Below are 144,179 nucleotides of genomic sequence, written 5' to 3' on the forward strand. Positions count from 1 at the left end.
TTCATTTGTGGCTCATTTTGGTAATGTAAATAATGTTGAGAAATCTTAGAGATAAAAAGTATAATTTCACTAACTCACCAAACAACAACGAAGAGGATGCCACTAGAAAGACATGGACCTTTAAAACGTCTTTAATCATGTATTTCATCCTTCAGTGTACTAAAATTGTGACTTCCTAAACATAAACAATTTTTTCTTAGTTTGATCTCAACTCATTGAAATCAAACCTAAGACTTTTTCTGAAGTGACATGCTCTTCGACATTTTCAAGGATTACAAAAAGGTGATGACTATCAATACATGTCATTTTTCCTTAACTAATAATGACACATCATGCAAACAAACACAAAGAGTATAAAATAATAATAGAGTATATAGGTAACTTTCTTTTATCCAAGTTCACTAAATAAAATAAAAACTACATATATACTTTTATTTTATATATATTTCTTTGAATTATAAAAGAACGGTGTTTAAAATTATAGAAAATAAAATAAGAAACAAAGCAAGAAATTTAAATAATAATTAGATATGAATTAGAATATCATAAATAAATACAAATTAATAAAAATTATAAAAAAGTATCGGTGCATAACTAAAGATAAATTAAATGAAATAAATATGCAAAATTATTGAGTAACTGAAGAAGGACATAAATAATATAAATAAACAAGAATAGTGAGTAACGAGAGATAAATTAAATAAAATAAATAAACAGAATTAATGTATAACTGAAGATAAATTAAATGAAATAAATAAATAGGATCGATATATAATTAGAAATAAATTAAATAAGAGGATACATGCATAATTGAAGATAAATTAAATAATATAAATAAATGAATGTGATAACAATTGAAAATAAATTAAACAAAAAGTAAATAAAATAATATATAATTCAAAATAAGTAAAAACATATTAAAGAACACATAATTTTATTAAGATTAGCATAGGCTTAATTAGTGATTTACTTCTCTAATTTGTTACTTTGGTTCATTTTGGTCCTCTTATTATTATTTGGTTCAATTTAGTCCTCCAATTTTTTAAAATGTTCAATTTGGTCACCTAATTATTTTTTACTCAATTTAGTGTTTCTTTTTTATTGAGAGCAAAATAGTAATTAAGCTCAATTATAACTTATATATATATATATATATATATATATATATATATATATATATGTTAAAATAATTTTTTTATAATTTATACATCAGGCAACACACATGTTCATGCCACAAAAATATAAGACAGATTGGATTATCGCCTCACGAAGATGTATTTATTTGGCTCCTTACTTAGTAAGATTTTACTTTTAAGTTATGGTAATTACTAAACTAACCATTTCTCCTTCATATAGGTCTCACTCACAATTAATAGTCATGGTTCCTGAAGAGTGCGTACTTGTTTGGTTTTGTTCCATTCATAAGGAACCCAACTCTGAAATAAAGAACTTTGTACAAGGATAATCTTACAAGTTTCATAACATCCAATTAATATGTAACTGTTCCTGCAGAGGGACAAATAAGGTAAGTTAGGCACGAGCGTCACCTTACTATGTAGTCCGCTATCTCCTTAGTTGGCCTCTTCCCATTCGATACATGCCGGCTTGAACCCAGGAGGGGTTACCTGCAGAAGAATCTCCGAAGCTCAAGTAAGTCAAAGCTCTCAAGAGTCAAATCAACAATTAATGAATGTGTACCTTTAAATGATGGGGTCCACGTGTATTTATAGACATTAATGACGTTTGACCATTTCATGGGCTAGGCCTTGACTTGGGCTCTAGCTTGGGCCCCAGCTTGGGCCATGAGTGGGCCTGGTCCTAAAGCAGTTTCCAGAGGTGTATTGAAGTGGGTTAGCCTTCTAGGCAAGTAGTCGGTTTTGGCCGGCTACCTGTCTAGATGGCTAGTGCTGGTTGTGTCCGGGTGCTGGATGGTATGTGGTTTTAACGTGTGTACTTATTTACTTGATTGGGCTTGGCTAGGTACAGTACACCAGTCCCCCAGCCTTGTCCGATATGGGTTGTCGGTCAAGGATAACATGTGTTGGTGAACTAGCAAAACCGGCTAGGTGTGATACAGTAACAATTATGACTAATAGTCGTTGTTTACGGTGTACATCTATAAGCCAATAATACTTCTAGAAACTTTTCAATTTGTCTGCCTTTGACTTCTCCCAACCTTTTCTCCAATTTGTTCACGATAACCTTATTGGCAACTTCTACTTAGCCATTTGTTTGTGAATGCTCTATTGAGCTTGTAACATGACATATGTGTAATCCGATATGGAATTTGGTCACTTCTTTATCAATGAGTTGTTTACCATTGTTTTGTGAAAATTGAATGTGGAATATCATACATACACACTATACATTTCCATACAAACTTTTGTACTTGTTGAGTTGTGATGATGGTGACAAGCTCAATCCATTTTGTGAAAAAGTTTATTGCTACCAATAAAAAACAATTTTGTCCCTTTCCTGGACTAAAAGTGCTAAGTATATCAATTCTCCACATGGTGAAGGGCCATGGTGACGTGATATAATTAATTATTACGACCTCACATGCATCAAATTAGCATGTCGTTGGCACTTAACACGCTATTTGACATATTTGTCACAATATTCTGTCATTACTGCATGCATGCAGGTGAAGTTAGCTTATTGATAAAATTGGCAAGGCACTACTCTTTAATAGGCCCTCTAACTTTGCACTGAATATGGAACTTGGATAATTCTACTAACCATCCTACCATTCGCCCTACTAAATTCAGTTTCCCCAAAAATCTTATAGATAACATAATTTGACCTAACAATGATCTCATGGCTCTGAAAATAAGGTTGAAGTCTTTGAGTTGTTGTTACTAAGGCGAAAACCATCTTTTCCACCATTTGGTACCTCACTTTCGCATCTTGAAGTGTCTGACTGATAGAATACATAGGTTGTTGTTGACTGGCATGATCATGCATTATAGATGAACTAATGGCATCATCTTAAATTTCTAAATCAACAAGTTGAGGTTGATTTTTGAGTGGTTTATGCAAAACTAAGGGAGAACAAAGGAAGTGCTTCAACTCTATAAAAGATTTCTCACACATGTCATTCCAAGAGAAATAGTTTGTCCTTTTCATTAATCAGATAATAGGTCTCAGTTTTTAAGCTAACTTTGGCATGAACCTGGATAGCAAACCCACTAGTCTATGGACCTTTTTGACATTCGTAAGACTTCTCATTTTCAACAATGTTCGACATTTGTTAGGATTTGCTTCAATGTCGCGATGTGTGAGCATGAACCATAAAAACTTTCCACCCTATCAAATGATGGAAGACTTTGTCTATCAACATTTAAAACGTGACTCCTACATTCTGAAGCCTAAATTACATAACTTCATAATATAATTTGTTATAACTTATTGTGGTGATACATAGAAATTTGATTGCACCCAGAATAAGTGTTTAAAAAGCTTAGAACAACATGGTCAGTTGCACTATTCATTAACTTGTCAATGCTTAGTAATGAATATGTGCCCTTCAGGCACACTTTATTAAGGTCAGTATAATTTGTGCACATCCTCTAGTTACCATTGAATTTTTTGACAAGTACTATATTGGTTAACCATGTTGTGTAGGTTGTCTTCTTGAAAAATCCTGCTTTCAACAACTTTTCCACTTCTGCCTTGGTCGCTTCCATTTTTTCACCCTCAACATTATTCTCTTTTTTGCAACAGGTCTAGCTTCTTTGCAAATGAATAATTTGTGGTTGACCACGTTGGGGCCAATGCCTTGTATGACAGTTGCATTACAAGTAAACAAGCTTGTGTGACGTTGATATACTTCCTCCAAGATATTCGTATCTGTTAGAGATTTCCCCATGTACATATGTAAGACCCGAGGAATTTAAATAATTAAATAAATAATTATTTAATAAATGCGGGTAATGGGAAATTTTATGACATTTAATGCTGGCTATTTTGATGTGGAAGAGTATTAGCTCATATGGAGAGGACTTGGGTTCAAGTCATATGTACGTCAATTGTGTGTTATTTTAATTATTTATTATTTTTAATGATATGATTGATCATGATGAGTGGTTATAAATTCCGATATGTAAAGGACTTATCATGAAACCTGAATTGGTTGGTTGGTGGTGCATTAACTTGGTAATTGAGTGGTTGTGTGTTCGAAACTTGGCTTATGCTAAATATGGTTCCTTTTTGTTAAATTATTTTTGGCATGGATGAGAAGGGTCAGAAAAACCCTAGCCTCAACAGAGAGAAATTGGAAGGGCTGATTAAGTCTATTAATGGCAATTGGTGGCCATTAATGTATCTTTAATATCATTTTCGTTTTTATGAGTAATTAAGCTTAATTAAGCGAGTTTAAGGTGGAAAAAGGAGAGGACGTGAGAGAGTAAGGGAGGGACTGATTTTGGCAGTGAGGAGAGTGTGTTCTTGACTTATTAGAGAGGTTAGCAAGCATAGAGAGCAAATTTTGAAAGGAGACAAGGGCTAGAACTATTATGGTGCACAAAGACTTGAGAAATTTCAAGACTTAAGCAAGGAATCCAGGTTATGGGAGCTGCTCATAGCTTTTTGAGTTTAATTACTTGATTGTGAATTGTATGAGAGGTATGTTTTCATGTTGTGCTTATTTTATCTGGACTATGGTAAGTTTCTGGAAATTTTCCAAAACGCCCTAGCGGGCCTTCAAAGCCGTTAGGCGACTCGTGCTATTTTTTGCATAATTGTGGGTTCTTGATAGGAACTGCATGGCGGCATGATCTAGCCACCAGGGGATGCCACCTTTCCTTCCCAAAGTTTTGGGTTTTGTATGAATCGCCTGGCGGCGATGAACATACGTTAGGCGACACGAGCAACATTGGCTCAATTTTTGGCGTTTTGGGGTTCTGGGTTGATTCTGATCAGGGAAAAAGGGAGCTTTATCTGTTGGTTGATTATTGGATGCCAGATATTGTTGAATTACGTTGTGATTGAAAGTTAATTAGAGGAAATCGTATGAACACTGGTTGTAAGGTTTGGGAAATAGGGGTTATTGATGTTATGGGATTAATGGGTGTTTGAATTGCAGTGGATTTGTTTTATGTTGAGAAATTGTATAATTGTAAGTGGGATTCATTGCGGTTTTGAGGAAATAGGCAAAGAAATGTATTGGGATTTTTTGGGGGTCTTCGCATGTGCAGATCTGGTTTTTACCCAGAAATGTATGCACTGCCTTATGGCATGGGTCCTACCGCCAATCGCCAGCGTAGTACAGATTGGTACTATGTGGTTGTAAGGTACAATGTGGGTTTAGGGTTCTGTCGTGATATTTTACTAAGCAGGGGATGGAGGTGTGGACAATGGTTGATATCAGGTGCATGATACAAGACTATATATGAACTGTAGAATGGAAATTATAGTGTTGATGTTCTTTGTAAAGTGCTCAAGTGAAATTAGGGTTCAATCATTTCATTAAGGGTTGGTGATTGATGTGTGAATTGTAGAAGAGTAGTTGGCAAGACTGATACTAGAAAATTAATGATTTAGGACTGAAATTCAGAATGAACTAGGGATTTTTGGTGGATGGAATTAGAGCCATGATAAGCTAACTTGAGATTGGGTTTCAAGGTGAATAGTTTCTATATAGGAGGGGTAATAGTGCCTTCTTACTATGTAGGACTGGGAACAAATTGAGCTAAATAAAGTATAGAAGTGATCTATTTGGTGATTCAAGGGAGCCTCCTAGAATTATAGAGAGGGAGACTTGGTTTTGCAAATGTGAAAAACTAGAAAAACGTGTTTACTGGTGTGGCGCCTAGCGGTGGGACTGGACCGCCAGGCAATAGCTCCAAATCCAGGGAGTTATTGTACACCTAGCGCCTATGGTGAGGTTTATCCCGCTAGGCAATACTTGTAGGGGCAAAGGCTTCAAGGGGTGTGTGGCGCGTGGCGGCATGATGCTTCCACCAGGTGGTCTGTAGCAGGTTTTCATTTAGCAACGCTTAGACAATATCAGGCGATAATGCAGAGGCAATATGTTTGTATGTGTTGGATGTGCGTGGTCTACAAGGCTTTGGGTGATACCTTAAATATGGACTAGCTAGGCATTCCTTGAATTGTGCCTCGAAATTATATCCCTTTATTTGTGGCTCGAGATAGAGGGTAAGCATGTGGCATTCCTTGAGTTGTGGCTCAGAATGACATCTCTTGAGTTGTGCCTCAGAATGACATTTCTTGAGTTGAGGCTCAGGATGGCGGATGAACACGAGCATTCCTTGTGTTGTGGCTCAAATTGGTGAGTGTTACTGGTGTGAGTGTGCAAGTTGTGGCTCATATGGACGGTCTCCATTCGATTGAGCAAGGGTTGTGGCCAATGATGTGCTAATCTGTTGTTGAGAGTACGAACTCTGGTTCGTATTGGGAACTCCACTTGGCGTTACGGAGTTTGGTCCATAGCATGTCTTCTTGCACATATTCTACAAGTTGTGGCTTGTAGGTGGAGGCAGCAAAGGGTATCTTGAGGTTATCATCCAAAGATGTAGAACGTGGGTAACATGGTGATGGTCATATGGTATGGAATCAGAGGACAACGTTCCTTTGATGAGTTTGTGCATATTTTTCAATTATATATATATATATATATATATATATATATATATATATATATATATATATATATATCCTATCTGCTTGTGTTTGGCGATGATCATGTAATTCATTACACGGGAGCAGATGATGTTACAGATGATTCTGATGAAGCATAGAGCCGGAGAGGGGCTAGCTCGGGAAAAGCTTTTACATAGTTTTTATGGTTTTATGGATTTTGGACAATTTTGTAAAATTTAGTTTTATCAGACTATGAGTTGTAATAATTAGTTATAAATTGTGATTTTTAAACTATGACATAAGGGTTTCAATTTTCCCGCGTTTTTGGTAAATACAGTAATAATAAATGCAACTTTGGTTTTTCTTTTACTTTATATTATTTAAAATTATTAATATCCGATCGGGATGTTACAACATACATTTGTCATCATGGCCCAAAAAACATTTTCTAGTATCTTCGATAGGCTACACTCAAACTTCACCATTCATTCTAGGGTCCAAATCAACCATATCTTCCACCTCTATCTTTTCCATGTTGTGCATCATCCTAGGAGAAGGTGATCTCAACTTTATTCTCAAAATACTACTGTAGCATTCTGTAGTTGTAGGTTGTTCTACATGGATTGTGATGATATCACCCGAAGTTGATGGAAACTTCATTGTCGAATGATATGTTGACACCACAACCCCCAAGGTGTTCAAGGACGGTCTTCCTAGTAAAATGTTGTATGACATGTGAGCATCTACTATGAGATATCAAATTTGCATTGTCCTAATCATCTTCCCTTCACCGAATGTAGTATAAAGGTCAATGTAACCCTTATAGTGTACCCTTTCTCTTGAGAACCCCACAATTGGTTAGAGTATGGTTGTATCTCTATTGTGATGGCCATGAGATCATTATGATGTTATGATATTGACAAGTGTACGAAATCGTACAAGTAATAAAATGGACAAGTCTAGATATTGTTTTTCCAAGAGACGCTTGTGTTCAGAGAAACTATGATTGTTTACAAATTAAGGCTAAGAACTTTTAAATAATGAAAAACAATGATTTTTATGAAATAATTATAAATTCTAGAAAGCAATTAAATTTAGGAAATTAACTATATGGTACAAACTTAATCGAGTTTAGATTTCATATATCAATTCAATGTTAAAACACTAAACAATATACCTTTAATTTTTACTATAGCATTTACCCCACAAGCTAACAAGCCATAATTCCTTAGAGGCAAGTCTAAACCTTAATAGTAAAAACCTTAACCTCTTACACACTTTTACCAAAAGTTCACGTTAAATTGAGATATTTAGATGTTTATAATGACTAATTGATTACACTTTATGTCTAAAGGCAAACTAACAACTTGTTCTACCCGAATTAATGTTATAAATTATTTCCCAATAATAAAAAACCAATTATAAGCAATTAATTATCATGCAATTAAGAACAAAAATATAACACAAGAGTAGTGGAAAAGAAGTATATTGAATAGTAGAAATCACAAAGAGTGAAGATATAGTATGTCCAACCCCAATGAATAAGGGAGTTAGTTACTCCTAGACATTTTGAGTACTAGAAAAGGGATATATGATAAAAATAATGGTGATGATGCATGTCTCCAGCCTCCAGAATGTGTCTTTGTCGTCTCTCCTTTAGGGTTAGTTCCCTATTCCTTAGAAGATTATTTTCTAATTATGTGACGCCTTCTATTTAAAGATTTTCGTAACATTGGGCGAATGGACCGAACTGGACTGGCTTGGAATTTGTAGTTGAATGAATTTTACTTGAATATCATAGATATATGTATATCTTTTACTCTTATAAGATTCCATATCTTTGATATTGTATAGGGGGTCGGTATATACACGGCCTAAAGGGAAGCCAATATATACCCGACCTAGTGTGCATGCGTGGGCGTCCAAGGAAGCAAAGGTTGAGGGATGACGTAGGGGTTCGGGATTATGTCGTCTAGGGAGGACGAGTATATCATCACAATCCATGTAGGGGCAGGCCAGGTCTTGGTCATGTGCAAGGGAATCTCAGTAGGGATGTGAATGTATAATGGTGCAATCATGTTTCAAACAGTTACAATGGGACATTCATGAGAGGATATTCGTTGTTTATTATTATTTATGAGAGAATAAAAATGTTCATGAGAGCAATGAAGTCAGGGTTGAAACCAGGTAATATAAAGTAAGGTCTAATATTCGAAGGTAAGCATGACTAACTCAACTGAGTTTCAACATACACACTCTATTGAAGCATTACTGACTTGAGCGTCGGAGTGTCCGCAGGTACCCGACCCCCGGAGTGCGGCCCAGGAGTTATCCAGAGGCGAATTCCAGAAGAGAGAGGCGAAGGGAAGAAGACTCTTGAAACAACTTGGTTGCGATCAAGAATAGATATATTTTTCAATCTTATGAGATTTCCACTTATCTACAAAATATTTCACAAATAAAATCCAAATACTTATCTTTTCAAATATTATCTAATAAAATCTTAAGTATCTAGTAAAAAATAAAATAGTTATCTTTTTTAAAAAATTATCTAATAAATCTTAATTATCTAATAACAGATAAAATACTTATTTTTTCTAACATTATTGAATAAACCCTTAATTATTTAAAAAGATAATAATAAAAATACCAATAAAAGATAAAAATAAACATCATAAACAACATGATAATACTAATATCACATGTAGAGGATCAATCTCGTCGTCTCTAAAAATGATGGGAGGATTGTCCTCCTTGGGAGCGTAGAAACAACATTAGCACCTTGTATTGCCCTAAGATATCTTTTGCAAGTTGACATTGTAGCTCCTTCTCTTGCAAAACCTCTCATGATGGTGTTGATGATACCCCTAAGAGATGTTTCATAAGGTTCTTGATCTTCAATTTTATCATAAACTCTTCTTCTCAAATTTTCTTCTCCAGTTGTCCTGATGTTCTATTATATTTTTCATCATCTTGGCTTCCTTTCTCACCTTTTCTAGGATATCCCTTATCTTCCTCTTGTATATAACTCTTCTATCTTATCTTTCATAACATAACAATCTTCAGTGGTATGTCCATAATTGTAGTAATATCTACGATGCTTTGTAGTATTTGCATTGTGCAAAGTTGATTGTTTTTTCGGAATTGAGATAATGTCAACACTCAAAACTTCTTCCAAAATTTGAGTCGTACTATAATTTAATGAGTGTAATGTTGGAAGCGAGAATGCTTTGGCTCCTTGATCCTAAAATTTGGCTAAGATATGAGTAACTTGATTGAAAAATTCTAAATTTACCTTAAGTTCAAAACTTAACTAATCCTAAATTTCTTTTTTAATTTATGTTAAATATCATGTATATTTATAATTTGTATTAATGAGTAATAAGAAAAGTATTTTTAAAATCATTAATAATTATAAAGATTAATGTTGTGCGTTTATAATATTTAAAAAAGTTAACTAAATTATTTATATTGAAAACGTGTTGTATTAAAGACGAGGACGGATATTATTTTGTTTCATAAACAAACAAAAATGATTAATGTTTGAAGTCTTTTTAGTTGCAGAAGCCCCTAGAGTGTTTGAAAAGAATGTGCCACGTAAGTGATCCCCAGCTTCCAATTTGATAGCGATTATCAATGTGTCGGTGTGCTACAGTTGCTGTCTGTTTATTGGCCTTGCCTTTGCTAACCAAACATCTGTCCATGCGTGCAATGCTGCCAACGCAGACATTTTGACAAATGAGCGTAACAAAATAGTTTTTCAACACAGTAGGTTAAAAGCATATAACGTTTTCGATTTGTCACATTTATATTATATAAGTTTTTACAATATTTAATAAAAGTTTAGTTTATTCTGCATGCTTGTTTACCAACCAGATCTTTTATATTGCTAAAATAGCTATTTGATCTTTTAAATAAAAATAAATTTATTAATATTTACTTACTTAAATAAAATGAACTATGTTAAATTTATATTATAAACATTTGAATAGCTTAGAGTATATCATTTTTAATTTTGTTTTTGTTCAAAACTTATGGATAAAATTTTTTTTTTCTTTTAAAATATATGAAGTTCAGTTTTAGTTTTTACAAGTAAATTTGTTTCATTGCCATTCTTATATTAAATTATATTGTTTATTTAGGTTTTATATAATTTGGATAGTATCTTATAAATTAAGAAACTAGTTTAGATAGGACTTAACATATTAAAAGTATTGTACGGTAAAACTAGAAGAACAAAGATTTAAAAAATAAAAACATTGAAATTAAGAGGACGAAAATACATGAACTATTTATACTCGTCTCAACTTTGCATTAACTTCTTTATTTGTAATATAATTTGTTAAATAAGAATAGTTTGATTAGAGTGATTATAACAAATTTAATGTTTTGTTACATTATGAAAGTTATATTCATTATAAGATCTAGAAAATAGTTTGAAAATAGTTTATAAGTAGTAATGATTTTTAAATATCTCGATTATTTTATTAATAAAAGGTTAAGATTATAAATAACTTTTTTATTAATCGAGTTTTATTTTATAAAAATCATTATCTTTATAACTTCTATCTAAAGCTTACTCCTACCTTCTTTCTATAATTATGATCTTATTCTTCATCCTTTTAAAGATCAAATACCATATGAGTAATTTTAGCATAGAGCTCTACACATCTAACTAATTAGAGTTAAGAATAAAGTAAGTTCACTTTTTAATTTTTTTTTTCTTAGAAAGCGTTAGGCACAACATTGAGAATTGAAATTACTGAACTCCAATGGTCTGGGGCGCTACCCAAGGACCGCTAGACGCTCATTAATAGTGAGTTCTAGTAGTCTGGAGCACTGAACACTACCTAGGAACTGTTGGACGTTCACTTGACAATGGGCTCCAAAGGCTTGGCCATTGGGTACCCATGAGCACCGTTGGGTGCCACCTTCAATGATTCATGATTTTGATGTTTTAAATTATGCAATTATGCATGTGTTGATCAAATCATAATTAGTGATTTAAATGTGGAAAAAATGGTGTATGAATGGTGTGAGTGATGATAGTCTTGGAAATCTTTGAATATAGTAGTGTGGTTTGATATGAACTACCTGGAATGAGAAGGTAGTGATTACTATGTGTGGATGATTATTTTGACTCTGTTAGTATTGGACTCACTTAGAGAAAAATACTTAGTTGTGAGAGTCATGATATAGTTATAACTCTTGAGAGGTAAGAATGGATGAGTGATGACAATTGTGCAACCTGCAACAATCTCTCCCTTAATGATTGCTCACCAAGAATTAAACTTGTGACAGGCGCAACTCTTTTTACTTAAAAGTGTAACAACCCAAGCATCATGATTTGATTGTGACTCGGCCCACTTATCTTCTACCATGGAATAATTGATGTCACATACAACAATCTTTCTCTCAGCAATTGTCCTACTAGGAATCTCACTTGAATTGTGACTTGGCCACTCGATCTCTGTCACAGACAATTGTGCAAACCGCAACACTTATTGATATAATTACGTACTAACCTATATATTTGATAACGCTTATTTGTTAAAAATTGGATCCTTACACTCATATTTTTATAGAATTAAAGTTTACATTTAAATGTCATTTAATACAAGCAATAGATACTTTATTTAAATTTAATACTAATTTTGTATATATAATTGCATGTGTTTTTCATTATAATATCATGAATCAGGATTTTAGAGTCGATACGATCAAATAATGATCCTTTTAAGTCCATTATAATTTCAAGAGTTTAGTGTAGGACTCAAATTCTCCTTTCAAGGGAAAAAGTGAGATAAAAATTAGGCAAACAACCTCTGCACGCTTTTTCTTATATTGTGAAGGTGATTTTCACTTCATGGATGAATATTACACACTACACCCTCTTAATTTCTCTATACTTTTAGAAGTGTAAGGAATAATTCAAATCCCGATTTAAGTTTTACATCGACAAAGTTAAATATCATATAAAATAAAAAGTTAATAAACTTATATGATTTTAGATTAAAGGTGATATAATCTTTTTTATATAAATAGAAATTAGACATATTTATGTAATCTCAATTTAGTAACTCTTAACTCTAAAAATCCAACATAAAGTTATGACTTAATTCATACTCCAAGTCAAAAGAATAATTTTGGTTGTACAACTAACCCTCAGTACTGTTTGACCATTTCAAAATGAAGCACCAACAAAGCAACAGAAACCAGAAAGTGCTCCGGCTTTTCACACAGGGGAATTACGACCTTGTTCTCAAATGAAAATTGGCTTGTATACTTCAAACAATGTGCTTAGTTTGAAAAGAATCGAACCGAACCGGGTCCTCATCAAATTTTATGGAACCGCGAGAAAATAATACAAAAACCTGTCAAATTGATATATTATGATAATACGGTTTTATTGAATATAACATATCTTTCAGATCAAATGTTTTAACTTTATTGTTACAGTGAATTATCAATCAAATGTCATTTTTATTAAAACTTGCATATATTGTTTATAAATGAGTTAACTTTAAATTTATTTATTTTTATATTTCAAATTTACCTGTCTTTTCTTGTTGAAAGCTAAACAGTACTTTAAATTTATTATAATAGATTCATTACATATTAATAATTCATACGTTATTAGTACAACTAGAAAGTCCATTGAATGCATTTATATTTGTAAATATAACATTCCAATAAAATCTAGTAATTAGTATAATAGTATGTTTTTTAATCGTGTATTATATTTTAATTTTAAAAACATAAATTAAAATAATAGTTTCAATTTATCAATAAAGATCTTGTAAAAAAGTTATTATACACAGAAAAATTTACTCAATATGCATTTATATTTGTAAATATAACACTTCAATAAAAACTAATAATTAATATAACAATATTATTTTTTATCTTGTATTATATTTTAATTTTAAAAAACATAAAATAAAATAGTAGTTTGAACTTATTTATAAAAATATTGTAGAAAATTATTAAATAATATAAAAAAAATACTGGGTTCCTCTTGGCAGATGCCATCACACTTCACCAATGACAGGATCATCTCTGAGAAAGAAGAGACTAGACAAAATATTCAGAATTTGAATTCTTGGTTCAATGGAAACGTGTCGTATTCCTTTTTTTCAAGACATGCATAATATATATATATATATATATATATATATATATATATATATATATATAGATATTACCGTTGACAAACAAGTCTTTTGGATAAATATTCTATATATTAAGACTTGTGTTTTATAATGAATACCACATGGTCTTTTTATAGACCCTTCAACCACATACATTAAATATAACTACTACCAAACCATAATAAATAAACCTACACAACTACTACCAAAATATTATTAATGAACTTCTAGTCTTAAAGCATTTTCTTAACTACCCACATTTAAGTTTACCCAACAAACCCCCCTCGTAAACTTAAATGCTTCAGTATTTCATCCTTCTTCACTTCATCTCGACGTTGCCATGTGCAGCCCATATCGTGCTTGCTCCTTTCATGATTAGTCAAGGTCTTCACTATCTATATAGCTAACTTGCTTTTTTCTTTGACCAATTTGATCTTCTCTTTGTGCTTGACCGACTTGTTCTTAACCTTGGTTGACTTGCCCTTTGTTGGATTCTTTATTATCTTTGTGGTCGACTTGTCATTAACCGGGTTCCTTTGAATAGGTCGAGCTCTCTTTAAGAGATTAGACAATTCTCACACCTTCTTCACACCAAACTCATCACCAATTTCAAGTCACCCCTTCTCGTCTTGCACCTCTCGTGCAACTCTAATATCCTTCTCGACATGCAACTGCTCTTGCAATCTTAACTTTTGTGGTTCAAGTTCTAGGTACTGCTTATACAAAACCTAATTTCTTCTCTCTAAGCTTGCCTGTAACTCTACATTGCCTCTATCTTCCTTTTCAATTTTTTGTTACAAAACGCCTTTTGCAAGCACTAGCCTTTGAATAATAGACTCGTCTTATTCAAGATATGAGTTATCCACACTAAGTTATCAAAACTATCAAGACGTCTCACTAAGTTATCTGAATTGCTCAACTGCTCCACCAAGCTTTATGGGTTGTTCACCTTGTCCACCGAGCTTTTTGGGTTATTCAATTTCTCCACTGATCTTTCTAAGATGTTCACTTGCTCGTGCTCAGCCCTCAGGCTACATCCCATCATCAACAACATCGCTTCATCTTCAACATCTTTTGTGAGAAGGTTGGTCGTCTCTTCCCTCTTGTTTTCGGATTGGCAATCCCTTGCATAGTGTCCGACCTTACCACAATTATAACATATAACTATAATGGTCACGCTTGCCACACTTGAAGCATTGAACATTTGAGTTGTTTGACTGACCTCCTCTCCACAAATCTTGACCAATCTTAACACGAGAAATGTACTTGGCTACCTTTCGATCTCTTTCATCTTTATGCTTTCAAGCTCGCCTCTGAAAGTTTGAAGTTTGACTTTCTTCACACGATTATCCCTTTTGTATGCCTTCTCCAGTATATCTCACACGTCTTTTGAAGACTTAGCATTTGCTATCTTCTTAAAGACGGACTCATCGGCAACTCGGTATAACATGTACAAAACTGTTTTGTCCTTCACTCGTGATGCTCTCATCGTAGTGAACCAAGGAGGGCTTTCATATGTAGATTTTAGTTGTCATAGCTTACACCATTCGATAGCTTCAACAATGGCATGTTGTTAGAAAAATTGGACATCTCGATCAAACTCTCTAACTCTCAAATGCTATTTAACGCACTCAGACACTCAAGCTCTCAAGCTTTGATGCCAATTTGTTGACAAACAAGTCTTTCGAATAAACACTCTATATATTAATAATTGTTGTGTTTTACAATGAACACTACTTGGTCCTTTTATAAACCCTTTAACTTGACCCTTCAACCACATACATTAAATATAACTACTGCTAAACCATAATAAATAGACCTACCTAACTACTACCAAAATACTATTAGTGAGCTTCTAGTCTTAAAGCATTTTCCCAACTACCCATATTTAAGTTTACCCAACAATTACTAAGTGCAACTTAATTTTCAAGGATATTCACCAAAAACGGTTGAAAGCTTTAAGAGAGATCCTTTTAAAAATAAATTGTCATGCTAGGTTTTTAAATTGAGGGTGTGTTTACTTAAGAAGATTGATTTGGAGAAAGAGAGATGATCGATTTGAGTAGATTAGAAGTTGAAGTTTGTGTTCTTCTTTTTAAGGGTTTTGGAGGTGAAAATGACTAGATTTAAAAGTAAAGTTTGTGAAAGTGGATGATTTGATTCTTTTGATAGATTAACAAATTAAGCTTAATTAAAAGAAAAACAAGATTAACAAATTGTCCTTGATGTTGAAAGTAATCTAAAATTATATTTAGATGGGTGAGATTTTTTTTATAAAAAATATTTAAATAAATAAATTGGAAAAAAAGAAATATTTTAATAAAAATACAATATATTTACATATTGAAATTTTATTTTGGTGTACATTTTAGAAATTTGGGATATTAATTATTATTGTAATCATAATTTTAAAAGTGAAAATTGGTTGAGGAGATTACTAAAATGTACATTAAGTGAACACGATTATCATCCTCAAATCATATCTCCATAATTCCTTTGAACAGTAAATCTTAAGTGACAATAACATATGATCAAAAATGATTAAAATCTTTATCTTATAAATACCACTCACTACTCACATATTGATATATCTAGATTAATGATGTTCTATCCCAATAATCTATGATCAATAATAATTTAAATTAAAATTATATAAGACATATTTCTCATTAATATAATATTTGTGATAATAACAAGTATTTAATTTTAATCAATGACCTTATAAATACAATAAGTATAATAATAAAATAAACAATAATAAACATAATTTTTTTATCACTAATATGACATATTTGATCAAGGACATACCTCAAATCCAATATATATGGATTAAAGTTAAAGTTAAATATAAAAAAATTAGCATGATATGTATATAAATGGTTGATTTTTTTTCTTGTGAATATAGAAATTATATATTGAGGTGGAAATTGGATATTGAGAGGGGCAATAGTTGTGAAATTTAGAAAATTTATTAAGTTAGAATTTAATTGGTGAAATATGTCTTGTCCTACCTGAATGGACATTTTTGATAATACTAGAATGAAATAGAAGAATTAGAACAATACTTTTTTTCATTGGGGCTGAAATAACAATGAACCTTTTAAGATTATGAAAATACAATTACTGAAATAGAATTTAAAAAGAAGAAGAAAAAAATTATCTCGAAATAACGAAAGTGACACTATAACTAACTAGGAACCAAGAAAATCACTTAAGACAAGGAAGAAAAATCTAACTTGGTTGTTTCTTTTCTTTGGACCAAAAATATACAATGAAAATTGAGGGTGTGTTCCTATTTACAGGCAACCCTTGAAACTAAAACTAAATTTTATTTAGCAAAAATGTAATCTTAATTACCTTAATATAATGTGAAGAGAGGAAGATGATAAGAACAAATTTTTACCATTAATATTTGTATTAGAAGTTATCTTGTCAATGAATAGTAAATGAAAAAAAAAATATATCTTCTTATGTTGTAACAATACCTTGCACTTGGTTAAAGACTAATCCTACACTATAATGTACACATTTAACTTAATTACCAGTGAATTAAGAACTAATTTTTGTGATATTATTTTTTTCACTTTTAGTGTAAATACATTTTATTCTCATTTAGTTCATCAATTTGTATATTTAAAATATTATAAATTAAAAATTTTATAAAATTACTTATTTACACACATAAGAGAAGTAAATTAAATTTTGCGAGGAATCAAACATAGTAATATAATAATTAATATTTCATCTGTATAACTTATAGTAAATATAAGGTGTTCCAAATATTCCATTCATTTAGAACATTCTCCCCCAAAATTCACTAGGTTTTTAAAAGATAAAACTACACTTCTTGCATTTTCTCTCCAAAATTCTTGTATAGCCTAGATTTTGCCTCTCCCAAGTGGTGTGACATTTTATTCTCTAGAGTTTTCCATGGTCTTAATCGTCCACTTAGAGGTCTAAATCTAAACTTCATGTGTTTCTTCAAAAGTCTATAAAATATAAAGAAAATACACACATATATAATTTATACAAGACTAAAAAGAAAAAAAAATTGAGTATAGATTAGACCCATCTAATATAACAGGTTTTCCATCAACATAAAACAAAAATAAATAAAAGAATAATCATCATTATGATTATTGTTTAATTAGCTTGATGTGGTTTAAGAAATGGTTTAATTTTATGGTAAAAAAGACTTAAAAGGAATTTTAGAATCATAATGTTTTTGACTGTAACAACGTTTGCAACTAAAGGACCGACAAAGGTCAATGTTCTACAACCTAAATAACATTTTAACATAAACTCTAAATCTTGATTCAAATTAAAAGTGATAAATAAATGGTTCAAACAAACTTTGTGGCTAAAGGACCCACAATGGTAAATGCACTACAAAAATATATAACTCCATATCATAAAATCTAAACTTTAAACCATAAATCGCAGACAATTAAAGAATGGTTCCTATATTCTTTACGGCTAAAAAGGCAATAAAGGACAAAAAAAGTTGTAATAAGAACATACTTTTTGTACTTTCTTATGTATTTTTGAATCACCTAGTCCAATAATCAATATCAAGACTTCTATTAAATCCATATAAACAGGTCTTTGTACAACCAGAAATAAAGATTACGATGCTAGTTGCTTTGAATTGATAACTAAGATTTTATGCAGGTTTGATCTCGATGACTACTGATATATGATACACTTAGATTTTTTAAGATTTTTCTATATTGTAATTCTGGTTACATAAATTCATAATTATCTTATACTCTTATATTTAAGTATTTGCAAATGAAAAAAAAGATATATTTGTTCTAAGGTTGTTTTTCCTTTCTTATAAACAACTCTCATAAGTCTTTTTATTTTCTCCCGTGATAAGTCTGAATATTAAAATATACGGTGCATAAACCAACTATTAATTCTATGATTAAAATAAAATAAAATAAAAAAGATTAAAATAATTTGGTTACGAGGTGGGAGTCAACTTAGCATACCAGGGGGTGAGAATAGCAATATTTTAGTGGCCCATTGTGGCGGGCTTCAATATTCCCGGAGAGCGAGTCGGTTCGCATACGCATGCGCTGACGTAACATTTCTTCTCGGTTTCTCTTTCTTCGTACCTTATATATATATCATCAACACGAGGCACTAAAATTATTCACCAAAATTATTGTGACATACAGATCAAAGAGCAGAAAAAGTGAGACATCAAGATGGCTCTTGCCAAAGCTAAGGAGATTGTGTCGTCCAATTCCGTTGTCGTTTTCAGGTCTCTCTTGTTTTTCCTTTCATTTCTGTTATGTGAATTTGAACGATGCTGGATCCATTTTTTCTTTAACCGTGGTTTCTGACTGCGTCTGCAGCAAAACCTATTGCCCTTTCTGCGTCAGAGTGAAGCAGCTCTTCGATAGCCTTGGCGTCACTTACAAGCTCCTCGAGTTGGACGTTGAACGTGAGTGTCTTTTCGTTGCTTTTCCTTTTCGCTAAATCCCTTTACTTTTGTTCCTGTGATAAAAAAAATTAATATTCGTACCGCGTGCACTACCGAGGTTATTGTTTTTTAAGGAATCTCTGTTCAATAAGGACACGAGATTCAGCCGGTTTTCAATTATTTAAGACCGCATGGTTTTTTCGATTTTGAACACTAGGTTTGTCGCTATCTGATTTCTTTTTTCTTATTTTTTCGTTATCCTCCTTGCTTGGGAGAAATTTTGCTAGATCCAGCTTGGCTTTCACGTAATTTTGATTTTCTGGTGTAAAAATAGTTGTTGAGGAATGCGGTAAAACATTTGACATCTGTCAATCCCTTTCACAGCTACAGAATAATGATTTTGTACTATATGAGCCTGTTTCTATCCCAGCTAGAAGAGCTTTTGAGAATTTTTCCTCTGTAAAAAGCTCTGAATGAATATGAAGGCTTACTTCTGAAAGTCTATTTCAGTAGAAAAAAAAATCTCCATAGCCCTTTTACCTTGTATCCCAACAGGCCTTATATTCGTTTTACAAGATGTCATGTTTTCTTGTCCACAAGAGCGCTGTAACATTTCCTTCTAATATATATATTTTTGGGTTCAAATTTAGTGTATATGCAGAATATTGTAATAGAGAATTTGATTCTGACTTTTCTCTTGTCGCGGCTTTTACTTACGCTACTCCTAGGTTGGTAGTGAACTATAGGGTGGACAGAAACCAATTTTCTTGATCCGAGGATTTTATTAAAAATTCAGTGTATTTAAAATCGATTTAAATTTCAATTATATCTATTTTTTAAATATGGATTTTCAAAAAGTCCAATTCAATTTTTCAATTTAAATATTTAGATGGGTTAGATTAAAACTCGAGATGGAGTAGTTCAAATTTGGATGTATTCAACTAATTGCCGTGATCTTACACAAAATTTGATTGTATTCAACTTAATTTACCGTGATCTTACACAAAATTTGATTATATTCAGCTGAGTCGACCTTGATCGAAATTTGATTATATTTAACTTTGACTGAAACTTTACTGAGTTGGCTTTGTTTAAAATTTGGTTGTATTAGGCAAATTAAATCCGACAAAATTAGGTCAAATTTAATTAAGTCGATCTCGACTGAAATTTTGTTAAGTCGGTCTTGGCCTAATTTTGGTCATCGTCGTTGTTGATTGAAATTTGGTATGTGGTCAAATTTTATCCGATTAGTCTTGGCCAAAATTTGTACATACTCGGCTGAGGACAAATTTGACCGAGTCGGTTCCAATCAAAACTCGGCTGAATTAGATTAAGTCGATCTTGATCAAAATTTGGCCGGTTCAACCAAAGATGAAATTCGACTGAGTTAATCACAACAAAAGTTTGCTAAATTCGATGGTTTGATGACTGGAATATGGCTATAGAAAACTCTGTTATTGATTAAATTGAGCTGATTTACGGTTCCAAGTTATTTTTCTGATAATAAATCTCATTGGTTTTGCTTTAGTCGTGTGGAAGCTAATGGCTTTTCACAGAAATGTATGGAATTCAGTATTTGGATTTCTTTTATCTGTGAATTTGCACCCTGGTCTCCAACAGCTTCCTGCAACCTATAAGAAAGAAATGGGTTCTGGGTGAATCTTGTGTCTTTCTCGTTACTTGCTGCACGGTGCAGTGAGTGAAGAGGATTTATGTATGTGAATTTTGTGTTAATCATAGTGGTTGAACTGTTGCAGGTGATGGAGCGGATATCCAAGCAGCATTACATGAGTGGACTGGTCAGCGAACTGTGCCTAATGTGTTCATTAGCGGAAAACACATTGGTGGCTGTGACGGTAAGATTTAGATACTTATATAGATCTTCGCGAGTTTCTTAATCTTTAGAGTTTTCATTCAGTTGGCTAAACTTTTTGTGCTTCTGCGCAGACACAACTGCACTGCACAATCAGGGGAAGCTGGTGCCCCTGCTGACTTCAGCTGGAGCTATTACCACCAAATCAACTGCTTAAAGGAGCTCGATTCCTTGTTTAGGTAGTTAATTAGCATAATAAAAATCCACCCACTTGTATGGGTTGGATTTTATTGTAGTCCTTGAAGTTACCGTGTTTGTTCCTGTGTGACCTGTGTGACCCTTTCCAAATCGTTGTTACTATGTGAAGTAAGGAACTTAAGTTGCACCATATAAATAAATCTACTTATGCAAGGTGCAAGGCTTGGTCTGTAGAAACTAGTGGTAATAAATTTGTGCAGTGTTTGTGACTGTGTTATGCATTTGCTTATAAAGGTAAATTATATCAGGTTATAATTTACAAATGATAGGCGCAAATTCACTGAAGAATGACATAATTTGAATTAGATTTTTTGATATTAAATTATATAACGAACAACTAACTATATACCGGGAGATAAGACTCGAGTAAATAAACAACTTTCTGAACCTGGTTATTTTAGTAGAATGCTGTTCTCATCAGTTGATATATATGTACGACAGAAATGGGAACTTATCTATTTAATGAATGAGTAATCGATTTTGAAATTGTCCGTCCTGCACCCTACCCTTCCCGAAGAATATATGCTTCAACAAGCATCACACAGAGGTAGATTCATACAATAAAAACCTTTGGTAAAATATTCACTCGTAGTCCAGTGGGCGGATAAAGTATATTAAATAGTTTGTTTTAGGAATTGGCAACTTATCCATTCAATGACTTTGACATCGGACATTCCCAAAATAGATAGTGTACTGGGTCGAGTGAATTCAAAATATAGATGCCTATTAGCATTCCGACCTTTCTTTTGAGTGAATTCAAAATATAGATGCCTATTAGCATTCCAACCTTTCTTTTCCTTTTAGGGCCTGTCCAAAAGGAATTTGGTCGAGTTGATTGTATTTAACAGAGTCAATCTTGTATGAAATTTGGTCGAGTTGATTCCAATTCAAATTTAACCACATTGGTTGAGTTAGTTCTGAAAAAATTTGGTCATAATTGGTTGAGTTATCCACAACTAAAATTTGGTCATATTCAATCTAGTTAACTTTGACTAAAATTCGGTCGAATTCAGTTAACTTTAACTAAAATTTGGTCGAATTCAATCAAGTTGATCCTGATAGAAATTTGACCGAATCAGCCCCTAGCCTAAAAGAATCAACCCTCGGTCCAAATTTGTTAGCATTCAGTCGAGTTAACTTGGTATAAAATTTAGCCGTTTCAGTTGAGCATGTTGTGATTGAAATTTCACACAGGCTAAAATTCAATGTAATCAACCCCGAATTTAGTCGAGTTGGTCTTGGCCCAAATTTGATCCTATTTAACCAAGTCGGTCCAAACAAAATTTGGCCGAATCGATCTTGACTAGAATTTGGTGTATTCAACCATATTATCTCTGACTGAATTCTAGTCGTATACAACTAAATTTACCGAGTCAGTCCTAACCAAAATTTGGATATATTTTTGGGTGAGTCGGTCTCAACTGAAATAAATTTGCTTACATCAATCCTTACCAAAACCATGTCGATGTCGATATCGACCAAAATTTGACCGGTCTCGACCAAAATTTGATCAAGTTGGTCATGACCGAAAGTCGATCGAGTTCGTCCCATGATGAAATTCAGTAGAGTTGGTCCAACCAAAATTTGATTAAATTCAATTATGTCCCCATAGGAAACATGTTTTAGAAAATTTAATATAAATTTAGGTATAAAAAATAGATTCTAGATTTTGAACTTGAGTCAAATATTTGAATTTAGATTTAAATCTTGATCCAAATATTTGAATTTAAATTTAAAAAAATTCAAACTAATTCTATTAAAAAAGTAGATTTGGATCAAAAATATAATTTAATCATTCAAATCTAAAATAAAATTTGGATAAAAAATATGATCTAATAATTTGAATTAAAATAGATATGAATTGGATCATTAAAAATCTAATCCATGACACCCTAATTAAGAAAACAAATTTGTTACAAGTCCTTAAAGACCCCTATTGGTCTAAATAGACGATGTTTTAGATGGTTGCTTCTGCGTCATCAATGTCATCCCTCAAAACTTACTTGAACTTCCTTCATATTTCAGTAAAGAAATTTTATAAAAAACTACCGATTAAATTTTGAACCCTTACATTCCTACTCCATAACATACGAGAACTCTATCCTGACTCTAGGTTCTAGCTTATCATCATCTGCATAAGAGTATATTGGACAACCAAACTCCTTAATATTGAGTAATCTACTAACATATCCAATCATATCTTAATAGAAGTTTCAAATTCATTGACCAGAAAAAGAGACCAGTTCACCAAAACACATGTTGTACTAACAACTTCAAACTAATACCTTCCGTCAAGCGTTAAGTGAGACAACATATACTTACATGTCTCGCAATGGCTTCATCTTTGTAGAAATTGTCAAACTCTTTGATATACAGTTCTAACCCATTATTTGTTCCTAATATAAAGAATATTACTATGAATGAACCAATATAAAAAAATTGTAATTTTCTCCTCTTTTTGTATAAAGAATATTTGCATGGTTAGAACTACTAACCACTAACCACTAACCATAGCCATTGAGTGAATGAACCAACATAAAATATTTGTACGTATAGATGTGCTTGTGTGTGTGTATATTTTTTCATGTGATCAGTTTATAAAGGTGTAAATGAACACACTTGTTATCATGTTATGCATTTAAATATTTATCAATAAACAATCTTTTTATGATACACATAACAGTTTTATTTTAAAACTAGTTAACGCATTTTCAGTCCAACTATATCAAATCTCCCAAGTTTGGAAAAAAGAGAAACTGCTCGATTAATATCTTATATCCCTATACTTAAGACAGTAGAAACTAAAAAAAGATTGAAGAGGGTATGAATGGGGATTAAATGAGATGCATATGGTGTTTGTGGGGAGTAAAATGAATAATTTTTAAAATCCTAAAATATATACAACTACAAATATTAAATGAGTAATTAAGCAAAAAACAATACAAACGATGTTGTATAGTTACTTTAGCAAAAGTGGGCATATACCATTTCTGCGGACTATTGTGATATTGAACACAAATCTATCTGCGGACCATGAGTTGATGAGTGACACACTGGTACATCGATAATCACACAGTAAACATGATTCCTAGTTCCTACATAAATCCTGATTCTACTTTGCTCTCAAAAGCAGTTGTATGGTAGCAAAATTAAAGTTGGTTTTGGAAGTTTCACTTTACCATGTTGACTGAATATGACTAATTTGTTTGAGCCATGAGCAAGTAACAAACCTCAACCATCCACAGTGCAGCTGGGAGAGCCATATTCTGGCTCTTTAGGGGGACCAAGTCTGATACCACTCAATCTTTAGAACTGAGTGGAGGAAGGGAACCATTTCGACAAGAAATAATGTTTGGTATCTACAATCAGCTTAAACATGGCATAACATGGAATATGTAGCAACGCAATCAACAAGTACCTACAGGTCATGAAGAACACATTGGATTAGACATTCATTGGGAAAGAGGAAATAAAATGACTCAGAAATAATCCTGGGGATATGTGTTGCTAATAAGAACCACGAAATTAGAACAATATAAGCAGTTCCAATTGTACTAGTAATGGAATCTCCTGTCTGAACCCAAGTTACAATAAGAACAAATCGGAGAATAAGCAACAAAACCAATTTTATCTGTAATTTCGTATAGTGCATTGTAGCATGGACTCGACTTCCGATTTACTTGTTTGGCTAAGGTTTTCAACTTATAAGGCTGAATCCTCATAATACCACATCCCAATAACGTCGTATTCAATTTCCCTAATATGCTTATCAACCAATTGCTTCAATCCTATTTTGAGCCTTTAGCAGTTCGTGTTTCAACTCTTCCCACATGCCATTCCTCTCAACTGTCATTCAGCTTACTAATCTTCATAGAGGTTGACTGACATCTCCTTTAACTAGTGTTGTGGGTGACTCACATACAATGCCTTCAAAGAAATCATTTTAGTGGCTGAATAATAATTGGTGTTATACCAGTATGCTACCCAACTCAACCACTTACGGCCCATTGTTTTGGTTTTGTTCCTGTCAAACATCTGAAATTAGTTTTTGGCATCGATTCCTGTACAATGAACCGTGTCTTTTATTCTGTTCTAGTACGCTGATTCTTCTTTGGCTGAAATCAAATGACCCAAATAAATCCAACAAAGATGTTCTTCTATTTGTTGGAAAACAACAAATTTCCCGTACGATTTGTAACACCAATTTCAAGGGCTCTATGTTACTCTTTTCCATGTAGGTTGTAGATCAGCATGTCATCGAAGAAAACTAGATAAATTTCCTTATACGGGTTAAGGACTCTAATGATAAGAGATAGGAAATGTCCATTAGTATGGACAAATGACGTGACCAAAAATATTCATAATGCTCTAGAGACGAACATTGAGGATTTGACAATTCACTTTTAGGTTGATGGCATGATCCTGGTCCCTCAATGACAGAAGACTAGTTTGTCCCAAAAAGACATTGATGAATTCGAGAGACCTCTCCTCCTTACAACTTATGAATCAATTCTTAACTTCAACTACCACCCTTTATCCTCCTATTTATTAGCTATTAAGTAACAGCTGTGTTTCCCCTCCATTAGCCCTTACATACACTTTGTTAACTACTTTTCTTCTATTAATACTCACCCGTAAAACTTTAACCTTGTCCTCAAGGTACAAATCTAGAAAACGAAGTTGAAGGCCTTCAAGTGTTTCCCATGCATGGTCACAATCAGATGGCTGAGCCCACTTCACTAGAACTTCTGCATGCACCTCCCTTTTGTAATGCAACTTCAGGATATCTTGCAATTGAGGTTGAATTTCCCAATCTTCAGTAAAACTCTAGAATTTGTTGCGGTTCATAATCAGCTAGATTTGCTTTCTTTGACTTGCAAACATGGAAAATTGGATGGATCTTTCATTCAAAAGGCAAAGGGAGTTAATATGCACTGGACCTACTCTTTCTGACACCTGAAATGGGCCGTAAAATCATGGAATCAATTTCTCATTCCTCCTCTCAGCCAAAGTCTTCCATATATGAGAGACAACCTTTTTTACTTTTGTATAAGCAATAAAACATTTATTATACAAATTTCTTACAAGGGGCAGCCTTGAGACAAATCTAATCTCTTTGCTCTAGTTATACATCCCTCCTATGCTTATCTACTTGCTTATACATCCTTTGTTGCACCACATTCAGTTTCTGTTTTGCAGCTGATTAAGGAAAATATCTCTGCTTGCCATCATCGAATTTACTGCTTCAACTGTAGATCGAAAAGTAGGCCCTTAATGGTGGGTGAGAGGTTCCTTCTCCATATGATGCCTTCAAAGGAGTCATCCTAATGGAGACACTAAGTTTGGTATTAAACCACAATTTTGCCCAACTCAACCATTTATGCCAAGAACGTGGTTTATCTCATCCAGAACAATGTAGGTATGATTCAAGGCATCTATTGGTCACCTCAGTTTGGCCATCTGTTTCTATGGGAAATATTAACTTTACTTGAATTTGGTACCCGCCATCTTGAACAATTCTATCCAAAATTGGATAAGGAAATCAGTATCTCAGTCAGATGAAATTATTTCTGTAATAAATGCTTCAAGCACCTCTTATCAGTAAAGGTCTAACACCACCAAATGGGCATATTTAGTGAGCCTATCTACTAACACCATGATTGTACCCTTGCCTTGTACCCTAGGTGGCCCACTATTAAAATCCATAGAAATCCATATAAGTGTAAAGAAATTGGCAAGGGATGTAATAATCTTGCACAGGACAATGTCTCATTTGTTTTGTCGGTAAGTATCACACTTGCCTATAAAGTGATTGACGTCATTGTCCATACCTTCCCAGTAAAAAACAGATGAAATGTGCTTGTGGGTTCTAGAAAAACACAAATGACCACCCTGGGGAATGAATGAAACCTTGATGAAATGGTAGGAAGCTCGGAAAACTACTTAGGCAACTCCAATCTATCCTTGTGGAATAACCATCATCTTTCAAGGAGAAATTGGTAACGGGGTGTGACCACAACATGACTTGTTATCTCCTTCAATTTCCTTCATCCAACTCCCATTCAGCCACATTTAAACTTGCATGCATGATCTACCTGCATAGAGCCTTACTTTCTCTATTTGAACTTCCCAGATTGTACTCCACTTCGAAGTAAAAACCGAGCAAAATGGAAGTCCAATTAAATTGATCCTCCCTCAACCGTTTTTATCTGTCAGAAATTTCAAGCTCCTCTAATCTGATTTGATGGTAAAATGCTGACCAAGAAGACAATGTCTCCATTTCTACACTACCATCACAATGGCCATCGAGTCTCTTTCATGAACAGATTTTGTTGGGCCCTTGGAGATAACTGTTGGCTGAAATAAGAAACTGGTCTTCCTCCTCGATTGCTTCACTTTCAAACATAAATGGCTTGAAGAAATCCTAGACAGCCAAAACCGGCAAAAAATTCAAGATCCCCCTAGTGCCACAAATTACTTTGGGTTTCAACCCCATTCTATGATCTTCCCGATCTACTTTTCTCATCCACGTTGTTCCCCTTTCCTAAATAGTTAAATTTCTTCCTTCCATCAAGGCCTTGACAATGAGATTCCATAGTGATCTCGGATTATACAACTTCAGCTCTACTTGCATTTCTTCCTTCAACCCATTAATGAATATGCTCTCCAAACACTATTCGCTTTTTCTTCTTCATTGGAACTATGAACATCTCGAACTTCTCCCCCATAATCAACGACCGTCTTTCTTGTTCTAAGACTCAACAATGAACCCATAATACCTTCTCTCACCTCAACCATCTCTCTCTCCAAAAAATTTGGCATACCTCACCCCACTATTCTCAGATAGGCAGTTAGTTAAGCATTTCTCTCGCCTGATTTTGATTCTGCGCATTGCCCTTTTTGCCTCCTAACATATACCTTATTCTATTAGGGGTTACATCAATTGCCCGCAAAGGCGATGACCACAAAGTTCATTGTATCCAAACTGTCACTTCCTTTCACAATTCTAAAGTACATTTTACAGAAAAAACTCAGTAATAAAACCTAACATAAAAAGGCAATACGCTGTTCCCTCAAACCCGCAAGTTTTGCTCGAAAAAATTTCAAATAAGTTTTCCACCTTGTCAATTAATTTGAAAATATCCAAATGAATATTGTAGAGAAAAATGGCATACCACAATGGAGAATAGGGTGATTCCAAAGTAAGGAAGGGGTATGGCCACCTGTAGTAATCATAATTATCATATTGTTAGTAAAACCAGTGCGTCTGGAAAGTTTGACATCCAAAGCATTGCGTAGCTTACCAAATCCAGAAAAAGGCATGAATAGTCCACTGGAAAATGACATATATACTTGTCCATAACACGAAGAAAGACATTCCGAACCATTGTACTGGCTGAAACATAGATTAAATTAATTCAAAATCTTTCCTGCAGTTACCCCAAATAAGAATCTCAAGAAAACATGAAAATATTCACCAGACAATTTAGAGCTGCGTCTCCAAGGAGGAAAAAAACATTTAGTGTATGCATGTTCACTGTCATCTACACAAGATGCAGAACTGATAAGATTTTATCATTAGGAGATAAGAGAAGGAAAAAAGAAGTCTTATCATAATCAATGATATAGCATAATATCTTGCTTTATTAATTTTGTAAAAGTCTACTTTGTATGTGGTTATTATAGTGAAAAACAGAAAAAACATAAGGGAGAGTTGAATTGTGTTTTAACATTTTTTGTAGTTTTTCATAAGATTTTAACAAACTGAGCTTTAAAGACTTCACTTTCTTTAAGTTAGCTTAACAAATATAACATACAATGTGATAGCTTAAGCGGGGAAAGATTACTCATTGCTTTTATACAGGTTTGTTTAATAGCGCATATTGTGTTCAGTTCTTAACCAACTAGTCAAGTACCACTAAGTAAATTATTATTGTGAAATACAAACAATTATTATTTCGGATCGCAATATTATTTTGGACTATAGTCACTCTTGACTAATCCCACCAAGTATTCTTTGACACTTAGTTACTCCTGGATAAAAACCTCGAGTACTTTTTCTGATCTTTTCCTTATCGTATGGTTAACACTATCAAGTATTCTTTCAACAAGTCACTCTTGGATGACCAAAATATTCTTTCAATGAACCACTTCTAGATAAAGAAAATCGTCTTGTGATCAGATATCAGTTTTCACTCATTTAAAAAAGATAGCATCTTTCAACATTTACCGGTTAAGCTCTCTCTACTAGTTTGCTAAATGTTTGCTAAATGAAAACAAACAAAGTTATTACAAAACTTTAGGGCATAGAGAAAAATCAACAAAGTTTTAGCACTTGAAAACAATGACTATTCTTTTTTCCTTCTTCGAGAAGTGACTATTCTGTATTATTCTTTAATCGTTTGTCAATCTTGAAAGTTGAGAAACATTAAATGTGCTTCATGAAACATTAATTGCCCTTCCCTACTTTAGGCAAGATCCTTGATAGCTAGATCTCCCTAGATTGCATAGCTTTTTACTCCAAATCATGGTAAAGTGCACATCGTACTGTCCAAACAATTGGACCAGAGTTGAAATATGCTTGTGCTAGGATAATTGGCAGACAAAACAACTTTAGCTTGGTTCCAAAACGATATTTGAAAAAAACTTGTATTTGACTAGATTCTTATCGGCACAAATGGTGAAGACATTCACTACAATACAGAATTAAGCTTCAAGAATATAATTTTTGTTTACCTTGACATAAGGTCTATTTGCACTTTTCATTTAATCATCACAATGATTTATTAGATGAAGTGGAAAGAATCTGCTTGGTGCTTTATCACTTATCAGATAAAGCACTTGTAATTTTCTGCAAGATTTGTTTATAGTGTATCAGATGCATATACTTCATGTTCTATGCTTTCTAGTATTCACTTAATCAAAATCAAATGTTAAGTTTTGTTCTAACAATTATTTATTTCTGTAATTAAGAGTTATGATCTTCAATTGTTTCAGATTATTGACATTCTCAATGTATTTGTTTTTTTTTATGGCAAATGTCAATGGTTAGTATGTTAGTATTTTTTATGTTAGGTGGGGGGAGGACTCAAAACAGCAACCTATCCCTTCACCCGTTTCAATTTTATCATCAAGCCAACCTTGTATTCTCTATCTTCAATGTACTTTTTGTGTGACATAAGATTTCAAATTCAACGTGGATCACAGCTTATATGACCACACAAAATAGAATATAAGGAAATAGAACTCACAAATGACAAAATGTGCAAGATTACAAGCATATAACAAAATAAAAATATTTTGATAAAAATATACAAAGCACCATGAATCCTCATTTTGAAAAGCCAATTGAAGGTGAACTCTTGGATTAGCAACCATATGAAACCAAAATCTTGTCACATTCCCATAACCCAATGTAAAAACTGAATTAGGAGAAATTTGAGCCAGTTGAAGGTGAACTCTTGGATTAACCTAATTTGAGCCAGTTGATTTATCGTGCACTTAATATTTTCTTATAGTGATAATTATGAGGATTAATGGGTTGACATTACATTTTATATGTATTGTACAATATCATTGATCCCGAATTTTAGGGATTGATTATATCTATCAGAAATTAGGATTTTCGATTATCATGTTTATGTAAGAGCAATTGCTGGTATGTGAATAATACCAAAAACAATTTTTCTAACCGATATTTCATAGTATATGTAAAGTATTCAAAAGAATAGAATAGAATAAGTGACACAAATTGATGTAGTAATTTCTTGACCTACGGAAAAAGCATATAAATTAAAAAAAGGATAGAAAAATCAGAGAACGAATGTGCCCCAAACTCAAAACTTTATAACAGGTAGATGTCACATCAACCCATTAGGTTAGCAAAAGGTAAAGAAAGTTAAGAAGCAATCAATTTTAACACAAACAAGAAAGAAGAAAGAACTAGGAATATCCAGAAGTTTTCTACTCACAAAGGTAAAATCGTAATCCTTCAGAGTAAGGAATGGAAATATAATGATCCAATAAACACAATCTGTAAGCATCACCGCCCCTGCATTCATCTATTTAAAGACATTAAAAAGGCATAAAAAATCAGGGGAATACTAATGCAACATCGTAGTCAACCTGGATAGAAGTTAAATCCTTGACATTGTGCAAGTAAATTGAGTTTGTTTAGATGAACTTCTTCATAAGCACTTACAGAGAAAGAAAATACGAACAAAAAAATGACAACTTTTTCCATAAGCTAAATTTTTTCTTCAAAATCAGATTCTCAGTTTATGGGTAAAATGATTTCATCTTTTCTTCTTATTTTAGTTGTTGGAAGTGATTGTTCAAAAATTACCCAAACAGACCCATAATGTCCCGTTGAAAATCATTAACAACGTGATGCAAAAGTTATCTGAATTTCATGCAATAAGGTCCAAAGCTGCAAGATTTAGAATCTATGGTTGGAAGTAATTCCTTTTCTCAACAACATACTTGCCAACGGATTTCCAAACATAGGCTGGACTGCATCATTTGCCAACCTAACAAATTATATAGAATCTATGGTATAATCATGCATTTGAAGGAGAGAACAAAATACAAAATTGAAAGTGAAGAAAAAAATAGATGTAAGAATGAAAAGAAATAAAAATGTTAAAGAGAGACACAAACGCAATAACATAAACAAAAACATAACAAAAGGAAAGAAGTAAAGGTTGAGTTTGATTTTCATTTGACAACTAGCATGCCTATCCGATTCTCTATAAACCTGATGATTTATTGTTCATACCTGGAATAAAATTTGAAAAATATAACTCCAGACGGGTGTAATATGATTATTTTGCATTTCAGCATGGGGATTAGCAAGGTGATCGATTCTAGACCGATTTGTAGTATCCTGGTGCAAGAGAGGCATGTATGGCCCTTGCTCTGCATCTAGTCTAGCAGTACCTACGTTAGAGGTGGTGCTTGATCTGTTGTGCTGATAACACCCATAAACTGATAGCACAGATGCACACTACAAAAAGAAATTTTATCTTGTGAGATACAAATAAGCCAATACTTCATAGATTACACTTTCCTACAAAGCTTCTGCCGAAGTACTATATCTATAGAAAACAAAGCATCGTAAACTGACATAATACGTATTGAAAAGGAATGATTTCATTGAAGGCCTCTAAGAAAAATTACAAGCCTTTTACCCCAAAGTAAATTGTAACCAAAGCGAAGGTCCACCTGCAAGAAATTCAAAATAACCATCATCAGATATGTTTGGAGCTAATGGGAAGGAAATGGAAAACAATGAAATGAAACTGATAAAACTAAGACAGCTAAAAACCATAAATGGCTTCAAACTCGTTTATAAAGCTTAATGCTGAATTTGTTTTATAGTATAGCTCTAAGGCACCAGTATACTTGTGCTACAAGACTTAAGTCAATAGAAAGGGAATACTTACTGAGTGTAATAAAAAAATATGGAGCCACCGTTAACACAAAATTTGGAAACTAGCGATGCCAAAAGAGAAGAGAATGCAATAATACGAAACACTAGCAAAAAAACAGGGTGAATTTCTTTAAGGCATGGTTTCCATGCTTCATCGCCATACAAAGCTCCCTCTCGATGATGTTCTCCTTTGCCAGATGTGAATTTCCTCGAACGTATATCCTTCCATATTACATGAAATGCAAGGACCGTAGGCAGCAAGACAGAAAATGCACAACAAAAGAACCTCCAATTTAACCAATAGCTGAGGGTGGTTGTATCAGTGGCATCCTGCTGCGGCATCCTGATAAACAATGACGCTAATAATCAAGTTACATACTTTTGTTTCCAAAATATTCCATTTGCTGCACTTTAATATTAAGTATTTTTACAGATAAAGTGCAATCTATTGATAAGTCGGTAGCAGGGATATAAAACTCTGCTCCAGAAAAACTACAGTCACAATATTGTGATTTTTGAGGTCTCTATTGTTGAATGAAATCGCATATTGTTACAATTATATGCGACCACTGTTATTACAATTTAACTACAAATAATTTTTTATCAGTTTAGCTACACATATAAAACAATTGTTATTATATGGATCCCGTGGACTACTGCATCAAGAGATTACAGGGATTATCATGCTTCTACTCTCGCAGTGAATGAATATTATAAAACGATTAAATCCAATCCCCTTATCAAGAATCACTTGTTCATAAAATCGTCATAAGAGTGCAGATCAGAATGAAAATTGTCAATTAACTAACTATAATCCAAATTTTGATTTCAACAACTGGGCCAATAACACATCATATAGGTAGTTAAATTTGAACCCATCAGTGTCTTTCAAATCTTTTGCCAACTGATATATGTAACAGCAATGCTACAATATTGAGCAAATACTACAACCATTTCACCAAATGTGAAGCTAATTTTCCGTAATACAGCAATAACACATTACCATTAACAAAGTAGAGAAACAAAAAACAGACAGATTGAAGCATGTAAAAAGGAATTAAAGGAATAAAAGTAATAGAAATTTGAATGCATGGAAGTTAAAATGTAACAATTTTCCGAAAAACAAGAAAAAGAAAATTAGATATAATAGGCTTGCAAGCAAAGTAAAGGGCCAAACGAAGGAGAGAAAAGAAAAGTGAAAAGAAATTTGAAGTTCAGAAACGTACGAGGAGATTGTAAGGAAAAGAGGAATGAGGCAATGAAGAAACGTGGGAAGCGGTGAGTTATGGTTTCGTAAAGCCTGGGTGATTTTGTTGGTGATGGAACGATTCACTTTCGAGAAAATAATAAATTAATAGGCTTTATTTTATTCAATTAATGAGTGGATTGTTGTTGATTATTATATTTTTAGGTACATTGTTGATGTTCACGGACATATTTTTGAATATTTTTCACGTTTAATAATCTACTCTTTCAATTTAATATATTTCCACATTTTTATTTAAAATATTTTAAATAAAGTATAACATATATAATTTTTAATAAAATTCACCAATTTCACCTGATGATAAAATATGTTAGTGCAATAGAGAATATATTATTAATAATGTTTTTCCAATATCTATATTTACACCTTTTGAGCCTAAAAAGTCGAGTAACAATGTATTTAGATTTCAAATATGGTTCTTTTACGTTTTTAAATAATTTTACATGATTATGTAAACTAAATTATTTTTATATTTACAGAATATTATTTTTAATAATCACTGAGAATAAAAATAAGTTGGTAAGTAGTTATTTTAACGTGAAACATTTATATATAAATAAATCCAGTTTTAAGAATTTCATTATACTCTGGAAAATATTGAATGAAAAACAAAGATGGCAAGAGTGACTTTGTCCAATAAGTTTGTGATTAGTTTTCTGATAAAATTGTTTTCATTTAATAAAATTATTCTACTTGTAAATAATTGTCATTTAGGAATATTTTATTCGATGAAATAGAATAAACTTTCACTCGCTAAATTTGTCCACGTCGTGTTTGGGGTTCGGCATGCAGTGGCACGTGGAATGTGGAAAAACGGGAAGTTTTGCAGCTTGATGTGTTGTGAGGTGGCAACCCAAATATGAAGCGGTGTTTTTCAATTTTCTTTACTTGCCAACCTCATCTAGTCTATTAATAATGGACGGAGATAATATTTTTTATGCACATAATTAGAAAATTTTATGCATTAAAATAATTTATATTATGTTTTTCATAAAGTAAGTTAATGTTTGTGAAAGATTATAATTAAAAGTATTACGAAAAAAATTAATTTGGTCAGTTTCTTTCAAAACATTAAAAAATAGAGGTTAATTATGTTTTTTTAAGTATCGAACGATTTTGGTTTTCGTCCCCAATCTAAAAAGGTTGATTTATTTACGTCTCTCACGTTTTGAACGATATGGAATTGGTCCTCAATTTTAAATATCATTAGTTTTAACTGACAAACGGATAAGCACGTCAGAATCCCGTTTAAAGGGTTTTTTTTTTTTATGAAATTGTTTTGCTTGTTTCAATTAAACATTTGTAAGCATTTTAGTGTATCAACTTACCATTGCACAAGACAATGTGATGCAGGGTTCTGTTAAAATTAGAAAGGGCTTTGGTGAGAACCCTAGCGACTAAACGCGCATTACTGAACGAAGAGAGAATTACTAATTTCAGTCCTTAATCGAAAGCTACAAACTTAAATCATAGAACAACGACAAAGTTGGAAGATAATGGTTTGATTTGATCAATGAAATCACCATTTCTGAAGTGAGGTTAGTTCGTTTGTGCTTTTAATTTTTTTTTTATTTTAAATGTTTGCTTTACTTTCGTTTGGTTGTTTATAAAGTTGGATTATGGTTCGATTTGTTTGGTTTGTGTGTTGATTTAAAATGTAGGGCTGGAAATGGGGTTCACTGTTGCTTTTCATCATATGAATAGGTTTGAAAGGAATAGGAGATTGAAATACGTAGGGGGTGAAATCCATGTTGTTAAAAGGATTGATCCAGATTTTTGGTCATTCTTTGGAGCATTAGGCAACGTGAAAAAGTTTAAATACTGTGGAGATGTGAAACTTTGGTGGAAGGGTTCAAATTAGAAGTTGTTAAACAATCTAAGACTGTTGAGTGATGATAAGGAAGTATTAGCATTGGCTAAGTATGCAGACGAGAGGAAAGAAGAGGTTGATATATACGTTCAACATGTTCCTAGTCATCCCGAAGTAGTTCATTTTATTAGTGGTGGTGGATTGGAGGAAGAAGTGGGTCAGGATGATGTATTGGGTGAGGCAGAAATGGTAATTGAGGATGATGTGGTGGGTGAGGCAGAAGTGATGGGTGAGGTAGAAGTGGGGGTGAGGAAGATGTGTTAGGTAAGGAAGAAGTGGTGGATGAGGAAGATGTGCTAGGTGAGGCAGAAGTGGTGTAAGACCCGAGAAATTTAAATAATTAATTAAATGATTATTTAATAAATGCGGGTAATGGAAGTCTTCATGACATTAATTATTAGTCTTTATGACGTGGAAAAGTACTAGCTTAAATGGTTGAGAGTACTTGATTGTTATGAAAGGATGTAGGTTCGAGTCCTATGCATGTCCAATTGTGTGTTAATTTAATTTCTTGTTGTTTTAGTAATATATTTTTATCTTGGTGCGTGATATTAAATTCCTAAAGGTGTAGGAATTATTATAAAACATAAATTGGTTGAATTGGTTGTGCATTGACTTTGTAATTGAGTGGTTGTGTGTTCAAACCTTGCTAAGAATGAATTAAACTTTCGTTTTCCAAAAATTCTTTTGGCGTGAATGTGAAAAGGCAGAGGAACTCTAGTTGCAAAGAAGGGTAGCCTAGTGGGTTGAGAAACACCTTGGTAATGACTAATGAATAGCCATCAAGTTTTCTTTAATAATTTTTGGTTTTGGAGAGTAAATGGAGATTATTACTCTAGTAATTGTGATAGAAGGAGTGATAGGAGCGTGTAAACTACTATTTTGAGTGCACTATGAAAAGAGGTGATCAGAACAACCATATGCAGCATAGGCACAGAGTGTGCAGACTAAATTGGTGGGGGAACAAAGGAGGACTCTTGCTATTTTGAGTGCACTATGAAAAGAGGTGATCAGAACAACCATATGCAGCATAGGCACAGAGTGTGCAGACTAAATTGGTGGGGGAACAAAGGAGGACTCTTGTGGATCACAAAATAAGCTTGGGATTTCAAATTTGAGCAAGGATTAACAGGTAAGAGGAGCTGCTCTTACTTGTTTATTAATTTGCGTAATGTATTGTGAATTCCATGACCCAATTACATGAATCCTCATCTTTTACACTGTTTCTCGAAGGTTTATAGGTTTCTACCAAGAAACCACTTGGCGGTGATGAATGTGCCGCCAGGCAACACTTCCTTTCAACCCAGTTTTCTGGGTTCTGTTAAAATGTGATGATGTGACTTCCCAGTCAGATTGCTATGTTTGTATAAATGCTTGAATTTATGTTGTTGTCATTATTGTGATGCTTGTAAACTGAATTGGGAATGTAAACATGAAGAGTTCATGTTAAAGTTGGTGAATGACTGAATTTTGAAGGTTAAAATATAAGGTGTTCTTAGGCAGAGAAAACTTGGGTTTTTCCCAGGTACTGATGTGCCGCCTGACGGCCAATAAGAAACCGCCAGGCGATAATAGTGAACAAGCATTGTTCTTGGAATTTAATTGGGTTGTTGGGAATGAGGTTTTTAAGAGTTGAATTGGAATGGAATTATACTTATAGTATTAGAATAAAAAGGACACAAGAGTTAATTGTGACAAAACCAATGAATGGAATCAAATGGTGTGCTAATAATGAGGAAAATTGAGGTTGTACATAATATAGAGACTGTCTTGGTGGTTTAAGGTGTTGGAGACAAGGAGAGAAAGATGTAGTGTAAATGAATAGGAGAGGTCTGAAAATTTGGGCGCCTTAGTGTGGGGAATTTTATGAACTAGTACATATTAATTGGAAGGTATTTGAGTGAAAAGTTTTGGTACCATAACAATATAGTAGAAGTAGGTTGTCTGATTTTAAGATACTAGATTGGTGGTCATTTTCATAAGCTTGATTGAGTTATTATGCAATGATAGAGAACTTGGTAAATCATAGGCCTTGAATAGAGGAATTGGCAATTGTGAATTATAGGCACTTGAACCATATGAGGGTGTGTTCATGGATGGTGATGAACACGCGATGATATAAGCGGAGAGGTTCAAATTTTGATACTCTCGTGTGGGGATACGAGAGAGGAGGTTCGTATGTTCCGTGCTCACACTTGAGAGATGTTGTGAGCAGGGAGGTTCGTAGCTAGTGGATCACGTGTGTTGGACTACAGGCGGGGAGGTCCGTAGAGTTGGACTACGAGCAGGGAGTTTCGTAGAGGCAAGACCACAAGTGGGCAGGTTTGTGGGAGCATCATATACCCTGAGTCCATGGTCAATTGTTGTGTGACTTGCAAGTTGAAAACCTTGGGGAATTAAGGTCTTGGCCAATAACTAAATAGAAGAAAATAGTTGGGTGTATCTTGATTTTATTAACTTATATGTTAAATTATTATGAGCTCACCCTTTAAGTTTGTGTTTCGCGATAATCGTATGACTTATCACACGGGAGCAAATGATATTCCAGGTGATACTGTTGATGCATAACAACGGAGAGAGGGCTAGCTTGGGACTCTTGACTAGAGATTTTAATTATGTTTTGTTTTAAACTGGTGGTTTATTGGAACTTGTAATACCTTGATGAACTAGTTTGTTTAATTTTCAGCGCGATGAATAAATTTCAAATTTTCCCGCGTTTCGAAATAATAAATTATGATGTGGTAGTTGAGGATGATGTGGTGGGTGAGAAGGATGTGATACATGAAGAGGTTGAGTCTGAAAAGGATGAAGGTTCTATTGCATATAAACTAGATGATAGTGAAGAAGAAAGGGTGTCAGATGATGGTGATGGATTTGGGATGGACATTAAGCAACCATTTAGAAATATTGGCCCTGTTTTGAATAGGTGGAAATCAATGAAACAAAATTCAAGCAGAGTGAGCAATAAAAGAGATGTTGGAAAAGGTTCATTTGTGACTAATGTAGAAGTTGGAGTACATGACATAAGTGAGGAATATGATACTGATGGGTTGGATTTTGATGTTGATAGTGATGAGGGTGTTGGTCGTGATGGGCCTAAATTTTCCAAGTATAGACCTGAAGATATGATGAAGGACTTCAAGTTCAAATTAGGAATGGAATTTTGTTCTTTGAAGAATTTTAAACAAACATTGATGGAGCATAGTGTTTTAAATGGGAAAGAAGTGAAATTTGTTAAGAATGATCAGAAGAGAGTGAGGGTTATTTGTAAAAAAAAGTGTGGTTTCTTAATTATGGTGAGCAAGGTTGGAGGTAGGCAAACCTTTCAGGTTAAGACATTGGTTGGGCGTCATAAGTGTGGAAGGATTTTTGGGAATAAAATTGATAATAAGGACTGAATTGCACATGTGTTAGTAGACATATTTATGATTGTGGGTGTAATGACAGTGAGTCAATATAGGTATAACATCTTGGAAGGCTGGAAAAGCAAAACAAATTGCAATGGATTGTTTGGTGGGGGATGGACAACGTCAATACGGTCGTTTACATGATTATGTTGCTAAGTTGTTGAGAGTTAAGGCTGAAACTTTCAAAATTAAGATAAATCAACCTCAACTCAATATGCCACCAAGGTTTGGATGTTTTTACATGTGCTTAGCGGGTTGTAAAGCTGGTTTTTTAGCTGGGTGTAGGCCCTTTATAGGTGTTGATGGTTGCCATTTGAAAACAACTTATAGTGGTCAATTGTTGGTTACAGTGGGCAGGGACCCTAATAACCAATACTATCCATTGGCCTTTGCTGTTGTTGAGAACGAATGCAAAGAGACGTGGATGTGGTTTCTTACAATCACTTTAGAAGATATTGGAGAGATTGAAAATCATTGTTGGGTATTTATCTCAGATCAACAAAAGGTAAAGTAATTACATAAACCGAAAGTTAAGACAATCATAATTAATTTATATTATATTTTTATATAGAACTATACTTTTTTGCAGGGACTTATGACTATATTTGATAAAATTTTGAATAGGGCGAAGCATCGTTTCTGTTTGAGGCACCTGTATAGCTAGGGATGGCAACGGGTCGGGTCGGGCACAGATAGTATAATACCCGTACCTGACCTGCTAAAAAAAAATCCGCCCGTTACCCGCCCGTTTATCCATTTGGTATCCGCTTAAAAAATACCCGCGGATATTTTTAAAACCCGCGGGTACCCGTGGATACCCGATACCCGCAAATATTTAATAAAATATGTATTTTATAATTTTTTTAATATAAGATTATAAAAATAAAATATAAATTAAATTAAATTATAATTATAATTATAATTAAATTTGACATAATAAAATATACTGTTACTTCTAATTTTAATTAAATTTAACTTAATAAAATATAAATTAAATTTTAATTTTAATTTTTTGCGGGTAACGGGTACCCGCGGGTACAGATAGTATGATACCCGTACCCGACCCGTTTATAACCGGGTATTAAAATACCCGCTACCCGCTACCCGCTACCCGCGGATAGTAACTATCCGTCGCAGATTTTAATCGTGGATATCTGCGGGCACGGGTATATTTGCCATCCCTATGTATAGCAATTTCAAGAAGAAATTTGGTGGTGGGATAGTCATTAGAGACCTTATAATGGGGGCAACAAAGACAACTTTATACGCAAGATGGAAAAAAAGAGGTGAGTTAAGAAATATTAATCCTAAAGCATATAATTGGTTAGTTGCCATTCCTAGTTCATGGTGTAAACATGTTCAACATTTATCTTAGATTTGATGTTTTAATGAATAATATGTTTGAGTCATTCAATAACACTATTTTACTGGCTAGAGATAAACCAATCATTAGTATGATGGAATGGATTAGATCATACACAATAAGTAGATTTGCAACACTTAGAGAAAAAATAAATGCATATTAGGGTACTATTATGCCTAAGCCAAAAAAAAGGCTTGATAGAGAAGTGGAAAAAAGTGGGAATTGGCTTCTAGTGTAGGTAGGGGGTGCTAAGTTTGAAGTCACGCAAGGTTTCACCATGGAGAAGTTTGTGATTGATCTAAGTAAGCATAGTTGTGTTAGTTTTGAAATGGTGATTTCAATCGAGAGGGGGAGGGGGTGAATTGATTGTTTAAAACTTTTTCGAAAGCATAAAACACCTTTTAATTGAATCAAATACACTGGAGAATTAGAATGTAAAAGCTGTTGATTCGTACACTTTCAATCGATCAAAAAATAAAACAACAGACTAATTTGTTCTTGAGCTATGAAATAGTCGATTAAATGTCAAATTAGTCGACTAAAATCTTGGAAATTTGTGCAGAATGCAGAATTCGCAGATTTAACTCAAACAACAAACTTTAACATACAAGACTTGTTCTAAAAAATATTTCTAACAAGTATACAACCTCAGATTACATAAGAACACATTAAAGCACAACAAATAATGGATTACTTGGTTTTCTTGAGTTTTTAAATTGATTCAAAGTGAGTGAGATGAGGGAAAGAGAATTTCACAATTGTTTTTATATTGGTTCATTAAATCATAAAGCTACATCCAGTTTACCAGGACAATCTGAGCCTAGTTTCCACTATATTCAAAAGTTTTACCAATCACACACCAAGATTACACTTTTGAAAAAAGAAACTCATAAGATTTTTTACTCACACAAAAATCTAGACTTACACCCTACAAGAATCACACTTACAGACCTGAAATCCCATCAGGCAAATAACGAGGGGCATAAGAACATCAAAACATGATGGTGGCTCTCCCTAGCCAACCATACATGTGTTCTTCAAGCTACTCACAAGCCAAAATGCCTCCAAGATCAATCAAGATCTTTAATCTACACGTTGAAGTTGTGTATTGTAGAGAAAGAGAGTTTTTCAGAGAAGAATGACAAGATTTTAGCTAAAAACCTGAGAGTTACACCCTGCTCTCGAAAACACAACATATATAGTCTGGTTTAAATGAAATCAGTCGGTTAAATTTTCCGTACAGTCGGCTGATTTCACTGGACTTAAGTGAAATTAGTCGATTGAAAAATAATTCAACTGATTAAAAGCATTCATAACATAAACTATATATTGCAAGCCTTTTTACCTGTTAAAATCCATTTTAACAGATTAGAAGAGACACATTAAGGCTAACAAGACATCTAACCTATGTCATATAGCATACCAACATGATATAACACCTAATCATTACACTTAACACATTATTTTCATATTTAATATACTAGAAACACAATCTTTAGGTGAATCTTCAACAATTTTCATCAATCAAATGAGATCTTCATGCACTTGGCTTTATCAATTCTACGTTGTCCAACTTCATCTACATCCATAAGGCAATTTGTAGTAATTAGAGTGGCAGCTTCTTTGCAATCCTCCATTTTGAACTTTTTCAGCAGGTCAAAACAATATTTTGACTGGCTTAAAAATGTCCCATGCTTGAGTTGCTTCACTTGCAGCTCTAGGAAGTAGGTTAGCTCACCCATCATAGACATCTCAAATTCTCCCTGCATAGCAGCAACAAACTTTTCACACATGGAATTATTATTTGATCCAAGGATTATATCATCAACATACACTTGAACAAGTATCACATCACTTGCATGTTTTCTAGTGAAAAGTGTTTTATCAACAACACCTCTAGCATAACCTTTAGATAATAGTTGCTTAGCCTCTCATATCACTATCATGGTGCTTGTTTCAAACCATACAAGGCTTTTTTCAATTTGAAAACATGATTAGGATATAAGTGATCTTCAAAGCCAGTGAGTTGTGATACATACACTTCTTCATTTAAGAAACCATTCAAGAATGCATTTTTCACATCCATTTGAGAAAGTTTGAAATTACACATGCAAGCATATGCTAACAATAACCTCACAACTTCTAGCCTAGCTCCATGTGCATATATTTCATCAAAATCAATACCTTCCTCTTGATTATAACCTTTAACAACTAGCCTAGCCTTATTCCTAACAATGTTACGATTTTCATCCATTTTATTCCAAAACACCCATTTAGTAGCAATCACATTCATTTCATTAGTTCTAGGGACAAGAGACCACACATCATTTCTAGTGAACTAATTAAGCTTATCTTGCATAACAATAACCTAATTACTATCACCTAATGCATCATTCACATTCTTAGGTTCAATTTGAGAAACAAATGCAACATGTTAAGAGAATACAAGCTTGCGTCTAGTGGATACTCCCTATTTTATATCACCAATTATGTTGTCCTTTTTCAGCCGACTGAATTTCCTTTTCAACTAGTTGATTTCTTGCAGCAGATTCCTTTTCTGCAATAGTTTGATTTTCCTGCAACATATCTTCTTCATCTTCAATCTTAATCTTGTTGCACTGGGTTAGTTTCATCAAATACAACATGCACAGACTCTTCAACAATCATTAATATTTTTTTGTAAACCCTATATGCATGGCTATTTATAGCATAGCCTAGAAAAATGCCTTCATTCGCTTTTGAGTCAAATTTGCCAAATTGCTCTTTTCCATTAGTCAAGATAAAGCATTTGCATCCAAACATTGTCAACACACGGTTTAAAACATATGAAGCAGTGTTGACTCCATTAGCCAAAAAGTACTTAGGTAATGAGGTTTCATTTAGCATGGTTCTAGCTAGTTCCTCTAATGATTTGTTCTTTCTCTCAACCACTTCATTTTGTTGTGGAGTTCTAGAAGCTGAAAAGTTATGCTTAATGCCATGTTTTTCACAAAAGTGCTCAAACTTTTCATTTTGAAACTATCCATCATGATCACTCCTTAGAGAGACTATTTTAGAACCTTTTTCATTTTCTAAAACCTTGAAAAGTTTCTTAAAAGCATAAAAGGTTTCATTCTTTGCAGCTAGAAATAAAGTCCATGTAAATCTAGAGAAATTATCAATAATAACCAATGCATAATAGTTTCCACCAAGACTCATAGTTCTAGAAAGACCAAATAGATATATGTGAAGCAATTCTAAGGGTCTTTCAGTTGAAATGCAGTTTTTGGGTTTGAAAGAAACCTTGGTTTGCTTTCCCCTTTGGCATGCTTCACATATCCTATCCTTCTCAAACTTAAGTTTTGGTAACCCTTCCACAAATTGTTTTCTATTTAGCCGATTCAAATGGTGCATATGTATGTGACAAAGCCTTCTATGCCATAACCAAGTATCATCCTTTTTTGTAAGCAAACAATGAATGCTAAATGATGCATGATGCAAATTAAGCAAGTATATATTATTGACTCTTTTCCCTACCAACACAGTGCTACCACATGCATCATATATAAGACAATGATTTGATTCAAGCACAACTTTAAAACCTTTGTCACATAGTTGGTTTATACTTATCAAATTGTGCTTTAGCCTTTCAACTAGAAGCACATTGTGGATGTTGAATGAGGCTCTATTGCTTATGACTTCACTTCCAAGTATCCTTCCTTTGTTATTGTCACCATAAGTCACAAAGCCTTATTCCTTTAGTTCCAACTTTGCAAACTTGGACTTGTCACTAGTCATATGCCTCGAGCAGCCACTATCAAGGTACCGTAGGTCTTTCCTTTCATGTTTTATGACCTGCAAAACAACATAGCATTACATGGTACCCTTTGATAGTTTGGGTCTAACATAGTTATGAACTTTTAGATCCTTTTAGGATCCGTTTCATAAATCCCTTAGGTACATCATATTTTCTAGCATATCAATTCTTAAGCATATGACCTTTCTTCATACAATAGTTACAAGAAATGAATGACATAACATTTGGCTCACTCTTGGAAAAGAAACTAGAGAACTTCTTGTCTTTCTTTTCAAAGGTAGGTGTATAATAAAGTCTAGCCTTCCCAAAAACACAATTTTTTTAGCCAAGAACAACTTCTACATTTTCTTTTCTTCTTGTGAACTTTGCACATGTTTTCAAAAGATATTTCACTTGATTTTTCAAAGTAGTGCAATTTTCACAAGGTTTTACAGCCAGTTGTTTTTTAGAACAATCAACTGAATTATTGTAAATCATTTCCAAATGTTCGAAATCAGTTTTTAAGTCGACTGTTTCTGATTCTAGTTGGCTAACTCTATTTTCTAGCTAGCTATTTAATCCTTTTAGCCGATTGATCATGGCAACAATTTTGTTAGTCTCACTATGGAACTCTTCAAAGTCATGCAACAATTAGTAATATTCATTTTTATCTTTGGATGACAAGAAACTCATTTGGCTTGATGAGGATGATTTATATCTGGCCATGAGGCACAAATTTGCTTCCTCACTTCCTTCTTGTGATGAAGTGCCTATTGAATCAACATTGTCATCCCAAGCTATGTAGGCACGTATTTCCTTGGCCTTTTTCTCTTTTTTCTTATCACCAACCTTCTTCTTCTCTTTGTTAACATTAGGACATTCAATCTTGATATGTCCTTGCTTTCCACAATTATAACATGAGAATTTAGAAAGTATTACTTGAATCATTTTGTTTAGAAATGTACCTCCTTTAATTACCTTTGTTGCCTTTCCTCTTGAGATACTTCCCAAACCTCTTGACTAGTAGATTCAAGTTGTCATTATCACTTGATTCAGCTACCTCTTCCTCAGTTTCATCACTCTTCTTGGAGCTAGCCTTGAGGGCTATAGTTTTTACCTTTTTCTCACTTGACTCGAGCGCACTTAGCCTTTTCATTTCAATCTCATGCTCTCTTAGATTGCCAAACAATGCAACTGTGGTGATGATGGATAAATCTTTAGATTCAGAGATGGCAATCACCTTTCGTTGCCAATTTTTATCAAGACACTTTAGTATTTTGATGTTTAACTCCTCTTTGTCAAATTCTTTGCCTAAACCCATGAGATGGTTGACAGTGTGAGTGAACTTCTTTTGAACTTCAGCTATGGACTCTTCTTTTTACATCTTGAAAAGCTCATACTCTTGAATCAAGGCATGCTTCCTTGCTCTTTTCACTTCATTTGTCCCCTCATGTGTGACTTCTAGAACCTCCTACATTTCCTCCTTCGCAATCTTACATTGGGAGACCTTAAAAAATTCATCCATATTCAAAGATGAAGTGATGATATTCTTTGCATTGAATTCATATTGAACTTTTCTCCTTTCTTCATCCGTCCATTTAGTCCAAGACTTGTCCACCTGCTTATTTTCAACAAGAGATTTAGGAGTGTATGGTCTATTAATTATTGCATCCCAAATCTCTTTGTCTATAGATTCAATGAAAATTTGCATTCTTATTTTCCAAAACTGATAGTTTATGCCACTAAACATATGTGGTTTATGAATAGAGGCACATTAAAAAAATGAGTTTAATTTCTGCCATTTCAAAAGATTATTTTATGAAACTTGAATATCTTTCAAGAACCTTGCTCTATATACCAATTTTTAGTTTTGAAATAATGATTTAAGCCAAGAAGGGGGGCATTGAATTAGTTGTTTAAAAATATTTCGAAAGCATAAAACCCCTTTCAATTGAATCAAATAGACTGGAGAATTAGTATGTAAAAGTTGTAGACCAGTACACTTTCAATCGGTCAAAAAATAAAACAACAGACTAATTTGTTCTTGAGTTATGAAATAGTCGATTAAAATGTCAAATCAGTCGGCTAAAATCTTGGGATTTTATGTAGAATGCAGAATTCACATATTTAACTCAAACAACAAACTTTTACATACAAGACTTGTTCCAAACAATATTTCTAACAAGTATACAACCTTAGATTATATAAGAACGCATCCAAGCACAACAAATAATGGATTACTTGGTTTAATTGAGTTTTAAAAGTGATTTGAAGTGAGTGAGATAAGGGAAAGAGAATTGCACAATTGTTTTTATACTAGTTCACTCAATCAAAGAGCTACATCCAGTTTACCAGGACAACCTGAGCCCGATTTCCACTATATTAAAAAGTTTTACAAATCACACACCAAGATTACACTTTTGAACAAAGAAAATTACAAGATTTTTAACTCACACAAAAATCTAAACTTACACCCTGCAAGAATCACACTTACAGACCTGAAATCACATATAGCAAACAACTAGAGGCACAAGAACATCTAAACCTGATGGTGGCTCTCCCTAGCCAACCATACATGTGTTCTTCAAGCTACTAACAATCCAAAATGCCTCCAAGATCAATCAAGATCTTCAATCTACACGTTGCAGCTGTGTATTGCAGAGAGAGAGAGAGTTTTCCAGAGAAGAATGACAAGATTTCGTGCTAAAAAACTCAGAATTACACCCCTGCTCTTGAAAATACAGCATATATAGTATGGTTTAAATAAAATCAGTCGATTGAATTTTCCGTACAGTCAAGTGATTTCACTAGACTTAAGTAAAATTAGTCGATTGAAAAATAATTCAACTAATTAAAAGCATTCATACGAGAAACTATATACTACAAGCCTTTTAACCTGTTAAAACTCATTTTAACTGATTAGAAGAGACACAGTAAGGCTAACAAGACATCTAACCTATGTCATATAGCCTACCAACATGATATAACACCTAATCATTACATTTAACACATTATTTTCATATTTAATATACTAGAAACACAATCTTTAAGCAAAAATCAACAATATTCATCAATCATATGAGATCTTCATGCACTTGGCTTTATCAATTCTTTGCTTCAAGATTGCTTGTGCCAACAAGTTGCACTTATTATTTTTGGGATTTGGTGGGCATACCTTGTAGACATGTTGTGGCAACAATTAACTACAAGATAGAATACCTTGAAAACATGCATTCTATTTCTTATGCACCATAAATATATGCCATTGTTTTAGTCTATTTTTTTTATTCAGAAGTACAATTACGCAGATAAAATTACATCATTTGATAAAGCATTTGCTAAAGCATGAGCACCAAATCATACCACATTTATCTAATACTATGAAAATGGTAAAAAACAGGACACCAAATCAGAACTTATTTGATGGAATTCATTAATACCAGACCTTTTCCAAACTGAATTATTTGATACACAGATTATCCAAACAATTATCAGAACTGGCTAATTTGATACAACCCTAAATGTGCTTTACAAGTGAAATCAAAAAGGTCATGACAAACATATTTCATCTGTGTAACCCCAGCATGCAGAAATCAGAAAGGTCATGGCAAACATCATGTTCTCATTTTAAATTCATTAATACTATTCTAACCAATACAAAATACTTCCCCATAAAAGTTAGCTCACACATCATTAACCCTTCAAGTTTAATACATAAGTAATCACTGCTGCAACTAAGAAGTACAAAACTAATTACAATTAACCTTGAACAACACTATAACGACCAATACAATTGTTGACGGCCATGACAAAATAAATAAAATTTGCAAAAATTTCCTAATTTTTTTCTCTTTTTGCAATTTCCTCTTCAACTTCTCATTTTTCTTTATGAAGTTTAGTATAACTTTCTCCTTTTCCAAACAAACTTCATCTTCTTCAACTTTTTTTCCTCTACTGGATTCAAATTCAAATTATTTCCCTTCAAATTTAGATTCCTCTTCATTAACCTATTCAAAATAATTACAATGCGAATTGGACTGCAAAAAAAGGAAACCATTACAACAGAAACCAAATCAAGTTTGAGTAAAAGTTATGGAATTTGTCACTTACAACGCAATTTCTATATCTCGAATATAATCTACCATTGTTCTTCACAATAGTTTCTTTTAGGAGCAACAATCTTTCCCCACACCCACACACTTTTGATGCTATTTCTAAAAAGGACGCACAACTTTGCGACATTTTCGAATCACTATTCCTCTACGTACAATGAAATCCTTTGCTACCACTCTTCATCACTATAGAACGTTGTACAAATATGAATGTTATTGCATATGATTCCCCTACACCAACACGATCTGCAGAAGGACCTTACCACCTCTCCAATCTTGAAATTAAAATTTTACGGTTTCATAAAGTAGGCACATGCACTCTAGCAAAACCACGTCTTTATTATAACTTAAGAAAAACCTTTAAACGGGATCCTAACGTGGCCATCCGTTGCTAAGTGTCAATTAAAACTAACGGCGTTTAAAATTGAGGACTAATTCCATGCAATTCAAGATCTGAGGGATCTAAATAGATCAACCTTTAAATGGGGGACGAAAACCAAAATCATTCAATACTTGAGAGACGAAAAACATAATTAACTCTTAAAATAATAAAATGCTTAAAATGTGAAGACACTTAGAGAAGGTGGGGATGACACGTGCATATGGCGGGGGCCGATGAATATATTAACAACACAAAATGTCCTATATTTTATTTTAAAATGTAACACTTATATATATATATATATGTATGTTTGTATATGTATACATATAATAATTAATTTATTTATTTTGTATATAATATTTTATTTGTAGACTTTCTAACTATAAAATCCTAAAAAATAATATTTTAGAATTGATAGTGATTTAAGGATAATGAGATTCAATTATTTTAATGTTAAAATTGTGTAGACAAGGCCGGGATATACTCAGCCCAATGGTGTAGGGGGATGGGCGTGAGTTGGCAAGGGGGTGTGTACGAAGGGCCCAAGTGGATGGTGATGATTAGTTGATGCGAAAAGGGTGTTGGGATTATCTCGTCCAGGATGGACGACCACTACTCAGCCCACCAGGACAATTATGTCCCGACCCAATTGAAGGGGCAAGTCAATCTTGCCTTGTTGTGAGAATAGACAACGTCATCCCAGGCAGAACAAGACAATGTCATGGTACATTCAAGTCCGGAATGGCTGTAGTAGGATATTCGTATGGTTATTAGCATTTATGAGAGAATGAAAACGGTCTCACGGACAATGAAGTCCAAATCAAAGCTAGGTAATATAAAAAAGGTGCAATGTCCGAAGGTAAGGACCACGATGTGAATTCTACTTAAGTATACACTCCCTATTGCGAGATCTCTAACTTGAGCATCAGAGTGCCTGCAAGTACACCACCTCGAGGAGCACCACCGGAGGCGGTTCCAGAAGAGTGGAAGCAGAGGATAGAAGACTCTTGAGACAGTTTGGTTCCGTACAAGGACAAAAATGTTTTAGTATAAATAGAATTGTAATAAAAAAAGTTTAATAATTTTAAAACACGCCATCCTCTAGTATTGATTGTAAATCAATAAAACATATGTAAGTATTGATTGTAAATCAATCATAACATAAATAGTATATGATTTTACACTTACTTATGACTATATTTAATTTCCTCATGTAATTCATTTAGGTTCATGGTAGGAACAATATGGTCCAAAGTGAATTTTTGCATGACTTAGCATGGGATCCAAAGGAAAAAAGTTGTTACTTGGACTATTTATTTTGTCAATGGTTTCAAAGTTTTATATAAAAGAATGGAGCATTTGTTGGTCTCTTGGCAAGCGTACCAAAAGTCAACTATAGTATAATGATTTAAAGTAGGAGTGTCGAACCCACGAGGAACGGATTCAGTGAAAATTAATAATTATCTCAATCAGCATATATATGCAGAAATTTTAGTTCGATGGATCATCGGCAGTTAAACTAAATTACATAAATAAAATACAGTAAAACATAAAATTAGTTAAAAATTCAGTAAAAGAAACTGGGATTGAATTTCATCTATCTCCCTTGTCTGTAATCTGGATGAATATAATATATAACATCTGAAAATACCAATATTGATGCACACTCAAAAATCATTTATACCGATCCCTCGCGTATAAAATTCATAAGATTAGTTCCCTGAATATTGATTCCTCACATATTCAACAAACTATCCAGCATTACAGTCGATTGTTAAAAGCAATTAATATATTGAGATCTATTCCTAGCATCACAGTATATCAAGTATCATTGTTCAAATCATATTTTCAGAAATACTTTCCAGTCAGATCTAAAAATCAAAATCAAAACATCTATTGATCAGATAGAAGTAAGCATTAAGAGCAGAACAATAATACCAATACTGAGTAAAACAGAAATGCTATATATAAATATCACCAGATTACATCCAAGTTCAAGTAGATTACATTCAATCCCAAAGGAGAAGATTAGCCACTCATGGTAGCTATCAAACCCTTAGAACTAAAGAAGAAGAAGAAATATGATCTGTGTTATGCTCCTGGTAGCAGCTCTGCAGCACGGATGCACTCCTCTTCCAAAATCTCCAGCTGATCTTCTCTTCCTGATGCACGAAGAATTTATACCCACGAAGGTCTCGCTCAAGCTACCTGAGTCTCGCTTGAACGAGACAACATTCTTCATCCTAAAGAAAGCCTCTCGCTTGGGCAAGACGTGCTGAAGCCAACATCTCGCTTAGGCGAGCAAGTGTACTTCGAGCTGAAGAAAGGATCTCACTTAGGCGAGATTGGCAGCATCTGATCTCGCTTGGGCGAGAATGGCGGCAAGAGAGGGTCTCCACTGCACGATCGCTCGCTTAAGCGAGGTCCTGCGTCGCTTAGGCGAGAATGGCGGCAGTGACTTTAGCTTAGGCGAGCATGCTTTAGTTTTGAGCGACTTTGACAGCATTTCTTCCCTATTTTCTCTTTTTCTTGCTTTCTCCTTTGCTCCTCTTAAGTTCTTTCCTTTTTCTACTCTATTGTACCTGAAATTTACACAAAACAGGGATCAAGTGACTTCTTTTCAACAAAAACTTGGAAGCTCATTCTTTTCTAGATTTAGGGAGAATCAATCATGATATAAACACAAATGAAGAACATAAGTGCCCTCATTTCATATGAAAATTACTCATTTTTGGCACTTATCAACTCCCCCCAACCTAGCATCTTGCTTGTCCTCAAGCAAAGTAATATGATGTTACAGCCAATCACAACTCTAATTCTGAAATTGGTTATTGAGAAATCATTTTCACAGTTCCTTACCAGACAACTTTTGCATTCCAAACCACAGATTCAAAATCAGAAGCAGATGGTGAATCCAATAAGAGTGCAGCCAATTTTTCAGGAAAACTAATTGTAAGAACAAGTGATGCTAACCAAGGAAATTCTCTCTTAAATCTCACAGGCATGTGTCTATCTCATTTTCCACTGAATTTCAACAAATCAAAATTGCTAGTCATTTTCAATCCAACCACAAACACACAATCAGCATGGATCTTAAGGTCTTTTCAAGGTTGTAATGAGGCTAGGCTTTCAAGAATAATGGGTTTTCAAGATTACCAAAAGCACAACTTAGAAAAGAGAGCATAGCTACAATTCAAACCCAATTCTACTCTCCATTCCTCACAATTCAGACCTCAATACACCAAGTTTCTTTTTCATTCATAATTCACTCTTATCTCTTTTTGTTCTTTTCTTTTCTTTCCTCTTTTTTTTGTGTGTAAATATATACATTCCTACATAATACTAAAGAGTGAATTATGATACTCAGCCCTTTTCTTCCTTACGTTCAATTCTACCAACCAATTACCCTTACAGTTGAAAAATGCACCTATGCTCTCTATCCCTAAGTGTGCAAAGGGAAAGGATAATAATTCAAGTTAAGGTTAAGGTGCATAATTCAAACAATTAGGCTCAAATGGGCTATCAACAAAGGATGATTATTTACAGGTTGGCTATTTGGCACTGAGTTATAAATTCAACAAAATTGCCTTAATCATTTCCATGCTTCAAATGTGATGTTATCAAATGAAAACTCAAGCAATATGAACTTGTCAACAAACAGTGGAAACACTCAAGCTATTTAAGGATTCACACACTCACTGGGTTTTCTGGTTTATTTCCTTGGTATCTCACTTGTTGTTACAACTGATTATCTTGACTAACTATCCAACACTAATATCCTAATCCTGTTTAATTATGAATTCAACCAAAATTTTCCTTTTTCACCTCTGTGTTTAGTTCACTCAGTTGTTCTAGACTCAGGATACTTACTGAAATCAAATTTCTCTTTAACCAATTTCCTCAAGAAAAATTTTCAAAATGATTCCCAAAAAATTTTAGCTGTCTCTAAGTTTTATGCACAAAATACTAAGCCAAAAAGTAAAGTTAAACAGTTAATTAACTAGATAATATAGCATTCTAGCCAAAGCAACTAAAGCAAAATAGTAGTAATTACATAAATACTGCAAAATACTAAAAGAAAAAGAACAATGAAACCGTATTTATAAAGTTTTGAAGGGTGGAATGGTGTTGTGAATCAATCCCCTCCAAAATCAATCTCCTCCTCAATGTCTACTCCATCTGTGTTAGCAACAAAGTCATCTCTGTCCGCAGCTCCTGATGGTCCCTCACCTGCAGCAGGTCCACTTCCCCCCGGGAAAATAGGACTATCTTCAGGTCACTATAAATAACTCAAGATTTCTGGTGGAGTCATGCCTGAGTATGGTCCATGGACATTCTGATAGAGGTACTCCTGAAGGTGGAGTTGTCCTTTATGAATGGAAGCATTTTGCTGGTGGGTGTGCTCCATCTGTAACCTCAGATATCTCATCTGCTCAAGTAATTCATTATTCATGTTGAGTTGAGGTTGTTGTGTGGGCCCTGTTTATTGTTCTTCCATTACTGGTTGGTCTTCAGCTTGTTGTTCCAACTAGGGCTCTCTTGGCTGCTCCAAGTCCTCTGGGTGGGTACAAAAGTGTTCAATGAATCTCTTGGTAATTGAAGGTCGTATCTTTTCGGTTAACTCTTGATGAAGGATTATCTTGTTCCTTTTTTTAAGATTATTGAATATGGTGTGAGTTGATTAAGAAAGCTAAGTGAAATCCCCACTAGACATTAAGATAGCAAACTATCTAGATGTGAAGGTTCCTTTCACAAAGCTCAAGAGAAGAAGATGATGGATTAATACAAAACAAAAAGGAAATGGAAAGCACATAAACCATAGAAAACCAAGGACAATTAAAGGAAGAAGAAAACATAAAATGGAAAGGAAAGAAATGGTAAAAATGTGAGAAGCACGCCACTACAAGGCTAGGCTAGAAGCCATGACAACCTTGAAGATGAGTGGATGTGTGCCGCCACTTGCTATGCAAGATAAGGCTTAAAAGTATTCACTCCCTAGGGAGGAAACTCTCACAAATGGTTGAGACACAAGAGTGTTTTTACTTCCAAATGTTCAACCCTTTTACATGTCTAGGAGCACCCCTTATATAGAAGAGTTTAGGGGCCTCTAAGCAAATAAAAGATACCTAAGGATGTCTCTACAAAAACCTAACCCTAGCTTCTAGAAACTAGGTCAAATAAGGTTACAAAAATGAGAGACAAAATAGCCAACTATGGTCTGTGCAAGGCTAATTTCGTTCTAGCACAAAAGGAGACAAAGAATGTCTCTCAAATGTCTCCAAAAAGTGGCCAAAGTGTGCTAAAATCAAAGGAGACCAAAGGTACATAGGTACACTTGTTTTATGCCTTTTGCTTTATGCTTTATGCCTTTGTTTTACTCTCTCCTCCACATCATATATGCTCCCCAATGCGCCACCTAGCATTGCTTTCTTAATCCTAATTAACCTACAAAGCAAATAAACATAGATTAGCATGTTGGCTTAAGTCAAGTCAACTATAGTCAACAAGTCAAACCTAGTCAAAGGTCAACAAGTCAACTAAGTTGATTCAATTAAGTCAACTTAGGGAATCAAAAATAACAAACACAAATGAAAGGGATGAAGGATTAGTGAACTTCCTTTCTAAACATGCTTACTCTTCTTAAGCATGTGCCTCCATCCTTGGTTGGGGTCAATCCTTCATCATCTACCTCCACCCCTTGATCTTGGCAAAGAGCTGTGATCAAAGCCGGAAAACCCAAAGCACCTTTTGCCTTGTCATTCTTAGTGTTGACTTCGTATCTCACAAATTTGTGGATTTCTTTAGAGATAATTATGGTGACATCAACAGTAAGATCCTCCCTCATTATGCAATAAAGGAGATGACATCTAGGGACGTTCAAGTCTGACACGTGGCCAATGGGCACTATGTTTGCAAGTAAGAATGTGGTCCAGACTTGGGCTAAGGTTTTCATATCCCCTCTTAGAATTCTGAGAGGATTTCTAGTGGGTCCGACTTGATAAGATCGGTTGGCAGCGCATATAAGGAGTGCCACTTCATTCTCATCATAAGCTTCATGACTCCTCCTTCTTCTTGTGAAGTCACAACGTTGCCCTGGTTCTAGAGGTAGTGGATTACCAAGGAATTCACTGATGGCAGCTCGATCATAATTTACCCACCTCCCCCTAACTTTAGACCTCTTTTCACCTGGATTGTCCTCAGAATAGGCATTTGCATAGAACTCTCTGACAATTTCTGGGTCAAATTTGGGAAGCGGGTCAGCCAACTTCATCCAATTCCTCTTGATAAGTACATTCAAGAATGGATCATATTCGTCCGGGAGTATGACCACCTTTCTTTCTTTAATAAAGACCCAATTCTTTATCTTCTCATACCGTTCTTCTCTTTCGGGGTCTCTAAACAGGTTGTTGTTGGGCCTTTCAGGAGAAGGGCTACTTGCACGTCTTCTCCTCTTCCCTTTGCTGGATTCAGTAGCGGGAAGTCTAGATGTTGTCTTTGTTCTAGCCATTGACCTGCAAGGATGAAAATTAACCCACCAAAAACATGCCAAGTCAGTTTTCACAACTTAAATGACCAACCAAGAACAAAATTAAGTCAAACATTTTGTCAAACAGCTTGAATGCACTCTTAAAATATGAAATTTTTGAACCAATTCGTGCATAAACAACCCACATTACTCTGTTACAGAACCAATTTATATTAAAACTCACAACATAAACACAAAATGCAGCAAACAGAATATGGGCACTATCCTAGGGTTTGGAGTGTACAAAACCGTGACTATGCTTGGTGGAAATGAAGAGAATGAGGAAGAACAACTTACCTTGAAGTGAAATTAGCAAAGGGAGGAAGAGATTTGTGAGTTAAATCGGAGAGAAGTGAGTGAATGAAGGTGCGCTCAAAACTGAGGAGGGGAGAATGTGAGCAAGACGTGGGCGAGAGTTTGGGGAAAAGAAATGAGCGAGTTCTCTGCCCTTGTTACTCACTTAAGCGCGTTATCTCGCTCAGGCGACTGATTCTCGCTTAAGCGAGATTAGCGTGGCAGAAGCATTAAAAAGTATCGCGCAGGCGAGACTGTGCCGCCCAAAACATCCTTGGTACAGGGCATTCTCGCCCAGGCGAGCCATGACTCGCTTAAGCGAGTATATCAGCAAAATTGGTTGGCTCAGGTTCTGCATATCTCGCCCAGGCGAGACATGTTTAGCTTGGGCGAGATTTTCGTGCAGTTTTGACACACACTGATTTTGCCATTTTTCAATTTTTTGTTCAACTTTCACTCACTCAATTCATGATCCTTTCAGTTCAAATAACTCAGAAACACACACCAAACCATACTTCAATCAATTCTCTATCATTCCAAAAGGTTTCATATCATTAAACTAAAAATCAAGCTATCAAACTTAAATTTCACAATTTGGCCAAAACAAGGCAATTTTTAGCATTTGATGATCTCAATTCTAGCACCAAAACTCATTCCCATGCTTAAAATACCAGTTTTGTTTGAAAACACCAAAAGTGCATGGTTTGCCTTATTGAGATGATTGGATGCTAAAAATTCACCTTTTTACACACAAACATAGAACTATAAACACAAACACATAATTACATACACAAATACATTTAATCACACAAGATGAAATTGAAGTGCAAGAACATAATTAAAACACTAGGTTGCCTCCCAAGAAGCGCTTATTTAACGTCACGAGCCTGACGCCTGTTTCATTAAGGTTCATCCAGTTGAATGATTGTGGCGAGCCTATCAATCTCACCACCAAGATATGGCTTCAACCTTTGCCTGTTTACAACCCAGCTCTTTTTGGATTCATGATCCTCTAGCTCAATGGCTCCACAGGATTTCACATCTTTGACAAGGAATGGTCCTGACCACTTTGATTTTAGCTTTCCAGGGAATAATCTCATCCTGGAGTTGAACAATAGCACTGATTGGCCAGGATAAAATTCTCTTTTGAGAATTTTCTTGTCATGATAGGCCTTCATCTTTTCCTTGTAGAGCTTAGAGGACTCATAAGCGCTGAGTCTCATTTCCTCCAATTCTTGCAGCTGTAATTTTCTCTTTTCTCCTGCTGCCTTTGGATTACAATTCAAAAATTTCAAGGCCCAGAATGCCTTGTGTTCCAATTCAACCGGTAAGTGACATGACTTACCATATACCAGCTGGAATGGGGATAAACCTGTGGGAGACTTATAAGCAGTTCTGTAGGCCCAGAGTGCGTCATCCAACTTCATTGACCAATCTTTTCTTGAAGATGCCACTGTCTTCTCTAGAATACCCTTGATTTCCCTGTTTGACACCTCTGCTTGTCCATTGGTCTGTGGATGATAACGTGATGCAATTTTATGTCGCACTCCATAATGTTCCAAACATTTTTGAAGTTGAGCATTGCAAAAGTGTGAACCACCATCACTAATCAACACTCTTGGAGTACCAAAGCTACAAAAGATGTTCCGCTTCAGAAATTTGATTACAGTTTTGGCATCGGCCTTAGGAGCTGCTACTGCCTCAACCCACTTTGTCACATAATCAACTGCCACCAAAATGTATTCATTTGAGAAAGAAGATGGCAATGGTCCCACAAAGTCGATACCCCAACAATCAAAGGCCTCAACCTCTAAAATGATATTTAGTGGCATTTTATGTCTTTTTGAGATTCCCCCTATTCTTTGACAATTATTGCAGTGTTGCACATATTTGTGTGCGTCTTTGAATAAGGTGGGCCAATAAAATCCAGATTGGAGGACTTTTGCAGCTGTCCTCTCTCCATTAAAATGCCCTCCATATGGGGAACTATGACAGTGCCATAGAATGCTCTTTGCCTCATCATTGGATACACACCTTCTCAACAGTTGATCAACTCCGATTTTGAACAAATGAGGATCATCCCACACATATTAGTGTGCATCTCTCAGGAATTTCCTCTTCTGGTGCCAATTAAAATCTTCAGGTATGACCCCTACAGCTTTGAAATTGGCCATGTCAGCAAACCATGGCCTTTCTTGCACCATCATCAATTTTTCATCAGGAAACTTCTCCTACACCTCTGATTGAGTGTTGGTCACCTCAGTATTCACCAATCTAGACAAATGATCAGCTACAAAGTTTTCACTTCCCTTTTTGTCCTTGATTACCAAATCAAATTCCTGCAACAATAAGATCCATCTAATTAGTCTTGGTTTTGAATCAGATTTGGTTAACAAATATTTAATTGCAGCATGATCAGTATATACAGTGACAGATGAACCAATCAAATATGCTCTAAATTTTTCCAATGCATAAACTATAGCTAGCAATTCCTTTTCAGTTGTTGCATAATTAATTTGAGCTTCATTAAGGACTTTGCTAGCATAGTGTATAGCATGGAAAACTTTGGATTTTCTCTGTCCTAAAACTGCTCCTATAGCATAGTCACTTGCATCACATATTAACTCAAAACCTAAATTCCAATCAGGAGCAATTATCACAGGAGCTGAAACCAATTTCTGTTTTAACAATTCAAATGCATGCAAATATTCAACATCAAAATTAAAGGGTGTATCCTTGTTGAGCAGATTGCTGATTGGTTTGGCAATTCTGGAGAAATCTTTGATGAATCGTCTGTAGAACCCAGCATGGCCTATAAAACTCCTGATACCCTTCACATTTTTGGGTGGTGGAAGCTTTTCAATGATCTCCACTTTAGCTTTGTCGACTTCAATACCTTTAGCAGAGATTTTGTGGCCCAGCACCACACCTTCAGTTACCATAAAATGGCACTTTTCCCAATTCAAAACCAGATTGGCATCAACACACCGCTTCAGTACGGTGTTTAAGTTTTCCAGACATTGATCAAATGAAGCCCCAAATATAGAGAAGTCATCCATAAAGACTTCTATGCATTTTTCCACCAAGTCCGAGAAAATTGCAAGCATGCATCGTTGAAAGGTTGCTGGTGCGTTACACAATCCAAACAACATTTTCCTGTAAGCAAACACACCAAAGGGACAAGTAAAAGCAATTTTTTCTTGGTCTTCTGGATCCACTGCAATTTGATTATAACCAGAATATCCATCCAGAAAACAATAGAATGCTTGCCCTGCTAACCTTTCTAGCATTTGATCCATGAAAGGCAAAGGAAAATGATCTTTCCTAGTGGCCTGATTTAATTTTCTATAATCTATACACATTCTCCAACCTGTGACTGTTCTAGTAGGAATTAATTCATTTTTATCATTACAAATAACAGTCATACCTCCCTTTTTTGGAACTACCTGGACCGGGCTGACCTAGACACTGTCGGAGATTGGATAGATCATACCTGCATCAAGTAACTTCATTACTTCTTTCTTGACCACCTCTTTCATGGTTGGATTCAATTGCCGCTGAGGCTGTGCTACAGGCTTGTAATCTTGCTCCATGTGAATTTTGTGCATACAGTAGGATGGACTAATTCCTTTAAGATCAGATAAAGTCCAACCTATTGCACCCTCATTGGCTTTAAGAACTGAAATCAACTTTTCCTCTTCAGAAGTCGTTAAAGCACTACTGATCACCACTGGTTTGTTACCTCCATTTGCAAGAAAAACATATTTTAAATGAGGAGGTAATACCTTTAGCTCCAACTTCTGACTTTCAATTCTATTTTCTTGTTGCAATTTCTCAAGCTGTATTTCATTTGATGCAATTTCTTTTGTCGAATTCAGATGTGTTAAGTATTCATCAACTTTCTTTTCTTCATCATCCTCCACATCATCACAAGCACCAATCAGAGCTTTTTCCAATGGGCTTGCCTTTGTCAATTGCTTCCTGGATGACAGAAAAAGTTCATCTATCACATCCATCCTGAAGCATTGTTGCTTGTCCTTCGGGTGCTGCATTGCTTCAAATACATTAAAGTTGACTTCATCATCTTGCACCCTGACCTTCAATTTGCCATCATCAACGTCAATAATGACCTTGGCCGTCTTCATGAAAGGTCTTCCCAATATTAGAGGAACTTCAGTGTCTTCCTCAATATCCATTACTACAAAATCAACTGGGAACATGAATTTGTCAACCTTAACTAAGACATCCTCTGCCACACCATAGGGATACTTCATGGATCTGTCATCTAGTTGTAATGTCATCTGTGTAGGCCTCACTTCCAGATCTCCTATTCTCCTTAGCATAGACAAAGGCATCAAATTTATACTGGCACCCAGATCAAGCAATGCTTTTCCCACTGGTAATGTTTCGATTGTAACTGGAATAGTGAAGCTCCCAGGGTCTTTGGATTTCTGAGATAATGATTTCTGAATTATAGCACTGCACCCTGCTTCAAGCTCCACTGTCTCTTTAGAAAATCTTCTCTTTTTTGTTAGGAGCTCTTTCATGAATTTTGCATATGTCGGCATCTACTCCATCGCCTCTACAAAAGGAATATTAATCTGCAGTCGCTTGAAAATGTCCATGAATCTTGCAAACTGCCTTTCCTTGTCTTTTTTTGGAGGGATTTTGAGGGTATGGTAGGCTCTTCAACTGAGGTACATGTTTCTCACCCTTCTCCCTCTTTTTCTCGTCACCTTTATTTTTTTCTTCTTTTTCTTCTCTTTTATTTACAACCTCTCTTTTATTTTGTTCTTCCTCTCCCTCACACTCATTTTTTTCATTCTCTCTCTCTTTTTCCTCCAACACCTCCTCCTCTACACCCAGGTTGTCTCCAATCCCTCTTCCCACAACTTTACCACTTTGGGTGGTAATAGATTTACAATGCTCCTTGGGATTAGTTTATGTGTTGGCTGAAAATTGACCTGCCTGCTGATCTGATAATTGTTTTGCCAACTGACCAACCTGTATTTCAAGATTCCTGATTGAAGCTTCTGTATTTTTCTAATTAGTCAAAGAAGCTTGCATAAACTTTCTAGAGTATCCTCCAGTTTAGTTGTTCTGTCATGCACAGAAGGATAATGTTGTTGCTGCTGTTGATAAGGAGGTTGTCTCTTTGAAGGACCAACATCTTGCTTCCATCCAAAATTCTGATTTGGATTGTTTCTCCACCCCTGTGAAAAGTTGTTATTGTTGGAGAAATTTCCTGGTCTTCCTTGGTTGCTCACATATTGAACTTCTCCTTGTGAGCTACTCTCATAAGAACAATGACCATTTGGATGATCGCCTCCACAGAAGTCACATCTCATGGGTTGTTGACTGGGAGAGGATTGCACAACTTGCAACTGCTCTGGTAATTTAGACATCTGCTTCGTCAGTGCTTCAATCTGTTGAGTCAGAATTTTATTCTGAGCTAAGATTGCATCTGTAGTACTAAGATCAAGCACTCCTTTCCTTTGAACAGTTTGCCTATTATGCTGAGCTTGATGATCTGTGGATGCTAATGCCTCAATGATTCTTGTTGCTTGCTCCGCATCTACACTCATCATTGTTCCACCTATTGCTGCATCCAATATCATTTTGGTGTCAGGCCTCATACCATTGCAAAATATGTTCAGCTGAGCAATATCTTCAAATTCGTGATTTGGGCATTTCCTCAATAAGGAATTGAACCACTCCCAAGCTTCACAGAATGGCTCATCTGGTCCTTGCCTAAACGTTGAAATATCAGCTTTGGCTTTGATGTAGCGAGATGGTGGAAAGAATCTGTTCAAGAATTTCTCCTCAACATCCTTCCAACTGTTCAAACTCTGATTTGGATGTGACTTAAGCCATTCCTTTGCTTTTCCTGCAAAACAAAAAGGAAACAAACGCATGTATACATGCTCAAGATCTCCTTCTTGAAAGCCCATGGTTCCTATCAATTCATAGAATGTAGAAAGGTGAGTATATGGATCTTCATTATCCATTCCAGTGAATTGATAAGAACTGATCAAGCTGAGGAAGGTTGGCTTCATCTCCAAAGTTTTGGTGGTGGGTGGTATTGCTATGTTAGAAAAATATCTTGGTCCTTGCTGCATAGCATAGTCTCCAAGTGTCTTTCTGGCTGGAGCTGGTCTTTGATTCTCCATGTTTTCTGATTGAGATGTGACGGAAGTACAGGAAGATTCTTCCCTTGTCTTTCCTTGCTTCTTCTTGTTTTTTTCTCTGTTCCTTTAGCTGTCTTTTCTATCTCCGGGTCTAATGCTAATCGATCTTCAGGAACCTGACTTCTTAAGAGCATAAATCACAACAGCTCAAGCAAGGATTAGTACAAAGGGAAAATTTAATAAGCTATCTAATAAAGAAAAGTATACACAAAGCTGGATGAGATAACTAGAAATTTCAAAAGAACACCGTTCCCCGACAACGGCGCCAAAAATACTTGTTGGTCTCTTGGCAAGCGTACCAAAAGCCAACTATAGTATAATGATTTAAGTAGGAGTGTCGAACCCACGAGAAACGGATTCAGTGAAAATTAATAATTATCTCAATTAGCATATATATGCAGAAATTTTAATTCGATGGATTATCGGCAGTTAAACTAAATTGCATAAATAAAATACAGTAAAACAGAAAATTAGTTAAAAATTCAGTAAAAGAAACTAGGATTGAATTTCATCTATCTCCCTTGTCTGTAATCTGGATGAATATAATATATAACATCTGAAAATACCAATATTGATGCACACTCCAAAATCATTTATACTGATCCCTCGCGTATAAAATTCATAAGATTAGTTCCCTGAATATTGATTCCTCATATATTCAACAAACTATCCAACACTACGGTCGAGTGTTAAAAGCAATTGATATATTGAGATCTATTCCTAGCATCACAGTATATCAAGTATCATTTTTCAAATCATATTTTCAGAATACTTTCCAGTCAGATCTAAAAATCAAAATCAAAACATCTATTGATCAGATAGAAGTAAGCATTAAGAGCAGAACAATAATACCAATATTGAGTAAAACAGAAATGCTATATATAAATATCACCAGATTACATCCAAGTTCGAGTAGATTACATTCAATCCCAAAGGAGAAGATTAGCCACTCATGGTAGCTATCAAATCCTAAGAAGTAAAGAAGAAGAAGAAATATGATCTGTGTTATGCTCCTGGTAGCAGCTCTGCAGCACGGATGCACTCCTCTTCCAAAATATCCAACTGATCTTTACTTCCTGATGCACGAAGAATTTATACCCACGAAGGTCTCGCTCAACCTACCTGAGTCTCGCTTGAGCGAGACAGCATTCATCCTAAAGAAAGCCTCTCGCTTGGGCGAGACGTGCTGAAGCCAACATCTCGTTTAGGCGAGCAAGAGTACTTCGAGCTGAAGAAAGGATCTCGCTTAGGCGAGATTGGCAGCATCTGATCTCGCTTGGGCAAGAATGGCGGCAAGAGAGGGCCTCCACTGCATGATCGCTCGCTTAAGCGAGGTCCTACGGTGCTTAGGCGAGAATGACGGCAGTGACTTTAGCTTAGGCGAGCATGCTTTGGTTTTGAGCGACTTTGACAGCATTTCTTCCCTATTTTCTCTTTTTCTTGCTTTCTCCTTTGCTCCTCTTAAGTTCTTTCCTTTTTCTACTCTATTGTACCTGAAATTTACACAAAACAGGGATCAAGTGACTTCTTTTCAACAAAAACTTGGAAGCACATTCTTTTCTAGATTTAGGGAGAATCAATCATGATATAAACACAAATGAAGAACATAAGTGCCCTCATTTCATATGAAAATTACTCATTTTTGGCACTTATCAGCATTGGAAAGCAAATAGTGAAATATGGATTTTGTGTTATGGTTGATCATAGCAAAGATGAAGAAAATTATTATTATGGTATCATTAAAAATATTATGCAACTGGAATGCATAGGAGAACAAATCAAACAATTAGTTTTATTCAATTACCAATGGTTTGATTGTAAGAGGAACAATGGTGTAAAAGTTCATAAGGTTGTAAAAGGTATTTAAATTAAGATCTTTTCAAACTTGTAATAAATGTAGCTTATGTATATTATATGCCTTATCCTTAAAATTTTAAGGAATAGGTAGATTGATGGGTTGTCATTGAAACAAAAAGCAAGAAGTTTGATTCATAATCAATATACGCTGGAGGTTGCATATCAAGATGGCCTTTCTGACATGAGTTTTGAGAATCATACTTATTCATATCACAGACTACTTCTCTTTCTCTATTATTGCTTTCACCTATATTTATATTGTTATTATCTTGTTCATTTAAAGAGCATCCATTGTATTTTCTAATTTATTTTTCTTATATATTTTTATAAATTTATTCATAATTTCTTTTTGTGAATATCTATAAGTTGTATTTTCTTGTCATATTTTTTATAAATTGTATTTTCTCATCTTTTGGATTTTTGAATAGCCTGATTCAAATTTTTGAGTTAACATATCTATATATTTTTATATGAAATAAAAAATTATAATATATAAAACACTACTAAAAATAAGTATATAAAAAGAATGAATTAAAATAATAGAACCTGATTCTGGTTGTTAAAAATGTAAACTCGATCATAGACTTGTAGTATCTTGAAGTCTCAATTGTCTTTCTCTTTTTCAAGTCTCAACTTTTTCATAAGCCTGCAAAGTTTATTTTGAGATTAATGATTAATAAAAACAATTAAAAAATTATTGTTCTTCTCAACTAGAATCCTAAACCTTAATCTTCAAACAAGATCAGGCAAGAGAAACATTTTTCTAATCCTAATACAAAATAAAGAGGATAAAAACATCATCAACACAAATAAAAAGAAAAACACACTAAGTAGAAATAGGAACTAAAAAATTGGTACATACAGGCATATGAGATTCAAGGAATGAAATTTGTCAAAACCATCTAAAGAATAACTCTAAAATATACGAAAATAAGGAGAAACAATGAATGAAATCAGATAAGAAGTCATAGAGAAATAAAAGAAGAAAATAAAAATCAAAATTGAATTCACAGAGAGGTAAAAGAAGAAAATATAATAAAAATTAAAGTCACATAAAGATAAAACAAGAAAATAGAATTAGAATTGAAGTCACATAGAGATAAAATAAGAAAATATAATTAAAATTAAAGTCACACAAAGATAATTAATAATTCTTGTCTTCCGAAACAAAATTATAATTTATTGAAAAAATATTTTAACTCATTAAATATCATTTTTAATACAAATAAAAATTAACAGACATTAATAATAGTTAAATTAAATTTTATTCTCAAACATAAACTTATAACTAATGAAGTACTAAATTTTTTTGAAGTCTTTTTTATCTTAAATATACTTTTATAATTAATTTAATAAAGGTGTATTAGTACTAAAATTATATTTTGAGACTTTTTTCTTAAACATGATTTTATAATTAATTTAATAAAAGAATATTAGTTTAAAATTTTTTTTGAGGTCTTATTTTTTCATAAACCTAAAACGAATTCTTTATATGCTTTATCCTTGAGTAGATCATGAATTTTACAATCCTGTAGTTTTAATATATTATTATTATTATTATTATTATTATTTAATGATTTTAATGTAAAAAGCTACAGTTTAAAATAGTTTTTTTCACGTAGAGAAAGAGTTTCTTTGATTGGAATGACATTTAGGGTTTGGTTAAAACAATTAAGAAATTGAATATTAAGGGTGTTTGGTATTAAGTTTCCGTACAATTAGGGCTGGGCATAATTTACTAAACTATATTAAACTATAGTTAATTGTACTATATTAAACTAAAATATACTAAACTATTCATAATAATAATTGAACTGTACTATAAAATAGTTCAATTTTAAGAAACTAAACTTATGTTAAGTTAACTAAGTTAACTAAGTTAACTATTGAACTATAGTAGATTGAAAGAGCAAACTACCTTAAAATAAAATATTAGTATTAGGATAAGAATTGGACTTATGTGTTTTATATCTTACGTTCTATTCTTTCTCTTTCATATTGAAATATTTATTTTATTTTGTCTTAATTTTTTTCTTTACTCTTTCTTTGAGAAAAATATAAAATATTTATAATTAATTTATTAAAAAAATTATAAATTAATTCAATATCTTATTTTATTTTGAATGAATTTTACTATGTAATGTTATTTTTATATTATGATTTTACAGAAGTTATTTTTAAAAATTAAATTCTGTGACAACTAACATTTTTATAATTTTTTATTTATATTAAAGTTTTTTGTAACTTAAATATTGAAATTAGTATAATAAATATAAATATTGGTACTAACGTATTTTTTATTTTAAAATCTTATATAATATTATTTTTTAGTTTTAAAATATTTATTATGTGGCATCAACTTTTTTAAAGAGAATTTATTTTAAAAAATTCTTAAAATATTAATTTTAGAACTTCATAAAATTTCTATAACATTTTTCACACAAATATTAATGAATACAAATGTTAAAAAAATATTAATTTTGAGAATTTTCTAAAATAAATCCTTTTAAAAAAATTTACGCAACATAATAAACATTGTAAAACTAAAAAGTAATATTACATAAGATTTTAAAATATAAAAAATAAGTTAATACCGATATTTATATTTATTATATTAATTTTAATATTTTAATTACATTTTAAGTTACAAAAAACTTTAATATAAATAAAAAAATTATAAAAATGTTAATTGGTGTATTGAAGTATGATGCATATTTCAAGTATTATTTTCTAAGCATTTTCAAATTATAAACTTTAGATTATTATTGTGTAGTACAATCATATGTAATTAGTGCAATTCGATTCAAAATAGTGTAATTCAGTTCAAAAATAGTGCAATTCAATTCAAAATCAATGCAATCCGGTTCAAAAATAGTACAATTTAGTTCAAAAAGAGTGAAGTTTATTCAAAATCAGTGCAATTCGGTTCAAAGATGGTTCAAAAACAGCGTAGTTAAGTTAAAAATTAGTGTAGTTCAGTCCAAAAATAGTGCAGTTCAGTTCTGACGTAGTGTAGTTCATAAAACAGTTCAATTTATAACAGTTCAGTTCAGTTTATATTATAGTGCAGTGCAGTTCAGTGCAGTGCAGTTCAGTCCAGTTTATTTTTAAGAATAACAGTTCAGTTCAGTTCATCTAAATTGTTTTCCAGTTCAGTGCAATTCATGCGAACAGTTTTTTAATTTAGTGTAGTTTTTGGTAGTGTAGTGCAGTTTGGTTTATTTTGCCCAGCCCTACGTACAATGTATATCTTCCATATGCTAAGTTGAGGGTCTTTTTAAGAGAGTAACTTACAAGAAAAAAGAGAAAAATAGACAAAAATGTATAAGTAAGACAGGGGGTGTAAACACCAACTATGAAAAAAAAATCTAAAACTAAAGTCTATACGAAAAATTTATAGATATTAATTCTAACTGGAATAAAGAAAACAAAACAAAAAAGTAGAAAAAATATGAATAAAAGGATTAAATATGAATAGTGAAAAATATGAGTAAAGAAATTTCTCTTGTTTGAATGAAACAATAAACAAATCTTATAAAAAATAGTTTAAGTTATAAAATACAGCTAATAATAAAGAGAAGAAGAAAAGGAAGATGAGAGAATGAGAGAATGGAGACCAACTTTTCGGTATATTATTATTGATAGGAAGAGTCTTATTTATAGATATAACATGTAATCCATAAAGGAAACAAATCAACTAGTTAATACAAATATTTACATGAAGAGTAATGATTCATATAAATATCAATCATATCAATAATATGAGTAACCGTATCAAATCAATGGACAACCATTAGATCAACCATTTTTTCTCTTTTTTTATTACTTTTAGTACAATTACAAATTGCAGTAACTTTTTTTTCTTTTTTCTTTTTATTTTACACAAGGGCTAACTTTTTGTAATGATTCAGCACAATCGTAAATAATATGAGTAATAAGGTAATGAATTGGTAAATTAAGAAAGACGGAAGGATATTACCAATTTGACGTTCAAACCCTTAAACCAAAGCTCTAATACCAAATTATGTGAACCCCATTTGCACAAGGGTTAATTTAGGATCATTAAGGTTAAAATCTTGTAGGAAACTTGGAAAATTAGTGAAAAGATGGATTAGAAAAAAAAGGTTGAAGTTCTAGTCTGCTAGTATTGTAAAAACGTCAATATCTTGGGTTGTAGAATTCCAATTGATGTGATTCCAAAACAGGATGAAAGTTCATGTTCTGAAATATAATTTTGGCTTAAGAAACACTAATTTTGGATTTGGGAATAATGTGTGGAACCAGAGTTATGACTATAAGATAAATCTAGGCATAATGTGTTTTTGTTTTTGAATTTGGTTTAAGAAAGAAAAAAAGGTGAAAATGAAAAGGTGGAAGGAAAGAATCACTCTTTCCAAAAGAAGCAACACACAAAGGATGGGGAAGTCCTTTGATACAACCAAGGGTTCCTGAATCACTCAAGAACTTAGAAGAATCACTCTCACTAATAGATAGAAAAGATAATTTCTGAACAAAACTCAACTTGATTTCATTGATAAAAATGATTCAACTTATATAGGAGTTTTAATCATCAGAATTACAAAAGACCCATTAATTGCAATTACATCCTACTTAAGCTAATAATAATCCACTCAAGCTAATAATGATATACTACTTAATGGCTGATTGTAACTGAAATTAAGGCAACCAAAAGTCATCCAAAAGCATTCAGCAAAGGTCATTTTGGTCTTCCAAAGGTTGGTTCTTAAGTTGGCAAACGGGCCATTATTACAACTTGAAAATAAAATAAAACTAAAGCCCATTAATTGGTTAACCAAAAACATAATTTGGTCAGCCAATTTTACAAAGCATTGGGCCATTATTTATCCAAACTAATAACTTAAAAGAAACTACAGCAAAATTTGTATATTAGTCCTTCTCCATTTGGGCCATGATACAATTCACAACCTTGGTCTTTTCTCCTTGAAACTTGGGCTTGTATTCAAATGATATGGACAACACTTTCTGTAGAACTTCTTTTGTTTTCCTTGCTCTAGCCCTTGTCACAGGTCCTCCAAGTTCTTCAAGTGGATCCTTGCCCTTACTCATTGTCACATTTCCATCACAGACCTACCACGCTTTAGGCGTGTAATGAATTAATATCAAATATATTCGGAGCATTAGCAACTAATATATATGATTTGATTACCCTTTCTATCAGTAACAACATCTGATAATTAATTGACTAATTTTATAAATGAATTATCTTTTGAACTTCCAATTCACATTCTTTTGTATGAGGATCAAGATAAGATAATGATAATTCATTCCAACCAATAAATCCTTTACCAATTGTTTTCTTACTCTTCCTAATGTTGGAAAAACTCATTCATCAAAGTGACAATCGAAAAGTTAAACTGTAAATAAGTCTCTTGTTAGTAGTTCAAGATATTTTATTATTAAGGGAGAATTATATCCAACATATATTCTCAATCGTCTCTGAGGACCCATCATAGTTCCTTTTGGTGGGAAAATTAGAACATATGCACCACACCCAAAATTCTTACATGAGAAATATTAGGTTATTGACCAAAAACCAACATGCAAGATTGCATATCCCCAAGTAGCCATTGGAAGATTAGCTCTCGTAAGTAATGGTCTTCCAGCCAATGTTAGATGTTTTGTAATGATTCCAGAAATTTATTTTGAGTATGAACATGTGCTATTGGATGTTCAACTTCAATTCCAATTGATATACAATACTCATTAAAAGCATGCAATGTAAATTCACCAACATTATCAATACGAATTTTCTTAATTGGATAATTTGGGAAGTGTGCTCTTAACTTGATCAATTGTGCTAATAAGTTAGCAAATTCCTGATTGCGAGTTGATAATAAACAAATATATGATCATCTAGTTGATGCATCAATCAAAACCAGGAAATGATCCATATGGTGGGTGTATTAGACCACAAATATCACCCTGTATTCGTTTTGAAAATAAGATTGACTCATTTCTAATTTTTCTTGTGATAGTCTTATTATTAACTTTCCTTTGTGAATGTACAGTACATGAAAACTCATTGGTCTGAAGAAGTCTTCTGACTCTTAAGTGTGTGTTTGTCCACATGAGTTTTTCAAAAAGAAATTTCGTATAGGATGACCTAACTGATCATGCCAAACAAGGAATTCATTCTGATTAGTAAACTTCTGGTTTACCATGAGATGCATTTTAATTGTATTAATATATGTCTAGTATAAACCATCCAACTGATCATGCTAATTAAAACATTCATTTTGATTCACAAACTTCTAGTTTACCATGACAGGCATCTCAATTGTACCAATATATGTGTAAACCATAAGCTAAGGTTGATAATTTCTCCAATACATTTTTTTTTTCAACTCCATTGTAGAGATATAAAGATATTTCACATATTTTTCTTTGTTTGTCTCAATATGATATTGATAAGTGTCTAGAATGCATAAAGTTTCCATATAAACATGACACTTATCATGCTTTAATTGATCATATTTTGTAAGTAAACAACACATTTTAGCTTATAATCACAAAATATGGTATTAAAAAGAAGAAAAAAAAAAGAAATTTATGAATTTTTTATGATTTTGCAGCAATTTCCTAAAGAATTAAAAATGATGTAGCGAAGCCCCAAAATTCACGACTAAGCTCTAGTAAGGCGGTCAAGTAAGTATTCAGAATATGACTTTTGGAGATGAGCCACAACAAAATGGTGTTGAGAACTTAAGGTGGTGCATGGCTGAGCCACGAGAGACGTGCTCAGCACTTAAGGTCACTAATACAAAAAAGGCTTTTAACGTCCAATATTTTTGGTCTTTGACGTCTACCTAAACACTGACGTTGTATTAGGTGACATCAAAATTGACGCCCGAAAGCAGAGCAGACGTTAATTAACGTTGGGGCCAAGAGAGTCAGATGTTAATTAACGTTGGGGCCAAGAGAGTCAGACGTTAGTTAACGTCGGTGTCAGGAGAGTCACACGTCAAATAACGTCTGTCAAGGTTCTACCTGACGTCAAAAAGTGCTATTTTTTTTTAAGTTTTGTTATTTTTACAACATTCTCACACCTGAAAATCAGAAAAATTCCATAATAGTTTTTAAAAGCTTTTCTTAAAAGTATTAACTTCCATATTCCAGAACTACTAGTTAATCAATAACTAGAAAAAGCCATTGAATCAAATGCCTTGTAGTTTAAAAAAAATGAGTACAACAATATTGCATAGCTATGATAGTTTATACTACATAAATCTGTTAGGTATTTGTTATCTTCATGCCATCACCTTAATCTTCTGTTGAGAGAAGAAAATAACTCTAACAGATTACAAGAGATGTCTCATAACAAAATCAAACCAAAGAGAAACAAAAGACATGAAAAAGAACATAACCTCAGTTACTTGTTGGTTTTGAGGTCCTTGATTTAACCTTACCTCACTCACCCCTCTTAATGGAGAATTAAAGATCAAGGAGTGACCACCTAAATATTACTCCAAGGTAACTTAGAGGTCAGTTTAAAGAAATGTAAACACTTCAACATCATTCATAAAAAAGAAAAATACTAAGAACTCTCATGTAATGAAAACATAAACTTTATACTTCATGGAATGAGTCATCCTTCATTATTCACTCCACCCTAAATTCATTATGACTCATTTTCGTATGGAGTTCACAACATTGATCACCACATCACTCTCATTTACCCTCCAAATTAGATACGTAGGTTATCAATTCAATTTCAATTTCAATTTCAAACGGCATGCATAATTAAAAGTCTAAAAGGAGGCAATCCACATGAGAGTGTCTGGTACACTCCTTATAATCATACACATATGAAAAGAATTACCTGGAGTATGCATCATGCCATTGTAATCACAACTAACGCTCAATTTAGTAATGACCCTAAATTTAGAAATGGAAAACTAACACCTTCTAGCAAATGAAAGACAAACTTGGAGAGGGTGGCTTTAAGGTCTCTGCACGCTGTTAGCCAAATGGGGATGAAGAGCAAGTGGGATGAATCTCAAAACGCTACAAATGGGGATGAAAACGCAAAATATTCAGTTCAAAATGCTTAAAATCAATTCATAATCAAATCCCAACAAGTTTGGTGGTGAAAAACGTTCAAAACTCACCTAGATGAGGTCGGAATGGTGGTTGGCGGTGGAAAATGCTCGTGGAAACAGTGACACAGCGTAGGGTTTCTACGTTTCGCGTAGAGATAAGTAAAACTTAACTTCGGTGGTGAAGGAGTCTGACGTTAAGTGACGTTGGGGGAACAACAGTCTGACGTCCTTTTTTAAATGATGTCGGGGTTTTTTAGGCAGACGTTAAATTACGTCTGATCTGGAACGGGCAGGCGTTAAATTACGTCTGATCTGGAACAGAAAAACGTTAAAAAAGTTTGATAATTTACAAAAATGCGACCAGTCATTTTTAACGTTGGACTTTTTTTGGGTAGACGTTATAGGGGTGACGTTATAATGCTTTTTTGTGTTAGTGGGTTGTGCATGACTGAGCCACAACAAAATGTGCTCAACACTTAAGGCGGTACATGGTTGAGCCACAAGAAAATATTCTTAACACTTAAGGTGGTGTATAGTTGAGTCACAAGAGAATGTGCTCAGCACTTAAGGCAGTGCATGACTGAGCGCCAACAGTTGGGCTAAGCACCACCAAAAAATTTTTATAAATAAAGAGCTTGGGTCTTCATCCTAAGCATTGAGTGGAGGCTCCATAATGTAGCAGTAGAGTAGAATAGGGTATGTGAGCCACAAAGGAGGTGCTCTTAGTGTAGATCTTATGTGTAGATGCTGCTAAAATTGCATTGTATTATTCTATAAGTAGTTGAACTCCCTTATGTCAAGGTTTGATGTAATCAATTCTAGTTCTATTCACTTCTACTTCTTGGGTATTTGTCTTTGTTTTCATTCAATTGTTTGTTATATGATTTATGCTTAATGATGACTTGATCACTCATCTTATTTCAGGGGTTTGATTTGAGTTGGAAAATTGGTCTCAACTTATGTGGATGAATTGATGACTCATCCTATTTCACTGGTTGGGATGGAGTTGAAAGATTGATCTCAAACTTAGATCCAATCAATCAACATACATGTATTGGATGCTTCATGGCATACCAGAATGGATGTTGGAGGAGAGAGTCTTGCACATTAAAGCAAGGACTCATTCTACCATGAGTTGAGGAATCACACTAGGGTTTGGAGTCCTTAAGTTCTAGTGTATAAGAGATGAACCTAGATCTACATTGAAAGAGTACTCTCAAGACATTGAATGACTTACAAAGTAAGTAAAAAGATGGTAGTGATGTAGTAGAAGAAGACAAGATGAAATCAATTCATAGCTCATACTCCTCTCAATCTATCTAGTAAACACTATCTAGTTTTACTTTCACTTTTTATCACAAACCAAAAACACAAAAATTAAACTACCAATATATTTGCTAAATCCTTGTGGATACGCCACTTATTGATACTACTACATACCAGTACACTTGTTGGGAAATGGTTGTTGAAAAACAGTCATCAAGTTTTTGGCGTCGTTGTCTAGGATTTAGTTCAAGTATTTGGTATATCTAACTATTCTTTTTGTGAATATGTACATATTTGGTAAATATTGGGTTTGTATAGTTGAAAGTTTTATTTATTTTTTCATTTTGTACAGTCTTGGTTTTAATTTTTTGTTTTGTTTTCACACAAATCTTAAGCAATAAGTAAGTTCTAGAGATACATATCCTATTTTCTTGTTTGAAATCTTGTGTTTTAGGCTACTGGAAAGAGATATCACAGGGGAGAATTCATCAATCCTCTAAATAGTTGCAGAACAATTCTAGGTTTCTGTTTTGTGGCTGAGCGCCACCTTATGCAGCTGAGTGCCACCTGAAAAATCAATTCAAGGAAGCTTTAGGGGTCTCAGCGCTGAGCGCCAATTTTGGTGCTGATCGAAAAATATGCAATGGCTGTGAGTTCTTGCTATATTTGATCCCACTTTTGTGAAACAAAAAAAGTTACTCTACAGATAATTTGATCTTTGAAAAAAAATAAAAAGATAAGTGATGAGTGCATATTTTTGCCCTCATTTAATGTTTAATTCTGGGTATTTAATTGAATTTGTGTGCTTAAAGAGTGATTTAATTGATAATTCTGATAATTAGACTGATTGAACTTGTGTGATAAAAATGTCTTAAAAAGTGACTTTTAGCTGCATAAATTATTTTTGGATATTTTAACGTTTGTTGATGCAGTTGAAGTTAAGATTAAGCTCATTCAAGGTGGGAAAATAAATTGATTAAAGTTACAAACCACATTTAAAAAGGCTAAAATTACCAAGTTCTGGAAAAATCACTTTTTCACCCCAAACATTACTTATACACTCCCCTCTTTCCAGATGGGCCACCAAAAACCTATTATGCACCCCTAATATTCCTATCTACACACCTCCTTCCACTCAAAGTTCAGCCTCATTTATAAGTTGTCATGTGGCAATCCTCCACTAATTAAAATTTCCAACCATTGTTGCCATGTGTCACTATCCTATCACTCTAAGCAGAACCAATGGAAGGTTGCCACCTCATCATCTCCTTCCCATCTCCCAAACAGAAACCCTAATTTTTCTCCTCTCCCACCATCACCATGTCGGCAACCGCCATCCTCCATGTCGTCCACCATCAGCCTCGCACCTTGCCGGAAACGGAGAGCACAGCAGCCACCCAAGCTTCATCTATGCATCTGCAGTGATGCCACAGTTCTTCACGCACCACTAATTAGCTTCAACCTACAACAGTCGCACCTGCACGACGAAACCACTGTGACCAAACAAGCGTCTTTGAAGCAGACCCATAACACTGTGTTGAACCTCGATGAATGACGCAAACTACCATTGTAGTAGCTTGCCACGACCTTCCTCCTGTATACGAGATGCGCGACCTTCACCAGAAACGCAAGCGTCAACTTCCTCCATTCTCGCATCAGATCTTGTCCACCATAGTTCGCGAAACCTGTAGAAAATTTGCGCTTGCGACTCCACTATTACGACCACGCACACCTAGTTCAGGAGAGAGAAAATGCATTGCCATGTGGCAGCTCCTCATTAGATAATCAAATGGTCAAATCTTGTCAAACAGTCAACTCTGGGCAAAGACTGGTCAAAGTTTGTCAAATAAGAGGGGTTGAATTGGAAATATTGATATTTTTGGATGTCTCTGCAAATTTGGACTATCAGATTTCAAAATGGCTGATTTGAAAAATTAATACAAATATTAGTTTGTGATAATTTATCATATATCTTTAAGTAATTTATTTATTTAATTATACTAGATATTTATATTATCAACCAACTATATTTGTCAAATAGTCTACATCTCTCCAAATATTTGTAAATATTGATCTTTATCTTTATTTTAAAAGATGTTTGAGAGGTTTTAGCAACCGAAAAGCCCAGTCCAAGTCCAATATAAAGAGACCAAGGAAGAACCAGAAAAAAAAAAACAAGCTTGGGACTTCGGAGTTTAGGAACCCTTAAGGGGGCCCTAATTTCATTTCCTTTTTCTCTCTCTATTCTTCTTTTATTTTTATTTTGCATTACATGAAAGGCTAAACTTCTTAGGTTGATTCCATTGTAATTTCTTAATTGGATTTTGAGGTTAGATAAACTAATTTGTTTGTTCTTTTGATTCTTGTTGAGATTTATTTTCATTTATGTCTTTTGGTTCTTAATTTAGTAAAAGTAATGATTTTTACATTGTAGCAAGTTAGCACGGTGTTAAATCTACATAACATAACAATCGTATGAGTCCAAGGGTTTTTAAATTTTAATTGAGAAGTTACATTGATTAATTTTAGAAACTTTCATATGATTGCATGAGTTTTTGCTAATGATTAAGAAGTTACTTTGATTAAAGGTGAAAACTTAGATTAGAATTAATCAAGAAGTTACTTTGGTTAATTAGCTTTTTACTAGATATAAGAGGTAAAAGAATGGACATGATTAGGATTAGTAATATTTAATTGAGAAGTTACTTTGGTTAAATTTACTAAGATTAATCTACAAAGTTCTTTCTTTTGATTAAGAAGTTACTTTGGTTGAAAGTAAGAACGCCAACAAATTAATTGAGAAGTTACATTGATTAATTTGAAGTCTTAAACAAGAAATCAATAACAATAATCTTTAGGAAACCAATGATGAATCCTATTCTGAAAAAGTAGTGGAATCGACCTATTTTTCTTTACTATTACTTTTATCTTATTTTATCTTTTTATCTTTATCTCTCATGTTTTTATTATTTTATTTGACTAATTCTTTTGTATAGTTTTATAAGAACTAATTTTTTAAAAATCAATTTCGTGTTCATTAGGAGACGACTTTGGGTTACTTTACCCTTTCTATTTTGTTGACTACTTTTTTAACAATACTGAAGTTGTTACAGATAAATAGTATTAATTTGATCGCGTCAACGATCAATAAGCAAGAACAAGTGATAATGGATTGATCCCTACCAAGGATGATGGCCCATGGCACATGCTTAGAAGAAAGGGAGTTCCTTGATCCCTTCCTTTGCTTTTATTTTCTTTAGTTTGAAATTCCATTAAGTTGGCTTGGTTGACTATTTTTAAGTTGACTTTTTGACCTTGACTTTGGGTTGACTTGTTGACTCAAAAGATTAGCTTAACCTTAAACCAACATGCTAATAAATTCCTTAATTTGCTTTTGTAGGAATAAGAAAGGAGGAGGACCACATAGGAGACACTTGGCGTCCTAAGGAAGAGAGAGAAGGAATAAGACTTTCTAGAAGCATCTAGAAAGGGGAGGCCCACATGCCTTGGACACCAAGTCTTCTAGAATGTTCTAGAACCTTCCTTTGGGAGCCTTGGCCATGAAGACTTGCCACCTAGATGGCTTGGACGAAAATTCACCCATGTGCACCCTAGGATGACCTACTTTCTAGAACATGCTAGGTTTCTTTTGTAATCCTTTAACTTAGTTGTTTTGCTAAGGGGCCCCTTGACTTGTCTATTTAAGGGGACCTCTAACACTTGTACAATGGTTGAACATTTTGGAGGATTTATACACTTTGTGTTTCAACCTTTTGTGAGAGTATTCCTCCTTAGGGAGTGGAGTTCTTTCAAGCCTTATCTTGTCTTGGCAAGTGGCGGCATACACCACTCATCTTCAAGGTTGCCATGGCTTCTTCTAGCCTAGCCTTGTAGTGGCGTGAATCTTCCATTCCTCCCCTTTCCCTTGCTTTTCATTTTATGTTTCTTTACTCTTCTTGGTTTATATTATTTCTATTATATGTTTTTCCTTTTGGTTTCTTACTCTCTATCAATCCATCCTCCTCCTCTCTAGAACCTTGGAAAGGAACCTTCACATCTAAATAGCTTGCTATCTTAATGTCCAGTGGGGATTTCCTTGGTTTTCTTAATCAATCATCACCATATTCATTAATCTTCTAAAAGGAACAAGATAATCCTACATCAACAAGGTTAAGAAAGATTATAAGAAAGCTCTTCTTCAACACATGAGATTATTGATCAAACAAATAAAGAAGATGGCAAAATCATCATTAGAGGTTTTTTGGGTGGACCATGTGCTTTAAGAAGATTGTGCCATGGACCTAAAACCTAAAAGTGTTTCAAGATCTGTCCTTCCACCTGCTACAAAAGGATTAGAAACTAAACCTGTATTTCTTAACCTTATTCGTCATATCTATTTTCAGGAAAAGATCATGAGGATCTCTAATCTTACCTTGAAACATTCAATGAACATTGCGCGTAACAAAGGGAACTGGAATAAATGGCTTTGAATCCTTGACCAGGTAGTACTGAAGCTGGCTAAACAAGTCAATGATTTGAACCAAAAAGACAAATTGTTAATATTGAAGTTGGCCAATCCATTTATTAGTGTTGAAGTTGGCTAATCAAGTTCTTTTAAATTCTTGCACATTTAAATTTATGTTTTTAATTTTAGTTTTTGCTTTTATATATTTCATAAGTATAAAAATAAACATTTTGGGCAGCTGATATCTTTTGAGAATTGCACATAATTTTTTTTTCTTGAATTTTGGTTAGAACAAGAACTGGGAGAAAAATCTGAAAAACATTTTTGAACTTTAAAAGACTTAAGGAGTTGCAAAATCAGGAAAAATGGTTAGTCCTAGTACTTTAAGGTTTAAGATGCATTGTGAATTGAGTTCACAGTTTGACATAAAGAAAGAATCCACCTAGTAAGAGGAGAGAGCCAAACACCAATGGTGAGATGAGTGAGGCATCTTTGTTGAGTAATTTCACTTGTTTTGTGTTAAGGCATGTTCTTTGTTGAATATTTTTAGCTTAGAACCAAATAGCTAACCCAACATAAACTGAATTGTCCTTTGAGCCTTAGCTTTACATCCACGCACCCTGAGCCTGAATATGTGAAAATCCTACCTTCCTTACTGATGAGGGAGATAGAACAATATGTATGTGTTATGAAAAGCAAATTGGGAGCTGTTATGGAATCAAAAAGAAAGAAAGGTCCAGGTGTTATGAAGAAATGAAATAATGACTTGTAATGCAACCCAAAAGGTTGAATGAAAAAGTTGATACACCTTTAAGGGAAAAATGAGGAATTCCAAACAAGGTTGGAAAAGAAAGAAAGAAACTCATGTCATGTGCATACCATTAAAATTCCTTTATTAGTGAGTGTTTGTTTATCCTGAAAAACCATACCTTTTGATAGCCCAGCCACATTACAACCCTTAAAAGACTTTAGTGATCCATGCTAATTGTGTGTACATAGTGATTGAAAAAAAAAAAATACAACACTAAGTGGAAGCTTGCAAAGTTGCCTAAAGTGAAATGCTCAACTATGGAGGAAAATCTCTTGCACTTGAATCAGAATTTGGTGAGAGAAATTGTGTTCAAAACTATGTAATGATTTTTGCACTTGTATTTTGATATTTTGAATGGATGTCATTTAGTACTGTGAACCATTCCTTGAGATTTCATATGAGTTCTTGGGCCAACTAATGAAAAATTATTTTGACCCATTCTGTACAAACTGATTTTGTTTTGCTTTGTTTAGGGACAAACAAAGAGATACAGTGGGGTGTTGTGATAAGTGTCTAGAATGCATAAAGTTTCCATATAAACATGACACTTATCATGCTTTAATTGATCATTTTTTGTAAGTAAACAACCTATTTTAGCTTATAATTATAGAATGAGGTATTCAAAAAACAAAAATAAGAAATTGATGAATTTTTGATGATTTTGCAACAATTTCTCAAAGAATTAAAAATGATGTAGTTGAGCCCCAATATTCACGGCTAAGCTCTAGTAAGGCGGTCAAGGAAGTATTTAGAATATGAATTTTGGAGCTAAGCCACAACAAAATGGTGCTCAACACTTAAGGTGGTGCATGGCTAAGCCACGAGAGAGGTGCTCAACACTTGAGGCAGTGCATGGCTAAGCCACGAGAGGGGTGTAACACTTAAGGCAGTGTATGACTAAGCCACAACAAAATATGCTCAACATTTAAGTCGGTGCAAGGTTGAGTCACAAGATAATGTACTCAACACTAAAGCGGCGCATGGCTGAGCGCTAAAAGTTGGGTTGAGCACCGCCCAAAAATTTCTATAAATAAAAGACCTTGGATCTTCATTCTAAGCATTAAGTGGAGGCTCCACAATGTAGCAGTAGGGTAGAATAGGGTCTTTGAGGCACGAGGGAGGTGCTCTTAGTATAGATCTTATGTGTAGATGCTGTTAGAATTGCATTGTAATATTCTATGAGTAGCTAAACTCTCTCGTGTCTTGGTTTGATGTAATCAATTCTGATTCTATTCACTTCTACTTCTTGGGTATTTATCTTTGCTTTCATTCAATTGTTTGTGATTTGATTTATGCTTAATGATGACTTGATCACTCATCTTATTTCAAGGGTTTGATTTGAGTTGGAAGATTGGTCTCAACTTGTGTGGATGAATTGACAACTCATCCTATTTCACTGGTTGGGATGGAGTTGAAAGAATGATCTCAAACTAAGGTCCAATCAATCATCATATATGTATTTGATGCTTCATGGCATACCAGAGTGGATGTCGGAGGATAGAGTCTTGCACATTAAAGCAAGGACTCATTCTACCAAGAGTTGAGGAATCATATCGGGGTTTGGAGTCCTTAGGTTCTAGTGTATCAGAGATGAACCTAGATCTACATAGAAATAATACTCCCAAGACATTGAATGATTTGCAATGTATGTAAACAAGATGGTAATGATTTAGTAGAAGAAGATGAGATGAAATCAGTTTATAGCCCATACTCCTCTCAATCTATCTAATAACAACTATCTAATTTTACTTGCACTTTTTATCATAAACCAAAAACACAAAATCAAACTATCAATATACTTGCTAAATCCTTGTGGATACGACACTTGTTGATACTACTACGTACCAGTACACTTGCTAGGAAATGGTTGTTGAAAAACAATCATCAAATATCCATTTAGAAAAATATGCTTGAAACTGAATAAGTTTCTATTCAACTTCTTGGTATAAGTGTAATAGCTCTTTCGGAGCCTTCAAATATATTTGTAGTACTATGAATAATATTAACATTGATGTCTCACATTACCAAACAAGAGAAAAATTTATTACTCGTGAGAATTGTATAATTTGTTGCACTATCAATAAGACACATATCCTCATCATTGATGTTAGTGCCAACATTCATTCTTATAAACATATATATCAATGAGAAAATCTTTTTTTTAACACTCTCATAACCAATGAGGCGATCAATGCTTCCATTTAGTTTAACAAAGAAAATAATAATATTAAGATGAGTAGTATCCATATGGCCATAATCAGAATCACCATCTTCATAAGCAAAGTTTGTTTCTATGTTCTTCTCATTATTTATAACTCAAATGGCATTTACCATCGTAATGATAATATATATTTTCATCTTATACGCCAATATTTTCACATTATTGTGCCACTTTTGGTGACAAAATGTGTCTTTGAAATTTCCTTTATAACCATGTCCATAATCAATATCATGATCATTAAAATATAAATCAAATTCACTTCTAGGAATGGAGCAGAACCAATTCGACATGTTTCATGACTTTCTATCAAAAGCTCATTGCTTTGTTCAGCCATACAAAGACATGAAATAAATTCAGAATATTTGTGAAATTTTTTTCACAATATTGTTGTCGTAGGAGCAAATTAATTGGCTCAGATGCTTTATTTCTTTTTTTAATGGTATCACCAAGACCCGTTGCATCTAAATGTATTTCAACATTTAATGTCCAATATAAGTAGTTCTTCCTTGTAATATCAAGGGTCACAAATTCAAAATTTGTAAGGTTTGACATGTTTAGAATTAGAACATAAAATAATAGTAATAATAATCATCATAATATTTATAATAATAATAAATAATAATAATAATAATAATAATAATAATAATAATCATCATTAGACATAAATGAAGATTGATAAAGATAAATTATTCTTATGACAAAAATAGCAATACAAGATAAAATTGTAAATGAAGAAAGGATTAGGAAAAGCCTGGATTAAGACATGCATAACATTGTCTTTAGAGAGAAAAAACTTTAACTAGCCCTTAGTTGGTTGGAACATCATGCTGGTAACGTGTTATAAAATAGAGCTAATAATAAAGAGAAGAAAAAAAGAAAGATGAGAGAATGGGGAGTAACTTTTCAGTGTCTTATTACTAATAGAAAGAGTCTTATTTATAGATACAACATGTAACCCATAAATAAAACAAATCAACTAGTTAATACAAATATTGACATAAAGAGTAATGATTCATATGAGTATCAATCATATCAATCATATCAGTAACCATATCAAATTAATGGACAACCATTGATTCATAAAACTTTATAGTAAAAAAAAAAGAAACTATGTCATTTTAAAATCACATTACTCTATTTGTTGAAAAAAAATATATTATGAGAAATCAGATAGTTTTTAACTTAAAAAATATTGAAAAGAAGTGAGATTTTTCCCTTTTGTTAAATTAGGGGAAAAGTAATTTTTGGTAGATTTCAATAAAATAATTTCCTCCCTTCAATTACTTTCATCATGATGGAAGAGGATAGGAGACACAATGGGATTGAAAAATATGTTGAACAAGATGAAAATCGAAAAACAGGATTAAAAAAACACTAAACAATTAATACAAACTTATTTTAAAAACTAATTTATAAAAACAAAAAATGAAATTGAAATTAATCAGACCCTTAGTTTCTGTTCTTCATTTTCATTTTTATTTTTGCTCCTAAAATCTGAGTTAGAGATTATTGAACAGTTGAAATGAACAGAAAGAAATGAGCACTACATAAGTTATTAAAGAAGCCACTGGTCATAAACAGGGCAGTCTGCACCAGTTATCCACGCAACTAAAAAAATGCAAGCTTTAGTTACAGCCGAAACATAAGCAAAACAAATGCGCATGAAGATGACATTCGAACAGAAAATCACAAGACAAAAGAAAGGAACTAAAATATCCACGGCATGGTACCAAACCCAACCGAACATAAAACCCACAGTTTAAATGATGTCTGGAGATAAAGCAAAGAAGAAACAAGGAACACGATGTGATGAGAGTCGAAACCAAGAGCACTGGACCTTAACCTTTTCTATAGATCATCTCCATGAGATCCATCTCCTTCCTCATCTGGACCTCCGGTACCATCTGCATGGCAACCTCGTAGTCAATCGTGCTCTCTTCCCCAGCGTTCACCATCACCGGCACATAACCACCATCAGCGGCGGCACATGGCACGTGGTGCTGCAGGCTCCACCCAAGCTCCTCCTCCTCGGAGCTGAAGTCACCTTCGGAGCTCTCGTAGCGAACCCGAAAGAGGCCCGTATTGGTGGTGTCATTGAGGTTCATCTTGCTGAGGGAGTTCTTCAAATCCTTCTCAGAGTCTTCCGCCGCAGTGACTTTCCTTATGTAGCTCTCGAGAAGTGTGGGTGTACCCTTGGAGTTCCTGCGCTTGTTCCTCTGCCTCTTTGCCTTCTGGCGGCGCTTGGTGGCGTTCCAGTGGTTCTTGATGGTGTTTTCGGTCCTTCCCGGCATTCTCCTTGCAATCTCTGCCCATTTGTTCCCGAGTTCCTTGTGAGCTTCGATCAGGATTTTGTCCTCCTCTTCGCTCCATGACTCCTTCTGCATGCGTGGATATGTGAAGTTAGATATACGCATATACATGATGCACTGCACTTGGTGTAGAAAGAAAAGAGAGATGAAGATGAAGGGAAATGCAATGAACAGTGATGATATATAAAAACTTCAATTTTCACTCTACACTTGCTTAACACCTGTAAAGTTATATTAAATAAAAAAGAAGAAGATAGTTTTAGGAATTTAATACGTGTGGTAATGCTTAAAGGTGTGCATGTAACATTTTGCTTCAATAAATGTTATGAGTTAATATATAATGAAAACAAGAGAAAGATATAAATAAATCGAATGAAAGAAAAAGTAAATATAGATAGAAACGAATGTATATGTATGTTAATACAAACAAAGGGATGGTATGCAAGAAACAAGAAAAAATAAGTGTCAATTTGAAACTCATATGTAGGACGCAACAAGAGGAGAGGCCAATTTCAAGTCACAGATACATTTATAAAAATTAATACTAAATTTGTTAACATATTAATTATATTAGTATATCTTAAAAAAAACACTTAAATAGATGAGAAACTAAATATATTTATAAAAACTTAATTGTATTATAAGTTTCGTATGTCAAAAATTATGATAAACATTGTTATATATTAAATTAATAACAATTTTTAAGAAAAATACACTACTAACTGTGTTATGAAAAATTTAATATTATTGCTACCTAAATAATATGTTCCCAAATAATGTCACGAAAAAAGTTACACACACTAAAAATAAACTAATTTTAACAAGTACGTAGTGCAATTTGTTATACACTTTATTTCTCCAAAATTTTCATTTTAATTTATTTGGATAATAAATGTTAATATGGGTGGGTTCAAACATGTGAGTCGATTTGAGTCATTATGGATTCAAAACCGAATAAATTGAAAAAATTTAATTTTTTTATTTGTTGGTTGACCTGATTCATTTAAATCATTTTTAAATGAATTTGAGTCGATGAAAAGCAAGTTAACTTACATTTCATCAATAATAATTGAATTGAATTGACCTATTTTTAACTCAATACATATGAATCGGGTTAATTATTTTTGAGACTCCTAATTTAGATTAAAGTGCAAATTAAAAGCATTTTATATTTTTAAATAATAACCGGGAAAAACACTGGAAGAAGAACAGGTCTCTTATTGTATTTCAAACGTTATAAATATCATTTATAATCAAATTAACTTTAAAGAAAGAGTAATAAATTATAAAGGAAATGGTAACTTTAAACTATTTTTAACTTTTCAAAAAGAAATAATAATAATAATAATAATAATAATATTCTCATACTTTATATGTAAAAGAGAAATAATATAATTTTATTTTAAATAAAGACTATAAAAAGACATAAAGTTCCATTTTAAAAAAATAATTTACCAAAGTGATAAAAAGTATTAGCCATTGAATATTATTATCTAAAATCACAGAAAAACACACACACACACACATATATATATATATATATATATATATATATATATATATATATATATATGTGTGTGTTTTTAGTTTTAAGATGTTTTTTTCACAGAATTTAAAGATGTTTTTTTTTCTAATATAGTTTAATTATATATAATTTAAAATATTTACTTGAATTTGCAAATTAAAATTACATTTTTGAGGGGAAAAAATTCTGAATGTTATAAATCTTTTAAATGTATATTTGTGAATTTGAAAGAATTTTACTCTGAAAAAAGTACAACCAAAAGTACAAACAAATGCCCCTAAATGCTCATAGATTTCAGGGAATTAGTTATAAATGAAAAAGAATGTAGAAAGAATAAATTGTTATCTCTTATTCCTCAACTATAGATACATACATGATAAAACATATGGTGTCAGCTGAAAATGTCGGGGTTTTGTAATAAAATTAGCAGTAAAATACGTTTTTAGTTTCTTAATTTTTAATAAAAATTAGAATTATTTTTGACTTAATTTAGTTCTAAATTTTAAAAATACGTAAATTTAGTTATTTTAACCAAATTTTATTAAATTTATTTGAGATTTCAGACGCGTTTTATTATAACATTTAAACAGTTTACATAGTTTGACACATTTTCGTTTAAATATTAACTAAAAAACATCAAATAAACTTAACAAAATTTGATTAGAAAGACTAAATTCATATATTTCTAAAAATGATAGACTAATTTGGTTCAAAATTTCAAAAAAAGATTAATTCTAATTTTCACTTAAAGTTAAGGACCAAAAATATATTTTATCTTAAAAATAATATAAATACTACAATTTAATCCGTTTATGAATTTAATTTAATAAATAAATCTTTTATAATTTAAGTGAAGTTGAAGATCCTAAAAATTTTGAGAAATGAACTCTCCACACAGAGACACATGACTGGGTAAAATCCTCTTGTGTAACTTTGGCTACTGATATCTCAATTACCACTAAGACAATGCTATTTGACACTATTTTTTTTTTTTTTTACTTCCATTACACACTATTTTTCATTACCTTTCTCTCTTTCTTTTTTCTTTTTCTTTGTAGATTAAAAATTCATTTTTGTTGAGATTAATTTATCTCTATAAAAGGTAGTCAAATGATAATTAATGGTGTCAAATACTTTTTTTTTTCTACTGCTAATACCAGAATTCATTTCAACTTGGAAAAGTTTATATCAAAATAGAAAAAAAAAATGTGTTCATTAAGTATTTTATAGATGATATTATTAACTTCTATCTTTCATAAAATATTCAATGAATATACTATGATAAACCATTTGAAAAATATATTAAGACTCTCGATTTTTATTTATTTTCTGACAAAATTTAGTGTGGACTATTAATTTTTTTTTAAAAGATAATAATACATTAATTAATGATTAACATTAAATTATGTCAAAAAATAAATAATAAAAATAAAAAATAAAAGTCTTAGTATCATTTTGGTTAGGGATGAAATATTGGTAGAAAATGTTTATAAGTGTAAGAGAGAGAGAAAGTAAGCAAAGAATAGAAGATGAAGTAACCCTAATGTTTGGCCGGAGATGATTGTGCCACCTCTCTCTGCACTGTTTCCCAACCCTGCCATTGAGCAACCTGGCGATGTGCGACCATTTTTTGATCCCGAAGCGTTTCACCAATTGGACAAGGACGCTACAAAACCACATAAAGCGTTCACCATTTGTCCAAGCAGATGAATAAGGGACAAAAAAACACTAACAAACCTCACTAAAGACAGGACCTAAATCAATGAGGAAAATTTTCATTAAAAGCTTCATAGGCGAAACTGCAAAGAATTTAATAACAGACAGAGAAAGATAATTAAGAGAGAGAGACAGAGGTTTTGGTATATACCTGTCCTCTTCAGCACTCCACTGGCCTTTGATTATGTTTGTCATCCTCTGCTGAATTTGGCCATTGGTCTTCCTCTGCACCTGCTTCATGTTAATTAAAAACATTAACATTTCCAGTTCCAATGACTGATGAAAGATAGTGACAAAAGAAGTACCCACCTGAGGATCTGAAGTTGCACTTGGACCAGAGTGAAGGGGAGCCTTCTGGGAAAAGTCCCAGATGACCTTGTTGGGGTGACCATGCATGGATTCAACATTGTTTGGTGCATAGGCCATGGGGTAGTAGGGGTTGCCATACCCTCCCTTCAGGCACTCATTGGGGTAAGTGGGTTTGTAGCCACCTGAAGAAGGGGCTGCTGAGGACAAAGAGAATAATGGGGCAATGATGGAGGAAGAACCCTCTGCGAAAAAACTTTCAGGGTGGCCATGGTTTGGCTCGTTCAGGGGATGGTGCTGCTGAAAATGGTTGAAATTGTTTTGGTACATGAAGCTGCTGTTCTCTTCTGACACATGAATCTCTGATTTGATTTCAGGGAAAATCCCAGAAAGGTAGTGCATTTTCTCAGGGAAGCTTGGACTAAACTCCATGCAAAATCTGAGAGAGGGAATGAGAGAGATTTTGTGGTTTTGTGTACGAGAAATACGGTCTCAGTTCTCTGTGTTTGTGTCTGTGAAGAAAGGGGTGGAGTCCTAGGTTCTTATTATAAAATCAAGTTTAAACAAAGGAGATTCATCTGACACGTGGCAGTTGTGATGTCAGTATCCAAGGGCTCAGATTCGTTGTTTTTGTGACTGTTCAGCTTCCACTCTGGAGTTACCAACCGAAAAAAATAAATTGTTTTTTTATTCATTTTCTGTAGTGTTTATGAACAAGAATGGAAAATGAAATGATGAGTTTGTTACAGAATTCTGTGCTTGTAGATGGTTTTGGACAAATGTTTAAAAACACATGAATGACATGTAGCTGTTGCACTCATAAATAAGATTAGAAATTGCATATTACGTTTAATCAACTTTAATTTTTTTACACTTTCAATTTCATTGGTTATTTTCTCATTATATTAGTTATCATATTTATTACTAACTTATTCTTATTTATAAATATAATGATTTCAAGAAAATCAGTTAACTATATTAAATTTTACTAATATTTTAATACTTTCTTTAACTGTCCTTTTGATAAAAGATTATAATTAAGATCAGACATTAAAAGTTAAAACATTGAAAATTAATTTTTTAATAACTAAATTTTAATAATATGAAATGATCTTTTTTATGTGATATTTTATTTATTTTGTTTCTCATTTTTCTATATTATATTTCAAAATTATTTAGAAAATATCACTCAGAAAAAATTATTAAAATTTAAAATTTAGTTATAAAGATATCATTATTTTATAGGAACATTTTTAAAAGAATGATCCTTGTAATAAAGTAAAAGTAATTAGAAATTATTTATATTTGAGAGAGAAAAATGGGATTTTTATCTATCAAGGTAAATAGAGTGTCAAAACAAGTTATCATTTTCATGATAATATTCGTATTAGTTAAAGACGGGCAGACTTAAAATGCATTACAATTATATATAACATCATGAATTATTTCTTTTATGGCATTTGCCTGTAAAACTAACCTGGATTTAGCGTGGGACAGCTAAAATAACTTATTAGATCCTCTAAAAGTATCAGAAAAGAGTAAAATGAAAACTCTTTTTTCCCCCTTTTCATTTAATTTAGTGAGTCAAATTGGGTCATTTGTATCACCAGTAAAGCTGGAAAATTAGTTTTATAAACTTATGATGGGGTTATGTGTGTTCAGAACGTCTCATTCTATATAATCATTTTATAACTACTTTTATTAACTTTTGTAATAAATATTTTAATTTAATATTTTTTATTAAAAAATATAATTAACTTATGAGAAAGAGTGGTAGCTGTGAAATCAATGGCGAAACTTAAACAAAAATTTTAAGAGACCAAATTATATTTGTTATATATAAATTATTTTTTTTAATTAAAAAAAAATCATTTCTTTACACCATTTTTTTCTATTTAAAACAAGCACTCGTGACAATAGAATCCAAACAATATGACAATAATATATATGAAAGAATAACATAAAGTTTATCATCAACTGAAATCTTCTTGGATGATCATCTTTACCAGATAACAAATAATTGTTTAGATATGCCTAGAGTGTAGAAAAGCCACATACAAGAGAAAAACATATTACTTAAAAAAATGCTAAAAACTGAACTTATTCAAAAGAAGAAATTGCTTGGTTCAAAATGTTCCTTAACTCCTCAATTTTGTCATAATATAATTTGATTTTGAAGATAATAAAGAATTAATGGTGAAAATTGAGATAGAAATAAGAGAAGAGAAAGAGATGGAGGCACAGAAAATAGAAAAACCAAATAAAAAAGTATAAAAATTATATTAAAGAGAAAAAACCTAATTTTTAAATTTTGAAAAAGTTTTTTAAAATTAAATTAATATAAATAAAGTAATAATATACAAATATATATTTTTTTAAATATATAAAAAATAAAATAAAATAAAAATTATTAAAATTAATATAAACAAAATAACAATATATAAATATTATTTTTTAAATATTTAGAAAATAAAGTTTAAAAAAAAAATCGTTGGGAGCCGTGACTCCCCTGTCAAACCTATATTTTGCGCAAATGTGTGAAACTATATTTTTTCAATAACCAACAAACAAAACAAAAGTTTACAATTTTCTTTAAACGTGTGAATGTGTTAGTTGTTTAAATAAATTATATCTCTTGAATTTCTTAATATATCCCATAAATTTAAGAATTATATACAAAAATCACTTTAGTTCATAAATTAGTATTTAATATTAAATTGTTTCTAAGAATTATTTTAAGTGTACGACAATTCAGATTTTTTTTCATAAAGTAATTCCCTCAAATAATACATCGTTTAAAATTTATGTTAATAAAAAAAGGATTAAATTTATTATATAAGACACTCTTAAATGATGTTTTTATGAATAAATGGCTTCTTCACCTTTTACTGAAAGTAAGGAGAAATAAATGTAAGAAATCACCAAATCATTTATTTTTTATGCTTAATGATCATTTATTTATTATAAGACAGATAGTTTTACTAAATACATATGAAAAAATTGTCTTAATGAGAGTAATAAATTCCAGGTTCATGGTCTTAGAAAGTGGGGTTAGAATAGTCAATTCCTTGTAACAATATTTGGTATGGTTTAAATAATTGGATAGTACTCACTTTCGTTTGTATATGTCAATTTAATACTTGCTTTTAGAGATGTGTCAATTGAATTCTAACTTTTGAAAATATGCCTTGATTAGGTTCTCTCGAGATGAAAAGAAATAATTAACACAGTTAACAATATTGATATTTAAAATAATTTAAAAAATTAAATGATAAAAACTATAAATAAAGTTAATGACATTAATAATTTTTTTTCAAAAAAAGACCTAATTAAGATATTTTTTCAAAAATTGAGACTTAATTAATACCTTTTTAAAAACAGATATCAAAGACACTTCTGAACAAAATGGTACCATCCAACTAATTAAGCTCTTTTTTTATCCTATTAATACGCTGTTGAAACCTAGATGGCCAGTGTTGAAGTCATGAGGGGATTACACGAAGTAAAGAAAGCACTAAATTACGTGTAACTGACAATTCAACTTTCACCCTTCTCTTAATTTATAGTATAATTATTTAATAACTTTTCATAAAAAACCTTGTTATATCATTTTATACAATTAAAATATTCATATTGATTACAAAATAATATTAAAAAAAGATACAATTGCCGTAAATATTACATCGTGTACTAAAGAAATTCAAATTTTAATGAGTTATAGTAACGACTAAATACCAAATTTTGATTTTTAAAAAAAACCTTAGTGCATTTTTTATTATTTTTTTAATTAAAATATTGATCTAATTATTCTTTAAAAAATTATCTATTTAGATATAAGTCGTTTATAAATATTTAGTATACAAACATAAATTTGTATTTATATTTAAGATAAAAAAAAAAGCTGTATAAATAAATTTTCAAATACTCATTTACATAGAAACAATAATCAAATACCTATTAGTTACAGTCATCTTTTTAAAGACAATATTAGATATTTATTAGTTATGCTAATTTTTCCGTTTAATCATATAACTTAGCGTTTCATAATATTAATTAAATTATCACTACTTTACTCTACAATAAATTACGTATAGTTAATATATACAACTAATTATCTATTTTATATTATTAAAATATACGTACTGAATATAATATATTGCAATGCGAAATACAATTGGACTACGTTATGTACTTTCAAAATTTGAAATTGTTACCGGTAATCTTTATTTTAAGATAATTAATAAGATGAGTTGGAATGTACTAACCCAGATATGTGCTTCAACTCAGTTATAGTTTTTCCTATTTAGTTTGTCATAAAGAAGGTTATTAACCAGTCAAAGAGGGCCATCCTTATCAACTTGTTCTTTTATTTTTTAAATTAAAATTATATAAAAAATTAGGTTTAAAGTTCTTTATTATATAATTTTTAATATTTATTGTTCTTAGAAAATTAAATAAATATTTAATATTATTATTAGTTTATTCTATAAATTTAATTTCTGCATTAATGATAAAAATATAATATTATAAATTAGAAAAAAATCATTAAGTTATTTTACATTCTTTAACTACATCTTTTATTTAAATTGACCTATAAAATAAATAATTTCATCTTTTTTTTTATATTGATAATAGTCCGTGGATCCATTAATCCACCCCTAGATGGGTCAAAATTCCAGACTTTGGACGAAAAAGGGTGAGACCGAATGTTTATATATATATATATATATATATATATATATATATATATATATATATATATATATATATATATATATATATATATATATATATATATATAAAGATTTAATAAATGTACTAAATAATGAATTTTAAGATTTTAATTCCTACTACTAAGTGATTTACAGCAAAGATATTTTGATCATAACGTGTAAAGACTTAGAAAATAGTATTTTAGATTTGACATTGGTTTAAAATAGTGAGACTTGATAATTATAATAACAAAAGATAATTATAATAACAAAGCATTTTAAGTTAAATAGGAAATTTTATAAATGAATTTCATTATATTTCAAACACTTTATTTCTTTATAAACTATTTTTCTAACTTCTCTCTACGAGTTTTTTCTCTTTGTTCATCGGTTTGAAAGTCGGACACCACTACAGTGATCCTTTTGACGAGCTCTTTCTTTATGTCCGATCAGTTTCTCCTTCCGAGTAAATTGAATTTCTACCTCTTTCCTCTTGGTAAAATATATGTTCCACTTTGCATGTGACCTCTTACATGTGTGGTTTTAATCTTCTCCTTGTGTGTTTGGTGATCAATGATTATAATGGTATGTTTTAACTTATATATGAATTATATGTTTTAACTTGCTTTGATATTTTTATTTCGGTTTTATATTAGTTAATGTTATTGTATAATTCTATTAGTTTGTATATTCTTTAAAATGATCAAGAATTTGTATTATTGTAGTAATTATTTAGAACTTTATGAGGAATTCCAATGTCCAACATTTCATATGAATGCATACTGTTATAGGAAACAAACCAATCTTATCAAATCTATTAAACAAATTACCTACGGGTTTATTTGTAAGTAATTACATATGAAATTCGTAGGTAACATTAGTTACGACTAATTTACTTACAAATTTTTGTCTGTAGGTAAAAACGGTCTTACTTACGAATTTTGTGAACTACCTATGGATTTTTCTTATAGGTAATAGGGTTTTTGCTTGTAGTGAGAATGAGTTATATATGTGGTGAGACTAGGAAGAGGTCCTAATCCAAGGGCTTTTCCTTGGGCTAAGAAACGAAGGGGATTAACCTTGAGAGTGACAAGGTGAAACCCATTGGCAATGGGTCTATAGAGTAGTAGAGGACACCACAAGTGCTCATCTTTAGTGAATCCTATATCAATCCACATACATCTAGACAATTGAGTCTACAAGAGTCTTTAAATGTATATTTTATTTTTTTATAACTATTCAAAGTGTATTGCATGGTGATGAAATCTGTCTACTTATTATATGCTTCTTTTTTTTTTGTAAATTAACTTTCCCTCTCTTATGTTGTTTTTCCTTGTGTTTGCTTTCTTCTTTTGTAATGATTACCTTTATTGGTGTGAGCAGATAAGGAAGCAAGAGTTGATCTATCTTATGAGGGACATACTGTTGATACAATCTTGTTGTTAGGTTGTCATTCCTTGTTCCTAGATTCTTAAGGAAAGACTATAAGTTTCCTTGTTTTACCGTAGTTTCACTGGAACTATATATCTATGTATCTCTTACTGCTATAGTTACACCTTGGAATAAAACCAAGTAATAATCAACCTATGATGAGCATTTCAATATTGATGGCAAATAAATTCAACAATGCACCAACAAGGAAGAATAAACCACCTGCAAACATTGAGGTCTTACGTCCCATCATTCTTGTGATGGTGGAAGCAAAGAAAGAAGCTACTAATGTAGCAAGATGTAAAGAAGAGGCGAACAAAGTAAGGAGTTCATTGTCAAATTTGCAGTATCGACTTTCATGGATAGATTCATCTTTCATTTTCTTGTAAACAGTCGAAAAGAATTTGATTGAGAATGGTCCATGGAAGTTACTCCTCCCATTATTCCAAGATCATAACCAAAGAGTACACCACCCACGACACTTACAAAACATATGACCAACACAAATATTGTGATCTTGCTTTCATGTTATGTTCCATTTTCTATAGTAGCAAAAGCTCCACCTGCCATCTTTAAAAATGTTATATTTTAAATTGATCTTTTTCTTTATCTTAACTTTTCTTTCTTTTTTTACATATGAGGTTGTAAGTATGAACTTGTTTTATAATATAAAATATGCTAATAATAACATCTAATGAATAAATATAAGTTATCAAAATTAAACGACTTATTTAACTATATTATATCTTATAAGAAATTTAATTATCTCTGTTGTTTTAAATCTTAATTTGTGTATATTCTTTTCCGATTAGAATTAATATGTAATTTTAAGGACTTAAGATAATCATTGATTTACAAAACAAGCTTGACCATTAATTGATGACAACAATTTATTTGTAAGTTAAGAATAAAAATTAAGAATCAATTTATATGTTCGTATAACAATATTGTGTTGATAAGTATTTATAAAAAAAAAAAATGTTCATATAATAATGTTGGGATAAGTATTGATAAAAACAATAAACAATATTTTAATTTTCTAAAATAAAGTGCATTTAATTTAAACAGTTTTATACTAGTTATAATGGCACTGGGATTTTGAAAGATGGATAAAAAAATGTATGCACAAATTATTTAAGAGACAAGTGAGTATATTTTATTTATTTCTTGTGTAACAAAGACGTATATTAAGTCTCGAGTTAATGACTAACCAACATAATAATAATATATATATATATATATATATATATATATATATATATATATATTATATTTTTTCAAAATTAGAGTTGTGATAATAATTGTATTTACAAATAATAATATTTTTATCACTTGAAAATAAAAAGAATAAAAAATAATTTTGTAAGTGTATTGTAACCATGTATTCCAAAAACTCAATTTGTGCATTAAACTTATAGTTTGAATCACAAAGAAATTGTAAGTTTTGAAATTGTTGAAATGTCAAGAAGGGGAGGGTGGGGGGTTGAATTGGCTAGTTAAAAATTTAAGTAACCTTTAAAGGCTAAAAATGTCTTTAATTGAATCAACCCAACCAACAAGTAAGGATGCAAACACCTATGGATTGTACACTTTCAACCGATCAAAAACAGAGTTAGTCGATTGATTTTATTAAACTGATCCAGTGCTGATATAATCAATCGATTGAATCATAAAAATAGTCGCCTAGAATACTGGGAAAAATATAGAAATGCAGATTTATGATTTAACGCAAGATTAATGTAAAAGATCAGTCAAGATAGGTTCCAATGAGTTATACAAACATGATCAATACTGCAGATGATGCCAAAACACTCAAGAATGTCAAAAAGATGGTTTAGATCACAATTCTTCAAACTTTAAATGATAATGCAAGAGAGAAGGGTTAGAGAAAAGTGTAATTCACAAGATTTTTATACTGGTTCGCTCGAACTTGAGCTATATCCAATTAGTCAAGGCAACCCGAGCCTGACTTTGCACTATTTGAAAAGATTTACAAAGTTTACACCCTTACACTTTCAAAATATGCAAAAACACACACAAAAGACTCTTGAATCACACAAGAATCACACCAGCACAACAAGACACCTCTTGCAGACCTGGAAAACAACCAGGCACACACACAAAGCTTAAGAAAGATCAAACCTCAGTGGTAGCACAACCCTGCCTACCACAAACACCTTCTCCAAGCTTCAAACACCAAGTAAAATGCTCCAAGAATTGATCCAAGATCAATCTTCACCAACTGCAATTTGTATGATCATGAAAGAAAGAGAGAGAGAGAGAGAGAGAGAGAGAGAGAGAGAGTTCCCAGGTTTCCATAATGATTTCGTGCTCAAAATTGGTCTTCTTACCTCTCTTTCGAAAAATACAACTCTCATAGTCAATCTATTACAAACTTCAACATGTTGATTTCGCTTAACTTAAGTGAAATCAGTTGATTAAAAAATAAATCAACTGATTGAATAAGTCATAGTTTAAGACTACTGCAACTAATCTTTTAATCCGTTAAAAATTCATTCAACAGATTCAAAGACACTTTTTAACCTATTGAAAAATATTTCAACAGATTAAAAGACATAATAAAGACCCTATAAATCTAACAAATGCTAAATGGTCTACAAAGTGAATTACAATCTTCAAGCTTGTTTTCCTAATGATTGATCCATATGGAGGGCATGCATATAAGGCTTGATCAACTCGAGCAACATCAAATCTCCATAACTTTATCAATGTATGCATGATTCCAAAGCAATGAATTGAAGTTAATTCAACAAAGCTTCATCAAATCTTCAAGTAACACACCATCCAGGCTCCACATGTCAACAAAAATAACTTAGAAAATTTAAGAATAAAAAGTATGAGTAACTAATCTTAAAGAAATTGAAAGTAAAACACATATTTTTTTTTGAATTATAAATTCTATTTAGGATTCTACTTCAAACGAGATATTTTATTAGCATGTTTGTAGGAATAAAAAAGAAAACAAGTTCAAACAAAACACATTTGTACTTATTTTACATAAATAATAACTTATTTTTTTTATGAAAGCGTCTTTGGTTGTAGTTCCTACTATTTTCATTTTATTTATCATACTATATTTTTTTGTTAATAATTATATTTATTTTATTTTATCATTTAATATTGATGATTTCGGTGCGTATTACGCATTAAAAAAATTATTTTGAAGGTTAAAATTTTATATTTTAGCGGTTAAAATTCATCACAATTGAAATTTCTAACAACTAAAATAATGGCAAAAAATGCATATGTCAAAAACTCTTTATGACAATAAAACTTTAAATGCTAATATTGTTGTAAGAAAGGAAGAAAATTTACTATCGATTAAAAATCGCTACAAAATTTACTTTTATTATATATTATTGGGTTAAATATATTTTTGATCACTTAACTTTCAGTAAAAATTGAAATTAGTCCCTCTTAGAAACTATGCTTCAATTTAGTCCCTCAACTTTAGAAATGCATGAATGTAATCCTTTTAACCAAATTTTATTATATTTATTTAACATTTCAAACATGTTTCATATAGTATTTGAGTTTGTTTACACCGTTTGAAGGACTAAATCCACACATTTATAAAGATGAAGGACTAAATTGGTTCAAAGTTTTGAAGAGGGACTAATTTCAATTTTCACTAAAACTTAAGGGATTAAAAACATATTTAATCCTATATTATTTATCATATTTTGATGATTAAAAACCACCACAAAAAGATATCATCATACTATGTTATCATTTAATAACTATTAAAAATTTTCAATCATACAAAATTATTTAATATATATCTTTTTTTTTTAATTTTTAAAATAAAAAATTCTTTAATTTTACAATCAATAATTTAATTATCAATTTTATTTGATATTATTTTTCGAGATGATAATAATAATATTAATAATTTTACCATTTTTAAAAAGGTAATAGTGTAATTGTCTCACATAGTAATAGTTATTTTAAAGGGTTAAATATGTTTTTGGTTCCTTAACTTTCACTAAAAATTGGAATTAGTCCATCTTCAAAACTTTTTCCCAATTTAGTTTCTCAACTTTAGAAATACATGGATTTTGTTCTTTCAATCATGGATTTTGTTCTTTTAACTAAATTTTGTTAAGTTTATTTAACATTTCAAACATGTTTCTCAGCTAACATTAAAATGGAAATATGTCAAACGGTATTAACAACTCAAATACTATCATGAAAGGCATTTGAAACGTCAAATAAACTTAACAAAATTTGGTTAAAATGACTAAATTCACACATTTCTAAAGCTGAGGGACTAAATTAGACAAAAGTTTCAAAGATGGACTAATTCTAATTTTCACTGAAAGTTAAGGGACTAAAAACATATTTAACCCTATGTTAAATTATAATCACTCGCATAGATCAAATGTAATAACCTATAAATTATTAGTTTGAATTTTTGGAATTGGTGTTGTTATCATATTATTATCTTTGGGAGCTAAAACACACTCTAGTGAGGAATGTTGGAGAATTATGTTTTAGATGTATTTAGAATTTATGTGATTTTGATGGGTTTGGTATAAGGGAAGGTAATGGAGAAAGTTTCAAAGATGGACTAATTCTAATTTTCACTGAAAGTTAAGAGACCAAAAACATATTTAACCCTATTTTAAATTATAATCACTCGCATAGATAATATGTAATAACCTATAAATTATTAGTTTGAATTTTTGGAAATGGAGATAACTACAATTGAGTATGTAGTGTGCAATAGTATTATTTGGAGATTGATTATTGCATAAGTAAATTGATAAATTATAAAAGGACTTTATGAAAAATTATGTCAAAGGATAAATTTTTGGATTGAATTTGTGAGCAACAGTTTGAGGTAATTAAAATTTGAAGATTTTAATTAATGATGTATGTAATGAAATTAGTGGTTAAATGGAGATAAGAGAATACATTTTTGTGAATGAATAATTTTTCTGAATGTTGATGGTTTAATAGAAGTTAGTATACTTAAGGAATTTTTAATAACAAGGAATTGACAAATTAAAGCATATTTTGATGTGTTTTCGATTAGATGGTGTAGTTTAGGGTTTAATATCTTGATATGGTGTCAATTGGTTTTTAGAAATGTTGTTGGATATTTAAGAATCATGTTACTTTTTTTATTTATTTAGGAGAAAGTTTAGGAAGAAGAGATTTGGTTGGAGTATTGATATGAATTGTATTGGTATTTTGGGTCTGGTTTGTCTCGTTATCGATGGGCGAAGTTATTGAAGTAATAATTTACTAGAGTAAGCATAGAGAAGCAAGCACTAGATAATACTCTAAAGAAGATAATTGAAAAAGTGCGGGCTTACCAAGTTTAAGATTTTAAGTAAAGACTGAATGGTATTTTGAGGTTTCAGGGTAGGGTATGCCTACTTGTAGAGGGACAATTAAGAAAACAAGTATTGGAAGAATCGCACACGAGTCATATTAGTATGCATCCATGCATGACTAAGATGTAAACAAGGAGTCTTTTTGGTGGATAGGAATGTACTTGATTTTTTGCCGTCGTTTTTAACTTGTCAAAAGGCCAAGGTAGAACATCAAAGACCAAAAGGTATGTTACAATAGTTGGACATTGTAGAGTGGAAATGGGATAACAAGTAGCTCGATTGAGTGAGGGGTTCTTTGAGAAGTTAGCTTGGAGGACAGCTGAATCCCTCTAGGAAACTAGCTCCATGAACTAATGTTTTAGTTTGCTTGAATGTGGATGATAGGCTCTTAGAGTGGCCAGTTTGAAGGACAATTGAATCCCTTTGGATGCTTAGGCTCTAGAATGGTTTGTTTCAAAGGGTAGTTGAATCCCTCTAGACAGGTAGCTCTACGAACCAAGGCTTTGATGTATTTTGTTTTGAAAAGTATATATTTTAAATCCTTGGATTGTAAACACGGAGTGAGTTTATTTTCAAAATTGATATGATTTTCTTATTTATGTTACCTCACCCTTCTGTTTATTATGTTTGTGTTTGTTTATGTTTGACTATGGTGATCGAGATTTATCACAATAGTGGATGATCATACAAGTGTTGAGGAAGATGCACAGGACTAGAGAGTATGGTCAGTATTGGGATATGTTTAGATAGTCTTTTAGTCTTACATTTTTCCTTTTCAATAATGTTTATGGTTATAAAACAATGATTTTCATTGAGATTCAAATAAAGCATGAATAAAGTTTATTTTAATTATGTTATTTGTGTTAGTTATAGATTTTAGGTAAGCGAAAAATTAAGGTGTTACAGAATTGAATGGAAGATAAACTTATAGTTTATAACATTATTATTTGCTAAACTCAAATATTGGAATTATAGTTTCAAACAAATTTCAATTTTTACTAAATTTAAACATTATTTAAATAAGTGATAATTGATATTTAAACACTATAAGTGATCATAAAATTATATTTACTTATTGTCAAATTTAAAGTCATTATCCATCAATTAACTCATTCATTGGTTAAACTTACGTTTTTTATTCCTCCTCGTCTTAGTAACTATCAATGTGATTTTTTTCCTACGTAAAAGTCATTCCTAAACACTCACATCATATAAATAACAACTTGTTATGGATATGCATTGTATCATTTGACTTGTTAATGATTGAAATAATTTAACATTAAAATTACACTTCAAGCAAAATCTATCAAAATTCAAACAATATTTTAAAATATTATTATCAATATATAATAAATAATTTTTTGATAGATTTTGTACAAATTTTGAATGAATATATTTGTGACAAACCACAAGAATTACATAATTACAATGACTTAATTGGAAAAAGATTGAACTTTTGTTGGTACGAGAAAATGAAGTTCTCGAACAATCTAATTTCAAATTGTAGCCGTACAACGATGTCCACTAATGACTATATCATTTGAAATAAATTTCTTCAAAAATCAACGTAATTTCCAAACTTTGTTCATTTCTTCAATTCGAACATTTCTTGTCTCTGGCAAGAGTAAGGCAACAAAAATAGTCATATGACAAAGAATTGATAAAGCCATGTGTATGAAGAATATAGGTGTTTGATGAAGATTGATGAAGATCCATTTGAAAATTAAGTTTTAGTGTGTTAAATCTGAAAATAATATGTTAAATGTAATGTTTTGTTGTTATATCATGTTGGTAGGCTATATGACATAGGTTAGATATCTTGTGTGCCTTAGTGTGTCTCTTTTAATTTGTTAAAATGAGTTTTAACAGGTTAAAAGGCTTGTAGTATATAGTTTCTGGTATGAATGCATTTAGTTAGTTTAATTATTTTTCAATCAACTGATTTCACTTAAGTCAAGTGAAATTACCTGACTGTACGAAAAATTCAATCGACTGATTTCACTTAAACCAGACTATATATGTTGTGTTTTCGAGAGTAGAGTTGCATTTTTGAGTTTTGAGCACGAAACATTTTCATTCTTCTATAGAAAACTCTCTCTCTACAATATACAACTGCAACTCGTGATTTGAAGATCTTGGTTGATCTTGGAGGCCTTTTGGCTTGTGAGTAACTTCAAGAACACAAGTATGGTTGGCTAGGGACACCCACCATCAGGTTTGGATGTTCTTGTGCCTCTGGTTGGTTTGCCTAATATGATTTCAAGTTTGTAAGTGTGATTCTTGCAGGGTGTGTGTCTAGATTTTTGTGTGAGTCAAAAATCTTGTGAGTTTCTTTGTTCAAAAGTGTAATCTTGGTGTGTGATTTGTAAAACTTTTGAATATAGTGGAAACCAGGCTCAGGTTGTCTTGGTAAAGTAGATGTAGCTTTGTGATTGAGTGAACCAGTATAAAAAAAATTGTGCAATTCTCTCTCCCTCATCTCACACACTTTGAATCTCTTTAAAAACTCAAGAAAACTAAGCAATTCATTCTTTGGTGTGATTTAATGCGTTCTTGTGTAATATGAGGTTGTATACTTGTTAAAAATATTGATTGGAACAAGTCTTGTATGTAAGAGATTGTTGTTTGAGTTAAATCTGTGAATTCTGCATTCTGCATAAATCTCCAGTATTTTAGCCGACTGATTTGTCTTTTTAATCGATTGTTTCATAGTTCAAGAACAAATTAGTCTGCTATTTTTTTTAATCGATTGAAAGTGTACTGGTCTGCTACTTTTACATCCCAACTTTCCAGTCTATTTGATTCAATTGAAAAGAGGTTTAAGCTTTCGAAAAAGTTTTATAAAGCAAATTCACCCACCCACTTTCTTGGCTTAAATCACCATTTCAAACCTAACAACAATAGACAAAGAGAATTAGCCAAATTCTATCTCATGAAGAACTTCAAGTGCCTTCTCATGTACCTGAAAGGCAAGAGTAAAAATCAAGAGGAAAAATGTGTGATCATAGACATGTCCTTTTACTTTAGAAGATAAATTAATCAGCAAAACCAAACATACGTTTGCATCATGCCGCCAACCATCATTGCTTCTAGTAACAATAATGCTCTTAAGAAAAAAATAATGCTCTATCTATCTATTGGAGTAACAATTGAGTATTTAAGACTTGAACAGTTATTCAGGTACAATCTATTTAGCATAAAATAATGGGGATGGGGAAATTTTTGTGTAGCAAGTTTCGCTTCAAATGTCACACTCAGGATCTATTTGATTTGAGAAAATATTTTTAGTTTTCCTTTCCTATTTTCACAATATAAAAGTATATCTTATTTTAACTATCATAAGAAATGATGGAAATTATTATTTTTGTTTTTATCATTTTCTATACAGAAGTTACAAATCTTTCAAAACAAAATTAAAGTATCATTTACTGTAATTAGTTTAAACACATAATATGAAAACATGGAACATTTTCACGAACTAAACAAGTTTATAGGGATATTTGGTTTGAGAAAAATATTTTCTATTGGTTTTCATTGTTTCCAATACAAGGAACTTGCTAGCACATGAATACACTAGTTTTAATAGTACATATTCTACAACGACAATGACCTTGAAAATAGAAATATTTATGAACTTGAGAAGAATGTACCCATTCCAGATGTTGTGTAGTGATGCCAAAGTCAGTTCTAGCATATAAACTAGACAAAACCTGTTAAAATAAGAATTAAGAAACATTAGTTTGAAATGCATTACACAAATCAAGATCATTCAAATCTAATGTGACAATTAGAGTGTTTATCAAGAACTATAGGAGACGGTATCATGGTGAAAAAGAACAAGTGTCCAACATGTGAAAATTTCAACCGGACTAAATATTTTATGTCCACTTGGCTTTAAAACAATACATTCAACACAAAAAGAATGATGTAGCATTATCAAGAAACATACTAGGGCATACTGGAAGTGTCTTTTCTCCCATTAAAATTGGCTGTATATCATCGCAAACACGTTAAGTGTGCCTTAAAGTGTTTTTAACTCACAAATAACAAAACACACCCCGAGTCGGATGCAATTCAACCCACTTTTCCTAGATATTCAATTGGTTTGGGAACCATAGTGTCCTCCTAATCATACTTGTCTGCACCTTCATCTTTTCCTTGCATCCCATGTCTTATCATATCAAGCACCTTTTTCCTAGGTTTTAGAGTCACAAATTTTGTCAAGAATTCCACCTACACTATCAACAATTTTAAGGATGCCAAGATAGTATTTTTGGCACTGTCAAATAGCAATATCTTGTGAAACGAAAATGTTGTGCTAGGTAAATATTTCAGTAGAAATGACAACCATGCTGAAACCAAAATATGGAAACTATATTTCAAATACCTCAGGCTGAGGGAGCATATAGAATCCGTGGTGGTTTCTATGATAAGCAAAATAATAACACCGAAAAGATGAGCAAAGAGATTGTACTGTTTTATTGTATTCTATAACCAATCAACCTTCAACCTTAAAAGAGCTTAAAGGAATAATACATGTTGCGGGTGGCAGCAATTTTCCCGTGGTAGAGGCCGGGTGGGCTGAATCACAATCGAATCATGACGCTTGAGCTCATACGCTCTTAAGTAGAAAGAGTTGTGCCCTAACTAATAGCTATAACTTTTAGCCAAGTGGTAAGCGTTCGATCCAACAGTACAATCACACAACAAAATTGAGAGAGAATTTCAGAAAGAAGAATACATCTCATTTCATCCTTGTCCCCCTACCCCACACCCTCTCTCATCATATAGGTGATGGTCTCTCACACAAATTCTATCAGCATAGTATTGCGGTTACGTGTCCTATTCCCACGTCTCACTCCTTGCATTTCAGGTTTGGTAGCCACTAACCTATCATTTTCTATATTTTTCCGCTCACCATGTGCACGTGTTGCATTGTTCTGTACACGTGTTGCATTCTTATTTTCCATATCAGAGTGTGGAGCAATTACCTTCATTACATTGCCTCCTCCTTTAAGAAAAACCTTGTCCTCAAGGTTATCAAGGTTGATATTAGGGAAATGAATGTTAATAAATTCTACATCCTCCCAAGAATTTTCATCATTGCTACAATGATCTCACTGTACCAACACCTAAGAACACAATATGGAATATTTTAAAATTCTTCTAGCTTGTAGGATGGCAACAGGTTGTAAAACAAGTCCTAAGTCCAAAGTTGTTAGTGGTAGTGGCATGAAAGGCTCATGGCTAATTCCCTTGAAAGTTTTCAACTGTGAAATGTGAAAAATCGGATGAATGTGGGCCATTGTAGGAAGCTCCAGCTTATAAGCAACGTCACCCAATTTAGTAACCACCTTAGAGGAGCCAAAGTAGCGCATAGCCAATTATTGGCGGGTTCTCAATACCACCAAATGTTGTCTATATGGCTGTAATTTGACCAAAACCTGATCCCCAACCTGGAGTTGTAGATCAGAGCACTTTTTATCTTCTTGATGCTTCATACGTTGCTGAGCTTTATGCAAATTACGTTTAAGTTGATCTAATAGTTGGTCCTTCTTTGTGAGCTGGTCTTGAACAACAACGAAATCTGCCAGACTGCGTTGATAGCAAGTTAATGTAGGTAGGTCACAACCATACAATGCTTTGAATGGTGTCATGCCCAAACTGGTATAAAAGGACATGTTATACCAATACTCTGCCCATGTCAATCACTTTGACCAAGACTTGGGATTTTCAAAGGTAAAACATTGCAAGAACATCTCTAGACATTTATTCAAAGCCTCTGTTTGGCCATCTGTTTGTGGATGATAAGTAGTGCTCATAGCAAGTGTGGTGCCCTACAGCTTAAATAACTATTGCCAAAAATTACTGGTAAAAACTTTGTCGTGATCAGATACGATGAACTTTGGAATATTGTCTAACTTGATGATATGTAACATGAATGCGTCGGCCACAACTTTGGTAGTGTAATATGATTTTAAAGGCACAAAGTGACTATATTTTGAAAGACGATCGACACCACCATGATAATCGTGAACCCGCATGAATTTGGCAAACCAATGATAAAATCCACTATAACATCTTTCCACACTTGTTGCGGTACAGGAAGCGATTGTAAATAGCCCTGCAAGGAGTAATCGACTCACTTTGGCCTATTGACATATACTGCATTGTTGCACAAAGTCACTAACATCATTTCGCATTTTTGGCCAGTAAAATTGAGATAAGATTCGTGCTAATGTTCTAGCTATACCTGCATGCCCCCCAATAGGCGAAGTGTGATATTTGAAAAGAACCTTGTGAATTAAAGGGATTGCAGGAGGGAAGCACTAGATGGTCCTTTCAATAAAGCAACCCATCGTGTATGCGATAACGTGCATCAGGCTGTGAATTTGAGAGAGATAGTGTAATGAGGTCTCATAATGTGTCGTCAACTTCCAGTGCATGTTTTAAGTCAAGTAAGAAGTCAACCTTAGGCTCGGACCAAGCCATAAAGAAAACACGTGACAACGTATCTGTTGCAATGTTCTCTTTCCCTGGTTAATATTCAATTGCAAAGTCATAGCCCAAGAACTTGTGAAGCCAAGCTTATTGCTCAAGGGTTTGCAAAGACTGGTCAAGCAAACTTTTTAAACTTTGGTGGTCAGTTCGGATAACAAACTTATGCCCTAACAAATAATGAAAAAATTTGGCCAAAGTTGGGTGATAACGAACAACTCTCGAAGGGAGGCAGTCTATTTCTGCATTTTGGGTACCAACTTTTTAGAGAAAAAAGCTATTGGGTGACCTTGTTGACTCAACACAGCACCAACCCCAGTCCCGGAAGCATCTATTTCAAGTGTAAAGGGCTGTGTAAAATTAGAAAGAGCCAAAACAAGGGCAATAGCAATGGTCTGTTTTAATACGAGAAAGCATCCTCTGCAGCAATACTCCATTCATAAGTGTCTGTTTTTAACAAATCGATAAGGCGGTTTGCAAGATTAGCATAAGACTTGATAAAACGTCGATAATAGCCGGTGAGTCCAAGGAAGCCTCAAAGTTGCTTTAAATTTGTTAGACGAGGCCAATCTAATATGGCTTGGACTTTGCTTTGATCCATTGCAACCCCAAACACAGGCACCATGTGGCCCAAGTAATCGACCTCCTCTAAACCAAAGGCACATTTGGATAGTCTAGCATACAACAAATGTTATTGTAAAGTCTGCAAAACCCATTCCAAGTGAGTCAAATGTGATATCCATGATGGGCTATAAATAAGAATATCATAAAAAAACACAAGCACATATTTGCGCAAGACAATGTTAAAAATGTGATTCATCAGGCTTTGAAAAGTGGGTGGGGCATTAGTGAGCCCAAAGGGCATGACCAACCATTTGTAATGACCATGATGTGTGCGAAAAGCCATTTTATGACGATCCCCAGGCTGGACTAAAATCTGATGATATGTAGAATGCAGATCCAACTTAGAAAAATATTTGACTCCATATAGCTCATCCAATAATTCATCAACTATGGGCATGTGAAAACTATCCTTGATAGTTATGTCATTCAAAGCTCGATAGTCAGTGCAAAATCACCATGAACCATTCTTTTCTTTACAAGTAAAAAAGGAGATGAAAAAAGACTTATACGTGGTTTGATAAGACCTTGCTCAAGCATGTCTTTGACCAATTTTTCAATTTGGTCCTTTTGACTATGGGAATATCGATAAGGTCAAACTTTGAAAAATAGTATGGTATTGTTGTAATAAAGCTGCTAGATCAGGCAATAAGTCAGCAGGAAAAGTCAGTGATAATTCACTCAAAATGTCACACTACATCATCTAAATGGAGAAGCATTCAGTAATGGCTTATGTCTAGTGTAGCCGACACATGTGATGCAACTATGCTTGCTGAGGTCTAGCCATATGTTTGCCTTGTAGAACAACAAATTCCTGCTAAACAAATTTAAGAGTGGAGGTGGCATAGTCTGCAATGTGAGGACCCAAAGTAGCGAGCCATGAAGACCTAAGAATCAAGTCAACACCTGAAACTGGAAGTAAATACACTAGTACAACCAACAAATGACCTTGAATTGTCACCGTGAGTTGTTTAATCACCCCTATGTAGTCATGGATTGGCCATTGCCAAGAAAAACTTAAAAACCTACAACGGGATCAATAGGTAATTTCATAAAATGAGCAATGCAAGGCTATATAAAATTGTCTAAACTACCTCTATCAACCAGAACCTTAATTTCAATAGACCAAATATGACTCATAAAACCAATGGTGCCCACGCCACCTGCACCTTTCATGGCATTAAAGGAAAGGTGATGTTTCATATTACCACTATTAGTCTCTGGTTGGGATAAATCAAGCGAGTCGGGTTCAAGGGAAGCCACTAAGTCATCATCAATTAATTGCAACATCATCAACTGACGATTTAAACACTTGTGATTCAATAAAAATTTCTCATCACAAAAGTAACATAAGCCTTTTTCTTTTCGAATTTGCATCCTAGTCGGGGAAATTCTTTTGACTAACAAAAAAGGGAATAACATTGCATCATTTGGAACCAAGATATTACGTCATTATCTAAATGCACTGACACAATAGACAATCAATCCACCTCTGATGTGTCATAACAGTTGAAAAATTGTTCAGCTTTAAAGATCCAATCCATGACATTGTTACCATCAAAGCGAGGAAAATCAAGTTTCACATTTCGGACCTGGAAGGGTTACTTAAAAGATTTCGTAACACCATCGACGGACCCTAACGAGGACGAATAATTGCGTTGCAACGAAGTCTCTAAACCACTCGTAATCTGAGTGAACTTATCATCATTCACATGAATCATAGTTTCCAGGCGTTCACAACGAGAAAAATTTACCATTCAAGCTTCGCAATTTGAGCTTGTAGGTCCGAGTAATATTTTTCCAATGTGTCTGAAGTCCGTTTTACATCTGCTTGGAGGTCCTTCAACCTGGTGTTTTCCGCCATGGCTCAATGGAAGCACCAATGTGATAAGCAAAATAATAACATCGAAAAGATGAGCAAAGAGACTGTACTGTTTTATTGTATTCTATAACCAATCAACCTTCAACCCTAAAAGAGCTTAAAGGAATAATACAATCACACAACAAAATTGAGAGAGAAACAAAGATAATTTCAAAAAGGAGAATACATCTCATTTCATCTTTGTTCCCCTACCCCACACCCTTTCTCATCATATAGGTGATGGTTGCTTACACAAATTCTCTCAGCACAGTATTGCGGTTACGTATCCTATTCCCACGTCTCACTCTTTGCATTTTTGGTTTGGTATAGTCATTGACCCATCATTTGACATATTTTATTGCGGTTATGTGTCCTATTCCCACGTCTCACTCTTTGCATTTATGGTTTGGTATAGCCATTGACCTATCATTCTCCATATTTTATTGCGATTAAGTGTCCTATTCCCATGTCTCACTCCTTGCATTTCTGGTTTGGTATAGTCATTGACCCATTATTTTCCATATTTTATTGCGGTTACGTGTCCTATTCCCACATCTCACTCCTTGCATTTCTAGGTTGGTAGCCATTGACCCATCATTTTCCATATTTTTTCGCTCACCCTGGACACGTGTTGCATTGTTCTGTACACGTGTTGCATTGTTATTTCGCATATCAGAGTGTGGAGCAGTTACCTTCATTACAGTTTCTTTCATCCATAATTCCCCCTCCCATCATATTGCGAGCTTCTTCTCTAGTCAAAACGAGTCTTGCAAGTAGTTTTAGGTCTGGGATAACACGACGATTTTCCATTGCCTGCAAAAATATGGCCCAACACCAAAAGTTAGCTACACAGTTTTGGTAAGAATTGAAGCTGCTCGTGAGAGACATGGAGATAATTTAATATACAGACGCCGATAGCAAAACAAAAATAACCAAGAGAGTATTATATCATTATAACCCAAATTTTAGAACCTTCTAAGTTAACTACTCTATAAAGTCAGCTACACCTAAATCGAGAAGGCATACTTTGTCAAAAAACAAGTTGTATAACTCATGACACAATGATATGACACAAAGAATAAAAATCCCTAATTTATCAGTAATCTGATTCGTATGATTTGTAGATGTGAGAATGAAAATACTCAAAAAGATGGTATAGGAGATTTTGTCAATCGTGACATGTAAAAGAGGATAACGCAATTAGACCAATCCCAAGGTCTTCAAGTACATTTTTCTCCTATCATCCAATACAAAGACAATAAAATCATTACCCAAGTATGACCACTAAAGTTCAATAGACAATCTCAGTGGATTTATATAAGTGAAGCTTTTATGAATACTTTCAACACATCATCAGCTTGATTAGCTAAGTCATTCTCGCCTTTAAATGCACCGCCACCAACTGCAACTCGGCGCATCAATTCATGCCGGCTATCCTTTTTTGGAGTTCTACACAGAAGACCAACTACTTGGACCTAAAAATATGAAGGCGAAAATTCCATATTAATGGAAAACGTGTAATCTGGAGCTGTCCTCTGGTTAGAAAAATTATCAAGTAGTTAAAAAAAGTTCCTTACATAGCGTAAACATATTTGTTAGATGTGATAATTAGGGATGGCAACGGGGCGGGGCGGGTACGGGTATCATGATCCCATCCCCATCCCCATAATAAAAATTCATCCCCATCCCCATCCCCAAACCCAACGGGTATACAACTTTTGACCCATCCCCATCCCCACCGGGTAACGGGTATTTTCTTATACTCATACCCATACCCATTTTTTTATTGTTCCATATATCAATTAAATATTTTTTATAAAAAAAATTTAAAAATCACACCAACGGAATCATGATACTATCAAAATATTCAATATTAAAATAACATACTCTTTTTGATTTTCATGATGTCAAATATTAAGAAAAATATTATAATAGTATAAATCTCAAATTAAAGTATCAAATAACAACTAAATAAAATTCAAATAATTATATAAAAGCTAAAAAATTACACATTACTAAAATTTTATAATAACCAAAATATTTATTAATTTTACAAATGATCAGTGGTCTCATTTGCATTCGATCCACCTACACATAGAAAAAAAATGAAAAATTAGATATGATATAATAATTGAAATTGAAAATTTTAATTACTAGAATATAATGTACCTTCTTCATCAGATTCATTTTCACTCATGAGAACATCTTTTCCTTTTAATTTTTTAACACCTACAAACACCAAATGTAGAATATTAGATGAGAATTCACAAAAAATACTAACAAAAAATATTAATAAATTTGAGTAACTTACCTAGATGGTTTGAGTTCCATATCCAACTTCTTGTACACATCAAAGCCTCTATAGTAATATGATGAAGTCGACTACGGTGAGAAGTTAATATCTGACCACCAGTACTAAAAGCAGATTCAGAAGCTACAGTTGTTATTGGAATAGCTAAAACATCCCTTGCAATTGCTTGAAGGGTTGGAAACTTTAACCCATTTGTTTTCCACCATGATAGGATATCAAATTCTTGTGTAACCGGCAAATTATCTTCTTCCAAGTAATAATCCAACTCTGTTTTCATAACTGTAGTTCTAGATTTTTTCTTTTTTGCCATAAACTTTAAAAATTCATTCGCATCATTATCAACATCCTTTCCCAACTCCAATGATGTAGCTCTATAAGAAGAAGTTTCATTCTTCTTTGATTGATATTCCAAAACCAAATCATAGCACATTTGACGAATCCTACTAAGTTTCAGATCAAAATCATTACCATACAATTTATAAAAATAATATTCTAACATGTCCATCTTGTACCTTGGATCTAAAACTGAAGCAATTGCCAATATGTTATATAACAAAAAACAAAGAGAATGAGAAATATGTTATATATATATATATATATATATATATATATTATATTATATTATATATTATATTACTATGTATATATATATTATATGTGTGGATATCTTATGTTTATATATATATAATTATTTATATATATTATATTATATTATATATTATATTATTATTACTATGTATATATATATTATATGTGTGGATATCTTATGTTTATATATATATATATATATATATATATATATATATATATATATATATTTTTTTTATAGATATATATTTATTTTAAGTATATATTATATTATATTATATAATAATATAAATATAATAATATATATTATATTATTATGTATATATATTATATGTATATGCGTAGATATTTTATGCTTTTATATATATATATTTCTTTTAAATTTTTATAAATTTGTAATGTTATAAATTTGTTTATAAAAGATCTCACTAGTTAAATGATTAATTTGTTTTATACGTATATATTATATATATTATATTATATTATTATGTATATATATTATATGTATATTATATTATATTACATGTATATGTGTAAATATATATATATATATATATATATATATATATATATATATATATATATATAAAAGTATATTTTATTTATATGTATATATACTATATTATATTATATTATATTATATTATATTATATTATATTTTATGTGTAAATATATTATTTATTTATATATATTTTTTAGATTATTTAATAAATTATAAATAGTTTAGTAATTTAAGCGGGGACGGGTATTTGGGCGGGTATATATATATCCCCATCCCCATCCCCATCCCTAGTTGAAAATTTCGGGTATTACCCATACCCATACCCATACCCAGTCAAAGCGGGGATTCCCCGTCAAAACGGGGACGGGTTCGGGTGATACTCACGGGCACGGGTTTATTTGCCATCTCTAGTGATAATATTGTCTCTTTGATCACTTCCAACAACAGTTCCTTGCGCTAAAATGAAATAATATGAAATACATAAGCAGTATATTCCAAATCACAACTTCATCAAAGTTTCACGGCTCATCAACATAGAAAATTATGCTATAGGAGTCATTAATTAAAGGATACTAACAACAATGAAGTAAAATTTTCAAGGCAGTGTGGTTGAAGGACACAAAATATTTTGTTGATAACAAATGTCTGTTTGCTTATTTAAGTTCCGTTGCTGCAGTTAGTAAACTCGCGATAAAAAATAAAATAAAATTAAAAGCACTCTTAGTGTAAAGGTATTTCACACTATTATCCAATCATGATTACCAGGCATTTTAAGATTCATGATTTCTGAATAACTATATTTGAGACTGGAAAATGTGAGAATTGTTTAAGTGAGTTCAATTGATCTCTTAATTAATAAGTTAAATCTTTTACACAGCTTAAGCAATCCTGACAATTACTTTAGCAGGTGAACTCTAATTGATTGATAGTGTATAAATATTTTATACTAATAGTGTATCAAATTAATTTCTTAAAAATATGAAAACATTACTCTATTTCTATTTACAAGGGGTTCTTTTGTAGGCTTGCTCAAAATATAATTGCAAAAATAAAAAAAATTCTACATGGATTTTTAACTTTATCTAGATGAGTTATAATCTCTTAAGAAAGCCATACCTTATGATCCTGGCCCTTCTCAAAAAGTTGAATCATGTAGTCAAAGGCTGTCATGAAATTAGACTCCATCTCATCAACTCTCTTTCTTATATCCACGTCATCCAACAGATCAGAAGTTTGTACACATAATACAAGCTCATGAATCATCACACATTTCGGTTCACTAATTATCAAGCAAAGAAGCACAAACAATAAATATGTGCAAAAAGAAGAAAAACTAATCACTAGGAATACTTGTGCAAAAACTGACACAAACACACATATACTGAGTTATCTTCACCGAGAAAATGTGTGACAAGCATGCATAGCCACCCAGAAAGTATGTCAACGCCATGTCAATGAGAAATAAATATAGAAGGATTTAGGTACAACAGAACGATGAAAAAAATAATTAGAACATATTGAATTTTATTGAGCTTGTATTATGTTCAAAAAATATATCAGTTTATACAATAGCAAAAAATATATCAGTTTCGAGCGAGAGTGGCAAGCCTTCTCCATAAGCACTTCTAGGTGAGAAAAATAAAAAGAAAAAGTGCAATAAACTTGTCCATAACAAAAATTAGCTTATGTATAAGCTAACGTGTAGAAGTTCTCATGTATAACTTCTCTAAATTCTTATTTTGAACTTATATATAAATTAATTTTAGTTTACATATAAGTTCAATTCATTTTTTTATCTTCTTATTTTTCCATCCTAAAATACTTCCGGAGAAGTTTGTCCAAATATGCTTGTTCTCCGGTCTCCTTTAGAAGTGAGTTCTTTAGTGTTGTTACATAAAAGCTACGATATCTCATTTCATGAAAAGAAAACTTTAACAACAACCTTATATGCGACGAATTTTAACTCTGAACCATACAAATTCAACATCTTTCCCTAGTAATAAGAGTAACAATGGAAGTAGTTCACAAGGTTAATCATTTCTTCCCAGACATAACTTGGTCCCCTCCTCTGAGGAAGGATTCCGTTTGAGTAGGTTTTGAGCACGCCTTCCTATTTTTCCTCTTTTCATCCTGCTCTAGTTCTGGACATCCTTCACCTATCTTGTAACTATCTTTCCAGTGAGCTTTTTCAGCCTCAACCTGCATCGGTGCTGCGAGGAACTTAATTTTGGAAAGAAAGAGGGTGCAGGAACAATCATTTCGTGGATTTCAATTCATAATTTCCTTTTTCAAAGCTTGGGTTTTCACATTCAGGGTTTTATCACACTGAGAATTTCGAAATGTTACAAAACTGTGTCTGGACACAAAAAAAGAAAATAATGAAAATAATCAAATGTTTTAACAAAGCCGTCTTAGCTCAGCTGGTAGAGCGCATGGCTTTTAACCATGTGGTCGTGGGTTTGATTCCCATAGACGGCGGTAATTTGATTTTTTAATTAAAATTTTTCTTATTCCTATTAACAAAACATCCCCCTTTCTTTTTGCTCTTCCGGAACCGATACAGAAATGGGTGCTTTTTTTACTATGAGAGAACCAATCTTAAGGCTACAAACCACGTGACAAAAGGTAGGTGATTTGCCAATTTCCAGATGCCAGATGAATAACTTATTCACCTGAAAGACCTAATCTTAGCATCATGTTTAATGCAATGAAAAAGACTAAACCGACCTGAAATATGAGACCATTTGCATCATGTGAAAGTTTGGGAATGAATTCGTTTAAAAGCTTTGTGACAGTAGAATATAACAAAAATGAATTTAGACAAGCGTGATCACAAGTATAAAAATATGGTTTAAATATATTAAAGACAACACTTTTTTAGATATGGCTTAAAAACTATCGTAAGCAACATTTTATGTAAATATTATTTGTAAAAAGTGTGGACTAATCCATAAAAATGTGATTTAAAATACACTAAAGATTAAAGTTTTCAGATTATAAATATTATCTCCCTCCTTTTTTTGCTCGAAAACGCAAAACTCAATTCCAAAAACGCAAAAATTTGAATTTCTTCTCTCCCTTTGTTTTTAGACCGAAAATGCTAAGAGCTCATAGTGCTGAAAATGTAAAGTTTTAAAAAACATGTACATCAAAATTGTTGTCTGCTTTGAGGATTTTAAGCAATGATTTTAAAATTGTTGTCGTATTGAAAATCATGGCCTATTACTTACAACTACGCTCACCTAGACCACGCCTAAAAAACTGTAGTTTAAACTTTAGCCCGCGGTTTTTATGGTTTAAGTCACAATTTTGTGTTGTTGCCTAAAGCGATTTTTGTTGTAATAGAGTAACAAAAAATCTTTCCTCCCCACCTGATAATTTTAAACCTATTAATATTCAAACTAGCTGAGGAAAATGAACCTTATAATATACCCATTTTTAAGGTTAGAGAAGAATACCCAGAATAGCTCCATGTCATATTTATAGTAAGGATTTCTACTCTGAAACCATTCCTGATTCCTGGGTTCAATCACTTCTTTTTCAACCATCTTCCACCATTCATAAAATGGTCCCTGCACAAGTTACTAAATCATACATTGCAAGCAACACATTGTACCAAATGAATTGAAAAGCAAAAAGACATAGATTATTGAGAATATCAATTGTTCTTAAGAGGTTGAAGTATACTCTACAAAGTCTCCTAGAAAGCTTTAATGGGTTCACGTCCTCAAACTCAAAGGGTACTAGTCCTCAAACGTCACAGATAAGGAGAAGTGCCTGCAAAAGACTATGATTCCAAAGTCAGTCTGGATGTCAGAGAATAAATGTTAATGAATACGTAATTAATGTACTCCATAAAATGTGTTTTTTGTACTATAATGCATGGGCCTTACTTGGTTGGACTTTGGTTTAAGTGACCTAATTACTTGATAATAAGATTAAGATGAATGACCTTGGATTTAGTTGTTATGAGTGATAATCATGTCAGACTAGTTCATTGGCGTTGTTTGAGTACATGTCGTCCTATAGGGCCAACATGTACTTGGGCAAGCAGTGTACCTTATGGCGTATCCTAGTCATGTACAAGACACAAAGCCACCAATCTTAACATGTCCTATGTTAAAGAGTTTGACGAAGCGGTCACATGTACTTGGACGTTGGCTTCTCAGCCTCTGGAGCTTTTGCATAGAAAATTTATATTTCTTTGGCATATATAGTAGCCCTCCAGCCTCGAGGAGCTGAATCGACGAAAAGGTTTGATATGTCTGGTTTAATGTACAAACTTGATTGATGGGACATGAGCAAGTTGGGTTTAGAGTTGTGATAATTGTGTGCATGATTGGAAATAACGTAGCTTTTTGAAAAGTTGTGATGATTGGGCTTTTTGTTGAAGGCTTGCAATTATTGGCATGGAATAGGGTGGGAAGGTGAAATGTTACGATCCATTCTATAAATAGTGTTTCATTTTGTCACATTGGTCATGGTCGTACCTGACCAAATAAAATATGTAAATGCAGTACTAAGAAATTAACCCAAGATCGTCTCCTAGAGACCATTGTTTTCACTTAAAGGTTCTAGATTCAAAAAAAAGGGGCGGAGGGGTTGGTTTGGCAGATTCAGTTTTACACACAAAATTAACAAAATGTAATTGCAAAACTTAATTAAACAGATTTTAAATCGTAATGATTCCTTGATTCAACTGAAATTTCACCAATCACATATTACACAATTAATTGTCCTATCCAATTTGCTCCCATGAAACCAGAAATTAATCAACTAAACGATAATTAACACGAGTTAAATATGCCTTTAAGCCAAGCATACTTCAAAATTGACACCCACAAAATAAGCATACTATGAACGACCCACACTCATTCAACATGATTATAAGTCGTTTTAGGTGCAAAAACACGAAATTAAGATCAATCATCCATCACTTTCGTATTTTTTTTCATGAAAATGCAACTTGAAGAAGGGCAAACCAGAACAAAAATTCAAAACGAACAACAACCTCATGGTTTCATTTCAATTTCTTCAAGAATCAATACCAAAAGCTTAGCTAGACATGGAATTCAAAAAATAATTCAAACATAAACAAAATTGCATTAGAAGAGTAGGGAAAGAGTGAACAAACACGAATTTTTATTGAATGGGACGAAAACCTTAAGTTGGGTGGTGCTTCAAGTCTCAAATGGCCAAAAACGAAAAACCCTAAGTGGATGTTGTCCTAAGAATGTGAAAACAAAATGGGGAAGAAGAAGAGAATGGGTGCCCATGAGAAAATGACCTGAAAACGTGATCACATCACTACATATCAAATTATTTACAAAACTGCCATTTTGCCACTCAGAATTACAAAAATACCATTATGGGCTAAAAATGTTGGCCCAATGACGTGGACCGACTGACTGACATGGCGCAGACATGGTAATGATGTGGAAATCACGTGGCAACTCTCTCTTCATCTTATGATTAACATGCAAACTCTAAAATTTTCTTCAGAAAGTACCTAAAAATATTTAGAGACAAAAATTAGACCAATTAATGTCAAATTACTCAAAATTCGAAATAATGGCCTAATAAAGCCCAATTGAGGAAAATGCATTAACAAAAGATAATTAAGCACTAAACAAGCATCAAGAATGACACAAATTGGCAATGGGGATAAGGGAAAATAATGACTCATTAAAATCACCCACACTTACCCTTTTGCACTCCTGGGCAAAAACACAAAGGCACAACGAAGCAAAGCAAGGACAACACAGACAAAATAAAGAGAAAGAGAGAGAGAAAGATAGAGAGATAAAGGGACACGACACAAACAAATAGACACGAAATGGACAAAGGGAAACACTTCAAACACAACAGGAGTCAAAACTGCAAGAAATCCATGAACATCATCTAAGCAATTTCAAACATGTCAAGTACTCAGTTAAGCTCAAACAGAGAATTAGAAGCAACATAACCTCACAGAATATGCACTGTATCACTCAAATCTCTAGACTATTGTTTACTTTCAAAGCACCGCTGAAAAACAAACATCAAACAGACTTGGCAAGCCTCTAGAACCAACAATCAAACCAAAACACATGCAAATCAAGATCAGAAGGACTTTTCAAGGCTGTAATGGGGTTGAGGACAAGTTGTGGAACATATGGATAAGTGGCTAAAAGAACCAAAGGAAATAAAGGAGTAGTAAGGAAATATGTCAAAATCAAGCATGAAAGCAATTCCAAACTCCAACACTTCTAGATTCAATTCTCACACAATGCTCAAACCCAATTTTTTTTTCTTTTTCTTTTTCTTTTTCTTTTTCTTTTTTTCTCTTTTCTTTTCTCATTTCTTTTATTTTTGAGTAGAGAAACAACAATTTTCAAGTCCGACATAAAATGAACAAATGAGCAATCCAAGAACAAGAACACGTGTGCACAAAACCACACTTATTGTGCACAACCACACTTAAAAGAGCACCCATTCCTAAAACAATTCCAAAGCTCCAAAATTTCATAAGGTAGGATGAATGATGGTTTTTAAGGCTAAGGGCTTGTCATGAGCTATAAAACAACAAAAAGGGATGTAGACTCAAAAATGGCTATCAACGAAAACAATTCAAGGTAGGCTTATCTAGTTCCAGGCTCATTGGAACAAATTTGCCTAAATCATTTTTTTTAATTTTTTTAAAATAATTTTAAAATTGTTTTAATTTTTTTAAAAAAAAATTAAACTGCCACGTGTCACCTTATGGTTGTGACACGTGTCAATTTGAGATTTTTTTATTTAAAAAAATGTATTGCCACGTGACATGTCACGATTGTGCCACGTGTCAAGCTAACATTGGTTGTTTTCAATTTAGTCCCTCTATTTACAATTTTGATTCAATTTAGTCCCCCAATTTTTTAAAATGATTCAATTTTGTCCTCTCTAATTTGATACCAAATTAGTAATTAAGCTTAATTACAACTTATATATACATATTAAAATAATTTTTATTATATTTATAGATTAAATTACTCCATCTAACTATTCAAATTATTATTATTTTTTACATGTGTATAAAATTTCAAGTGTAAAAAATTACAAGTGAAAAATGTAAGAAATGAAATAACATGAGTATTTAAGAAGTGATTTGATGTATAAATGGTAAAAAATTATTTTAACATGAATATATAAATTGTAATTAAGCTTAATTATTAATTTGGTCTCAAATTGGAGAGGACAAAATTGAATTATTTTAAAAAATTGGGGGACTAAATTGAATCAAAGTTGTAAATAGAGGGACTAAATTGAAAACAACCAATGTTAGCTAGACACGTGGCACAATCTTGACCTGCCACGAGGCAGTACATTTTTTAAACAAAAAATCTCAAATTCACACGTGTCACAACCACAAGGTGACACGTGGCAGTTTAATTTTTTTAAAAAAATAATTAAAAAACTTTGAAAAAATTTTAAAAAAATTTTAAAAAAAATTAAAAAAAATTAAGAAAAAAAATTAAAAAAAATGAAAATTCCACAACATGACACGTGGTATGTACGGAGACGGTGTTAACGTAGACTTAACGGTAGAGACCAAATTGAACCTTTTAAAGAATTATAGGACCAAATCGAACCAAAAAATAGTAAGGGGACTAAAATGAACCAACCCAACAAATTAGGGGACCAAAATGATAATTAAGCCTTTAAGTATTTAATAGTACAAACCTTTCGTTTACTAGGTAATAGAAAAAAAAAACATTTACTTAATATTCTTATTATTAGTTTTTGTTTCATTTGAAGAACTCTTTTGTTTCACTAAAACAATTTTTGTTATTTCTCAAACACTGAGTATATATGTTGATATTTGAAAAGTTTTCTTAGATCTCTAAGATATTTTTCAACTTATCATACCCTTAATTATACATTTGTTTTCCTTTGTGCGATTTCTTTCAATAGTCTCTCAAATTGTTTGTAAACATTTGTTAATTTTTTAATATTTGTATTTCTTGTTTATTTTCATTATGTAGAATACTATTTTGATATATTTTATCTAATTATTTTTTATTTTCTAACTCATTATCAATCATACTGTAATTTTTTCACTATAATTGTATAAATAACTTTTATTTACTACAATATAAAAATTTAATGTAATTGTCATGAATTATTTTTTATCATCATCCAACATAATTGAAGTGCAAAAGATACAAGATCTATGTTAAAATTTTATTATTATGATTATTATTTGTTCTTTGTATCATTTTGATAAAATGATGTATTATAACTTTTATTAGTGTATAAAAAAGAGGTTTATTAAAATTTAAAAGATTTAAGTAAACAAACATTTAAAATATATTTTAATTTGAATATTTTTTTTTCTTTTATATTTTTAAAAAAATATTTTTAAATTTTATCAACTATGTTTCATTAATATTTGCAAATTTAATAATTGTTTTGGTTCTCATAAAATTTTATTTGGTATTATAATCTAAAATGTAAACAATTATAATTTATTTTAAAATATTTGATATCGAAGAAACAATCATCCTTCTAATATTGAATATTTGATAATATTATGTTTCCTTTATCATACTTTTTTTATTATTTTATAAAAATTAATTAAAATTAATATTGAAGTAGTAAGAAAATGGGTATGGGTATGGGTTCGAGATTATACCCATTACCCGGTGGGGATGGGGATAAGACAAAAGTTTGATACCCGTTGGGTTTGGGTATGGGTATGGGGATGAATTTTTTTACGGGGATGGGTATAGGATAGTGAAACCCGTGCCCGCCCCACCCCGTTGCCATCCCTACATACTGGTAAATAATGTTCTTCCACACGAATAGTCGTACTTTTTGTGTACTGATAGTGGATAGGGGTTTTGCTTCAATCCACTTAGAAAAATAATCAATACATGTCCCCCACTTTGAGAAGGGCCATGGGGAAAATACATGATGTAGCGACTCTTGATTCCTATGGATGATATTTTCATGCTTTTAGCATGTGATACATTTTCTTACGTACTCAGCGCAAAATTTTTCCATTGTCGACTAGAAGTACACAGGTCAAGGTATTTGAGACGTAATAGTCCTCACACTAGAATGATATCTGCATATTCCTTTATGTATATCTTGATCAACGTAGGCGGCCTGACTGGAGGTAATACATCTTAGCAAAGGTTGACTATAACCTCTTCAAAATAGCTCTCCTTTTAGTAACGTATAGCGGGCTACCTTTCATACGCATCCATTTTCCTACCCTTCTAGTATGTTGCCAATTTTAATATAACAAATAAACAACTCCATCCAGGTGCCTTATGTGCTAGCCTACATGCAATTATCCAGTTTATCAATGGAAGGTGATGTTAACACTTGTTGAAGCAAAGACTTATATCTTCCCTTTACTTTGGTGCTTGCCAGCTTGGATAAGATATTAACCTATATAATATCACTATTGGGGACATGTTGGAGTTTGATTTCTGCAAAGCATTATTCACTTAGTATTCTCTTGTTAAATGGCCAATAGTTAATCTAGTGCCGATTTAGCACACTAGCTTTTGTACTCCTACTTCTTTAGATAAAGTGAGACTAGTTATGATTGCCTTGCACTCGGCCTGATTATTCGATGTCTTAAAACTAAAGTGGAGCGACTTGTGTATGACTACATCATTCGAGCGCCTTTTGGATTCAAGGAGTCGTCAACATATAAGGTCCACCATTCTTCTTCGACAAAATGCTCTCCTTGCAGATCAGTGGCAAAATCAGTTGAGCATTGTGCTTTTATCGGCCATCGTGGTTCATATTAGATACTGAATCCTGATAGTTCAACAGACCAAGAAGACATTCGGCCTGATAGGTCTGGCTTTTATAGGATCTTTTGTATGAGACTCATCTTTCTATAGTTACTAAAGATAGTGCAACTTTCTCCACCATTTGGTATCTGGTTTCTGCATCTTACCATGTCCGAATTATAAAACATATGCGCCTATGGTCATTATTAATTTATTGGAATAAGGTTGCACTAATAATGTCTATAGTGGCCACTATATAAATCAATAACGGCTAAGTTGTGTTTGGTTGCCACAAAATTTAAGGTGAGGTTAACATTGTTAGCACAAATAACTTTGATGCATGAAAATTTGATTAAGATATTGCATAAGCAAACTTGATGAAGATATGAAGTCTTCATAGATTGATGAAGACTTGAAGCAATGTGTGTTGATCTAGCTTGTTATATGTGTATTAAATCTGACTATCACATGAAGATCTTAAAGCTTGAAGATTGAAGCTTATCTTGAAGACAATTTAACATAGTATAGGTGTCTTATGTTTGGTTGTAGTGTTTTAATTTGTTAAATGAGTTTTTAACAAACTAATTGGCTAACTACTATAGTTTTGTTATTAACATATTTAATCAACTAAATTAACTCTCAATCAGATGATTTCACTTAAGTCAAATGAAATCAACAAATTGAATAGATAAATCAACCTATTGAATATGCTAACTGACAAACTATAAAGTTTGATTTTTTAGAGAAAGTTGTAACAATTTTCATTTTTGAGCTCGAAATTAGTGTGAACGTTTGGAAAATTCTCTCTTTCTTGATTATATAGATTTGCAGTTGTTCATGTATTGATCTTTGATTTCTTAGAGCATTTTTTTTTCTTGGTGAAAAGACTTAGAGAGAGAGAGAGGTTCAGTCAGCTAGGGAAAGCCATCATCCAAGTGTGGTCTTTCTCAAGTTTCTAGGTGTTGCCTAGTGGGATTCCAGGTCTACAAGTGAGAGTCTTGCTATGTTTTTTTGAGATTCTTGTGGGATCCAAAATTCTTGGTCGTGTTTTGTATTTTTCAAAAGTGTAATCTTGGTGGTTTATGTAAATCTTTTGAAATAGGGCAAAGTTAGGCTTAGATTGGCTTGACTAACTAGATGTAGCTCAGTTTTAAGTGAACCAGTATAAAAATTTATATGCACGTGTTTGATCTTTCTCTCTTTGATTGTTATTTGATAAAGAGTTTTCAAGAAATTTTTTTGTAGTATCTTTGTATGGTATTTGTGTGATTTCATATAATTTGAAGTTGTCATTTTATTTGTATTGTTGATTGGAATCAATCTTAATGAGTTGCTAAAACTTTTTATGAGTTTATCATCAATTTCATTTTTCTGCATAATTTCCCAATATTTCAATTGTTTATTTGTGTTTTAATCTGTTGAAAAAGACTAGGTTGTCTGTTTGACTCTCTGATTAATGAAATCAACATGTTAACTCTATTTTCAATCGGTTGAAAGTGTATGTTCTAGTAGTAATTGCACACTAGGTTCTTGGTCATTCTGATTCAATTGAAAGTGCCTTCTTGGCTAATTACATTTTTCATTACTTATAATCGGTATTAGAGCATGTTATTGAAAGATATTCAAGTTTAATCCTAAAACTATTTTTGAAATGGTTGAAAACAAACTCCCTTTTGTAGAAGGTGCTTCTATACATAGGTCTCCTATGTTTAGTGGTGTGAATTATCGATTTTGGAAAATCTGCATGAAAATTTTCATTGAATCAATTGACCAAGGAATTTGGAATGCAATCATGAATGGACCATTCTTTCCTAACCATATTGTTGATGATAAGTGGGTTGACAAGCCTTAGAACCATTGAACAAAAGATGAGAAAAAGAAATCTCAATATGATTGTGCAGCCAAGAACATCCTATCATCTGCATTAAACATGGATGAGTCTTTAAGAGTTTCTCAATGTGGTTGTGCAAAGGATATATGGATGTGCTTGAAGTCACACATGAACGAACCAATGATGTGAGAGGGCTAGGAAGCATGTATTGATACAAGAGTATGAGTTGTTCAAGATGTAATAAGGTGGATCCACAACTAAAGTTCAGAAAGGTTCACATACATTGTCAACCATCTCATAGCTTGGGGAAAGGAATTTGACAAAGAGGAGCTAAACATCAAGGTCTTTAAGTATCTTGATAGAAGTTGGCAACCTACAATCACGATTGTAACATCCCTGTCGAATGTTACTAACACTACAAGAAAAATTGGTATTTTTTCTACTGCACAAACTCGTAGATAATGTCCAAAATTCGTAGGTAAAACCGATTTACTTGCGAACTACCTATGGACAAAAATCCGTAGGTAAAATGGTCGTAGCTAACACTTACCTACGGATATATCGATAGGTAATTACCTGTGGATATATTCGTAGGTAAGTACTTAGGTTACATTTAGCTACATAAAAAGAAGTCGCTCTTGCTGGACTGAACACATATTGCTAGAGTGCAACAGTTCAATTAGTTTATTCAAATTCTCGTCCCATGTGTTGCTTTGTTACGTGAGACCACAACAAATGACAACAAACTATTTAATAGTCAACATGAAGGGGCAAGGGCAAAGGCAGGGGCAAGGGCAAGGCTTTTTGTTTTCTTACAACTACATAATACTTGTTTAACCTTTTTAGAGTTTTTCCACGTCATAGGGAGTTCAAGAAGAATAAAGAAGTAGCACCGTTCTGCTTCCCTAATATATTAGACTTCTCCTTTCATTACCTTTAGAATCTTCCTTCTCATGCTCAACACCAAACCTTCTTAACTCACCCACCATATTTTTGTTTCCTAATTTCACTACCCATTTTATTACCTCTAATTAAAACACACAAACCAATGCAAGAATAAACCTAAACAAAATGCTTTAACGCATTTGCAGAAAAGCATTTCAAATATTTACCTCTTACAAGTGCCTCAAGCTTGGAGCTACTGTGTTGGTCTTGGGAGAAACCAAGCTTGGGTTTTCAAAGTTCGTGTTGCAACTGGATCGGGTTTTGACAGTTGATGATTTTGAATCCCAGGGATGCAACCTACATAATTGAAATTGGGGAACTAAAATTTTATTTAGTATAAACATAATCACACTAATAGACATAAGATTAAGATGAACATACCTCTATACAAAGAATACAATTGTCAACAACATAACGTCCTTCATTCTTCTACATTCACTTCTAAGCATAATGTCCCTTAAAGGAAGCAGAGAGAAATGTAAAAGACATGGAATCAACTTTAAAACGCAATAACTAATCTCTATCCTCACCAGGTTTCACTTGTGATGAGAACTAAGCTTTGTCTTCCATTGAAATGCAATTTCAACCATGAATTGAGGTTAGGGCATGCAATTCCCTTAATCGAATCAAAGATAAATGTTTAACACAAGAAATAGAATTTAAAACACAATAATCTATTATCTTTCTCACCTAGGTTCAGTCACGATAGATAACCTGTTCTTTGATTTAGTTCCAACTTCAACAACGACTTCAGATACGCGACAAATTTTGAGGCAAACGAAAAATCTTTGAGGGCACGCGAGAAATCTTGGACTCAGAGCACACTGGTTAGGGTTGCACGAGCAAGCTTCCATGTTTAGCGATGAAGATTTCCGATTAAGCCTTGCGACTTCAACCTACACCACAAATCTGCAGCCCAAACCACAAAATCTATGCGATCTTCAGCTTAGGGCACACGAAAATGTTGGGAAAACTGACTACAGAGATGTTTAGGGCTATGAGAGTTTACTAAAGAAGTTATTTCTGTGCAGTTAAAAAAATGTTTTAATATTATTTTGCTTTTTAAAATTTTATTTATGGGGATCAGTAGGTAATATTAGTAGGTAAGAAATAAAATGTGTACTTGTTGACGTAAATACGATTACATACGGATAAAATCCTTCAAAACCTTTTCCTGCTTAATCGCGCCAAATTTATATACGAATGCTACCTACGAATCCTGGGCGCCAAAATAATACACCGATACATATGGAAAAATCCGTATGTAAGTAAATAATTACCTACTGAAATATATCGGTAGGTAAGTCACAAATTACATACGAATTATAATTCGTATGTAATTATCAATAAATAACTAACGAATTTCTTGTAGTGTAATTTAAATAATAAATTTAAGAAATATGATGAAAACCTCATTTATTGTACTTCATTTCCCAAAACACTAGAAATTTTAAAACATTTATTACATCGGAAATTATCCAAAAATTCATAATTTATAAAACCCAATACAATATCCAAATTCATAAATCAGTAAAACACTGTTTACAAAGTTTAAAAAAATAATAATGATAAAATTCCAGTAAAAGCTTTTCCTAGCTAACCATCTCTCTGATGTTATGCCTAACCAGCAGCACCTGAAACATCATCTTCTCTCGTGTAACGCATTACACGATCATCGCGAAACACACACAGATAGGGTGAGCTCATAAATAGTTAACATATAAGTTAATAAAATCAAGATACACCCAACTATTTTATTCTAGTTACTTCTTGGCCAAGACCTTAATACCCCAAGGCTTTTCAACCTTCAATTCACACAAATAATCAACCATGGACTCAGAATAGTGCTCCCACGAACTTGCCCTCTCGTGGTCTTGCCTCTACGAACCGCCTACTCGTAGTCCAACTTTATGGACCTCCCGCCCGTAGTCCAACACACGTGATCCACCAGCTACGAACCTCCTCACTCGCAGCATATCTCAAGTGTGAGCACGGAACATACGAACCTCGCTGTTTGTATCCCCACACGAGAGTATCAGGATATGAACCTCCCCGCTCATATCATCACATGTTCATCATCAACCATGAACCTACCCGCTCATGGCACAACATCTCCTGATCAAGTCTTACATCACAATATCAAAACGAAATTAAGAAAAGCACACTGCACTATACAAGGTACATATTCAAGTTAGTCTTAGGGATTCCAATGCTTCCACGAACCTGCCCGCTTGTGGTCCACCTTTACGGACCTCCCTGCCATAGCCTAACACACATGATCCAATAACTACGAACCTCCCCGCTCGCAGCAACCCTCAAGTGAGAGCACGGAACATACGAACCTCTTCGCTCGTATCCTCACACGAGACCATCATAATATGAACCTCCCCGCTCATATTATCACGTGTTCATCACCAGTCATGAACCTGCCTGCTCATGAAAAAAATTAAGCATATCCCAGACTAGGACTAACACAACAAGCAATGCAAAACGTACCACAAACGCATCCTACCACTGTACCATTGCCCGGCGCAGCCTAAGCGTCGCTAGGCGAAATGGCAGTGCAGACCGCCTGGCGGTTCCACATCAACGTCGGGCGCCACAACACACAAGACTTCCCCGTTTCCTACTATCGCCTGGCGATCCACTCTGCACCGCCAGTTGCTACACCAGTAATGTGACACTACTGGTTTTAGGTACACTAATTCAATTCCTAGCATTCAACCATTAAATTCTCAAACATCCAGAAATCAACATACACATTCATATACTCCAAATTTCAACATCACAACACATATGCATCTTTTAAGTATAAGCACACATTCCTCTCTTTTATAATTCATATATACTCATATCTTAAATCAATACCAACACTCAATTTGAACCCAAGAGTAAACCATGCTCATATCAAATATAAAGCAATAACCCTCTAACAACTTAAGCACATGATTCTATGCACCAATGGAAATTAATATAGTACTTCGCACCTCCTATGCAACAATTTAATTTATATTGATACACATGCATTAACCAATAAACCAAATCTCAACATGTGACTAACCCAAAGGAACATAATTGATAGAGACTTACAACATAACAAAATCATGCTTCCAACTCATGCCACATTAGTATTTACTTGAAATTATCAAGAGTTTATTCATGCATTTTAAAGACTTCAAAACCATCAATCATGTGTAACATATATCTCTAGCTACTAACTTCCAAATCACATCTCCACCGTTCAAAGTGAATAAATAGATGTTATGGAACACCTGTCAAAATTTGACCTAAATCAGATGGTTAACGAATCGAAAAATGGAATTTTACGAACACTATGCAGACTAGAAAAATAGTGGTTCCTAGCACCCAAAAGTCAAGAACCTGGCGCTTGGCGGTATAAAACCAGCGCCCGGCGATACCTGCTCCGCGAAAACACGAACAATTGAATTTTTGTGAACAAAACACCATGCGCATCGCCTGGCGGCAGCTCTTCATCGCCAGGCGGTTGATAACGCTGTCATTGACGTGATCAAATTAATACTACTTATCTATAACAACTTCAGTATTGTTAAGAAAGTAGTCAACAAAATAGAAAGGGTAAAGTAACCCAAAGTCGTCTCCCAACGAACACGGAATTGATTGTTAACAAATTAGTTCTTATAAAACTATACAAGAGTTAGTCAAATAAAATTATAAAATTATGAGGGATAAAGATAAAAAGATAAAATAAGATATAAACAATAGTAAAGAAAATAGATTGATTCCATTGCTTTTTCAAAATAGATTCATCATCGGTTATCTAAAGATTATAGCTCAATTAATAATTGTTGTAGATTTACAAATTAATCAATGTAAAGTCTCAATTAATTTGTTGGTGTTCTCACTTTTAACCAAAGTACAGTCTCAATTAAAAGTGAGAACTTTTAGATTATCCACAGTAAATTCAACCAAAGTACAGTCTCAATCAAATTTACTATGCCTAATCATGTCTATTCTTTTATCTCCTCACCAAATTAAAAGCTTAATTAATCAAAGTAAAGTCTCAATTAATTTTCGTTAGAGTAAATACCTTTAATCAAAGTAAAGTCTCAATTATTGGTAAAAACTCATTTAATCACATGAAAGTTTCTAAATAAAATCAAAGTAAAGTCTCAACTAGATTTAAAAACCCTTGGACTCATATGATCAACATGCATATAGATTTAAAATCATTACTTTTTATGTGATTCAAAGATAAAAGACATAGATGAATGAAAACCTCAACAATAATAAAAAGAACAAAGAAAATATTTCATTCTAACCTCAGAATCCATAATGAAATTACAATGGAATCAACCCAAGAAGTTTAGCAATCCATGGAATACAAAATAAAAGAAGAATAGAGAGAAGAAAAGAGAGAGAAAGGAAACGAAATTAGGCCCCCCTAAGGGTTCCAAAACTCCGAACTCCCGAGCTTGTCCCTTATGCTTCTCCCTTGGTGTCTTTATATAGGAATTGGACTGGGCTTTTCTGTTGCTAAAATCTCTAAAATATCTTTTAAAATAAAGATAAAGATAAATATTTAAAAATATTTGGAGAGATATAGACTATTTGAAAAATATAATTGGTTGATAATATCAATATCTAATATAATTAAATTAATTAATTAATTAAATATATATGATAAATTATCACCAATTAGTATTTGTATTAATTTTCCAAATCAACCCTTTGCAATCTCCTTAAATTATCTTCTAAATAATTCAATATCTTCAAGATATATTTGTTTGTTGTGGAAGTAAAAATATTCAAGAAGATCTTGTCATATCTAAAAAGATTTGATAGTTATTATCTTTTAATATTTTGATATAATTAAATAAGATAATTATTTAAAAATATCAAATAAAATATCTAAGATATATTTTTCCCAAATTATCTTCTATCATAAAGATAAAGAAAACTGCAAGGTCCAATTTTTTGTTGCTCTCTTCTTGGCTTAACCAAACTTCTTCACTTTTTCAAGCTTTTCTTGCCGTCTTCATGGATTGCTTGGCTTGGATTTTTGTGATTTTGATAATTTCCTATTCTTGGATTTATCTTTAAGGTGTCATGAAGCTTTAAGCAATTTATTTCCACATCTCCATGAGCTCCACTTAGCTGCAGCTGCACTAACACACCTCAAAATATCCAAAGAACATTTATGCAACTAAAAAGCTATTTTTAACATGTTTTTGTATTTGATGCTCAATAAACCCAATTATAGGAAATCACAATTAAATCAATCTTTAAGCACACAAGTTCAATTAAAATACCTAGAATTAAACATTAAATGAGGGCAAAAATACGCAATCATCAGCGGTTCTTAACAGAAACCCAGAAACTGGGTTGTTTTAAGATGATTCGTCTGGCGGCAGTTAATGCGTTGACAAGTGGTGCATACCATTCTTGAAAAATCCCATATTGTTCTGCACCTGCGTAAACCCTAAAATCCCAAATCAATAATTCTAGCATTCATGTTGACATAATTATAGTGTTCACACATCATATTTATTCAATTCAGATTATTTTTATATAATTATCACGTGTAAGATTTAGCCTTACCCTCAAAAATCCCATAACGCGTCTCGAACAATCACAGAATGCAATTTTCACTACTGCAGCGACACATCAAATTCTGGGCAAACCCCAAATTTTTCCCGCACCTGTGATGAACCCTAAACCCCCAAATCTCATTCAAGTCAATCAAGCGCATAAATTACTACAAAAATCGGATTTCTCCCACGCATATTCATCCAGTAAACTCATGCCCTCTAAATTTCATCATGATTAACCACTAAAATCATATTAACAATTTGACCCCAAACCCAACATGACCCCCTCATGCTTGATGCTTCCCAATCAATCATCAAACTCATGCAACATAGCAATAATGGTCAATTTCACAATTTTATGAATTCGAGTAACACCAAAAACATTACAGAAATCCAGACATCATATAATCCATATAGAAAAATTGTGTAAGATGAATCAGGTTTGCATCGCCAGACGGTTCGTCTCAAAACACAGAAATAGGTGTCACGCTCATGTATCACCTGGTAGGCCTTCAAAGCCGCTAGGCGGTTTCTGGAAAATTTCTAGAAACTCGACCAGTGGAAATTAATGAAGAAATAGGCGCCCAATCATACATCATACAAAGTAAAATCATACAATTTCATATTGACAATTAAAACAGCTTCCCTAACCTGAATTTCCTGCTCCAAAAGTGCCTTAGAATCCTTCATTGTCCTACAATTGATCTACCATTGATCTCTGTCCTTAAGCACTCCTTCCAATCTTCTACCACTCTCCTCAATGCTGTTTTTAGTGTTCTAAAACTCCCTTTTGGTAGCCACGAGAAAATACCTTCCCAAAAGCACCACTCTTATCCCTCTCCTCCATTATTAGCCTCATCATTTCTCCCTTAATTGCCCAAACCAAAAATCAATTAAGGAGAAGATTAATGTTCATCAATTCTCCATTACTTGGTGGTTTCTCAACCTTTCTGCCTTCTCTCCAAACGGCTAAGGTTTCTAACCCTTCTTATCCATGCCAAAAAATAATTTTAGTAAAAATAAACTTATTTTGCATAAGCCATGGTTCGAACCCACATTCACTTAACTTCCAAGCACAAGCACAACCATCAAGCCATCACATGTTCCTTGATATTTTGCGCACACATGTGCTTATACTTTAAGTCACGAGACCCTATTCCCACACAAAAACAAAATAAATAATTAAATAACACCACAAGACTCGAACCCAAATCCTTTCATAGTAGCCAAGTACTCTCAACCACTTAAGCTTGTATTATTCCTTATCTTTTCTTTCCACATTAATTAACTTAAGGACTCCCGCCCTCACATTTATTAAATAAATATTTATTTATTTATTTATTTTTTCCTGGGTCTTACAACGACCATCTCAGAATCAAGGGATTTGTCAACAATGATCATTGTTGCCTTGTTTTCAAAACTTAGAGAGCAAGAGATTGAGATGGATAAGCTTAATGAACAAGAGAGTATTGAGAAAAAGGTGAAGAACATGTTAAAACAAGTGACCTTAGTGCATCGATTTGATGAAGCTAGTGCATGTGATCATGTTTGATTGATGAAGTCTTAATGAAAAATTGAAGTGATTCATTTTTTATCAAGATTGGGGTTTATTGATATGAAATTGACGTGAAGATCACAAAGCTCAAAGTTTGGACTCAATTCGTAGACTGTATAACATAGTTTAAATTCCTTTTGTCTTGTGTCTATCCTTTTCAATTTGTTCAAAAAGGATTTTAACATGTTAAAAGGCTTGCTTATAATTATAGTATGAATGTATTCAATTAGTTGAATTTCTATACAATCAACTTATTTCACTTAAGTCAAGTGAAATCAACAAATTATACAGACAAATCAACTTGTTGAATTCATATATGTGCAAACTATATTAATTGGTTTTTTAGAGAGTGGAGTAACTTCTGTGATTTCTAAGCATGAAAATAGTGAAACCAATTGGAAAACTCTCTATTGATTACATAGTGTGCAACTTATGAGTGAATATCTTTGAATCTTGAAGCAAGTTTTGATTGGTTTTAAAGTATTGAAGGACGTGTTTTGGTTGGTTAGAGAGAGCCACCACCAAGGTTTGGTTGTTTTTGTCCTTCTCGGTGTTTCCTAGTGTGGTTCTAGGTCTGCAAGGGGGATCTTGTTGTGCAACAATTCAGATTCTTGTGGGATTCAAAAATCTTGGTGTTTTTGTTATATTAAAAAGTGTAATCTCTGAAGGATTGTGTAATTATTTTGATATAGTGCATTATCAGGCTCATGTTGTCCTAACATTGTTCTTCATTTAATCCTCAAGAAAACTCATTTAATCAATCTTTGTAAGGTTTTCATGTGTTTTAATGTAATATGGTGTTGCAACTTAGTTTGATATATCCATTGGAATCAATCTTGTATGATAAAGCATGTTGTTTGAGTGGGTTTGGTGATTTGCGCTTTTTTACAGAATTTCCCAGAATTTCAGCTAGTTGATTTTATTTTTCAATCTGTTGAATCATACTATATAAACAAATTAATATGTTGTTTTGTTTTTCAATCGATTGAAATGTGTGGTCCAACAATAATAAACATTTGATTTGTTGGTCAACTGAATTCAAACAGAAAGGAGTTTTATAAGTTTTAATTGGGCATATTTTTGTAGTCAGCCAATTCAAATCTCCTTATTTTTTTTTTTGCTAAAAAAGTCATTTCGAATCTACAAAACATAGTCTTGAAGTCTAGCATCAAGAAAGATGAGGAAAATGATGAAGACATGGTTGAATCAAGTGAGTATGAAAATCTTAATCTAGTCATTAAGAAGTTTGGAAAGTATTTCAAGAGAAAAGGTAACAAAAGTAACCAAAAGAGGTACAATTCTAAACACAACATTTTAATTTTAAAACAACAACAATCTAAATTAGAAACAATAATAATAATCGAAATTTAAAACAATAGCAAAAATATGAATTAGAAACAACAACAATGATCTAAATTTAAAACAACAATAAAAGTCTAGATTGGAAATAATAACAACAACAATCTAAATTTAAAACAACAACATCATCAACAACACCAACATTAAATTTTTGTCACCACTAGAAACACAAATGCACTGCAAAAAGGCAAGACATTCACGAAACCACCTTATGTAAATTCGAGAAAAGAGTTAATCGAAATAAGTAGTGGCCGAAAACAAATTCTTATATTCACTTTATTGACTTCTTAAAGTAACGAAACTGAACTTTTTTTTCTTTTATTTGAACCCCAAATGAAAATAGTCTCGTAAAGCTAAAATAAAAATTTTCTCTTTATTATGTAGTGTTAATGCCACCCATTAATCCATATCATAATTAAACCTTACTATTACACAGTACACATCTCCATCAATCCTACCGAAATTCACAATTTAAATAATTTCTCCTTTTGTCAAAAATTAAAAGCCCCTGACCCACCAATTTTCTTTTATTAAAAGCAATATACAATTGAAATTGAAAAAAAAAACAGACTCATCCTGCCATATGTAAACCTGACTTTGGAGACCTACCTAAAACTAATATAATAATATAATTCTCTCCACTCATTCACAACATTGTATATGTGACGACCATTGTATCCTAGCATGACATATATATATATATATATATATATATATATATATATATATATATATATATATATATATATATAATATAATATATTATATACCTATTGTCGTAACTTAAATCGCAACCGGACATTGAACCAAAAAAAAAATTAATTTGAAAAAGATATTTTGAGTCGTCGCCATAGTTTATTCTAGAAAACTATAGAAAAACATAAAATAAAACATAGTCCACGAAAACCAAATTTGTGATTTGGGAGTCGGTTATGCGTAGGAAAGGTATTAACATCCTATAGAGCTCGCCCAAAAGCGGTACTTTAGTTAAATGTGAACAAATGATGTATTTATTTTAAAAACTTATTTTTCCAATAAATAAGAAAATATTAAACAAAATTATTTTGTGAATGAAAAAGACTCGACAAGGATTAACCTTGACCCTATGTATTGTCATTAAAAATGAGAAATCAGGATTACATATTTCTTTGTAAAAAAAAGTTGGAATATCAATTTGAGTTTTTTGGTTTTTGAAAGTTTTGTTTTACACATTTTTTTAATTATTTTTAAAAGATAGGTGTTATGCAACGCATGCGACCAAGTGAACACCAAAACCTTTTACATTTAATTTTGAAAGTGAGTGTCATGAGATGCGGTTGGTCAATAAGACATAAGAAAACCCTTTTTAAATTTTATATATTATTTTGAAAGGTAGACACCAAACGTCTTTATATATTATATATTTTGAAAATAAGTATCGTGCGCGTGAGCAGTCGAGTAGACACCAAAAGGAAAGCAAAGAAATTAAATTATATTTTATTTCTTCTTATTTTTATTACTTTTTAAAACTATTTTAATTTTTATTTAAATTTAAATTTTTTTTTATTATTTTTTTTAAAAAAAGTGAAATATATAAAATTTGATGGTAAAAAATGAAATCAAAAATAAAATATTACAAAATAAAAATGAGTGAAATGTGAACTTTAATTTAGAGAGAATGGTAAAATTGGAGATAAAAACATAGGAGTGTATAAGTGAGTATGTGGGTGAAATAAAAGAAAAAAAAAAACAAAATTTAAAATATGACACACCGAGTGCATATGTATATAAAAACGCACGGTGCAGAAAGTAAAATGCAACCTAGATGGGGTATGGGGTTATTATATTAGAGATGCATGAAGAAAGAAAGGAGGTTTCTCCTTACACCTCCAATAACTTCTCCAGTACCCCCAAAACATTTAAACATCCCCAATTTAACCCTTAGTTAAAATAAATTTTTTTATTTCTCTCTCCTATTTAATACACCGCAATTGTGCCCCACCCCCAATTTTAACCTAGTTGTGCCTCCTTTCATTCACTCCAAATCCGCAACTCTTTTCTTCTCCCTACCCATTTTTGTTGTGCCTTTCCCCACATCCGCAAGTTGGTCTTGCAAAGCCTCTGCTCTAACATTCGTAAGCAGTCTTCCTTCGGATAAGTCATTTTTTAATGTATTATTGATAAGTCTCTAGTATTAGTTAATTTACATATCATTTAGACACTTATCTTGCATTAATTCCATGTAAAAATAATTAGAAATGCCTTAATTGCATATAAATACAGAATGTGGTTATGAGAAATTATAAAAAGTAAAATTTAATACAATTATGTTGTTTTTGCAAGTAAAATGAAGAAAATTATGAAGTTGGTGCTAAGCCAACTTCTTTGGCCAAGCGACGGATCTATTTTGGCCTTAGTTTTAAAATAGTAGATAAAAATAATCTCTAATCATAGATGAAATTAATAAATATAAAGTTAAACAGAAAATAAATAGACATATAAGATCAAAGTTGTACATGCCCGATCAAAGAAAGCACTCCTATATTGCCTGGTGTTGATGCGGCAATAACATGAAATACACACATAATCGGTATAATGTAATCCTAGTCTGTTTGTCGTATGTTCAAAATTTGACGATATTCGCATTACGTACTTCACCACCTAATACACAAAGTCAACATCGACTGGTTTATATCATACATGTTCATGGTTCTCATTTTTGTGTAGGTAAAGTGATGTATTAATTTAATACAATTGTGCTGTTTTTGCAAGTAAAATGAAGGAAATATGAAGTTGGTGTTTAGCCCCAAGAGTTGCAGCTCAAACTAGAAAGATTAATTGACAAAAGTAAAATTTAAGCCTTCTGCTAAGCAATAAAATTTAGCACTGAGCCACATTTTAAGAAACCTTCACTAAAAGGAAACATCAAGATCCAGATTTGAAGCTGAGCATCAAAGGGAAACCTCCATGGCAGGGAAACCTACATTGCTAATTTCCAAAAGATGGATGCCCAAGCTTAGGAAGAAACACACTTAGGAAGGAAACCTCCATGGCTATACTTCAATCTTGGAAGCTAGAGCAACACTTGAAAATCTATAAAAACAAGGCATGACCTTGGGATTATTATGCTGGTTTTTGTACATTAGTTCTAGAGACAAACTCCATAGATAGCCTAGGACCTTATTGTATATCTTGTAAAAGCTATAGAAGGAGGAAAGCTACTCCAAGTTCTTCTTGTATTCATCATCATGAGCAGCTAAATCCTTCCTAGTTGGGATTAAATGTAACTTCTAATATGTCTTTGTACTGTACTTGATTATTCATGTATTGTGTTCTTGTTTCTACGTGTTGGTTACTTGATTTGTATTTCACTCCGTGGTGATTTGGTCAATCATCGTATCTCATCAACAATAGATGTAGAGACATTTGGTCTAGTGTTTAGATCCAATCAAGTATCCTAATCCTTAACATATACCAGACATGGATATGCGGGTTTAGTTGGTTTAAAGATTCTTGTTCTCAAAGCAAAGGTTCCTCCACCTGGATTGGAAAATCCTCGGTCTGACACCCTTAGGTACAGTTGCACAAACATGTGGTTAGATCTATAAGTGACGCGTACTTCCAAGAACATTAGAAATAAAGAACATAATTTATAGATAATTGAAGGCAGTACAATGAAGTTAAGAAGCCAAATTCAATCCTAACACCTTAATAACATCATCTCTCTAAAATATAGATTTATCTATCTTTAACAATATCAAAACCAAAACTTTGTTATTGTTCCATTGCCAAACTTGAGTTAGATTATAGACTATTGATTTAGTTACCAAATCCCTATGGATACGATCTTGTTGTGCTACAATAGACGCGGTGCATTTGCTAGACAAATTTATAAACCCTCGTTTGGCCCACGATAATTATACTTGAGAATAACTTCACGACAGGTTAGATTTTACATCTTTGTACCCATTATTTTGATGTCTTGCCTGTTTGCCTTTCCTTTGTCTTTCCTGGTATGAATGAATACCATAAGAATCTTAGATCAATTTTTATAATTTCACTTAGAACCAGACGTCGAGATCCGGTTTGATAATCTATCTTACGGATGTGGAAATTCATCGTTTATTTATTTTTTAATTCATTGAGTATTACAGATGTCGCCATCCGTTTTAATATTTTCGCTTATGGATGTCAACATCCAGTGCTTATTTTTTTGAATTTATTTTGTATTACGAATGTCGACATTGAATTTAAAAATCTGGCTTACGGATGTCGACATCCGGTTTGATATTTTAGTTTACATATGTCGACATATGTAGCTTTTTTTTTCTAAATTTATTGTGTATTACTGATGTCAACATCTGATTTAATATGAATGCATACAAATGTCGACATTCAGAGCTCTTTTTTTCCAATTGAAAGTGTATTACGGATGTTGACACCTAGTATACTATAGTTTTAAATTATTTTTCAGTTAATTGTTTATATTTTTGTAGATATGCCTAAGACACGAGGTGGCACCACACACAGTGGTCGTTCCTCTACCGAGAGTTCTGCACATGGTGCGGCCATACGGAGACCCACAACATGTGCTCGTAGAATGACTTTTGATGTTGCACCTAAAGAGACTGCACTTTTACCTCATCAAGAAGAGGATGTTTTTTATTGAGGATGCAGCTGAGGAGCAAGAGCATGGAAATGATGTAGGTGGATTTCCTGGAGGTCCATCAGACACTTCGATGTTGACTACATTTGTTGATCATGTGGCATGTGTGATAAGGGGGATACAACTTAGCAAAGTGTGTTTATAAATATCTTTTTTATGCTTGATGTGTTGTGTGTAAGACCCGGGAAAAATTAAATAGTTAATTAAAGAATTATTTAATAAATGTGAGAAATGGGAACCTTTAAGGCAATAAATGCGGAATGTTATGATGTGGAAAAATACTAGCTCAACCGGTTAAGAGTACTTAATTATGTGAGAGGACTTGGGTTCAAGTCCTATGTATTCCATTTTGTGTGTTATTAAATTAGTATTAATTTTAATATATATTAATTATGTTGTGGAATGTTATAATAATTGAATCATATTAGTTAGCACGAAAGATAAATTGGTTGAATGGTTGTGCATTGACTTAATGATAATCATGGTATGGGTTTGAACCTTGGAAAACCCAAATTAAACTCTATTTTCGCTATTTTTAGTTTTGGCTTGAATTTGAAGGGTTAAAGGAAACCCTAGTAGACCTAGCAGCCAAGGGTGGCTGCAAAATAGAAGGTATCAAACAATTGAATGGTAATTAACATTACCATTAATCCTTATTTTCTTTTTTGACAATTAATCATCATTAAGCCTCCATTATAAGGCCTATTAATGGTAAAAATGAGGGTTTTATTGGCTAGCATTGGAAAGGGTACTGTGAGGAGCAAGAATTCAGAGGGAAACGTGTGTTCTGGAGTGATAGGGAGCTGAGTTAGGAGAATAAGTTGAAAGGAAGCCATTGGTAATCATTGGAAGCTTTCAAGGAGTCCAATTTTAAGCGAGGAAACCAGGTTATGGGAGTTTTATCCTGTGTTGTATGTCTAATATATGAATTCGTGTTATAATTGACAAATGAGATGTGATTACTGCATTTTTGTTGAATTGTATCGTGTTTCTGGAAAATTCCAGAAATCGCCTGGTGGCGTTGAAGGCCCGCCAGACGACTCATGCCTTCAGAACTCAATACTGGGTTTTCTCCATGCACTGCCTGGCGGCTAAGTGCTGCCCGCCAGGCGACACGAGCTGGCTTGTCCAGTTCTCGCGGGTTTTGGGTGTTTCATTGACGTTGGAACGTTTTGGGTTAATTTATATGATGTGTGTATGATTCAGGTGTTGTGTGATTACTTGTAATTGCATAATTGATGGAAGATTTCATGAACTGTACCTGAAATTGGGATTTTTTGGTTCAGTTTGGGTTTGGGGATGAACGTCATATGTGATGTTTGTGAGTGTGTACTGTTTTCGTGTAATTGATGATAGCATGATTGTATTCTGAATCTTGGATGTAGTGCATGTGTAATTACATTAGTCTAAGGGTGAACTGTGAAACAGTGGGGTTGGTGAGTCACACCAAATGCGAGAGGAATCTGGGCAGAACCCAGTTTTTCACGCACCGCCTGGCGACACTGAGGCTACCGCCAAGCGACCCACCAGAGTAGCAGCAACTATGACTGGTTGGTGTTCTTGTTGTGGAGTATTGGATGGGGTCATAGTCAAAAGAGTTTTAATACGTAATAGACTGGGATTATAGTAACTAAGTTTTAGCTAATAAAAGCGGGAGTAATGTGGAAATCGGGTATTTTATGCATACTAGTTGCTGCAGTGACAGTTTGGGAAATCCAAGTATAGGTGTAACATTGAACAGATTGGGGTGGCATGAGTAATATTAATACTAGACTGGAAAATTATAGAACCGGGGGTATAATGAATGCGGAAACAAGTTTAAGGTAATAAAGGATGATAAGGATGTGTGTAGGATATAATTGAACTGGTACGCATTGTGTATGTTGCTGTAATTTGGGTATAGTATTTTAAACTGAATAACTGGTGTTGTGGTAAATATTAGGTTTAATACTGATCTTTGGTGGTTGTTCTTTAGTGAATCAAGTGAGGCATGTTAGGCCATGATAACAATTGATTTGGACATGAGCTAATTGTACATATTGAATTCTGGTTATGGTCTTATCTCTTGAAATGCTATAATTGTTGCGTGAAAGATGTATTGCAAGTTTGGGTCTCTTAAAACTTGTGAAAAGTGTCAAAAACCAGTAGCACTGCGCTACTGGTATGGTGCCTGGCGGTGCGAGGTGAGCCGCTAGGCGGTAGAGTTCTAAATCAGTGGCAGTGGCCATTGTCTACAAGTGGCGCCTGGTGGCAGGGTTGTGCCCATCAGGCGGTGACGGAGTAGCCCAGCTCCTGTTTGGTTACTGGCGCCTGGCGGTATGGGTGTAGCCGTCGGGCGGTTGGCTTCCAACTTTCGCCTAGTAGAGTCTAGGTGGCGCTAAGCAATTATGGCTGCTGTGAAATTGGTTGTTGCATCGATTAGTGGACTTGAAGGACTAAGTTCACTTACCTTTGTGTTTGGGCTTGATGGACTAAGTCCAATAGGGGTCTGAGATGTGCTTGGTGGTGGAACGCATGATGGGCATGGAACTGGTTAGTTCCCTTCGGTGGGTACATGCGTCGGGCGCACGATGGGCAATGAACCGTGTTGTTCCCATCGGCTGCTATTGGGCGAGGAGTCCATAGTATGGTGATTGCATGCGTGCTTGGGTCCGAGCAAGGAAGGCTTGGATGGTTTTTTTCTACAGATGAGGAGTCTGTAGGGCAGGAGTACGAGCGAGATAGGCTCGTAGGATTGGACCACGAAAGAGTTAGTTTCGTGGAAGCACAGTAAAGTCCCAAGACCTAGTTTCACGCATATGACTCATGAAGGACTATGAGATGAGGGATGGGTAATTCGAACTTGACACATTTGAATAAAATTTATTTCTTGGGATGGGTGTCATGTTTATTTTATATTTATATGTGCATAGCTCACCCTATCTGTTTGTGTGTGGCGATGATTGGATAACTTGTTATTTGGGAGCATATGATTTGACAAGTGAGCCAGGAGACGCTTAAGTTCAGAGAGCGGGATTATATGGGCATTTGAAGACTTTAATCTTTTGATATTTTCATGTTTTTGAACATTAGCTATTTTAGTTGTTTTATGATTAAATTTTTTATCGCGAATGTTTGTAATGTATGTGATTCCATGGGTTTAATTTTCCTGCGTTTTTGGGAAAGTACTGTTATAAATGAGATTTGACAGTTAATAATTTGATTATTTATTTTATTATATTGATTTTAAAAGTAATATTCCTTAGGGATGTTACATTATGCAAATTTATTATGCAATTTTGTCCCATGCTAAATGTTTTTTAGGATCGAGTTATGAAATTGGTTTCCCATGCAAAAAGAGTAAGAAGATTTGGATGATGTCACGTCTTTGTCATCCTTACGTGATGAATTCAAGTTTATTGCCTATGTGCGATATTTTATATGATTACCACGATACTAGGTTGATATTAAAATAAAATAATAATAAGAATAATATTAAAATAAAATAATAATAAGAATAAGAATAAGAATAATTATAATGATAATAGTAAAAATAATAATAATAATAATAGTAAAATAGATTAATAATAATAATAATAATAATAATAATAATAGAAATAATAATAATGATAAGAATAATAATAACAATAACTGTAAGGCCCACTTTATTTCCTACCTTTTAATTTAAAGGTTGCCCCAAACTATTGGGCCTAAGGGCTGGGCCAAAGGGGAAAAGGAGACCCTAAGTCTGCCCTCATCCTTCCATTCCTCTCACTCTACAGATTTCGCAGCCGTCAAACTCTCTCTTTTTCGCAACAGGAAGCTCTACTAGGGTTTGATCCTAGCTTTTGGGCAAGACAGCTCTAAGCTCAGCTCTGCTCCATGTAAGTTAATCTCGAGCTCATGCTTCTCACTCTCTAGGCATCCTTTTCTTTTGATGATCACAGTAGGGACTTTGTAGTAATCTCGTTCCTATTCTGCCCCCCTTCGTTTTCAGCCCCTTGGCCTACTCTTAGGACTGTGGTGCTCTCTGTGTGCATGTCAGAACTTCCCGCTAGCTCGTTTCCAGGTAAGGGAAGCTAGGGTTTACGATTTACTTATGTTTTTCGCATGTTTTCTGAGTTTAAGTTATATTCATGAGGTGTACTCGTGATTTGATTGTTTGATATTGGTAAAAATGTGGTTTCGGTGTGGTTTCTGTGTTTTGCATGAGAGAATAGTGGCGAGCATTGGTTTCCTCGCCCAAGCGAGCCTGTCTCGCCCAAGCGAGCCTGCCTCGCCTAGGCGAGATTAGCAGAGGCTCGCCCAGGACCTGCTACTCGAATTGTCGCTTAGACGACGAGTTTTTATTTTTGAGTGAGGAGTGGTCTCGCCTAGGCGAGAAGGGACTTGCCTGAGCGAGACCTCGTAGAGTCCACTACTCCCCTGCTCGAGTCCTCGCCTAGGCGAGACGGGGCTCGCCTGAACAAGAGGACCTCTCTCGCCTGAGCGGGACCTTTTAGCCTGAGCGAGACTAGGGGTAAGTTTTGGTACTATTGTTGAATGGTGCACTGATGTGTGATTGCTTATCTGATCTAAATGCTTTACTATGAGGTTTGAGGGACGATGCCATGATTGATATATGAGGTTGTGGTAGGAATGGTATGTTGTTTTATGTTGTATGAATTGGAAAGCATTAATTGCATGATGGGATTGTTATACATGATGTTAGTATTATGGGAACTTCTGATTGGTTGGTGAAACATGTACAATGTGTGAGTAGGGCGTAATTTCATGACTTTTGTAGTGAGAGCTCATGGTGGTGCCTCATCTGTTGGACGTAATCCCATGGACCCTCCTAATGAGAGTCCCTGGTGGTGCCTTACCTATTGGACTTAATTCTATGAACCTCGTGGTGAGAGTTCATGGTGGTGCCTCAACATAAGGACGTAATTCCACGCGAGTATCGTGGTGGTGCCTCAAGGCCAGGACGTAATTCCACGAAGGCCACGTGGTGGTGCCTCTTGTAAGGGTATAATTCCGCGAAGGCCTCAGGGTGACGCCTCACTACTAGGACATAATTCCACTGCCACGTGGTGGTGCCTCACTATGCGTATCTGGATAGTCAAGTCTTAGGAGTCTTAAATGATGTTGGTAATCCATGTGTGAATGTCTGTTATTCATGTTTGACTCTAAGATTGCATGTTGACTGTTGTGACATAAGATTTCTTTACTCTAGCTTACCCTGTTTGCGTGTTTGGTTGTCTTGTATGTGGTTCTTCTCCTATTGCGATGATCATCGATTTTATTGATGTGAGCAGATGGGAGAACCCCTGGCAGTGGTAATGATGATAGGAATGCTACAGCTTGATGGACTGGACGAGTATTAGGCCCACTTTGGGGCGCATCGTTGAAGAATTTATTTGTTATGCTTTCTTGTCTGTACTAGACTTATTACTATTAGTTCGCTAGTATTTTATGTTTTGGGCCGTGTGGGACCTCTTTTATTTTTATGGATATGTTGGGGTACGGAGTACTTCATATCCCAAATCTTCGTATCCTCTGGATATTATGTATGTGGCGTTTTTATTAAATGGGTTTTATCTATTTATTTGGGACGTTACATTTATGGTATCAGATACATATAAAAAATAGATTTTAATTATTTAAAAATATTAGGTCAAAATTAAATCAGATACATATAAGTAGGTACTAAATTGAAACAAAAAAAAACATATACAGGAACTAAATCGAAATCAACACAATGCCACGTGGCATTGGAATGCTACGTGGCACTGACAATGCCACATGTCACACACAGAGACTTGACACATGGCATTTTTATTTTTTTTCCAAAAATTTAAAAAAAAAATTAAAATTTAAAAAAAATTAAATTTAAAAAAAAATCAAAAAAACCACAGACTGACATGTGGCACGTTGACTAACGACGTTAGTCAACTCCGTTTGAAAAGGACCTAATTGAAGCACTTTTTCAAAAGTTGGGATGCAATTGATACTTTTTTAAATCGAGTACCTATTTGACACACTAGCCCCAAACTGGGTACTATACGAGTAATTATACCTTTGTAAAACTAGACTAAAAACCTAACTAAACTAATTATAGGCTAATAACTCCTAATTAACACCTTAAAACCTACTTAAAATAGCACAAATAGCTAAGAAAAAAAATCTAGAGATAAGGGACTTATCACATCCCTACACTTAAACTATTACACTCCTAGGCAAGATGAAAGGAAAAACCAACTAGAATTTCTAAAAACATAAAACCAATTTCATAAATCTACAGTTAATAACTTTCCAAATTTGCCATCTCTAACCTATACATGATAGGAAAATAGTTTAACTAAAGTTGCAAAACTTCCAATCATTAAAAACCACTCTAAACAAAGATTTCAAGTAGTGAACATTCAAGATTTAACCTCACAGATGGTGTTTCCACTCTACACTCAAGTGTATGGGATCATATTTGCTCTCACAATCCAATCCAATGAACATCCATATGGCTTTGCAAAGTTCCTAAACAATACCAATTAACATCAATGCAAATTGGAGATCAATAGGACTTATTCAATGGCTTGTAATGAGATTGCGCTAAAAGGTATGGTATATGGAAGGAAAGCAAGGCTTGAATATGGAAATATGAAGGGAATGAAGGTGGAAAATGCTAAGTTCAAGTGCATAATTAATTTAGCTTACAAACTGTGTTCGAAAAGTGTTTTTAGTCAGCTTCCTTGCTTTTATTCCCATTTTTTACATCTTTTCTTTTTCATTTTTGTTTTTTAATTTTATTCCAGCTTTTCACACAATTTTTCTTTTATTCTCAGCTGGTAACCTCTTTCTTTCACGTTTTTCTTTTCACAAAAATTTAGATCACCGATCCCTACACTTGAACTCAACATCATCCTATAACTCAGCCTAATTCACTTCACATCTCTAAAATAGGGTGTAAGCTTGGTTTTTTCAATAAAAAGGTTGTTGTCAGGATTTGTTTTCCCAAGAAAAAGGTCAATTCTAGTTCAAATTTATGGTGCAGTGGTGATTTTCCAAGGCAGGACTTATTTGGCAAGTGGTTGAATAAAAAATGGCCTATATCACATCAACAAAGCACATTAGATGATTAGTTATACAGAGAAACAAAGCAAAACTTAGGATGCCACTTTCATGAATAATGCACACACAAGAATGAATTTAGGCTCAATACTCTCCATGGTGAATTATGCCAATCTTGTTCAGCCCACAAACATTTCATGAAAAAACCACTTGAATCAATGCATTGGAGTAAAAGAAGTGATTAAAATGCTCATTCACTAAAACTAGGCCTTTTACTACCACATCTTTAGAGCTAGGCTAGAAAAGAGAGAAAAAAAAAAGAAAATATGTGAAAATTAGTAAAAATAGAAACAAAGACCTATTCAACAAGTCTAAACTATCTAAAGAAACCTAAGAAACAACTTAAAACTAGAATTTTATCTAAAACTAAAAATTGCACTACTCAAAACCTCTAAAAGCACCCTAAAACTAAGCTAGAACTAAGGAATTCACTAAATCATGAGTAAAACTATAAAGCTACCTCCTAAACAAGGTTAAAATGACCAAAGAAGACTTACTACTAACTCAAACTATATCCTAAAAGGGTTTCTAAAACTCACTACCTAAAACTATAAGACTAGTCTACCAAACTTAACCCAAATGCATATGCATGTGTTAAACTAGCCTATAGAACTGTAATCTAACTATCCTAACAAGTTTCTAATGACCAAATATGACTAAAAGATAATTTAAATTGTTAAATCTAACTACAACTCAAATAAAGCTACCTAAAACCTTGAACTAGCATTATAAAAAGGTAAAATTGCAAAATATGGCAGTTGACTTACACTGCGGTATAAAACTGCAATAAATCTATTTGGACAACTCCTAATTAACAAAAGAAAGATTATAAGCAAGTCAAAATTTAGAAATAACAAGGGGATTAAAATCTGCATAGTGAAATTTAAGGAAAAATAAACTAAAAATGGTTACGAATACTAGAACAACAACAAAAGTATGAAGTACTCATTTAAACACACTCTACTCAATATATATGATATGAAAACTAAACTAAGAAACATGAATATCACGAAAACAAGAAAACAACCAATTTATACAAAAATAAAAAAAAATATTGATAGTAAAAATAACACTAAAACAAAACCAGGGATGTGTGGCTGCTG

The 144,179-nt window shown here is 33.0% G+C and overlaps 3 protein-coding genes, 2 non-coding genes and 2 pseudogenes across 5 annotated transcripts; 3 read left to right on the forward strand and 4 right to left on the reverse strand.

The window, feature by feature from the left end:
* Positions 1-18,822: 18,822 nt before the first annotated feature.
* GRXC2 (Glutaredoxin family protein) lies at positions 18,823-21,474 on the forward strand. Its single transcript, XM_028072765.2, has 4 exons — positions 18,823-19,020; positions 19,115-19,203; positions 20,940-21,038; positions 21,130-21,474. Exons 1-4 carry the CDS (start codon positions 18,965-18,967, stop codon positions 21,210-21,212), a joined length of 327 nt encoding a protein of 108 aa, XP_027928566.1. The 5' UTR covers positions 18,823-18,964; the 3' UTR covers positions 21,213-21,474.
* Positions 21,475-24,178: 2,704 nt separating this feature from the next.
* On the reverse strand, positions 24,179-34,042 carry LOC114183532 (plant/protein). Its single transcript, XM_028070583.2, has 9 exons — positions 33,911-34,042; positions 32,698-33,027; positions 32,443-32,476; positions 32,031-32,258; positions 31,225-31,314; positions 28,732-28,797; positions 28,558-28,649; positions 28,429-28,476; positions 24,179-24,671 (listed from the first exon to the last, which is right to left on the reverse strand). The coding sequence occupies exons 2-9, from the start codon at positions 33,024-33,026 to the stop codon at positions 24,560-24,562; spliced, it is 999 nt and encodes a 332-aa protein (XP_027926384.1). The 5' UTR covers position 33,027; positions 33,911-34,042; the 3' UTR covers positions 24,179-24,559.
* A 23,728-nt stretch (positions 34,043-57,770) lies between these two features.
* LOC146886244 (uncharacterized) lies at positions 57,771-60,248 on the reverse strand (annotated as a pseudogene).
* Positions 60,249-61,353: 1,105 nt separating this feature from the next.
* Positions 61,354-61,460, forward strand: LOC114186428 (small nucleolar RNA R71). Its single transcript, XR_003605086.1, has one exon. It is a non-coding gene; the product is annotated as a small nucleolar RNA R71 (small nucleolar RNA).
* A 20,656-nt stretch (positions 61,461-82,116) lies between these two features.
* On the reverse strand, positions 82,117-86,919 carry LOC114183025 (uncharacterized). The gene is made up of 4 exons (XM_028069856.2): positions 86,429-86,919; positions 86,271-86,350; positions 85,943-86,069; positions 82,117-82,947 (listed from the first exon to the last, which is right to left on the reverse strand). The coding sequence occupies exons 1-4, from the start codon at positions 86,855-86,857 to the stop codon at positions 82,408-82,410; spliced, it is 1,176 nt and encodes a 391-aa protein (XP_027925657.2). The 5' UTR covers positions 86,858-86,919; the 3' UTR covers positions 82,117-82,407.
* Positions 86,920-100,845: 13,926 nt separating this feature from the next.
* On the reverse strand, positions 100,846-112,517 carry LOC146886245 (protein PEP-RELATED DEVELOPMENT ARRESTED 1, chloroplastic-like; annotated as a pseudogene).
* Positions 112,518-112,717: 200 nt separating this feature from the next.
* TRNAK-UUU (transfer RNA lysine (anticodon UUU)) lies at positions 112,718-112,790 on the forward strand. The gene has a single exon. It is a non-coding gene; the product is annotated as a tRNA-Lys (tRNA).
* The last annotated feature ends 31,389 nt before the right edge of the window (positions 112,791-144,179 follow it).

The sequence above is a fragment of the Vigna unguiculata genome, chromosome 5 (assembly GCF_037176805.1).
Source record: "Vigna unguiculata cultivar grain cowpea cultivar isolate G323 ecotype 2 chromosome 5, ASM3717680v1, whole genome shotgun sequence".
NCBI classification, from domain to species: domain Eukaryota; kingdom Viridiplantae; phylum Streptophyta; class Magnoliopsida; order Fabales; family Fabaceae; genus Vigna; species Vigna unguiculata.

Bases quoted from the DNA above. Each gene is read 5' to 3' on its own strand.
- GRXC2 (XM_028072765.2), top strand. From the start codon at position 18,965: ATGGCTCTTGCCAAAGCTAAGGAGATTGTGTCGTCCAATTCCGTTGTC. The intron at 19,021-19,114 runs GTCTCTCTTGTT...CTGCGTCTGCAG, and splicing joins AATTCCGTTGTCGTTTTCAG to CAAAACCTATTGCCCTTTCT. The intron at 21,039-21,129 runs GTAAGATTTAGA...GCTTCTGCGCAG, and splicing joins ACACATTGGTGGCTGTGACG to ACACAACTGCACTGCACAAT.
- LOC114183532 (XM_028070583.2), bottom strand. From the start codon at position 33,026: ATGCCGCAGCAGGATGCCACTGATACAACCACCCTCAGCTATTGGTTA. The intron at 32,477-32,697 runs GTAAGTATTCCC...AATTTCTTGCAG, and splicing joins ATATTTTTTTATTACACTCA to GTGGACCTTCGCTTTGGTTA. The intron at 31,315-32,030 runs GTATGAACAATA...GTCTTTAAATAG, and splicing joins TTTTTCAAATTTTATTCCAG to ATGAATGCAGGGGCGGTGAT.
- LOC114183025 (XM_028069856.2), bottom strand. From the start codon at position 86,857: ATGGAGTTTAGTCCAAGCTTCCCTGAGAAAATGCACTACCTTTCTGGG. The intron at 86,351-86,428 runs GTGGGTACTTCT...AACATGAAGCAG, and splicing joins GTGCAACTTCAGATCCTCAG to GTGCAGAGGAAGACCAATGG. The intron at 82,948-85,942 runs GTTACTTCATCT...CCACGCATGCAG, and splicing joins ATCTCCGGCCAAACATTAGG to AAGGAGTCATGGAGCGAAGA.